This window comes from Ruditapes philippinarum, unplaced genomic scaffold, assembly GCF_026571515.1.
Source record: "Ruditapes philippinarum isolate M1 unplaced genomic scaffold, ASM2657151v2 ctg1000_1_1_1_1, whole genome shotgun sequence".
NCBI classification, from domain to species: Eukaryota; Metazoa; Mollusca; class Bivalvia; order Venerida; family Veneridae; genus Ruditapes; species Ruditapes philippinarum.
Window position 1 is genome coordinate 1 of NW_026859957.1, and position 144179 is coordinate 144179.

A 144179-nucleotide genomic window follows, 5' to 3' on the forward strand; every position below is an offset into this window, starting at 1 on the left:
CTTTTTTATCATATATTAATTAAGTTACCAAATATACTGACATATTGACATATCGAGTAAGTTTATTGCTACAAAAAGTCAATAATTTTCTTCATGTGGAAATAATCAGTACGAAACATTTATCCTGGCTATAACACAATGCATTGAAAAAGGAAAAGGTTTAAACAAATCCACTTTTTCCCCCATTCTATCTATAATTAATAATCACATATTATTAGGTTCCAGAATATCCAGAAGATATGACATTTTTTCGTTTATAACGTATAGTCAATAAAAACGCAGCCGTAAAAATGCAAATATAATGAGTAAATACAATAAAAAATGGGTGAAATTATCTAACCTGAATATTTCTATTAAAGTTCAATAAATTAATATTGAATATTCAAATAGATCTGCTTAATACCAAACTAATACCAATAACATCATGTCTGATATATGTGAAGTTTATTTTAAAGGAAATAACGTTGTGTTTTGTCGTGAATCAAATGTATGTTAGCAATAAATAATCACATATCATAAAAAGTTAGCTGAATCCATTTTTACAATTCATGAACAAATTAATGTATTATCAAAACTGAATTTCGCACATAAAACCCGAAAAAGGATTTTAAATTTATTTGTGTCACTAATATAACTTTACTGTTTTATCACGGAGATATAAACAATTTATATTTAGCTCCATGGTTTTATGTTTCGCTACTTCAGTTTCAAAATAAAACAATCATAACATAATTATATATGTTTCTACATAATTATAGTCTCTCTTTGAATTTGTAAGATATAATGGTATTTTGTCAGTTTTAAATTTTCATTGAAGTCAACAAGAAATAACACCATCTTTGCAAAACGTTTCATGCGTCATTAATACGTGAATGCAGATTTGTTTTTACTTTTTAAAAATACCATAATACATTTATACATTGAATTACTCAATAAAACCATCAAAATTTTATATTTACAAAATTTATATAAGGTACATTCATTGTTAACATTAGTGGCACAACAGCTTTGCGAATACATCGGTAGCGTATTTTGTCTAAGGTTTTCTTACTGACCGGGTCACGTGAATCAGTGGGCGGAGCGATCCCTTCTCTGGCGTAATGTCAATTAAACAAAGAAGGATATAAATATATATTAACATATCAGTTACTTGCAAGTAAGTACATGTAATATGTTTATATAAAGGTATAAAAGGTAATAAAATTTAACATATAATGTACATATGTCAAATATGATCAATATCAGAGTGTTGAAGAGGTTAATATTCATTTGATAACGAAAATGAACAATAAACGAATTTTAATTGAAATATAACAAGTTAAATCAGTGTTATAAATTATTATTATTACTTGTTAGTACATTTTAATACACATTTAAGTTGTTCTGTCAACTCATTGTATAGAATACTGCATCGTCCAATGAATATAAATCAGATGCAATACAGGTTTATCCATGTGTAAAATGTTCCAATGTACAATTCTAACTATACAATATGTCTTGACTTGTGCAATCAGAAAGAAAACTGTCAATATTTACGTGGCGCAATAGGTGGCATACAAGTAAATAAGTTGAAGTATTAGATCTATTAGCAAAAGTATTACATCTTAGATCTATTAGCAAAAGTATTAGATCAATTAGCAAAAGTATCAAATCAATTAGCAAAATTTTCATATAAATTAGAAAAAGTATCAGATTAATGAGCAAAAAGTATCAAACCCTTTAGCAAAAGTTTCATATAAATTAGAAAAAAGTATCAGATCAATAAGCAAAAAGTATCAAATCAATCATCAAAAGTTTCATATAAATAAGAAAAAGTATCAGATCAATTAGCAAAAGTATCAAATCAGCTAGCAAAAGTTTCATATAAATTAGCAAAAGTATCACATCAATTAGCAAAAGTTTCATATAAATTAGAAAAAGTATCAGATCAATTAACAAAAGTATCAAATCAATTAGCAAAAGTATAAGATCATAATATTGTTATACAAATCTAAGTACACAATACATCTAACATGGCAAACAATTTATATTGAATAGTTTGAAAAGACAAGATTCAAACTAAGATTTATCTCTACTTACAATTTATGTCTATCATTATGCAAAGTGTAACATACATCAAGTTATCTAGTTTTATAATATTCAGTTTCGCACGCAATATTTACAAGGACGAAATTAAAACAAAACTAAAAGGAAACAAACGATAAGTATGATGTAACAAACTTACAAGCTCATGAGTAAATTTAGGTATTAGTGTATTATCTGAACACAGTTTTCCGTATATACAAATTTTTAACTGTGATTGACGGTTGATTAATTAACACTAATTGCTTGTGACAAAAATAACTGCCTAAACAACAACAACAACTACAACAACAACAACAACAAACGTGTTTTCCGCCTGTACTTTCTATATATTTCTCACAAGTATCATATTATTGTAGTCTTTTGAAAAAACATGCATTTTAACACATCACCACTCCCAGCAGCACGTACGTTTTAAATACTAATCAGAACTCCGGAAAAAATATTTGTACCAGACGAATTTTCCCAGAAGACAGTGCTGCCTGAAAAATTGCCGACTTTTATGCGCACTTGTTCATTTGTATCAAGTACCAAAACATCTACCATTCTTCGGCAAGCGCCGTTCATTTTACCTCCATCCCTGTACATGTTATTTACTATCGTTCGACCTTGCACTAAGTTAATTAAAACTCTCTTGTCGGGATGCACACATAATTGACACGTGAATAGATATAACCCTCTAGTTGCTGCTGTGTAGATGCCTGTTCTATTATCATAGCCGGCGTTCTTGTCGAAATGCGTTGTAGTAAATATCAATGTCTCACCTGTGCTGGGATTGAGATTCTTCAAATTACTGGCTCTGAAGGCAACCGCTGAAGCTGTAGTGTATGATGTTATGAAATTATCATAATAGTATAGTATACAAATAAAAGATCTTGCAGAATATAACATATGATTATAAGAACAAAAGTGCATATTGTGGGAGAAGTGAACCTTGAGACAATAGCTATATATATATATTTCTTTATTTCCTCCAGTTTTGAAGAGTACATACATATACAATACATTTCTTACAAAAAAGTACATAAATCATTACATGTACATAAATGTATGACTGACAAACATATAAATACATGTATAATTATATAAATGTAACAAATATTGAATAAACACAGAATTGATAAATAATATAAATAAGGTAAATAATTTTTAACATAGAAACAATATATATACATATGGGGAAGCAAACGAAAATTTTGAAATATTGTTTTCAGCAATGTATCCTCTTGCTAAAGATTCTTATTGGAGCGAAACAAAAGTATCTTTGGAGGATATACAATATAGATGTGCCTGTAACAATGGTTAATGTAACAAATATTGAATAAACACACAATTGATAAATGATATAAATAAGGTAAATAATTATTTAACATAGAAACAATATATACATATGAGGAAGCAGACGAAAATTTTGAAATATTGTATTCAGCAATATATCCTCTTGCTAAAGATTCTTATCGAAACGAAACAAAAGTATCTTGGGAGGATATGCAATATAGAGGTACATATAACAATTAATGGTTAATACATGTACTTATAACGCAATTAAACAAATACATATATATTTCACATCACAGCCAGTTCATCGAATATACACCATTTGATGAAAGCTTTTGAAACTATACACTCTAGTCTCGTCGCTAAGATAAAAAAGATGTTGAAAACCACGAAACATTTCAATGACCTGCAGGTCAGGGGAAAGTGCAATAAGGTTTTGAAAAGTTTCTATTGCCCATAATTTTTGATAATGTAACCCATAACTTTGCCCTCTTTGACTCATTTGAGGGCAAAACAATAGAATATGTTTACATATATCATTTGTCATTAGGTTACAACTTTTGCATCTCATATCATATTTCCTAGAAAAAATATCGGCCACATTAGAATAAACGTTGATGTACACTCTGCCTGTAGGTTTCTATAACTGCGACTGAAGTGCCAAAGAATACATGGTTCAAAAAACAGGATGAACAAGGAGGAATTGTTTCAAACTTTGATCGCATAGTACACGGTTTTTCCAATCAAACTGTATAGAGCTATTGATTGTCGATTTGACCATTCTTTTCCAGGGTACTAAGATTTGGGAATACCCCTGTATTATAAAAGGTTATAAGGAAGCTTGTAAGGTGTATTTACCTAGGATCATGTAAATATCTGGTAAGAAATCCCTTTTTTTTCCTTGGGAAAAGCATAATGACGATAACCTATGTACAAAAACTTCTTTTATTCGAAATTTAGTGTCTAACTGGCAGAGCTGGCCAAATAATAACAGTTTTCGTTTATCTATCAAATTGGCCATTGGTTGTATATACTGATACAGCTCAGGGCTATATCCGTCCTTGTATTTACTGGTAATGACTGAATGCGTTTTATACATTGGTTATGTAGTTTAATAAGGGGCTTGTAACTGTGTCTCAGTAACTCCCGACCATAGCTCGCTTCCATACAGAGCCTTAGGTAGCACAACTGACTCATAGATTTTTTTTGCATGTAAGAGGATGGAGGCCATTTCTGTAAATACCACAATCCACGATACTAAAAAACGTTTTCCGAAGTTTATCACAGCTTAAAGAGATATTCACATCTATATCTAGAGTGTTGTTACATTGGACGCCTAAATGAAGGTAGCTATCCGTTTCGTTTATGGTTTTGTCTCCTAAAGTCCAGGTGCGAGGTCTTGATTTAACATCGTTGAACACTATTGTATTACATTTTTGGGCATTATATAGATATCTTTCATTTATGGAGTTCCTATAACATATGTCCATCAGGAAGTATCTAGACCGCGCTTTGTATTTGAAATAATAACCATGTCATCGGCGGAAGTTGGGCATCCACATTTAAAAGTACCTAATTTGAAGCAATGTTGACTACTGTCCCACTTCTTCCATTAAGCTATTTATGAATATGAGATAGAGAAATGGACTGAGACATTGGCCTTGACGGGTTCCTTGCAAAATGGGGAACCAGTCTGACGTGTAACCTTGTGATTTCACGCAGCTATAGCAGTTTTCCGAAAAATGACAAAATCACTTTAAATAGTGAAATATCAATACCCATTTTAAACAATTTAACCAGAAGTAATGATACCCAAGTGCGGTCGAATGCCTGTTTAGCATCAAGAAAACAAGCATATACTGGGGAATGGTTTTCAAGACCATAGTATACACATTCTCTTAGCATAAAAGATGTCATTATACAATTTACATGTTTTTGAAAGCCACCTTGTGATGCATTTAAATTGACATTCCCATCCTTTTCAAGAAGTTCTAATATAACCTTTTCAAAAAGTTTTAATATCACCGAGCATAGAGAGATTGCTCGGTAGTTATTTGGATCTGATTTCTTTTTTACTCCCGCCCTTGAAAAAGGGTGAAAATTATACCTTTTTTCATTTTCTAACGGAGTATGTGAAAACCTAAGCATGCTATTGAACAATTTTGCGATTACGTCAATAAGAAGTGGTCCGCCATGCATGACATTTTCATAATGAATTGATCAATTGCCACAAGCTTTGCGTTTTTTGCATGTTTGCAAGCTTTCCTTATCATTTCAGAAGTAATGTTGAAAGTAGTGTCATTTGAGCTTTCACAAAGCTTTTTTATATCGATAAGCTCATTTTCAACTTTTGACAAATAGCTTTTATTAAAACTTGAGTTTTCATCAGGTGAGTATAGCTCACTAAAATAAGTTCTCCACTCAGTTGTTTATTTTTTGCGGATCGCTGTATATCGTACCGTTAAAGCACATTTTCAAATCCAGGGTTTAAGGGTTTTTTATTTCGCGGCGATTAATAAGACGCCAAAACTCGTTGTTATCGCACTCTGCGGCCCGTATCAATTTCCGCTTCCTGTTCCTGCAAAAATTGACGTTGCAGCGTCACGATGTGCGCATCTAAACTTAGTTTTGAGCGATTTGTATTCTTTAAAAGATATTGATTTTTCCGTTCTAGGTTTTCCCGCGCGTATCCAGTTATTTCGCTTTAATTTCATATCTTTTGTGTAATGATGATAGCGTAGTATTCCAGTATGGTTTTATGTATGACTTAAATTTAACCTTTGGTATAAACAAATCTGTTGCAAGATTCACAATTGTAACAATACCAGCGTAAAGATCATCTATATCATTTTTATTATTTATAGGAAAATCTTGTGCATAACGCAGAACGTCGCAATTTTCTAAAAAATCTACATACTGGTTAACCTGGTCTTGTTTAACATTATGCCAGTTTATGATTTTACGGTCGCATGTTTGAGCATCCGAGAAGTTTGGCCTACCATCGTACTCAATGTTAAGTGTGCAAATGATTGGACGGTGTGTCGATACGTTAAGCGCGTTGTCGTCAACAATTTGACAGTCTTTGACATATTGTACGTATGAATCTGGTAAAACTACATAATCTATCAAAGTTTCTCTGTTACTGTTATATGGAATGTTGCTGTACTTTGCTCCGCGGCAAGATTTTAAAGTATTTATGGTTTGAAGGTTATATTTCCCTAAGTAAAGCGAGCAAAAGTGCACTTCGAGGGTTTTGTGGGATTGTGCTTGTTATTCGATCTGACTTGAGTTCTGTGTTATAATCCCCCATTACTATTAATGTGCCTTTGTCTATATACATGCAAATTATATTTTCTAGTTCTTCGAGACAATTTCTGTATACATGCATGGGGTGATTTCCGCATGGCATATAAATCTGAAGAAGGAAAATGTATGTTTCCGGTTTTTATCATAATTTGGATGCCAATAAAGTATTTTGAAACAATATCTAATGGTGTAATATATGAATTCCATTTCTTATGCCATAACATTGCCAGACCTCCTTTCCCCACCCTTCTTAAAGATGGCATATTCAAGGTCAGGGTCCGAAACAGAGAAACTTATATAGTTGTTATTGATACTGTCTAAAAAATGGAGGTCTTTTCTGTATAACCAGTGTTCTGATATACCAAAAATATCTATATTCTCTTTATTAGTAAGTCACACAAAATAACTTGCGCCTGAGATGATTCCAGTTGAATTCCAGGTCGCAATTTTTAAATTATCTTTTAAAGTTGTCAAGACACATGTTAGTCTACAACATGCTCTAACACGGAGTATGGTGTTGTATTGATTATAATTGTATTTGTTTCCCTCCCAGTAAGGCTTCATCATTGCAGTTTTGGTTTGTTCTAGCGTTGGCTTTTTGACCCATTACCAAAGGTATTAATTTCTTTATCGTTTATAACGGGACTTATTATATGCATTTAGAGACATCCATGGTCTGCAAGTAATGCCCCGTGGCCAGAAGTATGGATCATTAATTAGGAGATTACCCTTACCGTTATCTTCAACGTTAATTCTTACTACAACTGTTTTATACTTTCGGTTTCTAAAGATACATACTTTTGTAACATGTGGCCCCTTAGCCTGAACATATTTTTTAAGTTTTTGTTCGGTAATTGATTGTTTGAATCCACCAATATAAAACCTTTTTGTGCGCCGTCGCACATATTGGGAAAAAATCATCATCCCCTCCCTCCTCGTATTCAACGTTAACGTGGAGGGGCGGATCACACTTAGGTGAAGGGATGGACATTGCCTGTGTAAGGGTAGTTCGGGTCTGTGATTAGTTATGTTGCTTCGGGCTCGGCATTGACACCGGTTTACAGCTACCATGTTTGGTATCTTTTTCGAATTGATCAGGTTAAATGGGCAAGACTTGTTTTTAAAGGGGTACCCGTGCCTTTACATACATCTGCATACGAGACCTGGCGCTTTGTCTGGCTATCAGATCTTGTGGTTACGATAGTTTGGTATTGTTTGGAATTGTTTTCTGAGGTTCCACTTTATTAGCAGAAGGAGGGGTATTTTGTTACATGCTTTTTAGCAGTGAACTGTGCTTGTCTTTCGAGGGATTGATCATTGCATACGGTTTCATTGACGGATGCAGAAGATGAATTACCACTAGGGGTCTGGGAGTCGTGCCCAGGTTGTGACGTGACGGGTAATTTCTTCTGCATTCCGCAAATGGTCCGATATATTCACACCACAGGTTTCGACACATGATTTTAAGTGCGCAAATGCAAAAGATATCTGAATAAGGTGGTCTTGAGTATTTTTTATAGAAGCACTATTAGACTGAATATATGTCTTACATAATTCTAGGTCTTTCATCACTGTGGATTCTAGTTTTACTAACATGTTTATTTATGTTATCAACACAAGTTTGAACACTGTCATGTTTGTTTGTAAGATCCATTTTAGAATGAATAACTGACGTAGATAGTTTCTCCATAGCTTCCGCATGCGTAGATTCAAAACTGCACTGTTTCTGTTTCACAAGAAGAAGATCTGCTTGTAGAGATGCAACCGTGTTCTTGAGTTGCTCCATCTCTGCTTTGCAAACGCATTTATTAGTATCTTGTAAAGTGACAGATGATTTACGTCGATTAGGCTTTTTTGATGTTGTTATAATATTTTTCAATAACGAGTAGTCTTCTCCTTCGATTACGCAGAGTATAGCATGAATATCGTAGGCAAGCTTAATATCAGCAGAGTCCCCCTGCCTGGTACTTACACGACGTTTAAGCGCAGTATTTACATCGAAAGGGTACCTTCCGATTCCCTTATAATGTTAAAAAGCATTTGACGGCTTTCTTCCAGTTTTGTGTCAGACTTGTTATATTCTAAAGACCAACCTGTCGACAAACATGTCTGCTGGTAGGTCTCTTACCCACGACTGCAATTGATATAGCTCGTTCAGATCCGTTTCTGTCTTTTTATCAACCCGAGGAATGGCTTCAAATGATAACGACTCATTTAGCGTTGTGTTTAAGTCAATGTTAGGGACATATGTTTGGAATTTATTCGGTGACATTGGCGACATAGTACTTCTATAGTCATATTGAGCGAAGTTGTCAGATTTCATCGCTGTATTAACGGGGAATTTTTACCGTTGTTTGATCGCTTAACATAACTGGTTCAAGTTCCGTTAGATTTTTGTCGAGTGCCATATTTTATATACACCAGCGATCAATGATTACTGATCACAATTCAATCGTCTGCAGTTAACACAATTCAACGTTTGCGCATTGGTCATTGCAAACAGTTTTCAAACAAAGAAGACAAAGAAAATTTTGCTAACTTCCAAATTTCAAACTAATTCAAGTTATATTTTCATGATATAGTACACGAATTATGAAGTTAATCTAATTTGTAAAGAAACCATACTGAATATAAAATCCAATCACATATAATTCCATATATAATTTACGTTTTAGTGCGAGAGAAAATTTTCCACCTCTCCATAACCGGAACCGGGTTTTTTCGTTTATAACGTAACTATAGCGTCAATAAAAACGCAGCCGTAAAAATGCAAATATAATGAGTAAATACAATAAAAAAATGGGTGAAATTATCTAACCTGAATATTTCTATTAAAGTTCATTAAATTAATCTTGAATATTCAAATAGATCTGCCTAATACCAAACTAATACCAATAACATCATGTCTGATATATGTGAAGTTTATTTTAAAGAGAATAACGTTGTGTTTTGTCGTGAATCAAATGTATGTTAGCAATAAATAATCACATATCATAAAAAGTTAGCAAGGGCATGCAATTTTCTGAATCCATTTTAACAATTCATGAACACATTTATATATTATCAAAACTGAATTTCGCACATAAAACCCGAAAAATGATTTTAAATTTATTTGTGTCACTAAATAAATATAACTTTACTGTTTTATCACAGATATATAAACAATTTATATTTAGCTCCATGTTTTTATGTTTCGCAACTTCAATTTCAAAATAAAACAATCATAACATAATCATATACGTTTCTACATAATTACAGTCTCTCTTTGAATTTGTAAGATATAATGATATTTTGTCAGTTTTAAATTTTCATTGAAGTCAACAAGAAATAACACGATCTTTGCAAAACGTTTCATGCGTCATTAATACGTGAATGCAGATTTGTTTTTACTTTTTAAAAATACCATAATACATTTATACATTGAATTACTCAATAAAACCATCAAAATTTTATATTTACAAAATTTATATAAGGTACATTCATTGTTAACATTAGTGGCACAACAGCTTTGCGAATACATCGGTAGCGTATTTTGTCTAAGGTTCTTACTGACCGGGTCACGTGAATCAGTGGGCGGAGCGATCCCTTCTCTGGCGTAATGTCAATTAAACAAAGAAGGATATAAATATATATTAACATATCAGTTACTTGCAAGTAAGTACATGTAATATGTTTATATAAAGGTATAAAAGGTAATAAAATTTAACATATAATGTACATATGTCAAATATGATCAATATCAGAGTGTTGAAGAGGTTAATATTCATTTGATAACGAAAATGAACAATAAACGAATTTTAATTGAAATATAACAAGTTAAATCAGTGTTATAAATTATTATTATTACTTGTAGTACATTTTAATACACATTTAAGTGTTCTGTCAACTCATTGTATAGAATACTGCATCGTCCAATGAATATAAATCAGATGCAATACAGGTTTATCCATGTGTAAAATGTTCCAATGTACAATTCTAACTATACAATATGTCTTGACTTGTGCAATCAGAAAGAAAACTGTCAATGTTTACGTGGCGCAATAGGTGGCATACAAGTAAATAAGTTGAAGTATTAGATCTATTAGCAAAAGTATTACATCTTAGATCTATTAGCAAAAGTATTAGATCAATTAGCAAAAGTATCAAATCAATTAGCAAAATTTTCATATAAATTAGAAAAAGTATCAGATTAATGAGCAAAAAGTATCAAACCCTTTAGCAAAAGTTTCATATAAATTAGAAAAAAGTATCAGATCAATAAGCAAAAAGTATCAAATCAATCATCAAAAGTTTCATATAAATAAGAAAAGTATCAGATCAATTAGCAAAAGTATCAAATCAGCTAGCAAAAGTTTCATATAAATTAGCAAAAGTATCACATCAATTAGCAAAAGTTTCATATAAATTAGAAAAAGTATCAGATCAATTAACAAAAGTATCAAATCAATTAGCAAAAGTATAAGATCATAATATTGTTATACAAATCTAAGTACACAATACATCTAACATGGCAAACAATTTATATTGAATAGTTTGAAAAGACAAGATTCAAACTAAGATTTATCTCTACTTACAATTTATGTCTATCATTATGCAAAGTGTAACATACATCAAGTTATCTAGTTTTATAATATTCAGTTTCGCACGCAATATTTACAAGGACGAAATTAAAACAAAACTAAAAGGAAACAAACGATAAGTATGATGTAACAAACTTACAAGCTCATGAGTAAATTTAGGTATTAGTGTATTATCTGAACACAGTTTTCCGTATATACAAATTTTTAACTGTGATTGACGGTTGATTAATTAACACTAATTGCTTGTGACAAAAATAACTGCCTAAACAACAACAACAACTACAACAACAACAACAACAAACGTGTTTTCCGCCTGTACTTTCTATATATTTCTCACAAGTATCATATTATTGTAGTCTTTTGAAAAAACATTGCATTTAACACATCACCACTCCCAGCAGCACGTACGTTTTAAATACTAATCAGAACTCCGGAAAAAATATTTGTACCAGACGAATTTTCCCAGAAGACAGTGCTGCCTGAAAAATTGCCGACTTTTATGCGCACTTGTTCATTTGTATCAAGTACCAAAACATCTACCATTCTTCGGCAAGCGCCGTTCATTTTACCTTCCATCCCTGTACATGTTATTTACTATCGTTCGACCTTGCACTAAAGTTAATTAAAACTCTCTTGTCGGGATGCACACATAATTGACACGTGAATAGATATAACCCTCTAGTTGCTGCTGTGTAGATGCCTGTTCTATTATCATAGCCGGCGTTCTTGTCGAAATGCGTTGTAGTAAATATCAATGTCTCACCTGTGCTGGGATTGAGATTCTTCAAATTACTGGCTCTGAAGGCAACCGCTGAAGCTGTAGTGTATGATGTTATGAAATTATCATAATAGTATAGTATACAAATAAAAGATCTTGCAGAATATAACATATGATTATAAGAACAAAAGTGCATATTGTGGGAGAAGTGAACCTTGAGACAATAGCTGCCTCTTTTAATTGTTCAAGTGAAACTCGGAAATGATTATCTTTAAATTTCCTTGTACATTTTATATTCAAATAACACGGTTTATTTATTTGAATCTACAATACATCATGCCAAATACCATTATAATTACTTTATCGATTGATGTAAGAGCATGTACATACGAAGAGCACTGCAGTTAAGAGCATAATTAATATGACATTGTTTAAATTAAAAATCGGACATTGTTTAAGACATAAATAAGAAGTTTGTATTGTCAAACAAGACATACAAATTGAAGCATTCTGATATGTTGTTGTCCTAAGTATGATAACATAAGCAAGAATGTATTTTTGACTTTATAGTTTTCTCTATGTTCCAAACAAATGCACGCACAGAGTACAATAAAATTGCTTACATAATAAACATTCAATTAATGACATTATGCACATATGCATGGGTCACATGATTTAAAATTGTAAAATAAATTGAAGAGAATTCCTCGTCACTTTATTTCTTGCAATTAAAGTGACATTCTGATATTTTTTCCATTGTTAGACTTAGCGGAATCGACTATTTATTTCAAAAAATTGAGTATTGTAATGGTAAATTGAGATCAGATTGAAAAATGCTAAGGGTAAAATAAAAAATCTGCCCCAAAAATTTGAACGTTATATGTAAATTCCGATGGATATTTACAGAATTTTTCTTGGACCAAGTGACTTTTTGCCGTTCATGTGAACTGAATTATAAAATTGAAAGGAATTATTGCAAAATGTAATCTTATTTTGACTTTCACCTGTTTACTCACTTTATACCCTAAGATGGGCATATTGTCACTTTAAAAAATAAAACTAAATAAATTTAAATAAACATGGAAATTCAATTTTATGAAGCAAAAATGTATGTTTCAAATAAGCTTGACAATTGAAAAAATATATATATAAAACTTTGATACGTTATTATTGTGTAAATAAAATTTACAGTTACTAGTTATAATGTTGCCCGTTGAGGATCGACACATGACATTGCGAAGTGACAAGCAACAATGCGATACGATGCCGGACAATGCGAAGTGACGCCCGTTAGTGATAAGCTCGACAATGCCAAGCGACATTTTGATAATATTGCTGAAACATACTGATAAAATAGCACTTTGAAGGGGGAGGACTCATTTGTACATAAACCCACTGACGTTTAGGGTCAGATCTTGCCCCCAACGTGATACACCCCTGTAAACACACTATTAAAAATATTTCAATATTTAAACACGAATTTGACATCTGTTACAACGATTTAACTGTTTTTCAATCATTTTTTTTACATATATGGGAAAAAAAACAAACAAAAAACGTAAACCATCAAGTTTCAATCAAGTAAAGATTGCAGACTCCAAAATGTTAAAACAAATAAAACCTTATAAATCATTATTTAATAAACTTTACCGTGAAATTTACGGTGTAAATCAAGAGACTATGAATTATCTTCTAAATGCAATCAGAATAAACATTTAAACATCGCATTTAATGATTTTAATATGAATATCAACTTTTGATTAAAATCGAAAGTAAATAAGCAATTAGAGAAGAATTTCCGGTGTACATGTTTTCGACTTCTCGAGCATTCTATCGTCATTTCCCGCGTGTTAGCTGTTTGCAAGCGCTCGGTGAAATGACATTTTATTTGTGATAAAATTATTACCAAGATGCACAGTGTGTTGTTTCCCTATTTGTTTTATTCTATATAATGTACGGTATAAATATTTGAATTTGGCGGTCTTATTGGGTCTCCCGAAAGTGACACTTTTAATACAAGTTTAGTCGTGAGGTAAATATAGTGTTGGGTCCCGGCTCAAAAAACGAAACAAGAGCGTGAACATAATATTATGCTAGGCTCAGGTCGCGAATTGGTTGGACGGTTTACATTTTGGAGTCTGTAATGTTTACTTTATTGAGACTGGATGGTTTACGGTATTTTTTCATATAGTTATGTAAAAATAGTTTGAAAACCAGATTTATCGTTGTAACAGATGTCCAATTCGTGTTTAAATATTAAAATATTTTTGACAGAGTGTTACAGGGGAATATCACGTTTGGGGCAGGATCTGACCCCCAAGCGTCTGTGCAAAAATCTTGTACATGTGCAGCTAATTTTGTATCGTTTAAAAACAGTAGTATACGTATAATGATAAAATAGTTCTGTGTTTTCTAAAATTTATGAAGAACTGAAGCATAGCACCTCAGTTTTACTTACAATTACTTTAGACTTTACAATATTTTGTTAATTTAAAACCGCAATGATTTTGCAATCATTCAAATACGACAAGACGAAATGATGGATTTTGTTTTGATGTGACGATAAAAATTTGGTTTTGTCGCACAATGATGTCTCGAATATGATTATTTCACACAGATAATTTAGTAACATTATACCCGGCTATCGCTTTTAGGGGCGTCCAAATGCAAATGTATAAACAGGGTGCGCATGTTTATTGAAAAAGTAACAACACTGAAATTTTGTTACTTTGTGTCTCAGTTGTCACATGAAAAACATTGCATTGCATTGAAGCCCATTTTAAAGCGACATCTCTAAACGACAATGCGGTTTTTCGTTTGGTTTTGTCGACTGTCATTCACATTGTCTAGCATTGTAGGGCATTGTCTAGAATAATCTTCGCATTGTCTTGTGATGACCTTTAAAAGTCACGGACGGCAAAATATATAGCAAAAATAGTACATCTTACAGAACAGTTAGTAAATAAACATACTATTAGGTAATTTAATTTCAAATATAAAAGCGTATTTTAGTAATTTACAAGTTTTTCACGACAAATAAAATATATCAAACCTTTTTCCGTTTTCTCTTTGCACTCTTTTTCATGCCTTTCCTCAAAATCTACAAGGTCGTTTTTGATTTTCTCCAAGTCTTCTTGATTTTTCTCCATTGCTGCTTTTGTGATTCCATCCCTTTCTGAAAGCTCAGACTTTAGCCTTTCAATAATGAATTCAGTTTTGATAATTTTTTCAAGAGTTCTTTCCTCGTAATGAAATTTTGAGCATTCAGGTTCACTCGAACAGAATGTCCAAAAAGAAATTAAAATAAAGTATATGCACGAATTCATTGTTGTTTCAGCTCAAGGGACTAAATAATTATTATTGACATCCATGTCTTTATATAAGCTGCGTCAAAAGCCTGTTATTATCTTCACAGTTATTTTTATGATATCATTATTCTTAATAAATAAAAGAGCGATAATGCCTTTATTGCATCAATTGATCTTTTTTGGGATAATCTTGAAATAATTTAATAACAGTTAAACACCTGCATTATCAATGTCTTAAAACCATTCTGAGAACACGTGCACGAGTTTGAATGGGAAGTAAAGATTTGATATTCGTGATGCTTCTATCTCAGTTAATCTTAAATTATTTTCTAGTCTGGTCCAGTATTGGTGTCATATGATGTAATATAATTATGACCTAAGGCCTAAAATAAAATTTAATATGTTTCCCCTTCCCTATCTACCCAACAAATTTGCCCCTACGCAAACGTTTTTTTCAGGTTCTTAGGGGATGAAAGTATTTTTTTCTTTCAGAGTACAATAGGTGCAACTTAATCTGATATCTAAGACAGCTAGCATAGTTAAATTATTGCATATGTCAGTTCTGAATATGGTAATGTATGTACGTATCTATTGCACTTAATAAATTAATTTTAATAGTTCATTAAACATATATTCAGTTATTTATTATTATGCACAAATAAAAAAAATCCTACCTACCTACTCAACACTAATTGTAATGGGTCGTAAAGGGGAAACTAACACATTTCTATTTTTGGCCTAAGTAGGACAAAAAAAACCCCTCGGGTTGAGAGGTTGGCATCGTAGACATCTTAACAGTCTACGTATTTGATATAAAACTGACACAAATGATATAGTAGTTTTATCTTATTCATCTCGTTGTCTGCGAAAAGTTGGTTTTACTTTACACCTTACAGATTAACTCAAGTGGATCAAGCGACAACTCATAGCAACTCTTCCTTGTATTTAGGTAAATATATAAACGATTGTATTAGATTTTCTTAAATTCAAAATTTCTTTTTCAAAGATAGGCTTATTGTTTCAGTAATCCTAATGATAAATGATTTCTTTGCAAGTTATACCCTTACAAAAAAGTACATTTAAATCACGAATAAAAAACTATATAACACACAAATATCCATTGAATATTTTATAGGTTTAAAGAAAAAAATTCTTGTAATTCTTTGTAATTTTGATGTTGTCTTGAAGTATATTTACAAATACAATCTGTCCCTGTGCAAAGTAAAAAATGGATTTTCGTACGAAAACACAACAAAAAAGCAAAAAAAAATAAAATAAATAAAACAACAAAAACTCCATTTTTTTAAAATTTTTGAATATTCAGGTAAAACGAACGTCATGTTTGATTCAGTGTTGATCTATTTTGTTTGTAAAATTACTAGATATTTCATTAATAGTACAAAACCACTTATATTAATCTAAGATCTAACAAATCATTGTTTTTGCGATGCATGAGAACCTAGACATCTTTATTCTACCAATAACGATCGCTATTTCATGGAATGAGAAGATCCTTCAAAGTTATAACCACAAACTTCAGATTTATCAATTTCAGACAAACAACAGATACTTTACTTCCTTACGAGATAGGGCCTAAGTACATACATGTATTATTAAACTACGATAACATTAAACTAATACACAGTAAAACTCTCAAAGCTATACGCTGCGCGTGGCTTTGTTGTGATCCTAAGAATTTCTACAAATATTGTTTAACGTGATCATTCCCAGTAACCAAATTATCAAGGAGTTGTGTGTTTCAAATCATTTCATTTTCATAGTTGTTTTAGTTGGTAATATATCGAATGAATCTAATGTTGGTTTTTGAATACATTCGTCTATGATGACAGATCTGTTTTGTCGAATACTTTCCCTAATTTGAGGTAGTACAATTAAATTCATGTGTATATTTTGTGTACTCTTTCGCAGTCATGTCATGGAAATTAATAAAACTAAATTCAGGAATCAAAAAATACAAGTTGAACATTATAACTATCAGATATAAAATTTAAACCAGCAATAACGATAAAACCTCTTCAAATTAAACCTATCAAAATTGTGATGACTCACAAAATTTTAAAAGAACTACTACCACAGGGTAAGGTCTCAATCCGTACTGAGGTAACACGGATGCGGACATGCACTATAACTTGTACGAATTGCGTTTTAAGTAAAATATTTTAGAAACCGGATATAATTGCATATCTTCCGCCTCATATCATAGATTAAATTATTGTCCACATCAACCGGTAACAGATAGACAAATGCAAACAATTACGGATACGTTGGATCCCTGAAATATGGAACAGCTACTTTTATTTGTATGTTTCTACATAAATTTAGGTAAGAACCATTAGCATAACATAATGTTATTTTTTTCAATATTACATATTTACATTTATGAATGTTAAATGCTTAAATGCTTGTACAGTTTAAAGCTACGTACGTACATGCCTCCAGATGAGTCAAAATATTTTAATTAAATCTAACTTGAGAAAAATGTACTAAGATCTAAGGAAAATTAAAATGTTTCAAGATTTAAATACTAGTTTACATATTATGTGAGATAAATGACTGATTTTTAGTATTTACAACTATATTTCTACTGCGTTACTAACGCAGTAAAGGCTATTTATGCATATTTTGATCATATTTTGATAATTTACGTGGTTTGTAAGTGCCATTGATAATGTGTAAATTGCTTCCTTTTGGTTACTTCACATTATTACACATTCAAAAACATTTTCAAAATATTCATGAAAATTAGCATTTATCTGGAGGCGTGCTGCTTTAATAATTTGTGATAGTTGTATTGCTTTCAAATGGATGTTTTGTTTTTATATAATACTATATTTTTGTATTTCAATATAATTTAACGAAGTTATTTCAATGTATGCGATAAAAATATACTTTTGCAGGGAGATAATAACACGATTAAATTCAAGATGATTCACTTCATGAAACAAATACACAATCATGTAGGTGAACTCAGTTTTTGTCAAATAATGATACATTGTAATCGTTGTTACAATATCAAACAATTGTGAACAAATAATCATAAAACATTTGTCATAGTAAGATGCAACTGGTATTGTAGTAATTCTAATGATTGTAGTAAATGATCTGTTTTAACATTATTTAGAGAATATACACAATAATTGTTTAACGAAGTACATTAAAGTATTATTGTGTCTAAAAATGTTATGTATTGCTAATATACGGAAATGGAAGTGAGACTGAAGGCCTTTACCTAGTCATTTGGAAAAAAGTACCTAGCAAAGATCGGAAATTTTGGGTCATAAAATTGCTTAATTCGGAAAAATATTTATTAATAGTTATTTTTTGAAACCTCCTTTATGCTCTATGGCATAGTTGTTTGCATTGCTATTATTGTGTATTCCAATTAATGTAATTAGCATTCAAAACTTAAAAATACATTAAAAAATTGAGAATCAAATGTGCGGAATTATCATTATGTCTGATAGCATACTGGAATAATCAGCAAATTTGTCGGGAATTTCAACTAAATTGGGATTTCTTTACAGATTGGGAAAAATAAGCATATTTGTCAATGGGGATGGGTCTGGTTATCTGACCCTTGATGACACTTGGAAAAGGCCTGGAATGGAAAATTTATATAACAGTGAATCGAAATTTGACGTGACTTTATTTTGTTTCATCAAATAAGAGAGTATTTAATGAAAATGATATTTGAACTATTTGTTTTATGTACTGAAATGAGAAAGTCAAGTCTCATTTGAATATTGTAAATAGTTACAGGAATACCGAATTGTGAAGTTATCCTATCAGCATCAACGACGGATCTTATCGACGAGGAACAACCTCTTACTCTCACCTGTTTCATTACGCTTAATGTTGATCAGATTGAATGGACAATTGACGGTTATACAGTAACTTTGAATGAAACTCAATGTGGAAACACATGCATGTTTAATATTCCCGGATTGGACGTTGATCATAACTTTATATTTAATTCGATTAACACAATAACCATGAGTTATTTCAACATTGCTAGTGTACCACTGTCCATTAACGGAACGGTTGTATCATGTGCGGCAAAGTCAAGCATTTGTCCTAGTTCCAGTCAAAATTACACGTTTATGGTCAGAAGTAAGTTGATATTTAATCAATTTAAACTTATTTTTATTTAGCAAATGTACAAACATGTATCATTTCACATCACAATATACATTGTATAAGGATTGAAAAAAAGCATAATACTTACGTAAATTCATTTCCATAACTTTCACATAGTGTTTTGTCTACAATATTGCAAATATCACAAATCATAAAAAGTACGGAATTAACGTTATCATTATTTGATTATACTTATTAATAATCAAAAAAGTAACGCAAGACCCCTAAAAACTCAAACTTTATTGCATGATTTGGCTTAAAGTGATAACAATCGATCGTCACTGTGTGCATGATTTCTCAAATTGCTCAGCCGCTTGATGTACCGAGCAGCACCGAGAAAGTGTAAAATTAATGTTTGTTAGCATTTTAAACGTGCAGATGTTGGTCAACACATTTTGTAATACTATCCAATACTGCTTGCAATCTTGAGAGGGGTAGTTCTTGGGGCGGCTTGGTAATTGTCTTGGGAGGGATAATGCAAGAAGCACCATTAATTGGGATAGATTTGAATTAAATTGCCGATGAAATTGTCAGGTTTGTTGAAGTCCTAAATGTGCAAGAGAATAACACTATACTTTAGCATAACAATGAAGTAGAGGTTGTCGAGACATTCTGGGAAACTTTAACCTTAACTCATTCGACTGGTCCTGTGCAGTCCGTATTTGCCCAAATTAAACATGTAAGGGATATTCTGGATAGGAGGGTATAAAGAGGTCAGAATCTATTTGTTACTCAAGATAAACGAAATATGCCCAAATTACTCTTGAATCCCGGATTAGAATCTATTAAGTGTGTGTAATCTTTTAAAGACTAGTTGTTATACTGATATGAACTTTTCTAAAGAGCATTCAAATGTTTATAAAGTTATAGACACAGAACAGTCACACTGCATTTCTTATTTGGTTCAGTAAAATAATAGAATTACAAAACTCAAATAGTGCCAGTATTCTATTTTCTGAATGAGTATATCTCGTAGAAATAACGAGATACCCAGTCGTACCAACAAAAGAAATTACCTCCAAATCGCGACTAACTATATAGTCAGTATTAGGTTCTCGTTATTGCAGCATAATATGTCTCGTAAGTACGAAATATTTCCTTGCAATAACGAGATACAAATCTCGTGACTACAATAACGAGATAAAAATATCTGTATCTTTTCGTTATTACGACACAGTATTTCGTAATGATAAGTTTATAATTATGTCGAAAAAATCATATAATTATTTAGTTAGTATGAGATAATCATATTGTAATTACGAGATACTTATATCGTAATAACCAAGAAAATAAATGTCTCTTTTCTATACATAAATATGAGTAATACGTACTTTTTGACTTCGAGATTATATATTAATCTACCAATGTGTTGCTATGTTCAAATGTGTAAGTCTAAGCCCTACTCGTGTCATGATTTTGTTTCCCAAAATGACGAAGTACTGGATGATTCCATAAAGCGGAATTAAAAGACGGTTTAATAACAGTTTTCCACAATCGATTTACAACTACTATATTTAACATGCTTATGTGGAAACAACATTTGCAAAATCTTCGAATAAGAGACTTGCGAAATGTTCGTAAATAAAATGGCTTGAGCAACATAATCATTCTTATTTTATTGCCTGCAAACGAATAAAAACATTTGTTTGTGCCCGAGGAAGATATTTTTAAATATGTATATATGCAAATGCGAGTTTTATTTCTCTATGTATAGACGATATGGAAAGCCTCGAAATTGCCCCGCCCATTAACTTTGGTCCCACTTTATATCACTCATTTGTTATTTGTCTTTCCATTTTTAAGTAAGAAAAAACATTATGATGATCAAATAATGTGAATATATGTGCTTGCTCTCGTATTTTATGAAAACCCGTTTTTCTTTCCTTAAGACATCCGCATCGAATATATCCAATCGTCACAAAGTCCTATTTTTCAATATGTGTCAATAATTACTCAAAACTCATATTTTATCTTTGCTGATAACAATTGTTCCTAATATTTCTTTCCCCACTATTTAAAATGTTTCCAGTGGTGAAGAACTATATGTGCGTGTTGGCCGTTATCGCGGATCTCTGTCATTGGCATCAAGGTCATCAGGTTAAAAATTAAGTGTTACGGCTTTTGCTTATATAGCTTTAATTTTCTTTAATGGACAAGTTTTTTTTTCATGTAGCTTCCTTGCATAGTCATGTACACTTACACAAGAAATGGATGAAGGCATTTTCCATACTTAGATACTAGATATATACTGCCATCATATTTGTAATAAATGTAATTTAAATAGATACCTATCTTTATGAATTTATTTTTATATCGTAATAATAAGAAAATCATCTCGTACTTAGTCTACAAGATGCTTAGTCGATTTATCCTTTTCAAACATAGAAGTGAACAAAATTTATTTTGAAACTCACTTTTATAATAAATTTATCAAACATCGTTGCTATGTAACAAGATGATTTTATTGTTTTTGATGTTCACCAGAAAAAGTAAATGATACGACAGTTAAACATACCTCGAAAGCGACAGTGCAAACTTCAACGTTTCTGAACCAAGGAACCATACTATATCCCAACAAAACAAGCAGTGGCTCAACTATGTTACCACATATCAAACTGTCAACTGCTACTTCAAAGCTCCCTAAAACTTTAGAACTCTTAAGTTTGTCTACACAAGCAAGTGATGTAAAGACTGGTGCTATTGTAAAAGAAACCACCACTGAATATATAGAAACAGATAATAATAAAACTACACTTTCTAAAGATTTAACAACAAATCATACATCGAAAAATTATACTCATCCAACATCATATCACACAGTCTACAGTACTGTTAAAGCGAAAATAACCGATGATGTAAATGTATTAAGAGATATTTCAATTTCAACTTCACAAGTTGCCTATGAAGAGATAACCACACGCGTAGTTGGCACCATGTCTCTTGAAAATCATACAGCTACGTCTCCATGGTCTCATGAAGAAAATAAAGCTGTGTATACAACTGCAGAAGCATTGAAATCGTTGCCGGATACTGTTATGATAACAGATAATACTGAAAAATTTGTAAACAGCAAAGGCTCTCGTGATACAACAATGGAAACAACTACAATTCAACCAACAACACATGAAACTACATACAGTACTACACATGTGAAAACAACCGATGGAATGTATGCGTTGACGAATCTCTCAATGTCAATTTCACAAGCTGCCTATGAAGATAGAACCACTACCGTCATGAGCCGCCCGTCTCGCCGAAAGCATGAGACGACGACTTATGAAGATATTGCTGCCGTTACAAACGAATTTGCTACAAACGCTATCACAAATACCATGCATTTAATTGGCTCCACAATAAATTCAACAGCATCAACCAGAAATGACACTAATACAAAACAAATATTCAACTCATATCTCACAACATTAAATATTACAAAAAGCACCTTGTATTACTCCTCGGATTTATTGACAAATACAGCTGGTCCAAATGATGGGACATTTGCTACTGATACACCTTTACGTAAAGAACAGGAGACAAAAATTGACGATGATGTAACAACAATAAACCATAAAGTGGATGCTTTTCACTCTAAAGCACCAAGTAGCACAGCATCCGCGGACCATTTTTCTCAATCAAAATCGTCCGATTTTATATCCTCAACTATCTCAAATATAATTTCGGATGCCGATATTTCTTATGCAACTACAGAAGAGATGAAAACATTCCAAAACACAGTTCTACCAGATACTTCCGAAACCTTATCAAACGTCAAAAGGTCTTATAAGACAAAAATTAAAGAGACCACCGCTCAACCAACAAGACATGAAACCACAAACATTACCATAAATTTAGAAACAAACAATAATACACATGCATTTAAAAATAACTCATTGACAACTTCCCGCTTTGGCTTTAAAGAAACCACAACAAAATATTTAAGCCCATCCGGCTTAGGTGGTGGAACAACGTATAATACTGCTGATATGACGAAGTCAATAAATGGAACAATAAAGCACTTTAATAAAAATACATCAGTTGAGAAAACAACACAACACAGAGAAAAAGAAGATGATAATTACAAGATAACTACCGGGCCTGACTTTCAAGTGATAACAAGTTCAGATCCGTCTAATTCTTTACAAGATTCAACATCTTTTAAATTAACAACTTCTACTGGCATAAACATTCAAAATACAAAGGAACAAGCAAACGGAAAAACAGACCGCACAACAAATTTGGCAAGGAAAGCTAGTAAAGTCTTTGCAACTGGTGTATCAAAGGACTATCACGTGTCGCAATTTTCTGTAGTACCATCTACGAGCGCAAATCTTTCAGGTAAATATAAATATTCTCATAAGCTTTTACCTTTTAACAAAGGTGCTTAAGATCGTGAAGGGAAAATGTACAACTTAGATGGTTACATAAACTTATTAACAACTAATAAAAAAAAACCATCGTTAAAGGAAAGTCGTAAGATGTCCTTAATCAATCAGCTAAGATACATCGTCGATAAAGTGTTACTATATTTGATAAAAAACATATCATAGTGAAAACAAATTATTAATTGTTTACATGTATTCTGTTCAGTTTGTATCAATATAAGATATATATGAATACATACATTCTTGTAATTACATCGAACTAATAATTTACATTTTGAATAGATACGACATACTATAACAGTCGCCTAGAGTAAGTGTATTTCAGAATTTTAAGAGGTGCACCAATAATGATACTTGGCTAATTTTGATATATTTTTGCGTGCATTCAGGCAACAAACAAGTGTTTTGCACAAATAATATTGATAGTAGAGGGACAGTATGGAACGTCACCGTTGCAGGGACAACAGTTTCATTTCCATGTTCAAATATCGATGCAGGTACTATTATATCTAACATAAACTCTTCATATATTATACCGTTAAAAATTTCAAATTCCTTTTAATTGTGATTTACTGAACTGTAATATCTGATCTGCTGGTGATTCATAGAGAACATTGTAATTATGTAAAAAAATACATTGCTGTCAAAGGAAGAGGTAACCTTGTAATAGAGTTTCCTTGACCTGGTTTCCATAAATTTTGCTCTCCACTGCGTTTCCCGACATTCTCCAACCTCAATCGCGTGTTTTTCTTTTTTTTCAATCGCGTTTTTTCAAATCCGTGTTTCGTTTTACATTCGACCTTGTTTCCTCCTTTCCCGACCATAATTCTTCCTACCTTTGACTGTGTTTCCTGCTACCCTCAACAGTGTTTTTTCTACCTTTGATCGTGTTTTCTTCTCCCTTCGACCGTGTTTCCTCTTACTTTCGACCATGCTCCTTCTACCCTCGACCATGTTTCTTCCTTCCTTCGACCATGCTTCTTCTACCTTCGATCGTGTTTCCTAATACCCTCGATAGTGTTTTTTTCTACCCTCGATCGTTTTTCCTTCTCCCTTCAACCCTGTTTCCTCATACCTTCGACCATAATTCTTTCTACCCTCGACCGTGTTTCCTACTACCCTCGATAGTGTTTTTTTCTACCTTCGATCGTTTTTCCTTCTCCCTTCGACCATGTTTCTTTCTTCCTTTGACCTTGTTTCCTACTACTCTCTATGGTGTTTTTTTCTACCTTCGATCGTTTTTACTTCTCCTTCGACAATGTTTCCTCCTACCCTCTACCATGATTCTTCTACCCTCGACCGTGCTTCTTCCTACTTTTGACCATGCTTCTTCTCCCTTCGAACGTGTTTCCTACAACCATCAACAGTGTTTTTCCTACCTTCGATCGTTTTTCCTTTTTCCTCCGACCATGTTTCTTCCACCTTCAATGGTGTTTCCTACTACCCTACCCATTGACCGTGTTTCTCCCTACCTTTGGCCGTGTTTCTACCTACCCTCGACCGTGCTCCCCCTCCTTTTGATCGTGTTTCCTCTGAAGTACGACACTTGTATCGATAAGTTCATTAAAAAGGCTAGATAATGATTCAAACAAAACTACATGCTTTTGTTTCAGTATGAGGAAAATATTTTTATTGAAACAGTTTTACTTAATTATTTTAGGGTTATATAAGACATGTATAGATTTAGATAATTAATAATCGACTTATTTCATGTCAACTTTGTAAAACAGTTATTAGTGTATTTTAGAATTTTAAGAGGTGCACCAGTAATGGTAATTGGCTATTTTTGATATTTTTTGCGTGCATTCAGGCAACAAACAAACAAACACAGGGTCGAAGGAGAAGGAAAATATGCTTTCATTAACATTTCTTCATATATGATAAATTAAAAAAAATATTGATCTTCTTTAGAACTTTCTGGCAACATCTATCGAGAGTGTAAAGCTAGTGGTACGTGGATTATACCTAAATACGACTGTGTGCATAAGGATATTAAGAATTTGGTATGACAATTTAAATCTAACATTGTTGTAGCTGAAGAAGCCGATATTAGCAACAATACTTGTGTGCGGGATAAGATTAACGGAAATTCATCTTACCTCACTTAAAAAAATTAATCAATTTAGACATATTACTTGCTGTCTTTGGTATACATTTATTTTCGTATTTTGTAAATGTTTCGGATTTTAGTCTTATGTGTTCTTTATTAAGATTGTATGCTTTATATGAACGCAGATACAATATGACCGGTTGTTTTATGGGTACATTATGAGCAAAATCCAGACTTTAAACGATAAATGAATATAGATTAAAGCAAGAAATCCCTGAATTCCTCAAGTTACACATATTTTAGAATATGTTTCTTTCATGAACAAGGGTTATGTTTATATAATACTTATTTAACTAAACAATAGGAAGGCCTACTTGGGTCCAGCTCAACAGATGCTATGACAAATACTATCTTGGACACATTGGCGACATTAACAACACCAGGAGAGGGCAGTGGCAGTCTGTATAGTGGTGACATCGAATCGATAACCAATGTGTTAGAAGATATTGCCAACAATCAAAACTTAAAAGTTACGGATGATCAAGCTAAAGTAAGTCTTGATTGAAAGAACGTTCGGTGGGTTTTCCATAAGCGAAACACTTTAGAAAGGTTAAAGTCAAAGTCAATGAAAATACGTTTAACACTCTATTATTTTGTTCTAGATTTCTAAAATCTTTTTATTTTATGCTTTTGAGTGGATTACTGATTTATCAGTGAAAATTATGTTTGATAATTTCACAGTGAAAATTATCTTAAATTATAATTTAAAAAACTGTTTTTAAAGCTCACGTGATGAAATAGAATTTCATCTTTCACACAAACAATCAAATATCCTCTTTATATCAAATGTACATATTTGTTATTTGATTATAATATTTTTACGTCCGCCTAATTCTTGTGATGATAATTAAGTGACTTTTCGCGAAACAGTTTCATGCTGTTAGTTTTAAATATCTAAAACGTCTTATGTTTCAGACATTTTTGACGACTGTGGGTAATATTCTAGATTCAAGCACTAGGGATGTATGGAAAGAAATTAATCAAAACAATCGGGACACAAAGGTTTATTTCTCTACATATACGTGTACAATTTAACTTCGAAGCAAAAAAGACATACTTTTGAATGTTTATGATTTGTTGATTTGATTTGATTTTCTTTAGACCAGGCGGTCAAGGATAACCCGAGAAAGTGCAAGAAAAATACATTTGGATGTTTCAAAATTTCGTTATATAAAAGGATTATATCAGCATATTTCCAGAGAGTGGTTAATAATATACTCTCAATCAGAGCAAAGTCTTTTGAAAAAAACACTCTCAAATGGATATTTATAAATTTTAAGAGAAAGTAAACGTTAACATTTTTTTTATTTGATCCACACACATAAATGAATATCATATTATCAATTCCCATATATAGGTGATTATTTCATTTATCCATGTTAATAAACTGAATCTTTAAGATCGTATTGTTTAAAATTCATCAGATTCTTTTAAATAAACGCATAAAATGGTTTGTCACTCGACGAATTTTGCCGTTTCCCCATCATTTCTAAATTGATCATAATTATCATGTTACAAAATAATCTTACATTCAAAATGAGCTTTTAAACTGTAAGATTGTATTGTTCGCTATATAAGATTAATTTCATGTATGAGTATTACGTGTAATATTTTCTTCCATGATTCATGTTTTGAAAAAAAAATCATTTTCTTCCATGATTCATGTTTTTAAAAAAAAACAACAAAAAACAAAAACAAAAACAAAAAACAAAACAAAACAAAAACAAGAAAAAACAAAACACAAAAAAATAATAAACAAACAACAACAACATTTAATTTGAAAATGAATTATATTTCAGGAAGCTTCCAGTGCATTGAGACTCCTAAATGTATTTGATACTTATGTAGATGCATTTGCTAATTCATTGCCTGAGACAAGGGATAACAAAACATTTTCTGTTTCTAATATATGTAAGAAAAATATTTATCTTCTTGCTACATATTTTTAACTGATTTTTTCATGCCATTAGGTAAACATGTAAACCAATAATTTGTGTTATAGTGTAAAAAGACATAAAAATGAAAAGCATTTTATTCAAATTGGCTAAGAATCGTAAAAGAAATCGATTTCAATTTAATTTTGAGTATTTTTCCACCCTTTTAGGCCTCAAATAGTGATAAAATGCCATATTTAGACACTTGTTTTCGTTTGAGAAATGTTGTTTAAAAGTGATCACTTTTTCGGCGCAATCGCTTACGAAATAGATATATATCCAAGGGGTGCCAGAGGATGATGTGCCCCCTTCTGTTTTGGCGGTTAAAAGAGGGTCAACAGACCCCCTCATCTCCAAGAAAGTTTTGGACATGTGAGAGGCTTAAATTTATCTTAGAGTATATCTTTGACTATATCTCAATTCATTGAGAAGTTGCAGCAGTTTGAAATCAATTTTAATGGAAAAATCAACTCAAAATAGTAATTTTGGTAATTTTGAGATGTCCCCCCTGTTGCCATAAAAACAGGAATTCTTAGATTGAGCATGCTGTTACAAAAGCTATTGTCCGGTCAACATTTGTGCCAAGTTTGATCAGTATTAAGCATTTTTATAGTTTCATAGCAGTTTGAACTTGTAACAGGAGGCTTTTGAATGAAAACAGCTATTTTTTACAATAGGCTCATGCAGTAAAAGGTTAATTTAATTTTTACCATTAAGTACTTCAGGTTAGAAGAGTCAATAACTTCACTAGTATAGCATTTCCAGAAGGTGATATTGGTGGAAATGGACAGAAATCAAAGAGCAGATCATCGTTGTCGATTTCACAAGACTCACTAAAAGGTAAAGTGATTGCAAATTTAAGTTTTGTTTTGAAATCAGTTTTATTACACCACATTCATGGTTTCGTTAGAATATTTTGCCATTAATGTAAATAAAATAGTTTTAAAATACCAAAATGTTTTAATATTTGTTTGCCGGTTTCATTTTAATAGATAATCAAGTATTTATATGTTCACATCTAGGAGACTTCGAGTTTCATTATTGGTACATAGCATTTTATATTTCTTTCTAGGTATTTTATCTGTCAGTTCCAAAAAGACATTAAGACTTTAGTGCTTCTACTTCAAAAGATATTCGTTAAGATGAGGAAAAATATCAGTCAAAGAAAATAAAATGTTATTTTATGGCTTATGATATCTTTAGTATGAAACTTTGTTTCTTATCTTTAAGGCTCAACGATATTTGCAGCTGTTCTTTATGAAAATCTTCTTGGAATATTGCCTATCAAAGCATCATTTGACAAGTACGTGTATACAGCAATGTCTTATAATTTACGCATTTTTTCCTGTTTCGTTTTTTTATCTTTTGTTCAAACTGCTATACTTTAAAAAAGTCATTAAATTATAATTTGTACGCTAATGCTAAGCAAGTAAGACTACTCATTAAATTCAAGGTTTTACCCTATTGATAAACCAGTAAGACGAATTTTTGATATGAGAATAAGTATTGTTTACATTTCCTTTTGGCCCCGGAATGGAAATCACACATACATTTTAGTAGAAATAACTTTGTAATTGTGGATCAGTTTTTCTAATGACAGACCAAATAAGATATATGTGTGTGTTGACACTAACTCTAAAGATTTGGCTAATGGGTATGTCCATGATTACTTTATTTTTTTACCCGCTATACAATTAAAAATACAAGTGGAAACGAGATGCTTTGTTTACCTACGAAACTGTTTTATGCATATTCTGTGTACTTTCAGAAGAGCAACACTTGATTCTTCTGTTATTACAGCAAAGCTGAATAATTGGAAAGCAAACACAAATTTTAAAATAACTATTGTATTTGAACGTTTAAAGGTATTTCAAGATATAGATTACGTTAAATTACAGATTAATGTTTATATATTACGTTTATTTTTTTTCTTTAAAAAAGTTAGCTTTAAAGACAATTAGAACGTCGCAATTTTGTATCATATGAGACCAGTGCAGGCTCTTGTTCATGGTCTCCATTGTTCGTAATTTTTCATAACACGATAAATAGTTTGTTCAAGATTAAAGAAGGACAAGTCCATTAAAGACTTAGCGTTGTAAGGGTTAATGACAAAAGATTTACAAAAAATGTTTTTATTTTTGCAGATAAATAGTTCAAAGGCGATATGCAGTTTTCGAAATGAAAATAGGTAATTACCCTAGTTACAATAATCATTTTCGCATACTTGATACTCAGGTATCATTTCCGGACACGATGGTTTAAGCTTTATATTTAGCAAATAATGTTAAAGCAGCATGCCTCCAGATTCATGCTAATTATCAAAAAAAAATGAAAATGTATTTAAAAGTAATATATTGTGAAGAGAACAAGAAAGTAATTTACACATTGCAAACGGCACTTACAATCCACGTAAAGTACGAAAAAAGAAGTCAACATATACATAAATACCTCTTACTGCGTTAGTGACGCAGTAGAATTATAGTGATTGATACTACAAAATCAGTCATTAATCGCACATAACATGTAAATGATTAATTATATATTGAATCTTTTTACTTTGCTTAAGATCTTAATTCCTTTAAATATTTTGGCTTATCTGGAGGCGTGCAGCTTTAAAAGAAGGCTAACAGGTTAATAAATGTCTTGCTCTCATAAATAACAGGGTATTAATGATGTTTCATTTTTATCCTAATAAAATATTTTACTGTTGGAAACAATTGTTGTTACATCACATGTTTAAAAGTCAACAAAAGTCTTCATCGCAATTAAAAAATTACATTGATAATGATAATCGATAATGTAATATACTCGTGAAAATTCGAAAAGGTATTGTTTTTTTATTTAAATCATAAATCACTGTGTTAGGGTTGGGCTTACAAGTGAGTAAGTCTTTTCAAATAACAAATTATCCATTTCGACAATACCAATATGAAATAATCGGAAACATTTTACGTAAAACATACACAAGTTCATCATAATATTTTAACACTTCAACACCTGTTGTTTAAAATAAAAAGAATAACATACATAGAAAAAACCTAAGAAATTAAATTTGAAGACTAAGTTACTATTTATCATTTATTTCAGAATATTCTTTTTAAAATAACGTTAAGTTATTTAAGTACTTTGATTTGTTTAGTGTCCTGTGGGAGAATGAGGGATGTTACATGGTGTCATCAAATTCCACAACGATTGTTTGTGAATGTAACCATCTTACCAACTTTGCTATTTTAATGAGCCCCTGGACAGAGGTAACTTCTAAAAATTGGTTTTTGTAATGTTATTGTCAAAGTCTTAAAATATATTTGAGAATTATTTCATTTCCCTCAATACATATAGAGATCATAAAAGTTCAGAAGCATGGAGGGAAAATGATGAATGCCTTTCTTTCTTTCTTTCTTTAATAAGAAAAAAGAAGAAAAATAACTTCCGTAATGAGTGTATTTCATATACACATCTATGAATGAAGTTCAAGAAAATGTTACGGAATAAGCGTCGATGAGCGCATGGCGATTCTTATATATAAATTTTAGAAAAACTGTTAGAAAGTTAAAATGTTAATATTATTTTACATTATTAACATTATTATAACGAAAATGTGAAATACTGTCAACTTTATTTTAATTTCATGAGTAAATATAGCTTATGCATTCGAACAGTATGCTTTTCTGACAAATCTTTTTAAAAAAAATGAAAGCTGCATTAATAGATACATAGTTATTATAATAAAGTAGGTTACCAATTACTTTAAAAGTCCCCATTATGCTGACTGAAATACAAATAGTTGTGAGAAATACAAATTTAAAGTCACCTAAACAGCAAGAGTATACATTAACTGTTATGAAGTGTCGGTTGAAACGGTAGCAAACACTTGATTGATATTTCCCTCTGTCTTATTATTCTATTTAAACAGTAACCGTTTGATTGTTTGTTGGGGTTAAGTCACACCGACAGTGTAAAGGTCATAATTATAAAGCCAGTTTTACTAATAGATACAGACCTTAGGTGCCCTCCGTTTCATTACAACAGGCACGAGCGGGCACCTGAGTAGAACCACCGACGTTCCGTAAGCACCAACAAAGAATCAAAGTTCCTGGTGGTATTTTATATTCAGCGCGGTGCCGGACAAGTGGTTTGACCTTACCCACTCTGCCATTATTATAGATACCCACAGTTATTTATAAAATGATTTTCTTCCGCCCCTACAGGATAATGTACAGGATCCTGCTTTAGACTATATTACCATAATTTGCTGCTCCGTGTCTTCTTTATGCTTGGTGCTCACGATGGTCATGCATTTCATATTTTGGAGGTATTTATAATTTTCATACCATGCAATGTCACAAATTACATATTAGACAATAATCATAAACGTAAATTACAAATGAAAAATATTCTAATGACAATTAAATATTGTCAATTTATCTGATGACTTACCATTTATTTTAGCGATAAAAATCATTAGTCTAACGTTTAAATGGTGAAATGATTGGTTTATATTGAAATAAAATACAGAAATATGTTAAATTGTTAGAGATTTTTTAATAAAAACGTGTTATGTCATAAAACACAAATCTTGTTTGTATTAGTAAATCAGCTTCATCTGTGAAAAAGAGAAAATAAGAATTGCCAAAAAGAAAGTCCAAAGCGACAAAGTTGAAAATGTTGCAGGCTCAGTTTGATTGAGCCTGTTCATGGACTGTACTATCAAGTGCAAACTACCGTCCACGCCCGCTAGCACCGGCCTAAGCAGAATTCAACATTTATACATGAAATGGTAAAAATTTGAATTTTGAAACATCCCCGCAGATGTGTTCATACGGCGGTTATCATGGAACATTCAATGTGACACTGTAGTGCTATTCCATGAAAAGCGGCGTATGGTCCCTAAATAATAGAAGTAATAATATGAGCTAAAGACAATTTGATCTTTATTCATCTGTCTGTTTTATCATACATATATACACATACAGATATATAAGATCCATGCGTTTTACTTAAGATATTTGAAATCAATTCAGGCGTGTGAAGACAAAAAGAGTTAAGATACTTATGAATCTGTGTGTAGCTCTGGTGATTTCATATGTCACTTTCCTCGTTGGCGTAGATAGAACAGAAGATGAGGTACGGGATTATTAAAACTTATTTCCAAGTTTCCTAGCTAGTCTTTTTATTTTACACATTTCTCAAATTCTCTTTTTTTTTCATAAATTATATAAAATATTATATAAATATATAAATTGCATAAAAAGTTTAAAAGTGAAATTTCTTGGATTATTTTCTATCTTGAATATATAGACACAATAAAACTGCGTATTGTTTGAACTTGATTAGCATTTAGATGTTTTATATTTCAGAAGGGCTGTGCTGCAGTTGCAGCCTTGCTTCATTATATCTACCTGGTCGTGTTTTCCTTTATGTTGGCAGAGGGGATAGAGATTTTCTTTGCTCTCGTCTATGTGTTTTCAAATAAACACAAAACAAAATGGATAATACCCGTTGCTTGGCGTAAGTATTAATTTACTCACATGGACCATGTAGAAATTTACTTTTCTCTAGTCTATATAGTGTCAACAAAACCAAAACTGAATGGATCTTTCTGACCGCGTAGGAGTAAGTATAAATTATTTTACATCAGCGTCGATAACTTAATAATACCGACAACAATCTGACTAAAGTTCAGATCTACTTATTTCTTTTATGTAGATCTAATGACGACCGTATATGTTTTGCCATCTTTATTATTCGGATTTTCCGAGAAAGCTAATTTTAGCCATGCAGTCAAACTGGTTTTTACATAGGCATTAGAAAAAGTATCAAAATACCGTTATCCGTTAAAGTTAATCAAATTGCTGATTTTTGTTAGAAAAAAAAATATTTGAAGTTATTTTGAACAAGTAAAATAAATGTTTGAAGTAATTACTAACACATTATCTTGAAATAGATCTAATACAATTTTAATGGGCAAGATTGTTTTGTCAGTTTACCTGTCGGGTATATGGACAACGGCATATTTGTTCTCGAAATCGTGAGAATTACCTACTCACTACTGGTTTTCCCTGAGTTAAAAAAAGAAACTTCATCGCATTCAAAATTGTGAAAGCTCATAGATGATTGGCTGTGTGAAAGGTAAACAGAAATAATTTCGTATTTGGTCACGGTTAGATCTAAAACCGGAGCGTATTTAGAGCTGATTTTAATCAGATTGATACTGACAATGTATGAAATTCATTATAAGTTTTCACACATAATGGTTGAACATACCAAATATACTTTGTTTCAGTATTACCAGCGGTTATAGTTGGCATTTCACTTGCAGTAACGAGGATTCACGGCTATGGGGACAAAAACAAGTTTGTATATTTTTGTAACAACTAAGCTAACAATATGCTTACTTTTCACATAGGTATAATCATAATACATAATTGATATACAAATAAACGAAGACACTCTTGAATGGGCATCGATTTAAACCTTGTTGTTATGTCCGAAAAAAAACACTAAAATTACAGCACTAAAGGAAATGCTGGTAGTTTTATACTTATTTATTGATTTTATAACAGTTACTTTTAATTTTATCATTAAAGTATATTACATCAAAACCTGATACCTTTCACATTTCCATTTTTGTGTGTCATTTTTGCAACACTTGTTTTTAGGTGTTGGCTTTCATTTGACAAAGGTTTAATTTGGGCTTTTGTTGGACCCGCAACTGTCATTATTCTAGTAAGTTCTTATTGCAATGTATTCTAATAATAATCTTATTGACGTTCCATTATTAATAAAAGTGTGTTTTAAAATAAGTTCAGTTTTGCATTGTCAAATATTTTGAAAACTAAATCGAAAGTCGTACCTTCTTAATTTCATTGAAAACACAATAATGATTTATTGTTTTTGCATTTTTATAGCAGAGTGAGAGTGAATATAGTGCTGTCGTTTGGCTTTAGTGTTGAGAATGATATAATATCAATTTTAAATGTTGCAGATCAACTGTGTTATTTTGGGATGCGCAATGCGAGCAGTATTTCGTGTACAGATGGTTCGCAACCAACACAAGCTAGATAAAGCAAAGTAAGATAAAGGCTGCTTGTTTATGAACATGGCCCACAAAGGAGTGACATTTTTCATTTCAAACGTTTATTAGAACCTTCCTCTTAATGAGCTGTAATAAAACCCCAAAACGTTTGCCTTTGGAACAAAATTGTTCGGATGATATTCGATTAAATAAAATCTTGTATTGTTTAGATGTTTTCTCTCTTTTTGCATACTGATTACATACACAGAGCATATAATTCAAATAAGCTTACTATTGGCATATATATAACTATATTGTTTTAGAACTGGAATACGTTCTCTCTGTGTTCTTCTTCCACTCGTTGGGTGCACATGGATAAGTGGTATTTTCTATGTAAACAAATCAATGGCATGGATACAATACATATTTGCTATTTGTAATGGGCTTCAGGTAAATAAATTTAATCTACATTTTTTAAAAATATTTTCCTTTCTCCAAGTACCGAACGCCGTTGATATAATAGGTACAAGCATATCTTTGAGACAATTATAAATGCAATTAAGTCTACAATAATTTAATTTGGCACAGCCAACCTATATCTTTTTCACTGTTTCTTCACTTTTTTCTTTTCTCATACTTCCTTTATCTTTCCTCCTTTTTCATACGCTTTTTTCTCTCTCTCTCTTTTCTCTTATACTTCTGATGCACTTTATTATTTTATAAGTGCTTTTTGTCATTCATGTTTTCATTTGCAAAGACGTTTTATAAGAAGATATAAAAGATAAAATATATTTGTCATAATTGATAACATTGATCTGAAATTATCATTTTATGTATTTAGTAACTACGATTTGAATGGTTGTATATAATGACTGAAAAGTATAAGAGAAAAAAAAAGATATGAGAGCAAAGGTCAGCGAAGGAAAGCAAGGCTCACGAATTGAGACCCGTCAATGTCAAGTCACATATGGTCACTGAACACGCAGTCAGTACGATTGTTGAGAATACAGCTAGAGGCAGGGGACACTTAAGAATGTATACAAACTCTAAACAAGCAATAAAGAAATAAGCATGCTAAGATAATGATATTTGTGAACCGTTATATGACAATGTTCTGTATGCACGTATTCTAAATGCATTAAAACTATACATACAATAACCATGTTTTGTATTGCAGGGACTCGTTATATTTATCTTCCATTGCGCCCTGAATAAACAGGTAAATATGTATAATTACGCAAGTGACCTGTAATATACTTATCTAATCAAGAGCTATATTTTCTGGTTGTCATTAAAATACAATTCCAAAAATTTCATTTTTTTACCTTGATACAATTAATAACTGTTACATCAAAAGTTGTTTTATCAGTAACCATTACTGATTGTTTAAGACGGAACAAAAAAACGTATTCAAAAGGCTAATCTTCCAGCATGCCTTTTAATTTATATACATATTTGTAAAAATATAATCAATTTCAATTAAATTGATCAAGCTTATATTCAAAAAGTTTCATCGGTGTTCTTTGTAAGTCACATTTGACGTAAAAAGTAACAAGTAGGACAATATTTGTATTTTTCTTACACCTGTATATAGAAATATATGTAACGAAATGAATGAACTCTAGATGCAGTATATTCATAACTGAATGAAAATATAACAACTAGCGTTCACGAATCAGATCTGGACGTGATGATGTTTATGAGAAAAACATCGTCAAGTTTAAGAACCCTACAACATTTTCAATGTTGTTGTCTTGGGTGTACTTTCTGGATTTCTATTTTCTCTATTTCACAGAATTTGTTTTGCATACTTAGACATACTAATCATGAAAATTAGACTCGCCTTTCTAAGACAAACATGTAAATTAAATAAGTGTGAACTCTAACTGACATTTTAATTTATGTATGTTATTATGCCACTGTTCAAATGTCAAATACAGTTCGTCTGTAATGAAATAATTTGATATAATTTTATTTTTTACTTTTTATTTCAACGAAAATTTATCAAATTATGAATGACTGTTGTGGTATTACTTGGAAGATTTAATAACATAGCTCTACATTTATAGATAATGAAGGCATTGGTAGCGGTTGTGAATAGAAACAATAAAAAGAAAGAATGCTTGACATTAAGGACATCAAATGAAGGCTTGTATTCCAGACTGTCTATCAAAGTAAGATATACAGTATTTTAAGCTGCAATTATTAAACAAATGAAAAATTTAACCCAGCTTTCATGTTGACCCCATGTAAATGTTTAATTACTTAAATCTGAATTACTTTTAAAAAAGCGTGAGTGTAATGTTTTTTATGTCTCCTGCTACACATACGCTGTAACTGACTTTCATGCGGCGAAACATGATCAATGACCGCTTTGTTTTTCTAAATTTCAGCGAGATTCTAAGACAAGTCCTACGCCACATTTAGAACTATTTCCAAGTAGTTCTAATAGCATAGGGGGATCTGAAGGTGATTTTTATTATTGATAAAACTGTTATTACGATAAATTTACCAGTGTTAAATAATTTGACACTGTTATGTTGTTTCGCACTAGATCAGTATCATTGAATGTATTTGCATATTTTACAACTTTATACACGTTGTTTTCCCCAGTCAAAATGCTATTTCCCCCTAAAATGGAGTCATATTTTCCTTTGAACAGAAACAAGTTCTGTTATTGCACTTAAAAATGAATTACCACATAAACAGCTCTAAATGAGAAAAATTGAAATTTTAAGTGGAAAATTTTATTAAAATTATGGATAGTTTATATTCTAGGTTGTTAGTGTTAGGTTTATAGTTTTTCCCTTCTTTTTGTTTTACTGAAGTATTTTTCCCCTCAGAAGGCCACATGTTGTTTTGAAAATAAAAACACTGAATATTCTATATATATTTTTCTTCGGTCCTTTGGGACTATTGATTCAATTTTTTTTACTGTTTGACTTATACAATGGGCCCTCCTTTGGTATTTTATCATTGCTCTCGTGCAGTAATTTTCTTTTTGTTTTAAGATCATGTATCATTATAATTTATTTTAATTCATTTTTTAGTTTCACTAGACTATTCTGCCAAGATAGACAACTTGCAATATGAAGAATTGAACAAAATACAGATTGAATCGGTATGTTTTTGACAAATTTACATACAATCATGTTAATAAGGTTCATTTCCAGTTTATCTATTATAAGAAAAACATGTTTTCTTCGTATCGATAAATTTTAAATGCATGATGAGCTGTCCCACATGACTTGATTTTAAATGACACCTGTACATATAGTCGAAAATATCATCAACGTTGTCTTTGAACTTTTTCAAGATGTTTCCATTAACACGTTTATGTTATCGGACCTGGAAATGTGTTGCATTTTCAACTTGTGTTGATTAAATTTCAGGAACACGACTTACAAATTGGCAGCCTAACCGAAAACCAGTGGTTTACACATATGTAACATAAACTGATACACAAAGAGTATAATACAAAATATGCCGACATACATTAACAATTTTGGAAGAGACAGTTCATTTTACGTTACACTAAAACCTCTTCTTTGTATTCATGGAGTTTTTTTTGTTATGGAAGTAGTAATGTGATTGGAAAGGCTTTGTAACTGTCGAAAATCATTGTATGATGGGGAATGACTGAATATAATTAAATATAATTCAAATGATGTAATTTGTATAATTCTTAATATTTCGTTTCCATTTATATATTTGTAAATAAACTATTGTTTGCTACTAAAATTCCATTTTCATTTCCTCAGTGATTTATTTTCCCTTTCGGTCCTGCACTGGAGAATTAAAATGGAAAATGTGCAAAAGATAATAAAGAAAATATATACTCAAAGTAAAATTGTGTTTTTGTGCGATTCAAACGTTTAAATGCTTTTCATTTTTGGTAATTCTGGATTATTAGATAATAAATCTAAACCAACGGTAGATAGATAGATAGATACTTTTTATTCCTCCAATATTGAAGAGCAAAACATATTTACAAAACCGAACAATAACAGAGCATGGCATATGTACAATAAATTACAAATCATAACATCTAAGCAAACATCATTTGTTATACAATTCTTTCAGATCGAATAAATATATGGAGATATGCTGATATCTACATTTATCTCATTTATGACATACAATGTATGTAACAGACTTTATTTATATAAAAACCACATCGTATTTGTATTTACTCTGCAAAAACTAGAAGTTGACTATCAAATTATAAAGTATACAGGATACAAAAGATATATTTAATTGCTAAAGTTTAGTTTGAGAATTCATGTATATTCATATCTTTCTTCGGTTACTTCTGTCAAAATTTTACTCGAAACGAAATAGCAAAATGATGACTAAGTTATTAGAGGTAAAGTTATTAAAGGTACTCTTAAGAAAAGACGACATTCAATGTTACAATACCTATCATACTGTTATATAATTACGATGAATTATTTCCAACCGAGGAAAACAAACAAATTATAAAAACAAAGATAGATAATGATAGTTTTTATGAGATCATATCAGTGTTTAAGGCGTTACGTTAATGTCTCACAATAATGCAATTATATATATTTGAACAACTTGTATAGGCATTTTGCAATACTATAATTGTGCAATATCATCCCATCATTATCTGCAGCAAATTGAACAACGCGCCAACACTGACTTTCTATTGTTGTTGTTGTAAGGGATATATATATCCATGCCTTTCGATTCAATTATTGCATCCCATAATTGTTTTCTCCTTGCAGAGGTTTTTGTACAAAAGCATATCACATGCGCCACAACACTATCGTTTAAAAGTTCACAGTTTTTACATAAAGAAATATAGCTTGGTGTCAAACAAGTACCAATTAAGTCTAACAAGAAGGAGCAAATATATTGTTGTTTCGGATTATGTCGGGCCACTTTCCATAGTTGCGATGGACTATCAGACAGAACAATCCGTTGGAGCTCTTGCCTTTTTGAGAGCAACCTTTCAAATCTATCATTATTCGCTCTCTGTAAAACAGTTTTAATCAGTACCGATTTCCAAGACTGTTTAGAAGGAAATATACTACAATTCACAAAAGTTATCAATACTTCTTCAAGATTATACTTTTGAAGCAGGCGATAAATGTCAGGGATAAATCCAAATATTTGTTTATCAAAGAGTAGATATTTGGTCAGTCTGTCGATAAATACGTGTTTTACCAAATATATGCAGGGCAAACGACACAGTTGTCCGAAAAATTGAAGCTTCCTGTAATTTATGATAGTTTCAATATCATTGAGGTTAATTGCATTCAGGGCTAAGTCTGTTGGAGTTCTTGGTTTGAGTCCCTGAATGAATTTCGCACAAAACCTATGAGAAATTTCCAGCTGTTGCATATCTGTAGACGAGTAACTATTCCAAAGTTCACAACCAAACAATGCACGAGGAATGACAACAGAGCAATAAATAGTTCTTGAGGTGATTGGGTTTAAAAGTTGAGAATTTATGCCATTATTATGGATGCTAAGCAAAGTGCCGCGAAGTTTGTTCCCTGCATCAAATATTGGTTTCTTTGTGTTGAGGGTTTTTTCAGCCTCTATGCCTAAATGTTTATAACTTTTTGTTTCTTTGATCACTTCATTTCCTTATTTGAACACACGATTATCTTTTGATTCTGTATCTCTTTCGTTATAAACAATTATTCCACACTTCATGACATTATAGTTATATCTCCATTGACGGGAATAATTGGAGCATATATCGAGCATTTTGTCCATACCACATTTCGACAATGACACTAGGACCATATCATCGGCTACAGTTGGGGTTGAAACATTTAGGTCATATACACAAAAGCCATATCCACACTTCTCTAATTCCTTTATCAACCCATCAATGAAGAGGAGGTAAAATAATGGCGAACTTTTCCCTCCTTGTCTAGTTCCTTGTAATACGGGAAAACTGTCTGATTTGATACCCTGATACTTAACATAGCTAGTCACTCGTTTATACATTTCGACAATGGAGATTATTGTTGTATTGTCTACTTCACACTGCATCAGTTTGTAAAATAATCCCGAATGCCAGACATTGTCGAAGGCTTGACGTCCATCTAAATAGCACACGTACAACTTAGAAGAGTTTTCACGGGCAAACAATATGCTCCCGCGTAATAGAAATGACGTCATCAAGCAACCAAGTTTCTTTTGAAAACCACCTTGTTGAGAACTAAGTTTTTCCAGTAAAGTATTTTTACATCTTGATAACAACACCAGCTCGTACAATTTCAAAATTACTGATGATAATGTTATAGCACGATAGTTATTGGGATCATCCTTCCTTTTAGTTCCTCCTTTATGTAAGGTTATAATCACGCCTTTTTTCATATCGTCTGGAATGTAGCCAATCCTAAGCATATGTGTGAAGATATTGGCTAGAATTCTAGAAACAATGTGTTTTGAGTAAATTAAATGTTCGTACACTAAATTATCCTCACCACAAGCTTTTCCTACTGGCAGGGTCTGTATAGCCTCAGAAACTGTATCTGGAAGCACGCGTACTGTTTTATCGGTTGTGATACGCCCTAGTGTTTCATTTACCGTCGCTGTCACTGACTGCTTCCAATATTCATCATATTCTTGGGATTCATTAAATGTATACAAAGATTGGAAATACAGTCCCCACTCTTTTGAAATTTGTTCTCGGTCTCTTATTATTTTACCGTTGAAGTTTATACCTTCAGTCATTTTACATTGACTCTTTCGTTTTCTGGAATTCACTAGTTTCCAAAATTGAGTTGAATCGATTTCTGCAGTTCTATCCAACTCGTTGTCCTGTTGAATAAGAAAATCCTCTGAGCACTTTCTCAGCATCTTGCGAAAGTCCCGTTTAGATGATTTATATTTAACGTAAAATACATTGTCGTTTCTACGTGGTCTCCCATCACGACACCATTCCTCGCGTAGCAATAGCATTTTCTTGTGTAAGGACGATAGTTCGTCATTCCAGAAGGGTTTTAAATATTCCTTAAAACGTTTCTGTGGTAACCCGTGACACGCACTGTTCAATAAGCTAGCGGAAATCACTGTATATGCTCGATCAATACCATCTTTATCGAAGTCACAATATTCAAGTTCAAAAAATTCATTATCAGATAATAATAAAGACTGATATTGCACAATACTATCATTTGATGCTTTCTTCCAATTAATATTATACACATTATTGCTTAAATTAGTTAGCATACTTGGTTCTACATATATATGAATAGACATGACAATAGGCCTGTGCGAATGATCTGAAATTTTGCACACGAGTTATCTAATGGCCCATATTTACATATAATATCTTAGAAACATTAAAAAAGTATTTCCCCGTCATATCACGTCAAAAAAGCTTTGTCTAATGTTTTAAAACATTTAATATCTAATAATATTAATATTTAATATCAGACCATAATTTTTTTCGGTGATTTAATACATTCATTTAAAGTCGTTCGTTTATTCTTTTCTGACTAAAGCCAGTATTTTTTTTTCTTGCAAATTATATATGAAAATACATTCCGGAAATTAATTACGAAAACTAGTACATGTATATTTATTTAGCAAGTATTATAGATTTACGTATGAATTTACAACCTCATTTTAGACGGCAATATAACGTCCAAGACTCGCAATTCATTACAAAAAATACTTAAAAGGACGTACATTGTCCTACATGGAGATACATGTATAACACGGGGTTTTCTAGCACCGGTGTAAAAAGTAGAAGACCTTTTCCGATGTGCAATAATATTTATTAATAAGCATCCATCTGTCTTATGTAAAACAATGCACCAATTTTACCGTTATATCTCAAGTATGTTACTTTGACTTATTAAATGCTATATAGATAACTTGACGATAAACTGATAAAGGCACAAGAACAATATAAAGTAATTTGATATATTTTCAAATATTTTTCAATTGTTGAGACTCATTATTTTGAAGAAAAAAATCTTACCAAGGCAAAATGAAATTCATTTAATAAAGACGTGCTGTTTAAGTTAAACTGGTTGTATGTGAAATTGCAAAGGTTAATAACATAATAATAATATTATATGCATTATTCCTTTGACAGGATTTTTTTTAAGTCACACCGATTAAACATCTAGTACATGGCAACTTCGGACCTGAACAATTAGAGGAAAACACATGTTATAACTTCAAATTTGAACATTTGTTTAGGGACGAACATGTACATGTAAAAAACCAACGACCTTCAGCCATACAAATTAAACTCTAATCAATTAAATATTATCTATCTTAAAGACTTAACACGGTGATAAGCACGCCGGCGTGATTTAACAAGTCGTATTTGGTTTCGGTTGGTTATAAATTGAAATATGTTCACACATCTCATTTTGAATACCTGTGATCCGTTATCACAAGTAAATATGATAAGGACAAATAAGTGTTGACGATAGTTAAAGACAAATTAAATCAGTATAAGCATACATGTGTTAAGTTTTGCAATGTATGTCTTTTCTTCAATTAAAGAAGTAAGTAAACAAGCGTATTTTTATCAAGCAGTAACAAAATGATATTTTTTTTTGTATTTAAAATGTAACTAAAGTAGTTTCAATAATATATTAAAATCAACGTTATAATATCTTGTTTCCGTCGTAAAACTGATAGAAGATGAAGAAAAAACAACTGTTTATAGATTGGATTTTTCTGGTTAACCTTTGTCACCAGTATTATACTATATCCTCCTGGTACCGGAAGTGGTTAACCTGTGTCACCTATATGATAACGCTTTATTTAACTTTAAATAAAGAATGTTAAAATTGTGAATATTACTTCCGCTTTAACGTCAGCTAAATTGGTCATACCGCGTTACAATTCTGGATTACATAATTTAATTACAAATTTTACATTAAAATTAATTATGTGAAATACGTTTATTTAAAGTTACTGTAACCACTTAAACTCATATAATAGAATACACAACATTTTTGCGAACTGATACAAAATAACTGCTACAAACGACATGTAAACTTTGTGCACCTTGTGCTCGATCTATGCATGTATGACTATTCAAACAAAACGGTGCACTATAAGTGAACACCTGATGTGTGAACCAATTTGCGGCTGACGACATTACTATAAACTTGTAAAGTTGTTTCGTTGTGTTTCGCTTATTATACGCTTCCTTAGCAGATGTTTAATGTAGTCGTCAAGAACCAAATTAAAAGCTACATTGTAACCATAAGGGTCCTTTATTGAAATCATTTAGGCTTTTAATTTGGTTTGATAAGCATAACGTATATACACAGCATTCACAATCAGACTAAAGTTCAGATCTACTTACTCGTATTTCTTCCACGTAGATCTAATGACTACCGTATATTTTTCATCTTCTTTATAATTCGGATTTCCCGAGAAAGCTAGTTTTAGCCATGCAACCAAACCGGCTTTTATAGATAGGCATAAGAAGATGTATCAAAATACCGTTATCCATGTTAGTTAAACAAGTTGCTGATTTCTGTTAGATAAAAAATGTTTTAAGTAATTTCTAACAAATTAACTTGAAATTATAGAGTCATTTTTAAAGTGCAAGATTGTTTTGCCAGTTTACCTTTTCGGCTATATGGACATCGCCATGTTTGTTCTCAAGATCGTGAAAATAACCTACTCAGCATTGGTTTCTCAAGGGTTCAAATAAGAAACCGCAATGCTTTCAAAATAATGAACGCTCGCCAACGACTGGTTGTTTGAAAGACCACCCGAAGGTGACAACCTATGGATGGATGTCTGATCCTAATGCGTAGCATAATGTAGGAGCTGATTTTAAACAAATTGACTGCATTAAATGAGTAAGATAAACAGTGTGTAAAGGTAACTTTTAAACACCAAACGTTTCAGATAAAAAAACCCAATAGAACTTAAGTTACATTTATTTAGTAAATATATCCTTCGAAGCTGGATAAATAAAGAAACATTATTACTAGAAAAGAGAAATTAAATTGCATGAAAATAACAATCATTTTTCTTAATACTATTACCTGTTATACTATCCAGAATATAGGACCATTAAAAATTTGTTTTTAATAAACATGTAACTGTCTTTTCCTATTTGAACACTTTCATCTATATGTTTTTATTTGTCCAAATGGAAATTTAAAACATTTATCGATAAATCAACAAAATATATATAAAATCTTGCTAAACTAATGAATATTTCTATTCGATAGATATGAAAAATTAGTTAAATGCTTATTTCATTCTCATTAATTAAAATAGTCTTAAAAGAACATATCTCACAATGTTAACTCACTTCTTTCAGTACTTATCTATCAAGCTTTTTAAATAAACAAAATGAATAAAAATTCAAACATATATCGCCAAATCTATCAATGCTTATCGATAAAAATTCCTTATACTTTTCAAGATTAGAAAAAAAAGTTTCATTTATGCGTGTGAATTTTATGTGTTTACCGTCACTTCAATTAAGGACTGAATTGGCACGCAAATCTAATAGACTCAACTTTGTTTAAAAAATGGATAAAACATTAACAATACTCTTCAACTTAATATATTTCGGTAAGAAAGTTTATAACATACTTTGAAGCAGAACCTTTTAAACTTGAAGGAATTAAGGGAAAAAAAACAAACAAAAAACAAACGTTTTCATGTTTCATATTTTTTAATGATTTGTATAGATAACTTTTGCAGAAATCAGTTTACTCTACATGTTTTATTTTATCAAATCTAACTCGTGCAAATTCTGCACAATTCGATACGATCCGTGTTGTCAAGAAATAAAAATCAGAATTAAATTATTCATTGCTGTTTGAAACTTACTTTGATCATGCTATTGTAGCAAAGCTTTATATTATTTATATTTTGAAGTATTTATTATGGGTGATTTCCTCGAAAACCAACCCAATTTTTCAGTTAAGATTCTAGATTGCAAAATAGAGGTCAATGGAAATATAAGATCAATGTTTTTATCAACTTTAAGTAGCTAAATTTTAAACATATGTTTAAACAAATGATGAGAAATTACAAAATATGATTTTGATTCTGGTTTTCCCGTTTAATTTCTTTGTGAAAACGTGGTCCGATGTTTTTATTAGTTACAGATACCTACAGCTCTTCTGTAAATCTTGTGACAGAGCCAATTCAGAATGACTCTCTATCACTGACGTGTAGATACACTGGAAATGAAACCGTTGATTATTTTGTATGGCACTATTATGCTCCCTCGATCAATACTTTAGATGTTGTCCGCAATGACTCCTGCATATCAACTATTAAACTTGACACCCGTTTCACTAATCTGAAATACAAGTTCGGATGCTCAGAAATCAATTCAAATACAATTATATTTGAGAGGCTTTCTTTGGATATGCTTATTGAAGCAATGTCATGCACTGTGAGAACAATAGAGCAGAATTGGTCAAGTAACGACAGGCTGCTATTTACATATGGCGAGTATTGCATAATTTTGTTTTAAATTGATAATTATAAGAAATCATGATTGACATATTTACAAGTAAAAGATATGTTAAGTAATTCATAAGTTAGTATTGTCGGTTATAGTAAATTCAACCAAATCATGTCATAAAGCAATTCATGAAACTTAATCGAACGGATGACAAGGATTAGATGCCGTATGAATTCAAAATAAGAAAGTAAGGTTAAAAGAAGTGAAATGTGAAATACCCAAACTTAACTGTTGCAAATGTTGTGCCGTAAAGTAATGCTCGTATTAGTGACAACTGCGCACAAACATCCTTGTATTACATACCCATGAATGACTCTTTAACTTGTTTTTTACATTTGCTTTGTATATTTTTATCCTGCAGTAACCGTTGAAAAAAAGATAAAAATAACAGGACAATTTTTAATTTTGATTAGAATTCAATATCGTGACGTAAAAAAATATCAAACCAAGCAGTCTATATTATCTATTTTTATCTTTCCTTTATATTGATATTTACAGTGGTTCCATATGAAGAACTTCTATTTGGTGATTTTTGGTGCCGGCCACATGAGATAAAAGACAATTATAGAAATAGTTCATATCGGCCGTATTCTGAAGAAAATACTGCACTTGAGTGGAGTGCTCTTAATTATTGGTTTAAACGTTCTACATATGGCTTATCAGTCTCCTGCACAAAAACCTACGCTGCCAATGTTAATCCTGGTAAAGAAATGGTATTTGTTCTAGGTAAGATAACAATTTCATTTCCGATATTCCACTTATAAGGTCATGCATGCTGGGCTCCTTATCAGTGGTCCTGTGTTGCTTGGTAGTGTGTTGTGGTTCCTTCCCTGCTGATCTTCTTTTTCATGTTTTAACACCATTATTACAAGATACATTCAAGCGTTTTCCTACAAATAACGATAAAAACATCAAAATCCAAGTGACGAGCAAACAAGAACATGTAATTTTACGTACTGCAAGCATTTCGATAAGCTCTTCTAGTATTGTTTCTTGCGTGAATTATCATAGTGAACAAATAATTTACCCCTTTGAAAAATGTAAATCGACATAATTGTAATTGAAGAAAACCATCAAATTCTGCATTTAGTTCATTTTTTTTAGTTACAAGTTTTATCTTTATTCAATTTTGTGTTTTTATCGACACTTTTTTTTAAATGGCTGATGGCTTAACTTTAATCCAACTACGTATACATCACTTTCATGCTTTCTAAATGATCGTAGTTTACGTTAACATTTTGATGATCTGACAATTCATTTGGTTGGTGGCTGGATCTTTGTAAAAATCCAAAAGACGTTTTATCAGGCAGCAATGTAAATTAACGCAATACTACGAGGATGTTGTTTGTTTATACATTTCCCCCCTGATCGATGAAGAGTACAACAGTAGGGGTGCATCCTTGATACAAGTGACAACTGTTGAAAATTGGTTGATAAATTAAATAATTTAAAAATCAATATTCAGATATATATCGCTAACATAAACTAATTTTACAATATGTTGTTTTAAACTTTTAAAAGATGACAAAAACACCTAAGACATTTTTAGAAAAAAAATGGGTGTTGTGGTAAGTATTTTTTGTCAGTAAAACTGGTTTTGTGATGGGAGGGAATTTATCAACAAATTATAGAGGTTTCTCTATGTACCGAATATCCGGTACGTTCAAAACAGGAATCCTGAGAAAAATGAGTACTTGTTTTTTGCATGTGACTGTCTTGTGATACTTTTTCTTTTGTTTACATGCTTTGTAATACTAAAACAACAACCACAACCACCACCAACAACAACAACAATAATAATACTTGAATGTACATTTTAAGATACTGTTTTGTTTAGCGAGAATAGTAAATAAAGACAAATAAATTGATTTCTAATCAATATACAAATGATTAAAAAGTGGATAATTAAGATGTTCTCCTAAAATCTACCACATGGAATGATGTCTATTTTGTCTGAACTATATACAACACGAAAAAAATAAAACTACAGCACAATTATTCGTGTAAAATTCATTCTGAAAATATGTCTTGTAATTGAAATGTTTGTACTTTATATATAACCGCAGCATTCCTTTTTCAATTTCAGTGACCAGTTGTCAAAAGGAAGTGGAAACAAAAACTGAACTATCATTTGGAACAAAAGTTCCTTGTTCGTTATATGTCGCTAGTATATCTCTATTACATACTTTGCTGTTTTTCTTAAGAATTAAAGTACTTAACTCATATTTGTCATACCAAGTCGTATAATTTTGAAAAAAAAAGCTCATTCAACAATGAACAATTTTGTAATTATTTCATAACTATTCATATAAAATCATTTTTAAATAAATATCATAAAATCAAACATTTTCAATTTCAGATACGTCAGGCTATATTTCTTATAATTACTCAAGCGAGGGAACATGTGTGCAACAAATGAATAGCTGCTCTCGTACAAATATAGCGGAAATAGAGCATATTGTAAGTTAAGTATAATAGCAAATTTAAGTGTAAAAAAAATTGTTTCTAATTTTTAACGAATTATCTTCAGTCTATTCAAATGACGCTATATAACTTGTTTACCATAAACGAGTCTGAGTCTCTGAGTATTTACCACATGCAAGATTATTATGTAAGACATGTCCCGCTAAGGAATGAACATATGAGTGATTATTTATGGAAATATGCTGCGTTCTGTGATCTCAATTTATATCATATTAAAGACTTACCATCTACTAAAGGTTAAGTCGGGCTAGTATATTCTATATAAGCTGATAATTCTGTATTCTTTTTTTCCTTACTTTTTTGTCAAGATTGGTCAGATCAATGGCGGAAATTCTAATGAGGAAATAGAAAGTGCTCTTGTGAAGACCTTAGAAGTAACAACACATGAAGATTCAAACAGCCATCTTCATCATGAAGAGCTTACGACTATAATCCAAGCGTTGGACAAAATAGTTAAATTAGAGAACTGGGCTGTCACTCCTAATCAGTCAATAGTAAATGCACATATACATTGCAATGTTAAGATGAGACATTACTGACCCATAAACATTAATATGTTTGATCAAAATTATGATTAATCTTTAAGTTCTTAAAACCTTTATTATCATATGATCACTCTTCAGGTGTAGGTTCTAATATTTACAATTTCTAAGTTTTATTGTTTTATACAATAAACTAATAATAAATAGCATTATTTCAAACTGCATTTTAAATACATTATGAAATACTCCACAATTGAACGAAAATGTATAACTTTATATTTTTCAGAACTTCATGAGGACCGTAAGTAACCTTCTTGATACTAAGAATAAAGCAGTGTGGCAAAACATTTCTGGAAACGTGCAGGGTATAAAGGTAACTATAAAAATATATACATAAAGATATTGATGTTGAAGTGAAACGTTCCAAACTCTGACCTCAATATAATAGTGAACATAGAACTTTCATAATGCTCGGTTTGATGAACATCTTTGCTATTGAAAACTGGCAAAGGCTTGAACATTTATAGAAATGCAATCATGGAATTTTCGTTTATATTTCCAGAATCATTTGCCAAAATAAGATACTGTTGCCGTTGAAATAACAATACTACACTACACTATCCATACAATAAGCAACATGCGTTCTGAGTGTATTGAATGCATCAATTTGCCTCAATCTGAATTTTTCATAATGATTACTTTTTATTTCTTTGCAGTTCGTATGTACTTTTTCATACATGTTTTTTTAATCTAGAATTGTTTTCTTTTTGCGCCGATTTTATCACGTTTTGATAATATTTACGCGGCCCATATGCATGCCTAACCGGCTTTCCTTGATAACTATAACCAGTAATTATCTATTTCTTATAAGGTTGAAAGTCTACTAATTACATCTGATTTCTATGGTGATAGATAAATGACCATAAGAGTGAATGTCCGAGAAATTTTGCTCGCCAGAGGAACGAGCAGGTGACTCTAGTACTACTTATCCGATGCTGTCCCTACCAGGCTAAGCGGTCGGACTTTAATTATGATACATTTTGTAAGCATTTTTGTATCATTGTTTTATGTATAGGGCGATCAATGGGTATGGAAGCTTCTTAATACCGTCAGTTCGTTTTCTATAATTCTTGGAGGAACTTTAAATGAAACAACTTCTAACAAAGAGAGAACAATACACACCGAGAATGTTCGTAAGTTGTATCATCAAGAAAGTTGATACAAGTATTTAATTGATCTCCATTTCTTCTTTGATTCTTAATTTTAGTTAATTAAGCATTTCAGTATTAAGCTATCACACTTTACATCAAGTAATACATAAACATATATGTTTTGAAAAGCAAACTGTACATTAATTCCTGGTGCTTATACATAACACGGACTCATATAAAACTAAAATACCATTATTTATTGTAAATATTTATAAACCTTTGTACCTTATTCTATTTTAATGCGTGTTATAGTGTGTTTGACAAAATCAAAATCATTATACTTTATTCTATTTGCCTCTCAAATCGTTTTGGGTATCAGTTCTTCAGGTCAGTCAAGTGAAAAGTTCTGAAGGATTAACATTTCCAGATGCCAATAAATATTCTAATTTATCAAAAGTATCATCTTTACAACTATCCGTTGATTCTTTGAAAGGTAAGTATAAGAAATATCATGATTTAGACTATTTTCAAAGCCTAGAAAAAGGAACATTATAAATGGCATACATTACATTTTGTAGATATGGAAGTTCACGCATAAGATACTATGGAACAAGCAAAAATCACATATTTCAACATGATATACATATAAGTAAATAAGTTAAAAAGTAAGAAAAACAGTATATTTTACAAAATGTGAACCTTTTAATTAAACATTTTTGCTCTCAAATTACGATTAGAAAATCATATACATTTTTAATGTCCTATCAAATTGTTTTTCAGGATCGAGACTGTTCTATGGTATGCTATTTAAAAATGTGTCTGGTTTGCTATCAGCAGAAGCAACAGATAATAGGTACTTCTGCTTGATTGATCAAGACATAGTTTTTTCATAAAGAACTGTTAGCTGTTACAAGTATGGAGTAATTATAAAATATATTCTAAGGGAAACAACCCATAAACAAATGTAGTTATAATCCAAAGATGATTAATACTCTCATACTTCTCTCTCAACCACAGTTTCATAAGCATGACTATGTACTCGATAGACTAAGAGCAATTTTTTATCTACCTGATACGATTCCATGTACTTCTTTTTAAATACCCTTTGGAATACAACTTTAAATTTGAAATAAAGATGCATAATTCTATTTTTTCTTTTATATAATCTTTAGTGTTAAAGACGGGTTTTTGAATTCTGATGTAATGGGTGCTAGGCTGGACAACTGGAAAAGCAATAGTGACTTTAAAGTTACTATTAAATTTCAACTCTTGAAGGTAACATACATTATAGTGTTTTTCAAGACTAATGCAAATGCTCTTCTACGCACTTGTATTAAGTAATGTAATGAAAGCCCATTTAGTTTGATAATTATAAAATCGCCATTGTTTTTTAATCTTAATTCCAATGTGCAAATTTTCATATATTCCCAGTTTCAATCTACCTTATCAATGCTATATTTCTTTATTTTTCAGAAAAGTAATTTGCGAAAAATGTGTAGTTTTATGACTGAAACCAGGTAAACTTGGACCCTTTTATCCTTAAAAAAAGAATTGCCATTACAAAAACTATCTTTAAATTTGCCATACTTTTACTGTTTCTATAGCATATAAACATTCATATATAGTTACGTTTAATTTAAACTTGGTAAAGTGCAAGAGCATAAAACATTCATATAAGGTAATTTCTATCTAACTTTCATTAATGTCAAACCCCTCGCGGGGACGTAGATATGTATATCTTGCCACTCAATGTCCCATTATTCCCCAGATATGGTTTAAAAAGGATTACTCATTAGCCGTTTACCTGCACCATTATGTTCATATGTTGCTGTAGGTACTGTTATAGTGAATTCGTGTTTTATATGGTAGTCAAAAATACTACTTTGTTAACATTTTGCTACAGTTATCATTGCTACTTTCTTTAGGTTACAAGGATCTATCATTCTCTAAAACCATCATTTTAACATTATAAAATTCATGTTTGTCGTACTCTAAACAAGTTTCTGAAGCAAAATATGCATGTAATATTTTGTTAAGTGTTTCACATTTTTAATATGATATACAATAATAACTGAACATCTGTTCAATAAAGCACAACGTGGATGAAAGAAGGATGTTACTTGAAAACATCAGACTCAGCATCAGCCACATGTGAATGCAACCATCTTACAAACTTTGCAATTCTTATGAGTCCTTGGACAGAGGTATAGTATTCGGATTTTTGCAATTCTTGATTAAAAGTTTCTCATCCGTACACAATAATTATGTTAATATAAAAATGCTAACATTTGAAATGTTTTAACATTCATTGACGTGTATTACTGTTTTAATTGCATGGCTTATACTCTAGTAAGTATAAAATAAAAGCAAGTTTTTGTGTTTATGTTTGTTTTCAGATCGTATATTTATTTACAAAACATACATTTTACTTTACAAACATATCTCAGATTGTTTTCATTGTCAGAACAAACAATGGCTACACCAGAAAAAAACATAAATAAGCAAACTTAAACAGGTTGTTTTCATTGTGCATATAAATATTCCACTTGTTGTTATGGACATCGACCTTGCTTTTCATTTTCGCAACAAACTTTACATTTTAAGTAATTAAAAAATCGTTGAAGTTCCCTGGTATTTATTTTCCAAAGAGTAAGATATAAACAGTTTTATAATATATTTATATCCACATTACGTAGACTGACATCGTCTCGTTTGTAGTATACTTTGTAAAAAGTTCCTGATTTGACACGGTTGTATTGCCAAAATAAATGAACATTACATTCTGATTTTGTGTTGAAAACATTGTCTCCCCTTTTGACTGGGGGGGATTCTTTTTCCTGTTAAAAATACGGAAACAAAGTGATCTCTCGGAAAAATTAATCACAACAAAATTACAAGAGAATTGCAGACTCGGTTTGATTGAGTCATGTACAAGGCATTAGAATTGCAGCTAAATGAGTCCGAATTACTAGAGTCGAAGCATCTCTTAGCTCCATCAGATTCTCAACTATATTATATCTGGCGAGTTTCGTTACTTGGCAAAATATCAATAACAAGGTGTTTATGATGGAAACAGCAAATTTTGAGGTTATGATTATGATTTGTCAAAACATATAATCAAGGTTGGCTGAAAATTCTGATTTCCATTTGTTTTCTTGGTGATTGTTTCTAGTTGTTTTCTTTTTAACAAGCACATCATATATACATCCGCAGGGTTTTAAGCTGACAAATCAATAACGTAGTTATTTTTTATGTAATGAATCCCTTCATATTCCAGATGTTTGGTATACATTTTGGTGATTGGGCTATGCCATTAAGATTTAGGATATGGTTAATGCTTTAAATTGTTTCTATACTTGTATATGTGTTCGATAAACAGCATGCCATTTTACAACAGTTTGCAGAAAACAGATGGTTTTTTATTAAATTTATTTTCGTATTAATCTATGTTATAATTCTCCATTAAAGTTATTTCTTAATTGCAGTTTACATAGGACCAAGCGCTGAGTATATATTTTAAATGTATTTTATGTCTAGTGACATGTAAATACAATATGTTTTTGATTTTTATATTATTTTCATTTCAATGCAGGTTTATTTGGTTCGTGTGTATTATTCAATTTGGCAATATATGGAATGAAGTGGCATAATTCACATAAGGGCACGTTTCATAACAACAGAAAAACCATTTTTAAGTGGGCCAGAGAAAAAATAGATATTTCAAATCGGAATTGTTTTTCCATTTAAAAAATAAAGAATGAACGTCACGATTAATTTTTAAATATTTTTGCAGTAATGGTGCCGAGAATATTTTGTAGAGCACTTTCATTATTGTCAGTGGCTCCTAATTTTAGCCATTTCTGTGTTTATTTATCTATCTTATAACCTACGTTAAGTTTAGGTATTGACTCAAGCCCATATCAGCCTTTATGAAAATGGCACGATAAGAAAATTAAGATTTTAACACAAATATCTCTTTATTTTATTTCAGAGTAACGTAGAAACAGAAACATTGAGAATTATAACTTTTGCCGGATGCTCTTTGTCAACCCTTGGTCTAGTTATTACTGTGTTGGTACATTTATCCATGTGGAGGTAATGTTTTTTGTCTATATACAATGTAGTTGCCTTTTGTTTAAGTCCTTTAAGTAAATGCGTCCGTACTGATACCATGTACCATGCACTTTATTAGATAACCCTTTTTACTTTTCATTTAAAGGTTTATACAGGTAGTAATACCTTTCAAACAACTAACATACATATAATATATTTAATGATATTGTATCTTAATTAAGATACATTGAGCATTAATATTGATTATTTGTTATTTGGATTAATCAAAGGTCATTCAAAAAGCTACAAGTACTTTCGATATAGTGGAACGATTTTAATGACTTTTAAATGAATTTAAATCTTGTAGGTATTTGAAATCAGATAGAGCAACTATTTTGATGCACTTATGTGTTGCTATGGTAACATCCTATGTTATTTTCCTCGGCGGTGTTAACAGAACAGACAGCATGGTACATTTCTTTTTCAGTATTTGTAGTGTCTATGAGCAAAATTGGAGGCATGATTGTGTTAGATGCTATAACAAAACGTTTTACATACTTCATTTAGTGTTTATTTGACAAGCTTTGAAACGTTGTATGTTATATTTAGGTGAAATAGATTTTCAGTTATCCACTACAAAACCTGTCTTTTGTTCAACTATTAGTGTTGTCCCGATTGTCTCTGAAAATCGATAACTAATCGGATCACCCCAAAATCGGCAACAATCGATAGTCCTTTTTAACAATCGATTATTTTAATGTTCTACCACCGCTGAATTGCCTAGGGCGTAACTTTTTTACACGCGGTCAAATAGAAGTTTCCCGACCAAATCTTTTTAATTCCAGAGGATCTTATAGTCTTTTTTGTTTGCCTTATCAAAAAAGAATTACAGAAAAAAACATGGCTAGTGAATAAGTGGGCAATTTGAACGACTTTGTTTCTTGAACATCAAAACAAATTCATCTTCGCCTGTCACAAAGAAGTATAATGTATTAGGTATTTGTGTTGTTTGTTTTGAATTCAAAGAGTAAATCTTACTTTAATCAAGGAGACAAGAGCTTATTTATTCTCAAAATATGGTCGCTACTGTATAAAAAATACATACAAGGATTGGTCAAAAAATGCAAAACTCGATTATAATATCGGAAGACAATCGATTGTGGTGATCTGATTATCGATAGTGATTTTCGAGTCCGATTCCCAACACTACATTAAGGTATATCAATCTTTGCAGGCTTTTTATTTATAAATATCTTAAAAAAATATTTATACGTATACATTTAGCAATAATTTGTGGCATTTGATGTCAAAATAGTTGAATTGATATATTGGTTACGACATCATTTTGCATAGTTTCTCATAATTATGTCTTTACAGTACATAAAATTGAAGTTTATCCTTTATACTAAATCTAAATTTTATATCTTCAAATAGGATTTGTGTACAGCAGTTGCAGTGTTATTACAGTACATATATCTCGTTGTGTTTTTCCTAATGTTTGCGGAAGGTATTGAGATATCTTTTGCTGTTTTATACGTGTTTTCAACAAAACCAAGCATCAAATGGATTATTTCAGCTGCTTGGGGTAAATTCTTCTTTAGATTTAACTTTATTCATTTATAACACAAATGTGAAGTAAAGTATACGTAGAAGCCATATTTTACAATGAATCTTTCATCCATTTATTTATGTCGCTATAAGTTAAATTGAAAGTCAATTGGTTTTTTTCTTGTTTACTTTTGTTTTGAAGAAAATAAAATTATAATACAAATTTCCAAAAATTGAAGAATGGCTTCATTTTTGGCACGACAATAAAACATAAATGCAAACATTTACAAATAATTGACCAACAATTGCAAGACAAGAAAACAAGCAATGATATTGCAAATTTAATACTTTTACGTTTGTATTTTTTAAGTGATCATAAAATTATCTATTCCAGTTATACCGGCGTTAATTGTCGGGATTACCTTGGCAATTACGAAGATGAAAGGATATGGAACTCAACATTTGTATGTTTAATCCTTTCATTTTCAATTAATCAATTAATTTTAACAAGAAGACATCATCAAAATTTTATGATGCTAAGACGACTTTTATCGAAATAGTCCTAGTTGCAATTGTAGATTTATAGAAAAGTTATGAAGTATACTGTGTAATCCTAGAAAGAAATGGATTTTATGGCATGTAACTGTCCACGGATCCTTTTCATACAGGAAAACTTGAGTATGTTTGAGCTATGATTTTTGTTTGATTTTTATTTCAGTTGTTGGTTATCAGTTGACAATGGTCTAATTTGGGCATTTGTTGGACCAGCTTTGATCATAATTCTGGTATATTTAATACCATGAGGTTGTTTTAAATTTTTCGTTAGGTTCGTTAGGTTTTTCGTATGTCACACACACGCAGTTAAAGTCATATAGCGACTTTCTATCTTTGCTGGTCGAGGAAGACCTCTGTGTCCCTTAATTACATTATTTTAGACACGAGTCAGCAACTGAACCGACGACTTTCGATAAGCCAGGTAGAAAGTTTCTTGACATCAGATTTTACTAAACATTTTAAAAAAACGAACATTGTGAAAATTAATCATTTCATCGTTAGTATATTTTACCATATACAAAAAAAGAAATGTGAATTGACTTAAAAAACTTTTGATTAAACTTTAAAACTGAGACTCTTTTCTTTTTGATTACGGAATAAATTCTTTTAAGGTGACAACAGACACTTTCCGTGGTACTCACATAAATGTAATTTAAACCAAGTAATTTTAGTAATAATTGTTATTTATTTAATCTTTATGCATTAAATGTCGCTGATCAGCATAAAAAATAACATATTTGAAAAAAATGCTTTTGTAAATGATTGATTTTGAATAAAAATCCTAAAATTTTAAATCGTCATATCAAAGTCATTTTTTATTTTTTTGTCATCAAACTTTTGGAAAAAATAACCTTACTTATATTATCTGGGGAACCGTGTCTCAAATTTTTTCTATCTTTTCTCAAAAAAAAATTACGTAACGTCAAACATTTTATGCGACTTTTTTCACCATACATATTACGTAATTAAAGATAATTAAGTCGCTGATTGAGCAAACAAAAATCCCTGACACGGTTCCCTCCGTAAATGAATTTCCTTTCATGTGCTTTAAACCGCATGTTAATTGCTTGATTATTTAAAAAAGTTATGCCGATTCAAAGTTAGTCCGACCCGCATCAAACGAAGTGTCATAAATCGGCTGTTCTCTCTCGGACCCCTACGTTTCACGCTAAATAATTGCATAATACACAAATATCGCACCAGAGAGGGTCACAAGTTGCGGTAACATACTCTAACAACATTTTATGACCCAGTGACATCTGACCAATTAAAAAGCTGCTGATTAATATTAGTTTATAGCCGAAATTTCTTCAATTCTTAACGTGGATTTACTGTTCGTCTGGTATCTTTCGCACATGTCACGTGACTATCGGTAAAATTTGAGGCACTCAGTGGGGGGAAATGGAACGCATTTGCGCACCGCTAGCGGGGTATTTAATTGTTTCCTTTTTGAAGTTTATTATTATTATCATCAGCATTATTATTGTATTATACCAGTGTCACTCTGCCTGTGTATTCGTGTATGAAATTCCGTTAAAATATAAAATAAAATAACAAAAAAACTGAGCTTTTGACAGTCTTTTAAAGTCCATGGTAGATGTACAAATAAGAACAGGATATTATATATTTTTTCCACCAAATTGATAATGCTTCACATATTTTAATAGAAATAAAAGGTATTACTCGATCATTATGATATGGCCTTCTTGACTTCTATTATGAATATCATCTATGCACGGCATAGAGATCCAGTTTCTACCGGGATAGACAATAAATTTCATACTTTGTCCCAGATTTATTAGTACTGTGTCCGATTTACTGGCGAACAATTTATTTTCACTGAAAATATATTTTAATATCTTTTTTTATTCAAAGATAAATAATCATCCTTAGACAATCTAAAATGGTTTAGAAATTTGTCAGGTACACCTTACCACAAGTCATATAGGCGTTCACATAAAAATGTTGTCTGTTTTTGTTGTTGTTTTACTCGACATTGATAGAAAAAGGTTGAATGTAAAGTAAGCCCTTGAATCCGTACAAAAGTCTATCAACTCAATGTAATATCTATCAGATTAACGGACAGACAAATTATTTTCACACATTATGGATATTTTAGCAACTACATTTTTATTCAACCCCGTGGTTGTGCGATTTGCCGCTATGCTTAATTATTTATGTTACGTTCATTGGCCGACAATTTCTTAATTTATAAAAAAGGCTAAATGTTGAGATATTCATAAAAGATGTACGGTAGTTGTACGATACATGTATTACGAGAAGTATGGACCTGTAATTCACGGATATATGGAACTACCGATTTCCCTCATTGATGCCTCAACAGGGGGCGGAGCGTTATCGATAATCGACAGGTTACGCGAGTAGCAGTTACAATAGTATAGGTACCGTTTTAAAAACGTTTAAAAACACATTTTTTGGACTAACTGCTTCCAAAATTAAATCACGAATGTGTTCAGAAAAGGTTGATAAATCTACTTAGCAAAAAATCTCATTTTAGGTATTTTAAGTGATAATTGACTCCGTTGTCACCTTAAGCTATCTTCTCACAAAAATGTAGTTTTTATATGTATATAAAACGAAGCTTAATGTGCTTTGGCATAATGTGCTTTAACCAAATTTGTATTGCTAACAGTGTTAAGAAGTTATGTTCTAACTGATAGTCATTTAATCTTTTCAATGTTTTACATGACACTGTATCGTTCTTTAACCAGATAAATGCTGTGCTTCTTGGCTTTGTTATAAGAGCAGTATTTAATGTGAAAATGATGAGACAAAAACAAACCCATGCTAAAATTGTGTAAGCATGTTATTTTCTTTGAATGTTTATTTTACAATGAAGTTAATTAATAAGTTGAATTTATAACATTTTTATTAGATAGTTAGCCAGATAGATGAAATAAATTGATTCATCAGTCTCTGAGTAACTTTTAAAATAATACTTATCACTGAAAGTATTACAGAAACACAAAAATAATACATGTACTCTCTTACTGAAATTATTTGCAGGACATAATTTACATTGCTGTTATGATTTAATATGCAATGGTTTAAATTATTGTATAATATATTTATATCGTTGTCTTACTCCTCGTTCTGAATGATTTTATAAATCATGCAAATTACTGATTTCAGAGCAGGAATTCGTTGCCTCTGTATTTTACTTCCATTGCTTGGATGTACGTGGGTTATTGGTATATTCTATGTGAACAAATCTACATCATGGATTCAATATTTGTTTTCTTTTTGTAATGGATGTCAGGTTTGTGTTTGATATCTAGAATGTATGTAAAATATGTTATTGTTTTATAAATACGATTTTAAGAGATTGACAAATTAAATGAAATGGTCTAAATGATATGTATATTTTACAGATTGTATTGAAAAAATAATATAAAGGTTACCATAAAATCAAATGTATTCTCGTGTAAATACATATTACTTTTACCAATTTTATCATTTTATCATTTCAGGGTGTTGTAATTTTTATTTTCCACTGCGCACTCAATAAACAGGTATTCAATTTTCAGATATAGTATTTACATTTATATTGAAAAAAAAAACAACAAAAAACAAAAAAACAAACAAACAAAACAATACGTTTTACCATTTTTCTCTTTATCTTTATTGTTACTGTAAATTTAAAGTTTCTGAACGCTATCTATACAATGTATTTCAGATAACGAATGCATACGAAAAGAAGCAAAGAAAATCTACATCTTCTATGCTATTTAATCAAAGTTCAAAGCTACATCGTTTTGTAAGTTGTTTTAGTTCATCATGAAATAGCTGGCTAGCATTGCATTAATATAACCATAAGATAAAATAAAACACAATAGAAAAACATAAAGAAGTAAAATTGTACATTAAAAATAAATTTTCAATACCATGTTATTGTAGAATACCTCAGACGAAAATGTTTTACGTTCACTAGCATTGACAAGTATATTTATACTATTTGTTCACATAATGTGTAACTCGAAATAAAGCTATCATTCTTAAATAAATAACAAAATTATATATTTTTTCAGCAAAAGAAGAAAAAATATTTATCATCATCAGCCTTGTATCTAGTCAACAGTGACACTGGCATAAGCAGTAAGTTAATTTATGTGACAAATAAACTGGTTAGAACATTTTTTTGTATGCATTTTAACTGCAATGACATGTGTAAATTTTCAGAAAATCTAAATGTATATAATTAATTAAACTACATGTACTACAATTTCTGAATTATTATAACACCTTTCATTTATTTTTTTCAGGCTCACGTTTATCAGACAAAGACATTGCAAGCAACGAAAGAAACTCTACTGACAATATAAAAATGGTAAAATATTCGTTTATATTAAAAAAACTTTTTACAACTTATCTTGTAGAGAATCACTTTTTCAATTACTTATGGATTGCTGAAATATTATTGAAATCGGCAATATTACTACTGAAGAAAAATAAGGTATCAGTTGATCTTTCATATTATATTTCTTTTCAAAGCTACAACGCTAGTCATACAGCTCATAAGGTAACACTCAGCAGCATATCAGTTACAAATTATATTTATAAATCTTCACATGTCACGAGTCAGTTTACACAAATTTAGTTAATTTTTACCCATGAAATATGGTGCCATGTCAGTCAAATATATTTCGTATTTGTAGCAAATAAATATGAAATATAAATATGAAAGTGGGCGGAGTCAAAACTCATATTTATTTTAAGGGTCTTCTTTTGCCATTTTGTTTAAAAAATCTGATAAATTAAAAAACAACTTTTGTTGAATTTATCTAAAAAGATAGAAAATGGTCTAACTAAGAAAATAAATCCGAACACCAATATCTTTAATTCAGTCAGTAACGCTGTACATACGTTTAAAGAGTTGTTTACGTGACGTCACAATGTAGCGCCAAATTGCGCGTGCAAAAAAGAGTCAAAACAAATAATCAATATATTACTGCGCGCTGTTCAATTGCAGTTGCGTAGCAAGCTAGGGGTTTCGTTACCACTTTTCTTTGATAATTAAATTAAATAAAAAGGTTATTTTTTTCGTTTTTCGTGAAATATGGAATATATTGTCACTCAACATGATAATATGCCACATATTTTCGCTCGCCGTCCCGGCTCGTGAAAATATGTGGCATTTCATCATGTTGAGTGAAAATAGATTCCATATTTCACGAAAAACGAAAAAATATCCTCTTAGTATCTATCAATATATATATTTCTTTAGATGAAAAAAAATATATTTTAATACGGGGAACGGGCTATAGCTTGCCCGGCTAAAGACTACACGTGTATATTTAAAAGGAAATCAAATAAAAAACAATCAAAATATATAGAATTCAATACCTATCAATGAAATTTTCAGTGTCAGTTCTAGTTGGGCGCCGCCATTTTCAATGTAGCTCAATGATCATAGGCGAGGTATTAAAACGGGAGCGGTGCATACAACATCGAATGACACCTTGAAAACGGAAAAAATAAACTATTTTAAACCGACTTTCCCGTAGATAGGCTTTGCCTAATTTCATATTATTGATAAAACATAGTGTGCCTTTTGTAGGGGTACTATTTGCAAAAGGCGTAAATGTGACGTTTCTTATGATTTTCTCTTTTTCACAGCCTAGTATAAACAAGTATTATTACTTGTTTGTTTTATTCATGTTTCTTTCAAACGCAGAAAATGAATACTCAATCACACTTACGAATCCTATAATGTAACCTTCCCCGATTTAAATTCATTTTAAATTCCCCGGATATGATTGAAAAATATCTTTTAAAACATCCTAACTTTAAGATATATACTTCCAGTACAACGTTCTCAATAGTAATCATACATCACGTGTTCTGAAATATTACACGCAATCAGCTGATTGAAAGAAAGCAACTTGTAATGTACGACATATGTCGTAGTTCAGCACAATTGCATTATATCTTAAATATTTTCTGAAAAGAAATTATTAAATTGAAGAGTACGATGAAAACAAACTGTATGTTTAAGTACCAAGAAGTGATTATGCAAGTACATGCATTTAACAGATACATCAAACAAAATCAATATTATCTTTATTTTATTTTTACATCATTTTTTGTCATTATTTTATGCATTAACAATATCATCAAAACATACCTTACAACTGTATAAAATCTGTACTTATGATTTCATGTTGTATATTTTTCAGAAGAGATTTGAACCTATCAATGCTTTGGGTGAACAGAAATGCAGTTCCCATGAAATGTTATAGATATACATGTACACAGAGTGTTCAGGTGTTTCCTGAAATGGAATTATTTTTTGACTATTGTTCTCTCACATGTCGTACCACGCCTTTGCATGTCGCTTTTCGGTTTTTGTTTGTGAAAATAATTCATGATCAAGAAGTTTATATCCATCCTCTAAATTTCTTATTTTATGTATACCAAGTTATTTGAATAAATCAATGTGTTTGTAAATTTAAACATCAAGATAAAATTATAGATTTTAATCCTTTTACTACGGCAGCAAGTATGTTTCTTTTTCTTTCATTTTATTTTGAATCATTATACATGCATTGTAATTTTTTTAAACATTTTATTTAAATTTTAAGACAATCTTGCCAGCTTTTTGTCTCTTTTTTATACCTTTTCTTTTTATATTTTAGTTTTCTAGATTTTTAATCGGATGTGGCCAATTAAATGTTTGATTAAATCTTATTTTTCTTTCAGACCATAAATCGATACCTGAAATAATTATAACACAGTTAATTTTAAATTGTGTTTTCATTTCCACTTTTTATTCATGTTGATATTTTAACCATAAAAGGTGTGTGATATTTATTATCATGATTTTTGAACATCAATCGTTGTATGCATTTATGTACTTTTCTTGTAAATAGCTGTTTTGTTTTCTATTTTCTTATAATATAAGTATCATGCTATACTTTAAAAGTTCTTGTTACTTCAATCGTGAACCATAACAAATAATCTTGTTTTTTATAAGCTTAAAGCTTTCCCCATGTCGGTGCTATATGTATGTCCATTAAATGATAAAAAAAGGAAATCAAGGATATATGTTGTTCGACTAGAACAATTGAAATATTGAATTAGCAGCTATTAAAGATATGAAAATAAAAGACGATTCATACTTTCTTTCAAATAATCGTAAACTTTTCTATAACCCATGTCTTCAAAACTGCAAATTTAGTATATTGACTTTTTTTTTGTAATGCAACTGAAAATTACGAGCAGCACCAACATTCCCCTGTTTCACATATCGAAAACGGGACAGTAAAATACAATTTATTATATATAATTCTTTAGGAATGCATTTTTCCTTGTTAAGATCTTGTTAAATAAATCAAGGCAATAAAATATTTGTGTGACGCAAAGGGAAATAAGTAACTCTCTTACAGTTATGAAGTCAACAGTTATGGTTGTTGCACTTCTCTTGAAGGAAGGCTATACGTGTTTTAAAGTGAGCATGTATCTGTTGTGTGCGTGTGTATGAGTATGTGTGTGCGCGCGAAATTTCTCCATGACTCATTGATCATGGAAATTGGGTCTGATATCATTTGCCTTTCCGCTAATTCAGAAATTATGCAAGGTAAGCAGCTGGTTACTTGCATAAAAATGGTTATTGATTAGCTATCTAGAAAACATTTCAGGTGGATTGATCACGAAGATATAGCCAAAGTGAACGCCCCAAAACAAACCAAAATTCTATGGACAAATGCGAGATGGAATTTTGGTTGGGTTCATGAGCGTTTCCATTTTCCTATTGCTTATGAGATTTTCTTTTTTGTGTAGCCTCTACAAAGTAGTGGTGACATACAAGTATCACTTCTCCGTCATATGTCTGTCTGTCCGTCCGTCAATGTTATTTGTGTCTCCTGCTACATATTGGCTGGAACATTCAAATCATGAGGCAACACATGATCACCGATAGCTCTTTTTTAAAATGGAACTATTAAACCATTCAATGGCGTCCGTAGAGATAAAAGACGACGAAAAGAATGACGTAATTTTGGGTTAATGTGCTTTTTTTATCAGTACATTACATATTTCCAGTATAAACGTGTATAAAACTATATATTTGATGTATGTGGATTATAAACTAATTGTTTAAAAATGTGAATAAAATCAAACTTAGAATGAAAGAAATATATCAGTGGAAGTTTTTGAAAGTGAGTTGTCCATGTGTTGAACCATTGCTTAAAATAACACAAAAATATTTGCTTTTCTACTTAGTCTACAATATTCATGTAGACATTTTATGTTACAAATCATTAAGGAAATGACCAACCACAATGTTATGACAACAATAAACGTTTACTATTTTTCTTTTAATTTCTATAAACTATTTCATCAGACATAGCTTTATACACTTAAAAGCAGTTAAAAATTCTATAATACTGTAATATGAATGTAAAAAATAAGCTCTCCTGGCACATGTAGCGCTGTAAGGTTTGCTGGATGTTTTGCTGATTGTCCTACGTTGACCAAATATGAAACGTTTGAGATGACATAAAATGTTACGTTTAAAAGCGAATATATTGGTAAAACATACGACGATTTTAACTTCAGATTGACCAAAAGAGACGTTTTTGTGCGTCGACGTAACATATATTCCAACCTTTTGTACCCCAAACTTCTTTCAAACTGCAGAAATATTATTTGGTTTGGTTCAAATTAAAACCGACATTACATAACCTTATATTTCTAAAATCTGAATAAAACTAGTTAAAAGTTTAGACAGATGAAAACAAACATTAGGTCCGATATTGATAATGAAAAAACGCAAAAGCAAAAACAATTTCACTTCCTATTAATCATGTGTTAATATGAGTATGTATTAATTTAGTCATTATCTTTAATGGTTTTCGAAAACAGTTTGATTTTGTAAGTTTGTCATCATGCTTATGTGTTTGCCAGATCAAGTTCACGTCCCTAACCTTTGAGCTGTAACATGTTTTTCTTAAAATCAAAAGGGGTCATTTACCAGTACAAGACAGGGCTGATGTACAAGACAGGGCTGAGTCCCTTTTCCGGCCGAAGGCCTGTCAGTTTTCTTTCTGACTCTCTGTAAAATTTACAGGGAAGAACTGAATCTAAGAATAATTTTCATTGGTCATTTTAAAATTATAAAATGGTATCGGGGAGTTTCATTAGCCATTCTTAAATAAAACGTTAAGGATAGTTCTTGTCATTTTACGATCATAGAGTTCTAAACTAAAATGTAAAAAAGGACAGTTTTTGTCATTATGAAATAAAATGTAAAAGATATGTCTTAAATAAAATGTACAGGACAGTACTTTAACTTTCTAGTTAAATTGCTCGGATATTTAAGTTCTGTTTAACAATTCTTCTTTCATTCAGATCTCATTACATTTTCTAGTGAACAGTGTATTTTTACGTAAGAACTTACTGAGTTTATTTTACACAAGATCTGAGTTTTAAAGTTTGCCCAAAATAATGAGAATAATATCAGAACTGTTCAAGTACTCTTAGGTTATGATGTTCAATATTGAAGTGTCTTATATATTATATGATTTTCGATGTTTTCAATTGATATCATGTTTTTAATTTATATATATTTTTGCACATTAATCAAATATTTATAAAAAAGAAATTGCCTAACAGACTGCGTATATATTGGTGTTAGAAATTGAGATCACTTACCGAAACACGACAGGTTTGTTTAGAAACACATACTCGTACATCTTAAAGTGTTACATTTTTCAAGATTAATAGCCCTACAAGAAATTATAATGTCATTGTCATGGCAGCTATTCTGACATTTCTATATGACTTTGCATGGAAAACTAAGAACTTACGTATGCAAGTTAACCAGTTTTATTTCGGCCGAGTATCTTTTTTAAAGATACTTCTTGTTACGAGTAAAGTGATTAATCAGACAAGGTTAACAGGACGCACTATGGACGGACACATGCCATCTCCCATCATAAATACTTGCATGTACATCTTTTAGTGATTTTAGCCATATTAAGTATAATATTAAGCAGTTTATTTTCTTCGGAAATTGAAGAAAAGACATAAATGCACAATAACTTAAATGAAGAATAAGATTATGTTAAAACGTATCATTTATACATGCATGGTAACATTATTCTTTCTTTATTTGTTATGTGTTCATTTTTTAATTATTTATCGTACAATCTAATCTTATGTCAATACTATTAAGCTTGCTTATTTCTTTTATTTCAATAGAACTTAAACCTGAATAAAAAAATCACACAAGCGGTCATGTTTTATCAACTTAGCTAATTATACTTTTGCAATAAAAAAAAGTTCATTTGATCAAACTATGGAGAGGTTATTAAGTAAATACCGCGCTGCTGATAAGCTATTCAGTAAAAGCTATTTGTGTTTATGTAGCAAATAGGTCCGGTTTTTAAGTTAAAAGTTCCTGATTTTTTGAGAAAAATATCTTTTGATGTGTACAGATCTAATACAAAAAGAGGAGGATGGGAAGTGATAAAGACAATGGATAGGATATATTTAAAACTCATAGCTACCTTATTGTTTGGTAAGAACGTTAATAGATTTTACTTTATCCATAGACAGATTTTACTTTTATTATTTACTTTTCAATAAGTAATGTAAAGTAAACATATATTACGCTTTAAAAATAAATTAGAAATGTATTTGATTTCTTCAGCAAGGTCTTTTGTGAATATGTTTCAAGTTATTATTCCATAATACTCTCATATTATGAATAATAAACTGTGTAAAGGGAATTTTATTTTAGTTGAAGGTACCTACAGTTCTGCAGTAACACTTGAAGCTTCCAACCAGCCAGTTGTGAATGAATCTGTTACTCTGACTTGTACATATACAGGAAACGAAACCGTAGATTATTTTGTGTGGAACTATTTGTGGAAAATTTTAGACATACTGTGCGTGGACACGTGTCATTCAACTTACGAAACGGACGATGATTATCTCAACCTCTTTCGAGTATATGAGCTCAAATGTCCAGAAAGAAATTCAAACTCAATGTTATTTGAAAATGTTCCTTATTTGTCTCGTAATACTTTTATGTTGTGTACCGCAGTAACAAAGAGTCAGAACTTTTCTAGTGACCCGCTTTATGCGCGTACACTTGGTAAGTTTTGTTTAAAATGATTTGCTAGCAGTTATTGACCTGCAAGTATATAATGGTATAAATTGTCAATCAGTTGTTTTTATGGTTTATTTCCATAAACTATAAATCGCAAATGACATATTGACATGTTTAGAAGAAGCATGTAGGATATAGCTCCAGCAGATCTTTACATTACATTATTTTCATCGATTTATGATCATGAGCACATAATTTTAAACATAGATCTTTTTTTTATTCATTTGGTATCCGCCATCATATCGTGCAAAAATACTTTGAAATTTATAGATGTGAACAACATTGCTACTATAACCATTATAACATCAGCCTTATATAAATAGATATAGAAAAGTAAATAAATGTAACATAAAGTTTATTGGCACTATCATTTAATATATACTGATACAATTTTAAGTCTTTTATCACCGGTGCGCAATTTTAATGTAATTTTGTTGTGATTAATGCTTCCAAGAGATCACTTTTTTTCCAGATATTTTTTTTTATTTTGTGAACTATTTTCTGAATCTTAAAATGTCTTCTATCGTATGATTGTTACCATTTAACAAATCTTATAGTTCCAGTATCTGAAGCAAGAATGAGTAAACCACACAGCCCTGTGATTTATATCAGAGAAAATGATGTGGCACGATTTGAATGCTCTGTTTCTGGGTTTCCGTCGTCTGAAATAAGATGGTTTAAAGATAATGTCACTCCGCTGGATTATACAGATGATATAAGAATAACAGAAGATATTTCTACTTGGTTTACTGCTGATTACGAAACAGCTTATGACTTTAGCTATTTGAATTATACTGCAAAACGGACTGATAACGGCATGTCAATTTACTGCACAGGAAATAACTCTGCTAATCGGTCTCCCGTGTTGTCTTCATTGAAGCCAATATTGTTTGTTCAAGGTAAACAATCTCATGTCATCAATAACATGATGTATATGTTCTGATTTAGTAGTATTTAGATTCATTTCAGGATTTTAATGATTAAAATATTTATTATATTCTTTATCATTTAAACGAATGACTAAGTTTATATCTATTTAAATGAAACAACTATCACAGATATAAAACAAATGATAACTGCATAGTAAAAATGGTTTTCATCAAGATCTTTTTTAATACGTTTTTACAAAAAATGACAAAAGGACCGATAATTTACAAAACTAATAAATACTCCAGGATCACAGGATTTACAGGACACTGCCATTTTTTGTTTGTTTGTTTTTGTTAAGTGATGTTATGCACATTCAAGTGAAAGGATGAGTAAACAGATTAGTTTAAAGTCAAATAGCATTACATTTTGCATAAAAAATTGAACTATTTGTCTATATCACTTTATCATATTCAACCGCTCGCTGCCATTAAATTGTACCACATGATCATCTAATATATATCTTTATGGCGTTCAATTTAAATAGATTCCATTAGACAACTCATGGCGTATGGCACTTTTCAAGTAACGCCAACGATGAACACCATTAACAACAAAAGTATCCAAATGAAATTTACCATACACTGGCTGTCACAGATATATTTAAACTCTTTAAAAAGACTCTTTAAACAATGATATATTAATCTACAGGCTCACTATTTTTGCATTTATCTACCACAATTTGATATAGAATAAACAGGCTTTTGACATTGAATAAAACTGGATACATTTAGACTCGCTCAATTTGACTTGCCTGCCTAGTTGTCAATACATTCCTGTATTTACAGTTATTGCTGAATAACCTTTCGCTTGTAATTATAGCGACCCACTGCCTAAAGGAAGTTGACTTACGTATGATGCAATGGGAGAAGACGGACCTGGGAAAAAATGCGTCCGTATCATGTTCATCGTACCTCCCAGGTAAATCAAAGTTTATTTCATAGAGAAACTGTCTTATCGAACGCATTGCAAATGATACTTGTTGTTAAAAAGCATGCACATTTTCTTTAAATCAAATTTCAACCGTTATAATGCAGTCATCGTAAGCATATTCACTTACTTTTTCCATTTATTATTTAAGATAAAATAGCAAAAAATCAATCCGAATGCTGTTAGAAAAATACATCAAATAGAAAATGTTGATACGGGTTTCAAATTGCATTTTTAAATTTCAGAATTGTCAGGCCTTATTTCCCGTCAATGCTTGGAAAATGGAACCTGGATGCAGCCGATATATGACTGTATAAGTACTGATGTAGCAGATATACAGGATATCGTAAGATTAAATGAAACTTTCGTAATCAAGAAGTATTAATGAAATATATAAGTATGTTATTTTGTAGATTATTAAGAAAACGTTTACTAGTAGCTATTTTACTAAAATCTTTGCTTATTTTTTATATCATAAGCAGAATAAGAGGGTAACATCTTAATAGCTGTTCATAATCTTTCTTGATTGAAATGTATGTCATTAAAATACATATAATATTTTTTACAAAATTGTTCTCCTTAGGTAAACAAGTGTTTCGAGATTAACCAGTTTCGCGAAATCAATAATTTATTAATAACATGTCATATTACTCTTATTAAAAAAGGTTTTCAGAATCAATAGCGGGAATTTCTCTAAAGAAATCGGAAAAGTTCTTCAGAAGGCATCGGAAGTGACGGCAAATCAAGATCCAGACAAAGCATTTCTCTGTAAAGATCTCGACGTGATAACTCAAACGTTAGAGAAAATAGTTTCTTTAGAAGACTGGGCAGTTACTTTAAATCAGTCTAAAGTAAGTAAACAGATAATTGTTCCATAACTTTATGACAGTTTTTTTTAAAGCGTTTATCTTTTTATCAAAATTTGTTAACATGCGATATGCCTTTTCTTAATTGAAAACTTATATTTTATTACTGCAGTTTTTAAGTTACTCCCTGCAAATTATCCTTGCTTATATCTTTCCGAACTCAGAAAAATTATTAAAAGCATTAACTTTGGGATCGTTTTAGGACATCATAAAATAATGTACAAAACCAGAGGTACGAAGGTTGTCCAAAAAATTCGTGCACTGCAGTTATTGTCGTGAGAGTTATTGATAGAAAAAACATGAATCATATATCACTTGAAGGGGAAATCTGTCTCAAATAAGAAAATAAAAGAAAAAAGTGATACCGGCATGTCGTGAAAACGAATCGTCATACAGTTACCTTGGTAACGTAATACCGGCGCACGACAAAAAAATTGGGTTAGTTCATTAATTTGATGCATCACGGTATTCTTTTAACACTACATATAAACGTTAAAATTCAGGGAAAAGTGTATGTACGTATTCCTAACGTCACTAGAAAATATGACATCATTTGCCTTATTGTAACGGTCGTAAACAAACATTTGTGTGTGGTCGTCAATACTGTAATTACGTGAAAATGTCAGTCGCTAAATGTCTGAAGATACGGATCATTAGATTTTGTGCAAATATTGGTAAAACACCAACATATACCTACACAGAACTTAAAAGAGCAAGCGGGACAAGTTCAGTGTCACGAAGGCTGGTTTTTAAATGGCACAAACGCTCTGTAGAAGGGCGAGAGTCGGTAGACGATGACAACCGGTCAGGCAGACGTCCGTTCGTAATGCCGGCGCATGTGACGAGGGTTGTCCAATATATTCGTGCACTGGTGGAATATGTTACATGTACGTTGCATAAGAACAATAAAAACTACAAAATACTTTGCATCAATCATGCCTCTATTGACAGTAAAACAAATTATAACATAAAAAGAAAATGCCACTTTACAAGCAACAAACAATTTATACAATAACAGTAATGAACTAACCCAAATTTTTGTCGTGCGCCGGTATTACGTTACTAAGGTAACTAACTTAATGGCCATTCTTTTACGCGACACGCTGGTTACTCGGCTTTTTCTTTTGTTTTCTTATTTGAGACAGATTTCCCCTTCAAGTGATATATAATTCATTTGTTTTTATTTATAACTCTCACGACTATAACTGCAGTGCACGAATTTTTTGGACAAACCTCGTAACAACCTTATCATATTTTTCAGAACTTTATGATGACTGTAAGCAATATTCTTGAAACAATGAACACAATCGTCTTGCAAAGCAATTCTACAAACTTGAAGGATACTAAGGTAAATAAAAGCAAATATTCAAGTAAACGAATACACTTTTGGTGTCGCCGAGTGTATGTTTGGAACATGTCTTTCTTTACCTACAGATCGCTTTTCATGGAATGGTATAAGTTTCATGATAAACGCCGTATCAGAATCAGAATTCGAGAAATTTATTTTTATTAATTAAACGTATCGTGTATTTTCTTATAAGTTAATATATCATCATATATTTCATAAAAATTATTGTATCGTTGCTTTTACATATTTGATTTGTACAGTGTTACCAAGGAGTATGGAAACTTCTTAATATCGCCAGTGCGTTTTCTACAATTCTTGGAGGAACCTTAGATGAGACCACTTCTAACAAAGAGAGAACAATACACACCGAGAATGTTCGTAAGTTGTATCATCAAGAAATGCTTTACAAGTATTTAATTGTTCTTAAAGTATTCGATTCATGAAAGCATCTTAAACATGTTAAAATATCGAACTATCATAAAACTTTAAAGACATAAGTGTTATTTTTAACTATCAAAATCTACATCAAATACAGATCTTGTGATTAATCATAACTTAGTACTTTATTTAATTTTATGTATGCTATATATTTTAATCAAATCATGCATAAGCTATTCTACTTGTTATAAAATATCGTTCGTTGGGTATTAGTACTTCAGGTGAATCAAGTGAACAGTTCTAGTTCTGTTGGACTCACGTTTCCAGATGCCGATAAATATCCTGAACTCTCACAAATAGCCACTTTAAAACTATCTGTTGATTCTTTGAAAGGTAAAAGAAATTCATACTATGATTAAGATGATTTCCATACCTTAGAAAAAGTAACTTTTTAAAGGAATACATTAAATTTTGTTCTTATTAATTTAAAGGTATTTTGAAACAAGCGAAAATCACATTTTTTCATCACGGTAAATACACATACTTATTTTATGCGTTTGAGTGGATTACTGATTTATCCATTTAAATTATATTTGATAATTTGGTCGTTAAAAGATTAACACAAACTGATCAATGAAATTGGATTTAAACTCGTATGTAAGTATTAAATAAAAATGTTTGTTTTTTGTGCAAGATGTAATTTAAGCTCACACGATAAAATAAAATTTCATCTTACACAAAACCAAACCATCATCTTAACATCAATCAAATGGAAACAAGTTCAAAAGTTAAAATGCATATATTTAACTAGCGAACCTTTATATTTAACAGTTGTTCTTAGAATACAATTGAAATATAACTTGATATATTAAATAGTTTTAAATGTCCAATCAATTTATTTTTAAGGATCGACACTGTTCTATGGTATACTATATAAAAATGTGTCTGCTTTGCTAGCAGCAGAAACTACATATGACAGGTATATATATAAACAAATGTTGTTGTTGTTGTTTTTTTAATTTCAAGAGAGCTATAAAATGATAGAACTTTAAAAGATAATCCTAAGGGAAACAATCCAGAAAATTCAAAGTTGATTAATTTGCTTGTGTTTTCTTTCACAAGATAGATCAAGAATCACATTTTCATAGCATGAACTCGATAATGCATTTTTTGTGTGATGAGCAACGTTCTAATTTTCAATACCTAAAACGATTCCATGTACTACTTTTAAACTGCATTTTGTAATATATATTTGCATTTGAAATCAATACGCATCTATTATTTTAAGTTTTAGCTTTAAAAATGGTTTTCTGAATTCTGCTGTGATGGGTGCTAAACTGGACAACTGGAAAAACAATAGTGACTTCAAAGTTACCATTAAATTTCAACACTTGAAGGTAATATAATGTTAATTGAACTATTTCCCCGGCTTACAGTGGTGCTCTGTTATGAATTTTTATTACGAATTTTAATGAGAACATATTTAAACTAATAGCTATACATTTGAATAGTAATTGATTATTTTTTTATTTACACTGTAAAGTGCAATGCGCATGTTTTTATACATTGACATATTTTCATTTTTACAGTCACTCAATTTTGCTTTATAATAATTTTCTAGGAAAGTAACTGGCGAAAAACGTGTACTTTCATGTCTGAAAACAGGTAAATATAAACTCTCTTATGTTTTTTGTTAAAAGATTGCCAATTAATTATCCATTTTTAAATTTGTTTTAATTTTTTCTACTTTTTCAATAACAGAAACACATTCATATAACGTAACGTAACGTTGACAGAAATGTTCTTTGATAAAAACACCAAAATCATACATATAACGCAATTTTTATCAAGAGACTAAACATTTTATCTTGAACTTTACATTTTTTTTAAATAATAGCTGGTATATTTGTAAAATATAGCACAACGTGGATGAAAGAAGGGTGCTATGTGAAAACATCAGGTTCAACAACAACCACTTGCGACTGTAACCATTTGACAAACTTTGCAATTCTTATGAGTCCTTGGACAGAGGTAAAACATTACGATTATTTTATTCTTGATCAGGGTTTACTCAGCAAAACCATGAAAAGACTGGTATGTGTACGGCTAATTGCTGATTTCATTGCTGACATTCTTACTGTTTTAAAAATAAATGCAAGTAATATGTTCACGTGTATGAATACATGTGTATGCAAATGACGTAGTATTTTACAAACATACGACACCGCATAATAAACACAGTGCTGATTTTATTGCTGATATTCTTATTGGTGTAAAATAAATGCAGGTTATTGGTTCATATGTATCAATTATTTTACATGTAAATTCACATTATTGAGTGTACGACACTCAATAATCAATATTCCTTGGCAAAAGCTGGTGAGAGAATGCAAATTCTTTCCACGCAAATGTTGTAAAATGATAACATTTTTATATGTGAATTAAAGAAATGCCTTGCAACATATCGAGAAATGAAATGTCTTTCTTTTTCTTTAAATATTTCCGTTACATCTAAAGTACTGATTACGAGCAGATCTCGGTATTCTTCTTCAGAGAAGATTCTCAACATTTCCAATAATCCTTTATTCTATGGTTTGTTTTTGTCATTTTGGTATATAAACATATATCTGTCGGAAATTATACATATTGATTAACGACTTTTATGACCAGAAAACAAAATTAAAAGTATAAAGGAAGAATGACACAACATGTGCTTTTAAATTTCATATTACCTTTATTTATCTTCAGAATAGCGCAGAAACAGAAACATTGAGAATCATAACTATTGTCGGCTGTTCTTTTTCAACTTTAGGTTTAGTAATTACTGTCATGATACATTTATACATGTGGAGGTAACATAACGTGTTTTGATATACAAAATCGTTTTCATACATAATTCTTTTAATTGCCAGAATGTAATTACTGATACCGAACTGATAACCATTGAAGCTTTTTATAAGCATTATTAATTTTAATATGATAACTTAAGATAATAAGATAAATGTAGTAATATTTTAGAGCAAATGATGCATATAATTTTCAATATATGTAAATGAGTGTGCATTTGCTAGATATATTGATGAATCAAATTAAACATTGATTTATAAGTTTTCATGTCAAAAACATTTTTCATCATTGCTAAATGCAATTTGATATTGCAGGTATTTGAAATCAGATAGAGCTACTATTTTGATGCACTTATGTGTTGCTATGGCAACATCCTATGTTATTTTCCTCGGCGGTGTTGACAGAACAAACAACATTGTATATTCTTTAACGATATGTGCAGGGTCTTTGAGCAAAACACAATACGTAGTTAAGTTATATGCGTTAATAAAATATTGACACCAGTTGTTGTTTTTGATGATGTTTAGAAATTAAAAAAGTTTTAAATTTTTTTTTACTTGTAAATGAAACAAATGGAAGTTTCATCTGAGGTGTATCCGCTAACATTAATATGTCTTTGACATTCATATATACATGTATGTATACATCCAGCAATAAGTTAAGACGTTTTGTTGCCGTATTAATGTCGAATTCAATTATATGTCATGTATTACCCTTCTTTCTGTTTGTCTAATTTCAGTTTATATTGGGCATCATAAAACTTAAAATTTAAGGTTAGAGCTCTTGATCTTTATGCATAATTATCTTCCAATAGGATTTATGTACAACAGTTGCAGTATTATTACAATACATATACCTGGTTGTGTTTTTCCTGATGTTAGCGGAAGGTATTGAAATATCTGTTGCTGTTTTATACGTGTTTGCAACGAAACCAAGAATTAAATGGATTCTTACATTCGCTTGGGGTAAATTGTTTTTTAGATTTATTTTTCATCTGTTGAAGTAAAGTTAAAAGACATTAACAATTAAACAATCAGTTTTTATCCATTCAATCATATGTCTATAAGTTAAATTGAAAAACAATTTGTTTTTTGTTTAGAAGAAAATAAAATAACACTTATTCGCATAAATTGAAAATGGGTTTTATTTCTGGCTTGACAATCAAGTATAAATGCAAATATTTACAAATATTTTACCAAACAATTATTAGACAAGAAATCAATGAATTTGCAAAGTTTAAGACTTTTACTTATGTACTTTAAGTGATTATAAAATTGTTTTTTTTAGTTATTCCAGCTTTTATTGTCGTGTTAACCTTGGCAATTACAAAGATGAAAGGATATGGAACTAAACATTTGTATGTTTAATCTTTTCATTTTCAATTTTTTTGTTAACGTTTAGCGAATATTTTATACTTACTATGATGTTTAGAAGACCTTTAACAAACTAGTGGCAGTTGTAATAAAAGATTAAGTTTTTTAATGACATTTTATTAGATCGTTTATAAATTAAACATCAACAATAATTGAACCTGTATAACGCTAGATATATACAGATTTTATGACTCTGTTACTGTTACTGTTCCCTTTAATACATGAAAACATGAGTAGGTTTGAGCTACGATATTTGTTTGATTTGTATTTCAGTTGTTGGTTATCAGTTGACAATGGACTTATTTGGGCATTTGTAGGGCCAGCTTTAATCATTATTCTGGTATATTTAATACAATTCGGTTGTTTGAAATATTTCGTTAGGTTCGTTAGGTTTTTCGAACACCATACAGACGCTGTTAAGCGACTTTCCATTTTTGCTGGTCGAGGAAGACCTTTGTGCCCCAGCTTGTGTTATTTAAGGCGCAAGCGAACGCTACTTGATAGAAAGTTTCTTCACATCAGATTTAATTGAAATTTGAAAAAGTTCAAATAATATCGTTAGCATATTTTACCATATGCAAAGCAATAATGTACATTGACTTAAGATAATTTTGATTAAGCTTATTAGACTATTCTCTTTTTATTGCAAAATAAACACTGTCAATATCATATATTTTCACAAAAATGGCGTTGACTACAACATAAAACGAGAGTGCATGTCCTTTGACCTGTAATAAAGCACTTAAACAAAATTTATACTGCTAAAAGTGTTAAAGAGTTATGTCCACTATTTTCGTACCGATAGCCGCCATCCACTCTATATCAGTTTTAAATGACAATGTATTGTTCTTTTGCCAGACAAATGCTGTGCTTCTTGGCTTTGTTATAAGAGCCGTATTAAACGTGAAAAAGATCAGACAAAAACAAACCCATTCTAAAATTGTGTAAGCATGTTATTTACTTTGAATGTTTATGTCACGTTTAAGTTGATTAATATTTATAGCATTTTATTAGAAAGAAAGCCAGATAGATAAACTAAATGGATGATTTATTTATATCGTTGTTTTACATCTCGTTCTGAATTATTTTGTAAATCATGCTGATTACTGTTTTCAGAGCAGGAATTCGTTGCCTCTGTATTTTACTTCCATTGCTTGGATGTACGTGGGTTATTGGTATTTTCTATGTGAACGAATCTACATCATGGATCCAATATTTGTTTTCTTTTTGTAATGGATGTCAGGTAACATTCTTGTCTTTCAAAGCAAACAACACTACGTTTGCTATCTTTCCTTGCATTAGAATACAGAATGTCAAAGATTTGTGTTTGATATCTAGAATGTATGTAAAATATGTTTTTTTTAAAGATTTTAAGAGACTGACATAATAAATGAAATAGTCTAAATAACATGTGCATTTGACAGATTGGATTGAAATAATTTAATATAACGGTTACCATAAAATCAAATGTATTCTCCTGTAAATACATGTTTGAATCAATTTTATCATTTCAGGGTGTCGTAATTTTTATTTTCCACTGCGCACTCAATAAACAGGTATTCAATTCTCAGATATAGTATAACATTTAAACAATACGTAATAACATTTTTCTCTTTATTTTTATTGATACTGTAAATTTTAGGTTTCTAGACGCTATCTATACAACTAGACGCTATCTATACAATGTATTTCAGATAACGAATGCATACGAAAAGAAGCGAAGAAAGTCTACATCTTTTATGAACTTAAACCGTAGTTCAAAGGTAGTTAGCATTGTATTTATATAATCATAAAATATATAAAAAATAAACAGAAAAACATAAAGTAGTAAAATTGTACATTTGAAATAAATCTTCAATACAGTGTTCTTCTAGAATCCCCTCGTAATTTAATCTCAGACGGGAATGTTGTACGAACACTAATTGAAAAGTATAATTGTACTAATTGTTCACATAGTATATAACTCGAAATGTAACAATCATTCTTTAAAAAGAATAACAAGATTATATATGTTTTAGCCAAAGAAGACAAAGTATTTGTCAACATCAGCCTTGAATCTTGTCAACAGTGACACTGGCATAAATAGTAAGTTTTAATACTATAATTGTCATATTTGTCTTTGTAAAGTAAGCAAAAACTATCTTGCACCGATTTTGTTTCAAATCTAAACGTATGCGTACTGAAATGGCTATGATTGACAACTAAAATTAGTCAAATATATGCTTTGAAAATATATCACGCCCTAGTGCATAATTAAATATGGCTACGGATTTAAGTCTTGTCCTGTGACTTTGTTATTATGCTACAAATGAAATGGTAAAAGCATGTGATTGTTTGCATACATGTACCTATTTGGAGTAATTTGGTCATTAAAAGACAGTAACGCAAAACTACAGATGTACTTTAGCTTTCGGCACACCACTGACGTACAATAAAATATTGAAAATTGCCATTAACGACAACATATATTACAGAACTACAATGACATGTGAAATTCAGAAATAAACCTTATTATTTTCCAGGCTCACGTTTATCAGACAACGACATTGCAAGCAACGGAAGAAACTTGGCTAACATTACAGAAATGGTAGAATATACGTTTATACTTTAAAACTTTCTACAACTGATATGTTAGAGAATCCTTTTTAACTATTTAAAAACCTTACATATCATCAAAAGCGGCAACATTTGTACTGAGGTAAAAATAAGGTATAAGTCAATCTTTTCGCCACAGCGCCATTTCATCATGCAGCTCTTAGGAAACACCCATCAGCTTGTCAGTAACAAATTATATTTAAAAATCTTCACATGTCACGAGTCAGGTTACACAAATGTATCTATTAATTTATATATTTAATCAGATGAAAACAGATATTTGAATAGGCTATTGATAAAAACATATGTATGCATTTACGTTATGTTTGAAAAATAACTTTCAACACATCCTAACCGTAAGATTAATATTTCCTGTACACGTTCTCTTCATTTGAAGTATACATGTTTTCATACATCACGTGCTCTGAATTGTTACACGTAATCAGCTGATTGAAGAAAAGCAACGTGTAAGGTACCTGTTTCGTAGATCAGCACAATCTCATAATTTCTTTAATATTTCCTGGAACGAAGTTATTCAAATTGAAGAGTCCGATGAAAACAATTTTAAATACCAAGAAGTGAATATGCAAAGAACATGCAAGAACATGTATTTAACTTTTTTTTAAAGTTTTGTCCGTATTTTTCAGATATATCAAACAGAATCAACATAATCTTTTTTTTATTTTACTTCATTCTTTGGTCATTATTGTATGCATTAACAATATAATTAAAACATATCTTACAGCTGGTTTATACATATTTAAAATCCACTACTTAAATATAAAATTTGCACTTTTCTGTTTGCTTTTTTTCAGAAAAGATTTGAACCTATCAAGGCTTTAGGTGAAGAGAAACCCATTTCCCATGAAATGTAATAGATGTACACAGTGATAAAGTTCAAATGTTTGGAGCTCTTTGCTGAAATAGAATTATTTTATGACTATTTTTCTCTGATGTGTTGTACTACGCTTTTCAGGATCATTGCAAGTTGCATAGTGTTCTTTTGTGGATAAAAAATGCATATTCTTTAGATTTCTTTTAAATGTATTCCAAGATATCTAAATAAATCAAAGTGTTTGTAAATGTAAACATCAAGATAAAATTAGAATTATGTTACTTTAAACTGTTTTGCTTGTATTACATTTTTGTTTTGTATTATTATATGTTTTGTATTGATAAAATTTTAAGACTATCTTGAAAACTTAAATTTTATGTCTCTCTTCTCATACAATTTCTTTTATAATTAAGTTTATGGATTTTTCAGTGGATGTGCCCAGTTAAATTTCTGATGAAATCTTTTTTTTCTGAGCATATCCCAACTTGATACCTGAAATAGTTTTATAACACAATTGATTTTGCATTATTTTTTTATTTCCACCTATTTATTGTTGATATTTAACTATAAAAGGTGTGCGAAATTTATTATCATGAATTTAATCATCAATAGTTTCGTTGTATGCATTTATGTCTTTTCTTGTAAATTGTTGTAATATAAGTTTCATGCTAGACTTTAAAAGTTCTTGTTACTTCAATCTTGAACCATTGCAAATAATGTATAAAGCTTTAAAGTTTAGTTCTTTCCCCAAATCGGATCTACATGTTATTTCATTAAATGATATAGGAAATCAAGGACATAGGTTGATCGACTTAAACAATTGAACAATTGAAATATTGTATGAGGAGCTATCAAAAAAAAAATACAATAGAAAAAGATTCATGCTTTTTTCAAATAAACGTATTTTTAATAAAGAAACTTTCTCCAAAACTGCAAGTTTTGTATATTGACTTTTAAAGGAAATGTAATACAAATGAGAATAACGAGCTGCGCTAACATTCCCCTGTCTCTCACAGTTATGAAGTCAACAGTAACTGTTATGGTTGTTGCACTTTTCTTGAAGGAAGGCTCTACATGTTTAAAAGTGTGAGCATTTATTGTGTGCGTTGGTGTGTGAGTATGTGCGTGTGCGAGAAATTTCTCCATGACTAATTGATATTGGAAATTGAGTCTGATAAGCATATGTCTTAAACTACATCAGTATTTACCGGTTACGTGATTTTTTCCCATAAGCTACATGTACTTGTAGGCCAGTGGCTTTAAGGATTTATTTCCTTCATTGTAATTGCCAATGTTACTTAAGGTAGATAGAAATAGAAGAGTTGATCGTCCGTCTTATAAGAACTTGGTAGAAACGGTCTAAGACTTAACGTAAAAGTTCTAAAGTTGGAGCGTCTAATAAAAACTCGCATGTTACTTGGATATTCGTTGGAAGATATTTTCAGCGAAATTATGGTTGTTTAATGTTATACTTCGCTGTCTTATGACATTCTTTGTTGGTTGGAAAAGAAATTTCATTCCTGCATACAGGCTATTGAAAAAGCACCAAAACAGGCATACCAAAGCTTACGATCGCATAAATAAAACCTCGCAAAAGGAAAAGAAATCATTGAGAAAGATGCTAGGTATCCAGGGCATGATACAACACAAATCGTAGGTATATCACTATCAACGGTACTATTTATTCTGTAAAAACACACAAAAACAACAACAAAACTGAATAATAGAAAGATTAGTGCTATGCGGGTACCTCATTACTTACAGATGAACACAAAAGTAACGTGGTAAAATTTCCCAAATACACCAAATGTTTCCAAAATGCGACCAATTCAAATAAGTTAATGCAGTAACAGGCGCTGAAACATTGATTCACTATTTTGAGTCAGTATGAAAACTAGTTATAAAATTGGCAACTAGAAACTGCTAAAGACCTATTATTGGAATACGCACTTTAAACGTAAAGAAAGTGTTGAACGCAATTTTCTTTTCAATTAAACTCATTTATGTCAAAGACAAAAGGGTACAAGCATAACAGAGAAGTACAAGTGAGACGTCGAGCTGAAGAAACTGAAATAGTATTACCCAAACCCGACGTCCGGTCACAGGGTTTAAACACATTCGGCTTCTTCATGATAACTTGCCGGCCCATACCTTTACAGTAGTCTTCAACTTCTGCAAGAGAAATTCAATGTTCTCCCTCATCCCATATGTTCTCGAGATCTTGCACACTGCGAATGTTTCTTTTCCTCTTTCCAAAACTGAAAACTTACGTTGCTGGTTGAAAATATCGGTCTAGACAGGCAGGGATTTGCTGTTTTCCAGTACCTTAGTACCGTGACGCCTTTGGGAACTAAAATTGTGTATGCAAGACATTGGAAATACTTTGAAGGTATGAAGTAAAGAAACGGGTATTTATTTCAGTTTTTAGTGTTTAATGAGAAAATCAGCAATTCTTTTCGAACAGCCCTCGTATGCTTACTTTTCACATTTATACAATAGGTATAGTAGATATACAAATAATCGAAGACGCTCTTGAGTAGGCATCGATTTAAACTCTGTTTTTAAAGTATTGGAAGAAATGTTATGTCCGAAAACTAAAATTACAGTGCCAAAGGAAATGTTTGGTAGTTGGTTACTTGTATTTTAGTTATCAACATTTACATACTTATATTACATCAATACTTGATATTATTTAAGCTCCCATTTTGTTGTGTCATGTTTAATCAAACCGATTAGATAACTATTACTTGGCAACTTAGGGCCTGAACAAGTAGAAAAAAACACATGTTATAACAACAAATGTGTGCATTATTTAAGATACGAACTTGTACATATGAAAAACCAACGACCTTCAGTCATACAAAATTAAACTGTAATCAATTAAATATTATCTTTCTTAAAGACTTAACATATTGATAGCACGCCGGCTTGATTTAACTAGTCCTATTTGGTTTCGGTTGATTGTAAATTGAAATAGGTACAATAATGACGTTTTGAAAACCTGTGATAGGTTATCACAAGTATGTATGACAAGTAAACAAGCGTATTTTTATCAATGATATAATGATATAAATGTTTGTATTTAAAATTTAACTTAAGTAGTTATAAAATCGACTTTGTAATCAACTTGTTTCCGGATGAAAATAAAGTACCGGTAAAAGATTTGATCCTGATATGATATTTTGTAATAAGGAATGTTAATATAATGTAATCTAAATATTATCAGCTAAATTGATAATTTATACAGCGAATTACGTTATAATTCTACAATACAAAATATAGTTCCAAAGTTTACATCAAATAAATAATTATGTCATATACTCGTACGTTTATCTCAAGTCGCGACTGGAATCTCATATGACAGAATACGCATCATTTATGCGCATTCATAGTTGCTACAAACTAGATGTAAACCTTGTGCTCGATCTATGCATATAAATTTTCAGTATGACTGTTCAAACAATAGAATGCACTGTAAGTGAACATCTGATTTATAAAGCGATATGTGGCTAAGGACATATTTTAAACTAATAAAATTGTTTATTTGTATTTCGCACATTATACTCTTCAAATACATGTATTGTACGATCATGCAAATCTTTTATTGTTATTTAAAAGAACCGAAGTACAAGTTATAGAACGATTATAAGGGTTCACTATTGAAATCGTTTAGGTTTTTAATTTGACATTATTAGCATAACTTCACATTATCAGCATAACTTCCTCGATAGATATGAAATTCAGATAATGATCATTCAATTCTCATTAATTAAGATAGTCTTGAAAGAAATATCTTCCAATCTTGAATAACTTCTTTCAATATTTATCTATCAAGCTTTTTAAATAAATAAAATGTATAAAAATTCAAACATATATAGCCAAAACTATCAATGCTTATCAATGACAAGAGATAAAAATATCCTTATATTTTAGAAGGTTAGAAAAAACGGTCTCATTTATGTATGTGGATTTAATAAGTTTACCATCACTCCAATTACTAGTTTGGGATAAAGAGGTGCGCAAATCTATTTGAGGTCACTTTGATTATTAAAGAATGGATATTACATCAATAATTCTCTTTAACCTATTATCTTTCGGTAAGACAGTTTATTAATGAGAAACCAGTTTATTCTACATGTTTTTGTTTTATCTAATCTAAAATTAAGTCAAGAATGTGATGTCAAGAAATAAAAATCAGAATTAAATTATTCATTGCTGTTAAAAACTTACTTTGATCCTGCTTTGGTAGCAACATTTTATATTTTGAAGTATTTATTACGGACAATTTGCACGGAAACCAACTCATTTTTCAGATAAGACTCCCGATTGCGAAAAATAGGTCAATTGAATTATAAGATCAGTGTTTTATCAACTTTAAATAGCCAAATTCTAAACTTATACGTATGTTAAAACAAATGATGAAAAATTACAAAATATGAATTTTGATTATGATTTTCTTTCTTAATAGTTTTATGAACACATAGTACTATGTTTTTATTAGTTACAGATACATACAGCTCTTCTGTCAATCTTGTGACAGAGCCAATTCAGAATGACTCTCTATCACTGACGTGTAGATACACTGGAAATGAAACCGTTGATTATTTCGTATGGTACTATTACGCACCCTCGGCCAATATTCTAGATGTTGTACGTAATGACTCGTGCAAATCAACTGTTAAACATGACGCCCGTTTCAACCATCTGAAATACAAGTTCAGATGCTCAGAGATCAATGCAAATACAATAATATTCGAGCAACTTCCGTATGATATGATTATAGAAGCAATGACATGTACTGTGAGAACTATAGAACAGAATTTGTCAAGTAATGACCGGCTGCTTTTTACATATGGCGAGTATTGCTTAAGATATATTTTAACCGTGATAAATATAAAAAAGTAACTATGAATTACATTTTTACAGGTAGTAGAGATAAGTGAAGTAATTTATATGGTATTATTGTCAGTTTTACACACAGTTTACATAATGATTCTAGTAAAATAACTAATATGTTTTTCGTAATTTTACTTGATTGTGTAGAATTGATTAAATGGAAATCATTTAAATGCAATTGTACATGTGGAGGTACATGTCAAAGATTGCCGACCGAGACTTAAAAATTGTTTGTAATTATGCTTAAATAATGCAGAGAAAGGAAAAATCAAACAAAATCATGTCTTAAAGCGATTATGAAACTTATTCAAACGAATAATAATGATTAGATCCCGTATAAATGCAAAAGAAGAAGAAGTTGAAAGACATGAAATATGAAATAACAAAACTTAAGTTGTGTCGCAAAGTCCTGTTATATTCGTGACACATGCGCACAAACATCATTGTTTTACATATGACTCTTAAATCCCTAAGAAAAATACAAAAAAGTATTTGCTTTATAACTACATGATTTCTAAAAATTTCTAAAAATTGTGATTGCAACAATCACAATCGTGTGATTGCAACAATCACAATCGTGAAGTAGAAACATTGTTGATTGTTTGTTTTATCACTGCAGTCTATACTATCTATTTTTTTATCTTTATCTAATATTTTCTTTTTAGTGGATGCATATGAAGAACTACTATTTGGTGATTTTTGGTGCCCTTCACCTGGGTTAGAAGACAGCTATACTTCTACATTATTAAGAAATGGTTCGTATCGGCCAGATACTGAAACAAATGCTGCACTTGAATGGAGTGTTCTTAATTATTCGTTTAAACGTTCTAAAAATGGCTCGTCAGTATCTTGCACAAAAACCTACACTGCCCATGTTTATCCTGTCAAAGAAATGGTAATTGTTCTAGGTAAGATAACAATTTCATTTCAGTATCAACTTAATAACAAAAAACGATTTTCCCACAAAATATTTTTTTCAAATGATTAACATCAAAATGGAAGTACCGAGCAACTAACATTATAGTAATTATACGTATTGCAAGCATTTCTTTAAGATTTCTAAGCATTGCTTCTTGCATAAATTGTCACAGTAAAAAAAATAATTATCCCTTTAAAAATTGTAATTAAAAATAATTTGTATTGAAGGAAACGATCGCATTCTGTCAATGTCATAATTTGTTACAAGCTTATTCTTTTCTATTTAATTTCGCTTTCGAACAAGATCTTAACGTATTTGATGTTAGCTTGTTGATATAATTGGTTTATCAATAAGTGACAGATAATAAAATATATCGATGTTCAAAAGTGTCGCTGACATAAACAAATTTTTACAAATTAATGTGTTTACATATTAGACTTTTAAAAATGCCAACAGCCTTTTTTCACGTTTGTCATATAACAAGAATTTGTAACAAAGTTACCAACGTCCCCCCCCCCCCCAGTGAAGTTTTAAATGAAGCATAAAATTGTGCTATTTCAAAAGATTGAGGTATGGATTATCTGCAAGGCAACAATAAATTTATTTTTTAAAAAAATGGAACCCGGAATTTAAAAATCTATCATGATAAGCTCTGACCTCTAAGTGTGACATTGACCTTGAAGGTAGGGGTCTGGTTGTTGCGCATGACACATCATCTTAATATTATAACAAACATTTGTGCCAAGGTATTTCAAATTCCTATGATAAATGACAAAGTTATAGACAATACACGAAAATATGACAAACGGACGGGAAGACGATATATTTCTATATTCTCCTTTTGTCTTCGAAAAGGCGGGGGACAATTACATACACTTGTTGGCCTTAAATATATTTTTATGACATGTGTCGATCCTATTATAATGTATTCATTATTTTTTGTTGAAGAAGACTTAGTATTAAAAAATAAAATAAAGAAAAATGGGGTGTGGTGATAGGTATATTCTGCCATTAAAACAACACAACTGGTTTCGTGTACCGAAGCTCGGTAATATCATAACATGAATCCTGAAAAAGAGTGTTTGATTTTGGCATGTGATTTTCATCTGATACATGTTCTTTCGTTTACGTACTTTGTTATACTAGACTAGTATATAAACAACATTTATAATAAAAGTGATAAAATAACATACATTGTAAGATAAAGTTTTGTGTAAAAAGAATAGTAAATAAGACACATGAATAGATTTCTGATGAATAGAGAAAAACTTAAAAGCGGATAATTTAGATGTTCTTCTAAAATCTATCACTTGAAATGATGCCTTTTTTTTATTGAACTTTAAAAAAAGACATCAAAATTATTCGTTTAAAATGCTGAAAAATATAATGTAATTAAAATGTTTAATAACGGTTATTTTCTTTTTATTTTAGTGACCAGTTGTCAAAAGGAAGTGGAAAGAAGGACTGAAAAATCATATGGAACAAATGCTCCTTGTTCCTTATATGTTGCTAGTATATATTTATAACATATTTTGAAAGTTTTCATTACTTTTTTATTGTTAAGTAAAATTGCTATAACTATGAAAAACTTTGTAATTATGTGCCAGTTACCTTTCTTAAACAATCAGTTCTAACAAAATATCATAAAGATTTTAAACATTTTTAATTTCAGATGCGTCAGGCTATATTTCTTATAATTACTCGAGCGAGGGAACATGTGTGCAACAAATGAATAGCTGCTCTCGTACAAATATAGCGGAAATAGAGCATATTGTAATAAGTATAGCAAATTTAAGTGTAAAATTATTTCTTATCTTTAACGAATCATCTTCAGTCTATTCCATTGACTCTATATAACTTATCATAAGCCAGTCTGAGCAACGGGATTATTGTGATTAATAAATATTTACCACATGCAAGTTTTAAATGTAAGACATGCCCCGCTAAGGATTGAGCAAGATTTATTTTCTAACTTTTATTTAATGAGTGATTGATTAAAGGGAATATGTTAAGTTCAGTGATCTCAGTTTCCCCAAATTAGATTATATTATGTTAAAAACATACCATCTATGAATGATTCGGTCAGGTTAGTAGTATATTCTTAATTCTGTATTCTTTCTTTTCTTTCTTAATTTGTTTATCAAGATTGGTCAGATCAATGGCGGGAATTCTTATCAGGAAATAGAAAACGCTCTTCTTAAGACACTAGAAGTAACAACACATCAAGATTCAAACAGCCATCTACACCATGAAGAGTTAACCACAATTATTCAAGCGTTGGACAAAATAGTCAAATTAGAGAACTGGGCTATCACTCCTAATCAGTCAAAAGTAAATGTACAGAAATATTCCTATGTGAAAATGGGACATAACTGACCCTTTAACTTTAATCTTTCCTTTTTATCAAAATATGTGATAGGCGACATTGTTTATCTTAAAGTTTGTTAAAACATTTATTATCATAAGATTTCTACCAGTGTAAGTTCTAATGTTAACAATTTTTACTTTAATGTTTTATATAATGAAATTATCATAAATTATTTCAAACTGCAATATAAGGACATTATGAATATTCAACAATGAAAGAAAGTTTATAACTTCATACTTTTCAGAACTTTGTGAGGACCGTTAATAACCTTCTTGATAAAAAGAATGTAGCAGTCTGGCAAAGCATTCCCCAAAACGTGCACGGTATTAAGGTAAATATAACAATATGTATACGAAGATATAGTTGAGTGAAACGTACAAAACTATGTTCTTAATATAAAAGTGGAAAAACAACTTCTACGTATAATATGCGGTTTGGTGAATATCCTTTAATATAAAATTTTATAATTACGTTAATAACTGCCAAAGTGTAAGAGTACAACATTTATATAAAAACTATGATGGAAGTTTTGTTTATATATCCAGAATTATCACCCAAATAAGATACCGTTGTCGTTGAAATAACTTTTATTTCACTCTATTATTCATAACTAAGCAACATGCGTTTGTATTATATGCAACAATTCGATTCAATCTGAATTGAATAATGATTATTTTACGTTCAATTGTTTGCATTCCGTATGTATGATTTCGTACATATTTTTACTCTAGAGTTTTCTTTTAATTTATGCGGTCTTTACACCTAACCGGCTCTCCTTGATAATTAACCAGTAACTTCCTATTTCTGTTGGGATGAATGTCTACTAATTACACCTGATTTTAATGATGAGAAACAAATGACCATAGCACTAATTTTCGGAGAAATGTTTCTTCGCCACATGATCGAACACGTGTATCTTGTATCATAATCCGATACTCTCCCTATCAGACTAAGCGGTCGGACATTAGTTATGCTATATTTTGTGAACATTTTTGTATCATTGTCAATGTATATTTGTTTCATATACAGGGTGATCAATGGGTATGGAAGCTTCTGAATACCGTCAGTTCGTTTTCTACAATTCTTGGAAGAACTATAAATGAAACCACTTCTAACAAAGAAAGAACAATACACACCGAGAATGTTCGTAAGTTGTATCATCAAAAGTGGTGATACATGTATTCTTCTTTTTTGTTATATTTCTATAGTTGATTCAATATTTCAAAATTTAGCTATAATCAGACAAGCCACACAAACACGAACATTTAGTTATTAAATTTAATTGCAAACGTTTCGGCTATATGCCTTCATCAGTGCAAAACATTATAAAATTACCGGAAGCGACGTCATAACGGAACACGCGTTAAACGCGCGAAAAACGTTATTGTGTTTAGCGGCAAAACTATGATAACATGTAGAAACAAATATTCATGCTATAAATAAAGCTGGTACATATTTTAAAATGGATCAACAGTGATACAGATGTCTATTAGACAGTGTTGATAAAAATAAGATAATAATAGACAAACATATACATACTCATGTAACGCATTATAAATCAAAGAATACTTTATTATTTAGTCCATTTGGAATCATAGTATTTAATTTATGGATCCAAAATATTTCTTTAACCGGTCCATGTTGTTTTCTATAATTTCTATAGGTAAAAATGAAAAATATGACAATGAACCTTTATTATCGTTTGATCCGAAATGGATCGCAACATGTGAAACTGGATTAGCGTCACAATTTCTTATATCAAATCTATGTTTATTCATTCTGCATGATACATTTTGATTAGTCTGACCTACGTATTGCTTTTTACAGCCTTCACATTTTTTTTAAATTAAGCTATCACACGTTACTTTAAGTAATACATTAAATATTCATGTTTTGATATAAAAATACATCAATTCCTGGTGCTTATCCATAACGCGGACAAATAAAAACCTAAAAGTGAATACAATTATTCATTGTTAATATTTATAAACCCAAGTACCTTATTTCATTTTTTACACCTGTTATAGCGTTTAACTTTTTTTTTCATTCTAATTTTCATTAAATCTTTTTGGATATCAGTTCTTCAGGTCAGCCGAGTGAATAGTTCTGTAGGATTAACGTTTCCAGATGCCAATAAATATCCTAATTTATCCCAAATATCAACATTACAACTACCCGTTGGTTCTTTGAAAGGTAAGTGAAATGAATTATCATGATTAAGACGATTTTCATATCCTAGAAAATTTGTTTATTTGTTTTAAGTTTGTTTTGGGTTTTACGTCACATGGACACAGTATAGGTCATATCGCGACGTTCCAGCTTTACTGTTGGAGGAAGACCTCAGGTGCCCTTCCGTGCATTATTTCAGACACGAACGGGCAGCACCTGAGTAGAACCACCGACGTTCCGTAAGCTATCATATCCTAGAAAAAATATCATTATAATGACATACGTGCATTACATTTAGTAGATTTTGAAGTATAAGAACTTTTGGAGCAAGCAAAAAACACATTTTTCAACATTGTTTATAATTAAATAGGTTAAAAAGTCAGGATAAATATATTAAGCAAGGTGTTTACCTTTTAAACATTTTGCTCTCGAATAACGATTCGAAAATACCAACATATACAAATACTTTTAAATGTCATTTCAAATTTTTTTTAGGATCGGCAATGTTTTATGGTATACTATATAAAAATGTGACTGGTTTGCTGTCGGAAGAAACAACAAAAAATAGGTACAGTAACAGCTTATTGTTCTTTTCATCAAATATCTATTAACTGTAACTTAAATGGAGTAATTATAAAATATAATCTAAGGGAAACAATCCATAAACAAATGTTGTCATAATTCATAGATTGGTTCTCTTATCTCTTTTTTTCTCAAGAAAGTTCAAGAACCACAGTTTCATAAGCATGCAATCGATAGGCTAAGTGCAAAATTTCGTACCTCTCACTATTCCATGTACAACTTTTTAAATAACTATCAAGAAGCAACTATGTTATTCAATTTTAGTGTTAAAGACGGGTTTTTGAAGTCTGCTGTAATTGGTGCTAGGCTTGACAACTGGAGAAACAATACTGATTTTAAAGTTACCATTAAATTTAAAGACTTAAAGGTAACATAACTTAAAAGAGTTTTTCAAAACTGATACAAAACTTAATGCTTTGCTATCCATTTTTATTACGTAATGTATTGAAACCCCATTTTTAATTTGATTATTATAAAACCGCCAAATATTTTTAAATTTTAATGTTCATATGTTAATATATTTCAAAGTTTCATTCGATCATATCAATGCCAGTTTCTTTTACTTTTCAGGAAAGTAACTGGCGAAAAATATGTAGTTTTATGACTGAAAACGGGTAAATTTGGATCATTTTATCCATTCTTTAAAAAGAAAAGAAAAAAGAAAAGCCATTTCAAAAATATTCATTAATTGGTTATATTGTCAACTCTTTTTTAAATAGCATACATCATTTAAAATAAAGCAACGTTTATAACAACTCTAGGTTAAGTGCAGCATCATAAAACATTCATAGTTAATTTATCTCATATCTTGACACCGAACATTTTGTTAAGTATTTAACATTTTTAATATACTATAGCAATTATAACTGAAACATCTTTTGAATAAAGCACAACGTGGATGAATGAAGGGTGTTATTTGAAAACATCAGACACAACATCAGCTACTTGTGAATGCAACCATCTTACAAACTTTGCAATTCTTATGAGTCCGTGGACAGCGGTATTATTTTAATTCTTGATTTAAAAGCTCTTCATCTATAAACATGTAAATAATGCATTCTAATGTTTGTTAATTTTTTTAGAACATACATTGACGTATATTTTTGATTAATTTGCATTGTTGATACTCTAGTTGGTTACAAAATGCAGAATTTTGCGTTTACATTTTTTAAATATTCATTTATCAGTTCTTACATCTATTATACAAATTATACATTTGACAAATTTACAAACGTATCTTAGATTGTTTCCATCTTCAGAACAAACAATGGCTACAACAGAAAAAAAACATTTGGAAGCAAACTTAAACCTACATTTTGGTTTACGCACACATTGAATTTAGCCAAAATCAGCATATTGTCAGTCAGATTTAAAATACAAATATATATTGCTTTATTTAATTTCAGAGTAATGTAGAAACAGAAACGTTGAGAATTATAACTTTTATCGGATGTTCCTTGTCAACTCTTGGTCTTGTTTTTACTGTGTTGGTACATTTATATATGTGGAGGTAATGCTTTTTATCTATATAGTTGACTCTTGTTTAAGTCCTGTAATTAAAAACGTCAGTACAGATACCAAACACTTTATTTTTACTTTTTCATTTGCTTTTAGTTAAACGTGTATGCATGTAGTAATATTTTTCACATATAATCATTTAACAATCAATCTAACTGAGATATAATGGCCATGGATATTAATACATTTAGAGCACTCCACTGAGAATTTTGACAAAACGGGGCTGGAAGCAATTTTCTGATAAGCAATGATCCATTCGATGAAGGTCAAGACCAATAACTTGTCTGCAAAATTAAGTTAAAAAAGAATCAATCACTCAACTATATAGTTCCAGAATAATGTTTTTTATTGTAAAAAATGACCCAAAATTGAAAAGCGTTGCTACGATTATCACTCACATCGAACTAGAAATGGCACAAAAAATCGATTTTTCAAATTTTTTTGTTTTTAATTTCTTAATTATCTTTTGCATATCTTTCTGTTTTTTACATTAGATCAGTGGAGTTCCTTCAAATTACTTGTAACTTTGATTAATCTAAGGTCATTCAAAAAGCTACAACAACGTTCAAGATAGTGAAACGATTTTAAAGACTTTTAAACGCATTTAAATCTTGCAGGTATTTGAAATCAGATAGAGCTACTATTTTAATGCACTTATGTGTTGCTATGGTAACATCCTATATCATTTTCCTCGGAGGTGTTGACAGAACAGACAACATGGTAAATTCTTCTTCAGTATTTGTAGTGTCTATGAGCAAAAAGCAAAAACGTTTACATACTTCAGATCATTTATTGTAAAGGCTTCGAAACGTAAAGATGTACTATGTAGGTAATTATCCAATACAAAAACTTTCTTTTGTTCAACTAGTAAGGTATATAATTTTTTGCAATATTCTTTATTAATATATATCTAAATGCAAATCACATTCACAATGTATGTATCATTCTGTAGCGTTTGGTGTCAAAATCATAGTAAAATCAAAATATTGGTTACGATATCATTGTGCATATCCACCCATATGTCTGTCGTTTATTCGTTATACTTAAACATAGTTATCGTCCAATAGGGTTTTTGTACAGCAGTTGCAGTGTTATTACAGTACATATATCTCGTTGTGTTTTTCCTGATGTTTGCGGAAGGTATTGAGATATCTTTTGCTGTTTTATACGTGTTTTCAACAAAACCAAGCATCAAATGGATTCTTTCAGCTGCTTGGGGTAAATTCTTCTTTATTTTAAATTTATTCATTGATAACACTAATGTGAAATAAAGTAAACGTAGAAGCAATATTTTACAATAATTTTTTTATCAATTTATTTATGTCGCTATAAGTTAAATTGAAAGTCAATTCGTATTTTTTTGTTTTGAAGAAAATAAAATTATAATACAAAAAATTGAAGATTGGCTTAATTTCTGGCACGACAATAAAAGATAAATACAAACATTGACAAATAATTGACCAATAATTGCAAGACAAGAACAAGAAACGAACAATGATATTACAAATTTAAATACATGTACTTTTAACGTATCTTTAAGTGATCATAAAATTGTCTTTTCCAGTTATACCGGCGTTTATTGTCGGGATAACATTGGCAATTACGAGGATGAAAGGATATGGAACTCAACATTTGTATGTTTAATCCATTCATTTTCAATTTATATATTAATTTTTATGTTACTCAAAAACATCATCAAAATTTTGATTTAAAGACGACTTATATCGAAATAGTCCTAGTTGCAATTATAGATTTATAGAAAGTTTATAAAGTATACTATATCATCCAAAATAGAAATGGATTTTATGGCATGAACATGTCCACTGATCCTTTTTCATACAGGAAAACTTGAATATGTTTGAGCTACGATTGTTGTCTGATTTCTATTTCAGTTGTTGGTTATCAGTTGACAATGGACTTATTTGGGCATTTGTTGGACCAGCTTTTATCATAATTCTGGTATATTAAATATCATACGGTTGTTTCAAAATTTTAGTTAGGTTTGTTAGTTTATTCGTTTGTCACTCAGAGGCATCGTATTTCATGCAGACGCAGTTGAAGTCATATAGCAACATTCAATCTTTGCTGTTCGAGGAAGACCTTTGTGTCCCTCCTTGCATTATTTAAAGCATAAGCACATACTCTCGATACGCTTGGTAGAATGTTTCTTTAAACCACATTTAAATAAAAATTTGAATAAATGAAGATTTTGAAAAAATAAATAATTGCGTCGTTATTATATTATACCATGTACAAAGCAGAAATGTACTTTGACCTAAAATACTTTTAATTATGTTTTATAACTGAGAGTACTCTTTTATTATGACATAAACACTTTCACAAAATATCGTTGAAAACGTATTCATGTGCTTTGACCTTCAATGAAGTACTTTAACCAAATTCGTACTGCTAAAAGTCTTCAGGATTCATGTCTACTATTTTCTTACTGACAGAAATTCACTCTATTTTAAGTTGCATATCACAATATTACAATGTATTGTTCTTTTGCTAGATAAATGCTGTGCTTCTTGGCTTTGTTATGAGAGCAGTATTTAATGTGAAAAAGATGAGACAAAAACAAACCCATGCTAAAATTGTGTAAGTAGTTTTACTTGAGTTTATATTTGAATATTAAATTTACGTTGAAATAAGTTTCAGTGTTGAATTTATAACATATTATTAGATAGAAAGCCAAACAGATTAATAAAATGGATTCACCAGTCTCTGAGTAACTTTTAAAATGAGATTACCTCATTACCTGGAAGAAATACAGAAACACCAACGTAATACTATCTAACTGATATATTTTTGATGTCATAATTTAATATGCAATAGTTTGAATTTTTTGTATCGTTGTTTTACACCTCGTTCTGAATGATTTTATTTATCATACCATTACTGTTTTCAGAGTAGGAATTCGTTGCCTCTGTATTTTACTTCCATTGCTTGGATGTACGTGGGTTATAGGTATATTCTATGTGAACAAATCTACATCATGGATCCAATATTTGTTTTCTTTTTGTAACGGATGCCAGGTAACATTCTTGTCTTTCAAAGAAAACAATAATAGGCGTGCTATCATTTCTTGCATTAGAATACAGAATGTCAAAAATGTGTGTTTGAGATTAAGAGTGTATGTAAAATATGTTGTTTTTTAATACGATTTAAGAGACGGCATATTAAATGAAAAGTATAAATGATATTTGTATTTGTCAGATTGTATTCATTTTGAAATAAATTAATATAAAGGTTACCGTAGAATCAACTGCATCATCGTATAATACATACTTTAACTAATTTTATCATTTCAGGGTGTTGTCATTTTTATTTTCCACTGCGCACTCAATAAACAGGTATTCAATTTCCAGATATATTTCCGAAAACAATAAGTAATAGCATTTTTCACTTTATTTTTATTGATACTGTGAATATTACGTTTCTGGACGCTATCTATACAATGTATTTCAGATAACAAACGCATACGAGAAGAAGCGAAGAAAATCTACAACTTCTTTGATTTTAAACCAAAGTTCAAAGAGCCATCGTTTTGTAAGTTGTTTTGTGCTCATCACGAAAAAGCCAGATAGCATTGCATGTAAACAAAAAAAAAACAAAAATAAAAAACAAAAACAAATTTAAAAAAATCCAAACAATCATTAAGAAGTGAAATTGTACATATAAAATAAATCTTCAATACAGTGTACTTATAGAATTCTGTTGAAATTTCTTCTCAAACGAAAAAATGTATTACGTTCACTAGCATTGACAAGACTTAGTTTAATTATACTATTTGTTAAAAGGGACTCCGCTGAAGTTTTTTGACATGATGGGACTAAAAATATTTTTGCCAGATAAATGTATAATTTGATTTATTACATAATTATAAATGAAATATTGAGAAATATTGATGAAATAAAATGCATATTTTCATTTTCCGTATTTTCATTGTAAAAATTTATTTTTCACTGCAGTGAAACATATTTTCCGTATTTTCACTGGTGTCTCGAGAAGAAGCGAAGAAAATCTACAACTTCTTTGATTTTAAACCAAAGTTCAAAGAGCCATCGTTTTGTAAGTTGTTTTGTGCTCATCACGAAAAAGCCAGATAGCATTGCATGTAAACAAACATATAGTAAAAAAAAATACAACAAAAATAAAAAAAAATAAATAAAAATTTAAAAAAATATTCAAACAATCATTAAGAAGTGAAATTGTACATATAAAATATATCTTCAATACAGTGTACTTATAAAATCCTGTTTAAATTTCTTCTCAAACGAAAAAATGTTTTACGTTCACTAGCATTGACAAGACTAAGTTTAATTATGCTATTTGTTAAAAGGGACTCCGCTCAGGTTTTTTGACATGATGGGACTGAAAATATTTTTGCCAGATAAATGTATAATTTGATGTAGGTTTAGACCACCTATCTTTGTGCAAAATTCAGATCATTCACGCACTTCGTTTTTCCAGAATTATTATTTGAATTGTAAAAAAAGTGACCCAAATTGAAAAGCGTTTAAACACTTTTCCCTCAAATCGAGCTAAGGCAGGCATACAAATGCCATTTTTATTTTATTTTAAAGTATATGTCCCAACTGTCTTTGCATATATTATTTCTGCCCAAAATCATTTATGTAAGACATTCAAACGTTATGTTTTTAGACTTTTAACCCTTAGTGGAGTCCCTGTAACAAAATGTGAATTTCAAAATGTTGTTATCATTCTTATATAAAAATAACAAGATTATATAACTTTTTAGCAAGAGAAGACAAAATATTTATCATCATCAGCCTTGTATCTTGTCAACAGTGACACTGGCATAAGTAGTAAGTTATAGTACTATAATTGTCATATTTGTCTTTGAAACGTAAGCAAAACTAGTTAAGATTTGCTTTCTTTCACCAATTTTGTTTCAAATATAAATAAGATGCGTTTTGAAATGGCTACGGTTGACAATATTCATCAAATATATGCTTTGAAAATTATATCACTCCCTAGTGCATCATTAAATATAGCTACGAGTTTAAGTCGTGTTTGACAAACAAACTTGTAAGAACATGTGATTGCATGCATTTCAATTGCAATGACATGTGAACATTATCTGTTAATTTTTCAGAAATTCTAAATAAATCTAATTCATTTAACTACTACAATTTCTGAATTACACCTTTTTATTTTTCAGGCTCACGTTCATCAGACATAGACATTGCAAGCAATGGAAGAAACTTTTCTAACAATATAAAAATGGTAGCATATACAATTATATCAAATCATATTCTGCAACTTATCTTGTAAAGAATCATTTTTACAATTACTTGAAGATTTCTTAAATATTATTGAAAGTGGCAATATTAGTTTTGATGAAAAACAAGGTATTAGTTGATCATTTGTATCATATTTGAGCCGTGTCATGACAAAACCAACATAGTGCGTTTGCGACCAATATGGATCCATACCAGTCTGCGCATCCGATCAGTCTGATAAGGATCCATGCTGTTCGCTATCAGTTTCTTTATTTGTAATAGGGTTGGTAAGCGAACAGCATGGATCCTGATCAGACTGCGCTGATGCGCAGGCTGGTCTGGCTCCATGCTGGTCGCAAACGCACTATGTTGGTTTTTATCGTGACACGGCTCATTTCTTTTGCAAAGCTACAACGTATTTCCATACAGCTCATTAGACAACACTTATAAGCATTTCAGTAACTAATTATATTTATCAATGTTGACATACCACGAGTCAGTTTACTAATATGTGTGATAAGATATCAAAGTATCTATTTCTTAAGACAAAAACGGATTTTTGCCTTTTTGCGTGGGAACAGTTTACAGAAATCTTAAATCTGAAGCTTCTTAATATGATATATATGAGCCACGTCACGACAAAACAAACATAATGGTTTTGCGACCAGCATGGATCCAGATCGGCCTGCGCATACGCGCAGTCTGATCAGGATCCATACTGTTCGCTTACAAACCCAATTACAAGTAGTGAAACTGATAGCAAACAACACGGATCCTGATCAGACTGCGCGGATGCGAAGGCTGGTCTGGATCCATGCTGGTCGCAAACCCATTATGTTGATTTTGTCGTGACACAGCTCATATTTTATTTACAGCCTGTTATAAATTAGTTCATTAATTTATTTGTTGTTTTTTAGTATCATGTTTCGGGATTAAAGTAATCACCGGAAAATGAACAACGAGTCACACTTACGTATCCCGTGATATTACTTTCCATTCCATTTTAAATTACACGGATGTGGTTGAAAAATATCTATAAAGACATATAAAATTTAAGATTGATAAACTCTTATTTGAAATACACAAGCAAATATCGCGACGCACAATCAGCTGATTGAGGAAAGCAACGTGTAATGGATGTCATGGGTCACAATTTAGTACTTTAGCACAATGTCTTAATAATTGTCTTACTATTATATTGAAGGGTCAGATGAAAACAATCTTTTGTTTAAGAAACCCAAAGGTGATTATGCAAGTACGTGCATTTACCTAAATATTTGGGATGTTTGTCCGTGGTATGTCGGACTAAATCAACATTATCTTTATATTATTTTCGGAATTATTGTCAATCATTATTTTTTTTTCATTTCATAAGCACTATGGATATTATTAGATATCATCAAAATATATCTTACAACTTATTTATACTTATTCATATTCCACTGCTTCTATAAATATACATTTTGGCTTTATTTGTTTCTATCACATGCTTTTCAGAAAAGGTTTGGACCTGTGAAGTCAATAGCTGAAGAGAAAAGAAGTTCCCTGTAAATGTAATAGATGCATGTATACGGAGTAAAAGTTCTGATCTTCTGTTAGCAGTTATTGTGCAGAAATGGAGTTATTTTCTGACTACTATTCGCTGATATATCGAACCAGTTTTTGCATAACTGTTTAATTTGCCGGTTGCGTTTCGTTATTTTTGTTATAGAAATTTAATGGAAAAAAAAAAACGGATTTTATTTTCTAAATCTATTAATTAATAAATACCATGTAATTTTAACAAATCAAAGAATTAATTAATTTTAATATTAAGCAGCAATCGTTATCTTAATTATTCGGATTTAAATCCTTTCACTAAAAAGTAAAAAAAAAACTGTTTAGTTGTTATTTCATTTGGTTTTGAATTATTATATCATTTGGTATTGTTTTTTTTTATTATTTTATGAAAAGAAATATAAACAGTCTTGCAAACTTAGACTTCTATGTGGTAATTTATAGTGTCTTCATATATTTCAGTTTCTGATTTTTTAATGCAAAGTTTAAAAATCGCTCACAAAAAATGGCAAAGGCAAATTTCTTCTGCTTTCAAAAAATGGCAGATACAAATTTCTTTAGAAAAGACAATTTTTCCCGACCATACCTCAACTTGATACCTCAAGTTATAATAAAATAAACATTGCATTGCATTTTTCAATGCTTTTATATTTATATATGAGCCGTGTCACGACAAAACAAACATAATGGGTTTGCGACCAGCATGGATCCAGACCAGACTGCGCATACGCGCATTCTGGTCGACCCATGCTATTCGCTTACCAACCTTATTACAAGTAGAGAAGCTGATAGCGAACAGCATGGGTCCTGATCTGGATCCAAGCTGGTCGCAAAGCCATTATGTTGGTTTTGTCATGACACGGTTCAGTTATGTATCATGCCAAAATTTAAATGTTCTTGATACTTCAATCGTGAGTGAAAGGAACAATATCTAGGAGTTTAAAAGTCGAAAACAATTTCAAAACCTGAAGCATAAAGTACTTAACATGTGCATATTTCAGTGTACAATAACGGCAGCGCTACATGATATCATCTCTACATTGATTCAGAGCTTTAATGTTACAATTACAGTTGAAGCATTATATGAGAAACAGTCAAAGATTCAAAAAATAAATACATTCACACTTTTTTCGAAATAGTAGAATCTAATGCATATGCTATGAAAACTGCTTTATTTGTTTATTGACTTTTTCCAAGAAGCCTACATTTCACACAATTTATAATTAGAAGCGGTACCGACATTCGCCGCCTGTTTTACATATTGATTTTGGGGACGTCCACCATATAATGAGATCTAGGTATAAGGTTATTAATTATGTTTTTTTATTATATAATTGTATTGTGTTCTAGGTAATTCTGGTCAATAGAATCATTCTGTAGTGCAAAGAGCAATAAAAGGTTTCAAGTCAATAGCCATGGTTCTAAAGGAATTTAAGAAAGCCTAATAGTGTCAAATGAAATAAAGAATAAAAATGCAAAGGCGTTATAACGCGAATAAAGGCGTTATTACGCGAATCAAAAGGCGTAATAACGCGATTAAAGGCGTTATAACGCGAATCAAAAGGCGTTATTACGCATATCAAAAGGCGTAATATCGCGAAAAAAGGCGTAGCAACGCAAATAAAGGCGAAGTAACGCGAATAAAGGCGTTATAACGCGAATCAAAAGGCTTAATAACTCGAATAAAGGCATAATAACGCGAATCAAAAGACGTAATAACGCAAATTAAGGCGTAATAACGCGAATTGAAAGGCGTAATAACGCCTTTATTTGCGTTATAACGCGAATTAAAAGGCGTAATAAAGCAAATCAAAAGGAATAGTTACACAAACCAGAAGGCGTAATAACGCAAATTCAAACGCATTATAATGCCAATTCTATACCATATTTGTACTTATCAAATGGCCTAGTAACGTGAGACAGGAAAAACAATATTGATCTGAATTTATTGCTCAAGATATAAACTCGTATAGAATAATATAATATACGTTTACAATAACTGTCATTCCATTTGCGCAGTAATATTGCAAACCATTTGTAATAAACTAATGAAGACTCTTTGATATTTGTCAATATCAGGTGACTTGGAGACTTAAAGGTCCATTGGGTTATATGTCAATACAGTTACTCTGAATTCACATCATTGATTTTACACATGTCACTATAGTAAATGAATTTCTATTTTTTCTTATATCTTATCTTATTTTATATGTGCGTCATATGTTCAATTATATACGGATATGTCCTGTATAATTACTTAATAACCTTTAGTATCTTTTAATTATGTGAATGTCGTTCCTTATTACGCTATAGGTAATTGGGTATAGGTAACAAGATTTGGAAAAACGTAAGGCATACGTAAGTCACATTAGGGTGAAAGTATCTCTAATTATTGATAGGTATGCTTAGAGAGGTAAAAGTGTTTCTGTTAAGTTACAATTATAGGAGACATTGTCTTCTTTGTCTTTATCGAAAAGTATCTATAGTTGGGTGATAGTAACCTCTAATCTCACGATAGCATTTCCTAATAAAAGATTAATAACAGACTGTGGCCTTAGGACTAACCGTACAGAATTGAAAATAAAACGTACATCTTGATCAATTCATTTCAATCAACATTGTTCTTCCTATCTTACATCATAAGGCCACGGTTCAGAATTTACATGGTATTAAATAAGCGTGATAACGCCTTTCGTTTCGCGTTTTTACGCCTTTATGTTCGCGTTATAACGCTTTTTGATTCGCGTTATTACGCCTTTTGATTCGCGTTATAACGCGAAAAAAAGCGTAATAACACGAATCAAAAGGCGTAGTAACGCCTTTATTCGCGTTATAACGCGAAACAAAAGACGTTATAACGCAAATAAAGGCGTAATAACGCAAATCAAAATGCGTGATAACGCCTTTATTCGCGTTATAACGCAAATCCAAAGGCGCAATTACGCAAATCAGAATGCGTATTAACACGATTTAAGGCGTTATAACGCGAATCAAAAGGCTTACTAACGCAATTAAAAGCGTTATAAAGCGAATCAAAAGGCGTAATTACGCGAATAAAGGCGTTATAACGCGAATCAAAAGGCGTACTTACGCGATCAAAGGCGTTATAAAGCTAATCAAAAGGCGCAATAACGTGAATAAAGGCGTTATAACGCCAATCAAAAGGCGTAATAACACGAACCAAAAGGCATAATTACGCAAAACAAAAGGCGTTATAACGCTTATTTAATACCATATAAATTCCAAATCGTGGCCTAGTAATGTAAGATAGGAAGAACAATTTGATCTAAATAAATCGATCAAGACGTACGTTTTATTTTCAATTCTGTACGGATACGCCCTAAGGCCACAGTCTGATTTTTAAAATCTTTTATTAGGAAATGCTTTCGTCAGATTAGAGGTTTAACTATCACCAAACTATAGATACTTTTCTACAAAGACAAAGAAGGGAATGTCTCCTATAATTGTGACTTAACTGAAACACCAGCCCCCAATTACACATACTTATCAATAATCACCCTAATGTGACTAACTTATACCTTACATTTTCCCAAATTTTGTCACCTATAACCTATTACCTATAGCTTAATTAGGAATGACATTCACATAATTAGAAGATACTAGATGTTATAAGGTAATAAATAGGAATATATCAGAAGATAATTGAACATATGACGCACATATAAGATAAGATAAGATATAAGATAAGATAAGATGAGAAAAGAAAAGAAATTCATTTACTATAGTGACATGTGTAAAATCAATATGTGATACATGTAAATTCAGATAAACTGTATTTACGTCCAGTCCAATGGACCTATAAGGCACCAAGACACCTAAAATTGGCAAATATTAAAGAGTCTTCATTAGTTTATGACAAAAAGTTTGCATTATTACTGCGCAAATGGAATGTTAGTTATTGTAAATGTATATTATATTATTCTATACGAGTTTATATCTTGAGCAATAAATTCAGATCAATATTGGTCTTCCTTTATAACGTTAATAAGCCATTTGATAAGTACAAATATGGTATTAAATTGGCATTATAATGCGTTTTAATAGGCGTTGGTACACCTTTTGGTTCGCGTTACAACGCCTTTATTCGCGTTACTACGCCTTTTGATTTGCGTTATTACGCCTTTCAGTTCGCGTTATAACGCCTTTATTCGAGTTATTACGCCTTTTGATTCGCGTTATAACGCCTTTATTCGCGTTATTACGCCTTTTTATTCGCGTTATTACGCTTTTTGATTCGCGTTATAACGCCTTTATTCGCGTTACTTCGCCTTTATTTTCGTTGCTACGCCTTTTTCGCGTTATAACGCCTTTTGATTTGCGTAATGACGCCTTTTGATTCGCGTTATAACGCCTTTATTCGCGTAATTACGCCTTTTGATTCGCGTAATAACGCCTTTATTCGCGTAATAACGCCTTTGTATTTTTATTTTTTATTTCTTTTGACACTATTAGGCTTTCGTAGGAATTCACTTCATGTCAATATCGTAAAAACGTTTTGAGTTATCAGTCAAATATTCTTATATGAAAGAATTTAATTTTTTTTCTCAAACGATACATGTGGCACAGCGACCCAAACTATTTCAAAAGGATGACCACAATAGGTCAAACTTAAATATCATTTATTATTATTTTTCACGAGGGGATGTCAAAATGACGTTGTATGTTGGTCTAGATGTATGTAAGTAAGCAAGTAAAGTAAAGTAAAGTAAAGTAAATAAGTAAGTAATTTATTCATTATAATGTAGTAACATGTACGATCATATTTTTTTAAATCAAATTATAGAACATATTAAATACACCCGGCCCAATGGGCCTTTAAGTCACGTTCAATAAACATAAAATATTTATAAGTCATAAGTCATTATATTAACAAACTCATTTGTAAAAATCGTAGCTATAACGTGATAGAAGTAGTGTGTATATAATATTTGTTTAATTTAAAGTTCATATTATATGTGATTTATTCTATATATTTATCTGTAAATGCTTTCACGTCTGTACAAGTATGATTTGACAATGTATTTAGCTAGACTTCTAGATTTTGTTATTTATCAAATAAACAATTTTTTTCTGAATCAGTCTTTGAGTATTAAATAGTTCGCCAAAGTATTCATAACTTATATGTCTATAAAATGAGCACTTTACTACAAAATGTTCTTCGTTTTCGATATATACATGTATAATATAAGAATTCGTTTGTCCAATTTTTTTTAAAACTTGGTAGAAAGTGTTCTAAGAAAAAAGTAATACAAGACCGTTAAGCTCATTTTATGTCATTAACATTTACTTATAAAATTTAAAGATTGTTGTGTGTGTGTGTGCGCGCGTACGTGTATGTTTGTATCTTTGACATTTTATAATTTTCAAATAGCCATTCATGTCAAGACAAGAACAATTCCTTTCCAAAGGAGCCAAATTTTGAATGGCTGTATAAGTTGTCAATCAAACTAACTTGAATGTATTCATGGACATAGTAAAAACAACAACAACAACAACAACATACACGTGTGTTGTTAAATGTGTTGGATGCTCAGTTTATAAATTAAAAATTCTGTCCAGAGCTTTACCTTAGTTACAGAAGATTGACGACCCTGGTTGGTAGACTAATATGGTTTGGTTATAGATTCTGTGTCAGTGAACTGGATAAACCAACCTTTAAATAACCTCATTGTAGGCTAGAATATATATAACATGCCCACTCAATGTCACAGTTTATCACATTTTACTTCTAACAAACCATTATGACCCTGACTTGCGTATAAAAGCTGTGAAACGCCAACACGTTTGCAAAATCAGATTAATGCAAATACAATGGTAAATGTATTTAAGATATTTACATAGCCATACATAAAACGCGACCACACTCTTTATCAAATAGTAGATAAGTATCCAGAAAATAACTTAAATGTGAAATGATACTAGGAAAACAAATAAACAATGTCTCTAAGACGGACATGTTAGGGGAATGGGTTGAATCCAGAGAAACTTAAAATGTACCGACGGTTTATGAAGTTTCTCTCGTTTTCAAGACGGACAGATCAGATAAACCATTTGATGTTTGCTCGAAAAATCAGCAAGACGGAAGGAAGGATGTGCAAACCAACATCAGGAGTTATTGGAATTTTCAGTTATATGGCAAGACAACTGTCAAGCAATCTCAATTAACTATATATCTGATGTAATCTGAATTTGGAATATCTTTATTCATTCGTTTATTACAAAAAAAAAATGAAAAAAATAAATAAATGTAGTTTCTGTAGTTGTTTCTGTTTTTGTTTTGTTGTTAATCGTAGTTTGTTTGCATCAACTTTTAATGATTGCACAGTTCCATTATACATGAAGCCTCTCACATCGATTGTAACTCATATGGGAATGCGGTGCACTGTTGTTTATACAATTACATGTATTGAACTTTATTGCAAGAAACTGTACTTTTGCTTACCATTAATTGCTAGGTATAACACATGTGGATATAGAAATTACTAGCATGTTTTTTTACTTTGAATTCCGGCAAGTTAAAATTTCAATTCCTTTGAATGTCTTGAGCGAGTAAATACTAATGCAAAAACAACAAACAAACAATCCACAACAACAACAAAACAACAACAAAACAAACTAACGTGTGTTTTAATTTCAGCACGTTGAAATCCTAATCATTTGAATGTATTGAGTGAGTACATAAAAAAATCATTACACAAAAGATAGCAACAAAAAAAGAAAATAAATAAAACAATTTTTTTTTAAAAAAATACAGAAAATAAAAACAACAAAAAAAACCACCAACAACAAAAAACATTAGCATTCAGTAATGTAGAATAACAAGTTTTCATTTCAAAACCAAGATTTCTTACGTTATATTGAGATAAGGTTAAGAGTGTTTTTATTTTCGATTATTTATATTTTCTGCTGCACTGGTAGGAGCATCGTTGGATACCCACAACTGAACCATTACCATTTAATAAATCGATGGTATCCGGCAATGTAATAGGAGTGGAGAGGACCATCTTTGTAACTTATTATGTAAACGGTACATATTGAGTTAGTTGACTTCTTTCGTAACAACCGGATTCTGATGTCTGAAAACATAATAATCAGGAATTGCGGCAATCTCTTAGAAGCATCATAAACACATGCATATGAAAATTGCAGACCCGATTGTTTGACAAAATTCTGTTCATGAAATATCATGTAAAAGTGCAACATCTTTTAGCTCCCTAGTACGGGCTTAAGTTGTATTCAATCTTCAACACCGATGTGCGGGAATCAATGATCTTGAAGGACCAGAAAAATATAACAACAACTTGAATGTGTGTCGATATCGTTAAATCAGTTGACAATTTAAATGCAAATCGCACTAACCAGTTACCGGAAGAAAAACAAATATCATTTGACCATTCGTGATATCGTTACTAACGTAATGAAAATTCTGACAATATATGTGCCTAAATATGTTCAGATCACTGGAAAATTAAGGTAAGTCATTCCATCGATGGAACCGAAACTGAAGTCACTCTTATATTTCTTCTTGGCGATAAAGTACATAATGTGTGTAAAGTAATAAAGAAAAAGGCGAGAAAATATAATCTGGTAATAATTTTCAGTTTTTCACACCAGCTTAACAAGCAATTTACATATTTTAGGAGTGTACTTTTTACCAATAATTTGGATGCATCTAAAGCAGTAGTTACATCATAACAATATTCAAACGCTGTAATAAAAATAGCAGCAACAACAACAACAAACAAGAGGGCCAAGATTGCCCACTGACCGATCGAACTCATCCGAACAATTACCTAGACAAGCATTCTGACCAAGTTTCATGACAGGGGAGTCAAAAATGTGACCACTAGGGTGTTAACAAGGATTATCCATATTTGAGCAGTGTGACCTAGTTTTTAACCCCAAACGACCCATATTCGAACTTGACCTAGAAATCATCAAAACAAACTTTCTGACCAATTTCCAGGAAACTTGGATAAAAACAGTAGCCACTAGAGTGTTAACAAGGTTTTTTTCCCTTTTTAGCTCATGTGACCTAGTTTATCATCCAAGATGACCCATGCTCAAACTCATCCAAGCTATTACCTAGACAAGCATCCTGACTAAGTTTGATGCTGATTAAGTCAAAATTTGACTACTAGTGTGTTAAAAAAGATTTTTCTATTTTTAGCTCCTGTGACCTAGTTTTTCATCGGAGATGACCTTTGTTGAACTAATCCAAGCTATTACCTAGATAAGCATCCTGACCAAGTTTGATGATGATTGAGTCAAAAATGTGGCCGCTAGAGTGGTCACAAGGTTTTTCTATTTTTAGCTCCTGTGACCTGGGTTTTCATTGGAGATGACCCATGTTTGAACTCAATTGAGCTATGACATAGATTAGCATCCTGACCAAGTTTGATGATGATCGCTAGAGTATTAACGAACAAGTGTGGACGGACAACGGACGACTGACGACGAATATTCAACGATCCTAAAAGCTCACCCTCAGCTAGCACAGGTAAGCTAAAAAATATGAATAAAACAGAGCATTCATCTTTGAAACATGCTTGTTCATTTTGTTAAATAAATACATTTAAAATTTCAAACAAGAACACACTTATCTTTTAAATGATGCACCTGTCAAAGACACTTTCTATAGGAATGAGATATATGAGTGAGACTAAAAAAAGGATTGGAGCACCACACTAAATACCGTGTTCCGGTATATACCGGGCAAGGCGAAAAAAACGATATTTGTTTATTTTTGTGATCATAATTTTTGCAAGCGTGTAGAGGTACTGCTCGAATCCTGTATTGAGTTAAATATTTTGACTGTTTCGATTATTCTATGTAATATTGAATTCGCGATGTAAAATTCAGTTAAGCTTCGAACCACTCATATTATGTTACCTTCTTGTGCGTTTTATAATTTCTATTATATCATTAATTATAAAATGACTGCCCTCAGGTGTGTTTCTTGACTTGATTATAACAAAAACTTATGTAAATACGTAGACATTTATAACATGAGCACACATTTATGTAAACATTTGTTTCGCAACGATGTTATTATGAATATCATAATTATGAATTATATAAGAACATCTTAGATTCTCATAACCTAAATGTTAACAGCTTGGAACGTGACATAAATGTTTTGATAGAGGTATATCAATGTGGCATTTTGACTTTAATATATAATACTTAATATGGCCAATGTGTAAACAGGACGTCAAAAAAAGCTAAAAATTCGAAAAAATGTAAACACAGAAATTGTTATGGGCTCACTGGGCATACAGACAACATTTCATTTCTTCGTTTTTATTGTTTCATTCATTATTCTGTAAATATCCCCAACATGAAAACACTGGGCAGTCAAGGGAACAAAAGTTTTCTATTTAAAAAAGATAGAATGGTGATTTCCTAACTTGACCTGTCGATAGAGCTTTAAAAACAGTATTCTCACGAGTGGCGTAGCCACGAGTGAGAATATTGTTTTCTAAGTTCAAGAGATGGAATAAAAGTACAGCTTACACAACAAACAAACCGATTTTTTTATTTTATGCTAAAAAAGAGTTTAAATGAAATTTCCTCACTATGAAAATTAATTTTCAAATGTTTACCCCACTGGTAGCCTCATTATTTTCGACTTACCAGAAGGCTTGAGCTGAAAAATAAGTTCAAAAATCAATGCTAAATGGCGATATCATTTTTTTAGTTAAAAAACATGAATGATCCCTTGTTTTAAAAATAAAAACAAACAATTCTAGAAGAAAAGAAGAAAAAGTCACACCATTCGACCTTATTTCCTTTACTTAACGGAATTTACATTAAACCAGGCTTTGGGTAATGTAAGCAGCCGCCATGTTTAAAAGTTGTGTATTTCATGGGAAAAAAATAATTGTGTTTTATTCAGATGGATATCATTTTGATTTGTCAATCATAAATCTATTTATTATTTGATGATTGTTACAGGCAATAAATAATGGTTGACAGATGTGTAAACATTCAAAAAGCGGCTGCGAATTACGGAAAACATGGAATTGTTAACAGGCTGTCTTACGAATGCTGTGTTACTTACTTATTCTTCGGGCTGATGACTTTCATTGCTTTTCAAGTTTTCATATTGCATTAGGCGGTTAATACTCGAAGGATACGTAATATGCCTAAATGTCGTCGAGAGAAGTTTTGTATATGGAAGGAAGTGTATTTAAGACTGTAAAAATGAAACAACTTTAGAGACGATATTTGGCGATTTGTTATTTGAATGAGTTGAAGTTAGAGTTTTTTTCTATTTTTTCACTTATAAATTTAATTTATTTATCAATTCCAGCTTTGCATTTCTCTAAACAGCCCTGACAATGTTAGAATTGTCAGCAAAAATAAAATTGAGGTACCACATTGGGAAAAAGTAGGCTCGTCATTGAAAAGTATGAAATTATAGTTTGATAATTTTCTCTGTGAAATAATCAAATATATTTTCACAAATATCAATAATCCACTCAATAGCATGAAATAAACAAACTTTATACAGAAATTCATGCTCGGACTTTGAAAAATGTTATTTCAGCGGCATTTGAATACCTTAGATCAGTTTAATAGTTTTGTTATAAATTTGCCTGAATATCCATCAATACTGATTGAGGAAAATCCTGTTTTGACCATGCAATCTGAAATGAATCATTCATAGAATCAGGAGCGTATGTTCATACATAAGATTGGTACCATTATCACATGGTGAAATAGACATTGATTGCGATGAGGTAAAAACTTCAGCGTACTTTACCGATATTCGACTTGTAAAAATTTCTGTTACTCTGATTTTACATAACTTGATGAGTTATATATTAATATATTGATAGTGACATTGGTTTTTCTGGATTATTTTAGTCATGAGCCTCGTATAAACGAAATTGATGATTACATACATGTTTATGTAATTCCGTAAAGCTACTATGACGTCATTCCTTGCTATGTCTATAGAATAACATTGTTATGGAAAAAATGATTATTATAACTATCTTGACTTTATTTTGGTCCTTTTAAGGGATACTAAGACAAATTAATGACATTATTATGAAAATGATCTTATTTACTCAAATCACGCTAAAATGACAATTTTTTAAAGTCCCAGCATGAAAATTGTAAAGAATTTATAAATTTTGGGTTAAAAGGTAAACACATCTATAAATGTTGATCGAAATATAGTCGCCAACAGAATCACAGAGAAGTTTTTAAACATGAGAGCAATAAGAATCCCTAAATAAAGCCCAACACAGCACTATTGAAAATGTTGCAGGCTCGGTTTTATTGAGCCTGTGAATTGACGGTACTGTCAAGTGCAGACTACCGTCAACGCCCCCAAGCACCGGCTTAAGCAGAATTTAACATTTATCATGAACTGGTAAAATTTAGAAATTTAAAACATCTGCAGATGTGTTCATATGACGGTTATCATGCAATCTTCAATGTGACACATGACTGCCATTCAATGATAAGTGACATATGGTCCCCAAGTAAAAAAAAGTGTGTGCCCTAAAAGATAAATTAATGGGCGGAACTAAATAAAATGGAATTTTGAAAGGGAATCAGAGGTTATAAAGCCTGCATATCACATATATGACGTCAAAAGGACAAATTTTAGAGCAGGCCAAATATACTTAGGATGATCCAACAGTATTCAAGTGAGGAATACTGGTACCACTTAACATGTGACTTGGGCAAACCAAGGAAGTTATAGAAACAGATACTGTGGATATTGTATAATTGAAGAAATTCTAAGTTAGTTATCCATTTGACATGTTCTTTAACGTTTCTAGAGTTCACAGTAACAACTATTGTTAAATCTTAACACTCGAACCTGTCCCACGTGGGTAAAGTTAGGAAACCACCACTTTATCATATTTAAGGACAAAAGTTTTATTCATGTGACTGCCTTGAGAAAATTTACAAAATAAAGTATGAAAATATCTAAACGAAAAGATGAACATTTTGTCTGTGTCTCCAATTACAAATCCCCAACAAAAATATATCAAAGTACTGTGTGAAGACCCTATAACAAGTATAGAAACTAATAGCGAAGAGCATGGATCCTGATCAGACTGCGCTGGTCTGGATCCATGCTGGTCGCAAACACATTATGTTGGTTTTGTTGTAACGCGGCTCATATTATTCTATGTGCAACATACTTAATGGATACAGACATTACTAACGGGATTTGAAAAGACAAGCAATATCTATTATATCATGTTTAATCCTATCTTTATCTAGTAGTGTTGACTATGATATAGATATATCACAAGTAAATGATAAAATTCAAACATCATCTCTAAATTACTTTTATTTCGTTTCGCTAGGAATTTTAGGTCATTGGACATAATTGAACAGTATTTATTTTATGCTTTTCAGTAGATTACTGATTTATCCGTGAAAATTATATTTGATAATTTCACAGTGAAAATTATCAAAATATAATTTCACTTTTTTTCAATGACGAAACTACTTTTTTAAGATTTTCCCCATGTGTTACCTCAATTTTATTTTACTGACAATTCTGACTATGTCAGGCTGTTAAAAGAAATAGCAAAGCTGAAATAGATAAATAACTTAAATGTCAAAAGTAATAAAGAGAGAAAACTTATTCTATTTATTCAAATTCCAATCACCAAATTTCGTCTCTAAATTTTTTTGTTTCGTTTTTACAGTCTGAAAAATACATTCCTTCCCCATGCAAAACTGCTCTTGATGACATTTGGGCATATTAAAGTATCCTACGAGCAATAACTGCCGTATGCTTTATGAAGAATTGAAAAGCATTGACAGCCATCACTCGTAGAATAAGTAAAGCAAGCTTCCAAATTTTCCATTTTCCTAGCTCCTTTTCTGAATGTTTTCACTTGAGTCATCACTTTTTTTTTGTCTGTTACAATCCTCAAATAAGTTTTCTTTCTTTTAAAAAGGTGTATGACCAACAAATCCAAATTATATCCCTTTGAATCTTACACAATTATTTTCCTCCCATGAAACACACAACTTTAAAAAATGGCTGCCGCTTACATTTTACAAAGCCAGGTCTAATATAAATTCGTAGTAAGTAACAGAAATATGGATGGATGGTTGGACTTTTTCTCCTACAAGAATTGTTTGTTTTTATTATTAAAACAAGCGATCATTCATATTTTTTTTAATAAAATGAATAAATATCACCGTCATTTAACCTTGATTGACTGACTTATTTTTCAGCTCAAGACTTCTTGTTTTGAATGAGAATTTCCGTCTGAATGGGGCTCTCAATGGGGGAAACAGATTTTAATATTAACATTAAAATTATGGAAATTTCTTTTTAACTTGTTTTAAGCATAAAATAAAAAGAAAATTTGTCTGTTTGTTGTGTAAGATGAAATTGGCCACTCGTGAGAATACTTTTTTTAAAGCCCACTCGATGAAATAAAATTTCATATTACACACAAACAAACAAATATCCTCTATTTATTAATGAAGCCCCTAATTTTTTTTATACTTTTCTTCTTTCCTCATTTAAATATTATCTCTTTGGTAAATCATTATTTACTTCATCTTCGTACCACATTTATATACTTAAGGACAAAGAAAACGCACGCCCGCTCTATATGCATTTTACTACATGAAAACAAAACACTTACGACTCCATTACATATATATCATAACTCTAATACAAAACGCAAACTTAACAACTGAAAATGATTCAAAATGTTGAAATCAAATGTACACCAGTAAATCGAAGCACCTAAGGTTAGAATCCCAAAATCACACTTTTTCATCACAGTAATGCAACCTTAACAAAGGCAAAAACCAAAATTAAAATTCAAATCAAAGTCACTCATAAATGTCTTTTCGTAGTGTAACCGTCCGACAATGTCCTCCATGATCGTCTCTCGTCGACTTATAGACTTTACGTTGCGGATAGTTCGCACGTGGAATCTGACGCCATTCGGCCTGTAGTGAAGTGCGAAAACGCTGGTGAAATTGTAGACCGATTGACACCGAAACGGTTGGCGCTTTGTTTGTATGATGGACCAGAATGGATCTGTGCTAAATCTTCACAGCGGTTATTATTTGTAGAACCATTGCCTACAATTTGCTAGCAAGTCTTCAGTAGTGTTTGAAATTTAGCATCTTTTATAGATGTGAGCTTTTACGATTTCTAAAACTGACCATTGGCATAGTTTAATATTCATTTTCAGAAAGATTTTAAGTGCACATTTTTATATTTGACATGTGCAAAAAACAAGGTAAATGATTAACAGTTTAAAATCAAATAATTTCATTTTATAAAGTAACCATCAATTGGTTCAATCTGTTTTACTGTTGTGATCTTATCACAATTAGCAAACGTGTTACTTTTGATTTATTGGATACTGTCTTTTTTATGCAATAACTTCATTAAAATGCAGTCATTTTTAATAACGTTGGTGTCTTAATGACCGAAATGCATTCGGTTTCATAAAACTGTGAAAAATATTTAAAAGAAATAAATTTTCCTTGTTAAAATGCAATTATCCCGACTGTGCGTTTTCATTGTCCTTAAATATAGTTCTAATGCAATGTATTTGTTACGATGCTGTATTTCTATAGTTTGTATCGTTTCATTCTTGGAGATAATAAAGGTATCTTATCTGATTTAATGAGAGAAAAATAATACCACATATTGGAAAATTATTCGCGTAGACTGAAACTGTTTTCCGATATATTGAGAATTTATGCCGGGTTTGTATAATTTTTGTTCATTTGTTATAAAAATGAACTGCCAAGGAATGCACAATATGATATATATGTATAAATAATTATTGGATCTAACTTTATCAAGTTAACCTTGTTTCCCTTTCTTGAAACCGAAACAAATTCTGAATCATATCCATATTGAGCTCCTTTTAGCCTAAATTTTCAAAAAAAAAATATCATATGCATATTCTACTCTTAATAACTTTACTTTTAGCTCATCTGAGCTTGCTCAGGGTGAGCTTTTAGGATCGGTGAATGTCCGTCGTCCGTCGTCCGTCGTACGTTGTACGTCCACAATTGCTTGTGAACACTCTAGCGGTTGCATTTTTGCCACAATCATCATCAAATTAGGTCAGGATGCTTATCTAGTTGAAAGCTCGGATGAGTTCGAACATGGCTCATCTCGGATGAAAAAAAACTAGGTCACAAGAGCTAAAAATAGAAAAACCTTGTGAACACTCTAGAGGTCACATTTTTGACCCAATCATCATCAAACTTGGTCAGGATGTTTGTCTAGGTAAAAGCTCGAATGAGTTCGAGCATGGGTTATCTCGGATGAAAAAGTAAGTCACAGGAGCTATAAATAGAAAAACCTTGTGAACACTCTAGTGGTCACATCTTTGAACCAATCATCATCAAACTTGGTCAGAATGCTTGTCTAGTCAATTGCTTGGATGACTTCGAACATGGGTCATCTCTGATGAAAAACTAGGTTACATGAGCTAAAAATAGAAAAACCTTGTGAACACTCTAGTGGACACATTTTTGCCCCAATCATCATTAAACTTTGTCAGGATGCTTGTTTAGATAATAGCTTGAATGAGTTTGAATATGGGTCATCTCGGATGAAAAACTAGGTCACCGGAGCTATAAATAGAAAAACCTTGTTAACACTCTAGCGGTCACATTTTTGCATCAATCATCATCAAACTTGGTCAGAATGCTTATCTAGTTGATAGCTTGGATGAGTTCGAACATGGGTCATCTCGGATAAAAAAGTAGGTCACCGGAGCTAAAAATAGAAAAACCTTGTTAACACTAGCGGTCACATTTTTGCATCAATCATCATCAAACTTGGTCAAGATGCTTGTCTAGGTGATAACTCGGATGAGTTCGAACATGGGTCATCTCGGATGGAAAAGTAGGTCACCAGAGCTAAAAATAGAAAAATCTTGTTAACACTCTAGCGGTCACATTTTTGCATCAGTCATCATCAAACTTTGTCAAGATGTTTGTCTAGGTGATAGCTCGGATGAGTTTGAACATGGGTCATCTCGGATGAAAAAGTAGGTCACCAGAGCTAAAAATAGAAAAACCTTGTTAACACTCTAGTGGTCACATTTTTGCATCAATCATCATCAAACTTTATCAAGATGCTTGTCTAGGTGATAGCTCCGATGAGTTCAAACATGGGTCATCTCGGATGAAAAACTAGGTCACAGGAGATAAAAAAGAAAAACCTTGTTAACACTCTAGTGGTCACAATTTTGACTCAATTGTCATCAAACTTGGTCAGGAAACTTGTCTAGGCCATTGCTTCAATAAATCGAACATTGGACATCTCGGATGAAAAACTAGGCCACAGGAGCTAAAAATAGAAAAATCTTGTTAACACTCTAGTGGCTACTGTTGTGATCCAAATATTCAGTTAATTGTTCTGAAAGTTTGTTTCGATTATTTCTTAGTCAAGATCGAACATGGGTCATCTTGGATGAAAAACTAAGTCACATCGCCCAAATATGGAAAAACCTTGTTAACATTCTAGTGGTCACATTTTCGACTCAATTATCATCAAACTTGGTCAGGATGCTTGTCTAGGTAATTGCTTGAATGAGTTTGAAATCGCATGTGAAACTAGGTCACCGGAGCTAAAAAAAGAAAAATCTTGTTAACACTCTTGTTGCTACTGTTTTGATCCAAGTATCCTGGAAATTGGTCTGAAAGTTTGTTTTAATGATTTTAGGTCAAGTTTGAATATGTGTCACCTTGGTAAAAAAACTAGGTCGCACTGCTCAAATATGGATAATCCTTTTTAACACTGTAGTGGTCACATTTTTGACTCACCTGTCATAAGAATTGGTCAGAATGCTTGTCTAGGTAATTGTTTGGATGAGTTTGATAAGTCAGGTGAGCGATCTAGGGCCATCATGGCCCTCTTGTTTATATAATGATAAGAAAACACTGTTTAATGTCAGCGTTCTCGGTTGTCTCATTCTCGAAAATGGATTAATTGCGTCATACAGTTTCTTATAAAAATATATTCTTCTGAAATTTGAGTCGCGTCACGACAAAACCAACATGATGGGTTTGCGACCAGCATGGATCCAGACCAGCCTGCGAATCCGCGCAGTCTGATCAGGATCCATGCTGTTCGCTGGCTTACAAACCCTATTACAAGTAGAAAAACTGATAGCGAACAGCATGGAACCTGATCACCAAACTTGGTGTATGGGTAGGTAATATTAAGGGGCAGCTTGGGGTAGCTACCAAGGTGTCAGTTGTCAAGGTCACTGATACTTAAAATAAAAATTCAGTTTTTGCTCAATAACTTGAATTTGCCCTGAGCTATTGACACCAAACTTGATGAATGGGTAGCTTATATCAAGAGGCAGCTTTGGATTCTTCCCGGGTGTCTGTGATCAAGGTTAATGTTTTCAGTTTTCACGAAATAACTTTAGTTTGCTTTGACTTTTTGACACCAAACTTGCTGTGTGGCAGCTTTGGATCGCCACTTAGATATCTGGGAGCAAGGTCAAGGTCATTTGCTTACAAAAGAATTCAATAACTTCAGTGCACTTTGACCTATTGATTCCTGTCACATCAAGACTTGGTCGTTGAAGCCAGGCTATCGTCGCATTGCGGCGCTTCTTGTTTTATTATTGACATATGCATTTATAACTCCTATACTTCTTACGTTTATTTGAATCTCACGCATCTTGTGAATCGGTAGATGCATGTGCATGAAACGAGTTTATATCGATATTGTCTTTACTTTTTCCATCAGGCCCAGTTCTGAAAGTTCAAATTTTAAAATAGTGTTGAAAATCTTCAAGGAGTAGTATTGAAGCTTTGTTACATTTAATATGATTGCAGTTTACCACAATTATGAGTGAGAGTCTTAGGGCTTCAGGGCTGTAGAATGGCACAGAATCAGAGAATGAAATTTCGGTAGAGACCGCTGGTGTAGTTACTGTTGTAAACGTTATTGTCAGTGATGCGGATGCTCCTGATACTGATCTCAAGAATTATAATGATCAAGAAAAAACAAGTCAAAAACTATTTCATCAGGGAGTTACTTAGGCAAGCAAAAATAGAAAGAAGACATTGTGATGACGTGTATCAAGCAGAAAACAATATGGCCATTAACATAACATCTCATTCAAAGTGTCCATTTCAATGAGAGATATGCTTAAAATTATAACAAAAAATCAAAATCTGTCTTAAAACTACAATGGAACAAGTAACAAGGAGAATAATCTAGAACAATCGGTTTTTATTTCGTTCTCATAATTTTCCACGATGTAAAAATATTATGTGTTATTTTATACTTATATGCACATACATATATGTATACTGTTGGGATTAAATATGTGTCCACCAAAAACAAGCATCACAAAAGTCACAGTTTATTTTGGCATTTTTGTTTGAAAGACTTTTGCTTGACTGACACGTTGCAAAATATTATATGACAATTATTATAATTTTTAATTAATAAATTTCGATAAAGCACAAGTTTAAGAGGATATGTTAAGTGCTGTCCAGGAAACACAAACAGATAAAAATGCAAGAAATGTGGTAAGACATTTAAGATAACTGATATTCAAATGACCAAACACGTATGACATGTTTCAATTTTAAGGTCAACCTATGTTGCATACTAACTTATCTCCGGTTAGTGTTAAATCATCATTATCATTATTATAAACGAGATTGTGTGATTCTGGACAAATTAAATCTTTTGATAGACTTCTCAATGAAATGAAGTATTTTAGGTTGGACAATATCAAAAAAAATTTTTTATCGATGAAATAACAGTTTAGAGTATTTTGCAAGTTTGCAAGAAATATTTTCAACAAGAAATTATAATATAACAGGATGGCATTTATTTCGGATATGACACTGTATTTCCTAAGTTACGTAGATTTCAGATCTAATTATGTAACATATTGGCTGAATGTCTGTTAAATATATCAAAATCTGTAGAAATTCTCTATCCAGAGGGACTTTATTATAAAGGAAAAATCAAGGAAGTTGGCTACTTTGCTAATTTTCAGTTGTTTTCCTAAAAATTAAAAATATTCGTAGGAAGCAAACAGAGCCAGTTTTTTGAATTCATGTCTTCATTGAAAGGATATCATATATAATATGTAAGAGGTCGAATGTATACACAATTGTTGTATTTAGCAACTTTTTTAAAAAATATATTAAGCTTCCCACTTTCTTCATATTTGGAAATTTATTGTTCTTTATTGTTAAAACAGTTTTATATTTATCCCCATATAACATGTCACGTATGTTTCGTTTTATTCAAATACAAGTAAAGGTAAAAAAAAAACAGTTTTGATTTTTTGTAAAATATTTATATTTTTGGATATATTTTAACATAATTATGTATAGAATTAAATACGGCAAGTAAGCTCTTGCAGAGAAACAAATTAGTTGTAGTTGAAAACTTCAACAGCTTGTTATATATTTTTAACATTTCTGCTGGTACATTAACATATTATGAAAATATCTTTCCTTTGCAAACTTCTTTTGTATCTTCTTACTACATGTACAAGGTAACCGTTACTAATAGGCATGCTAATCTAAACTTTATCTTTAATTTTCAAAATTTGTTGAATTGTAAGTTGGAGTAACGTATGTTTCACATCGGCTTATTTATGAAATCTATCACACGATTGAGACTTACTTGTAAAATCGGCTCTATTATCAAGGAATCAAATGTACATCATTCTATTGTCATATAAAAGCGATGTAACGTTTTTAAATTTGAATGTGTAAACAATTTCAAGTCTGTCTTATAAAAGTAACGTATGTTTCACTGTGGTTACTTAAACAAGTTTTAAAAAATCGACCAAAGTTAACAAAATTTACTTAATTAAGTAAAATTGAAGTTGATATTGCTCTTGTAAATGTTTTCTAAATTGAATTTCCCTTTTGATTAAATTACTTTATGTGACATTATGCACATATTTTCATAATCAAGTTTAGCTGAATTCATTTGTTATTTCAAAAGATTGACTGTTAAAATGGTGTTTGACCAACATTTTATTTAAGAAAATGTTTCGGATAAAATTTGAAACCTGCCTAAAATATAAAAAGACTGCCCCACTCTTTTAATTAACAAAACGTTTCATGTAAATTCTAATTAATATGTACACAAATTCCGTTTCATATTAAAAGTGGGTTGAAAAATGAAGCAAGAGTGTATTACCCGCCATAATTTGTGGTTAATATATCAAAATTACACACACATGGTTATTTTCTTTCTTGTTCAGAGTCTGCCTTAAATGAGTAAGCTCTTAAACATTGGTAACGTATGTTTCTTTTTCAAATGCTGTTGAAAAAGATTTGAATTAAAAATAAAAATTTCATAAAACAGACTGATATTTGAGAGGCTGTCAGCTTAATTTTGCTTAAAATCAGACATATCCTGTAATTTTAAGCATCCATTGTTTCATGTATTAAAATCTGTTTCGCATCTAAATGTTTCAAGATTGTTACTATTTATCTATATGTATTTTGCGTCATTTGATCATCTATGATATCAATGAGATTTTAACGATCAAATATATACTGTTTTACTTATTATCAAAGTGCATATGCATGTAGCAATGACTAATTGCACACGTTTTCGTTTTTTCTGAAACTTATTTTTTCTGAAACACAATTTCAAAGTTGAAAATTCTAAGTGGCGACAGTTACGTATGTTAAAATTTAGGGAATAAAGGTACTTGTAAAATAAAAACAGAAAAAAGCAAAACTTAGAGAGTCCAAATTAGACAAAATGGCAGCCACGTGCTTCACCTTTCTGAGGACATTATGACCTCAAGAAAAACGTTCGTATAAGAGATACCCAGTGGAACACCAAATGCTGTGTTTTAATGAAAATTAGTTATTATGCTCGCAACATTTAAATCTTCATCAGGTAGACTACCGAAGTATGTTATCTGTATTGCTGAATTACTTATCGTTCCCCTTAAGAATTCATCATATTGGAAAAAAGTAGACATGAAAAATATACAGTTCCACTCGATCCACTTTTAATGATAATACCATTGTTCTTGTTTTGCACTTAACCATGTTAACAAGTTCAGCAACAATAATGTGTCGATTTTACTTTGTAGCTCAATCCCCAAAATAGAAAAAATAAGAATCCCTAAAGAAAGCCCAACACGGCAAATTGAAAATGTTGCAGGCTACATTTGATTGAGCCTGTACTTGACAGATACTATTTATTTATAATTATGTACTTGGCAACATTTGACATAAATAGTAACTGTCAAGTACAAACTAATATTCACGCCCCTAGCACCGGCTCAAGCAGAATTCAAGATTTTACTTGAACTGGTACAATTTTGAATTTGAAAACATCTGCAGATGTGTTCATATGGTGGATTTTGACATGATGGGACTGAAAATTATTTTTCCTGATCAATGTACCATTTGATGTAGGTTTCGACCAGTAATATATGCGAAAAAATTTCAGATCATTCGCGCACTTCGTTTTTCAAGATTGTTAAAAAATGACCCAAAAGGAAAAGCGTTTAAACGCTTTTCACTCAAATCGGGCTAAGAAAAGCATAAACATACGATTTTCAATTTATTTCAAAGTATATTTCTTAACTATCTTTGCAAACATTTCTGTTTTAAGTGACCCAACTCATTTATGTAAGAAATTCAAAAACGACAAAATAGAAAATATTTCAGAGTCGGCTTGATTGATTCTGTTCATGGACGATACTGTAAAAAACAAACGACCGCCCACGCCCCCTAGTACCGGTTTTAAGCAGAATTCAACATTTAAACATGAAATTGTAAAGTTGTAAACTAAGAAACATCTGCAGATGTGGAAAAAAAACAAGAATAAAGATCACTGGTATTTTCAAAATTGGCCCAATATTTGTGTACCATTTCATACAAGTGTGGACCAGTAACCTTTATGCAAATGTACAAATCATTCCCTCATCCTGTTTCTTAAGACTTCTAAAATGACCCAAAAATGAAACGTTATGTTTAATGTTATAATGCATTTGTTAAACGTGAAAATGCAAACTGTGTGCAATTTGCTTTGTTTCAAGTTATAATTGTCAATGCTATGTTAAATATGGAAATGAACAACACTTTGTTAAATGTGTTTATGCAATGCTCTGTGTTTACTGTGATAGTGCATAATGTTGTGTTTAATGTGTTATTGCACTTTGTTGTGTTTAATGTGGTTATCCACTTTGCTGTGTTGGATGTGATCGTGCACTATGCTTAGTGGAATGTGATAGTTAATTATCTCAAACGAGTTGTCTTATATCAATAATTCGATATGCAGTCTTATTTACATCAATCTATATATTGAGGATGCACAAAACAATTCACGTTTTCATAATGTATTATTCTACGTGAGGAAAAAGTGTAAATATGAACAAGAAAACTTGTATAAAATACATGTATAAAGGTATTTTTTATACTTTGTATCATACAAAAACCATTATAATCTAAAAAACCACTATAATGCAGTAGTTGCAATTTTGTTATCTTTAGATTCCTCATTAACACTGGTTGAATGTTGTATGTTTGGTATTGGCATGGTGTATGTTTTAGGTATGGAGCATGCTGTCGGTAAAGCAATCCCGTCAGTTCTGTTACATGTTCTATCTATGTTACACATATTTGGTATATCACACGTTCTTGGTACATAACACGTGTTATGTAAGTTACATGCCCCTGCGGTCAAGGGAAAACTTCTATCTATCGACACAAATGAAGCAGTTTCAGTTTTAAAATACTGCTTCCAACATAATTTCAACTTTGATTTGAAGCTTTGAAGTGATAATGCGTAAAGTATAGGGTTCAAAACAGTTAAAATCTTGGCAAACATCGCCGGTATTGCAATCATTAATGGAGTTAACCACTCTCTTTTGCCAACTAGGCCAATCCAAGACACGACACTATAAGGTGTCCATGCAAGACAAAAGACTGTGATAAGCATAAGGGCCACTTTAGCTGTCTTCAGTTCACATCGTTCCAGTGTTCTACTTTTGCGCATGCGTCGAAATGACACTTCATCATATTGACCACTTTCTCGAACACTGAAATAAATTTTCTCATGTTGTCTAACTTTCATAAAAATGACATAATAACAACTTGCAATACATATTATAGGTATAAGGAAAAAGAGCACTTGAATTGAGATATTGTACAGCATATTTTCCGCAGATTTTCTAAACTTGTCGCTGACGTCACACGAGTTCGTGAGTCCTTCTATAGACAAACGACCGTATCCACACAGAGGGAATGCAGCACACAACAGGGAACAAATCCAAATTGCAGTGATGACATAGTTTGCAATAACTTTATCCGAAGAATATCTTATAGGTAGGCTTCTTTTTATTACTATACAGCGATCGAAAGCTAAACAAACCAATGACCATATTGACAGAAAGCCTGTGAATGCGCCAAAAAAGTTGTTGATCCGGCAAACTGAAATTAAAGAATTGATTGAGCTACTAAATGCAAATGTAAATTGATAGTTGCAACTATAAATTTAAACTTCCGAGTTTGCAACTTTTGAGTTAAGAATGCAATAATTAAAATGGAAATGCACATATTTATTTTTCATCTATATTCTGTAAGAACTCTTAAAGTCTTGATAGGTTTGATGTTTAAGTCACGCCGATATAATTATTGTTATTGTCAGGTGATCACATAACAGCTTTATAAGTAAAGGAAAACTTCAAGTACACTCTCTAACTCCCTAGCAGTATTTGGACACTAGAGTAGAACCATCAACATGACTTGTAGCAAGCTGTAAAGCTTCTCTTAACATATCAGAGTCTACAATCTCTTGATGAATGAAATTTCGCCTGTTTGTGTGGAAAATTTTTTATCCCCCAGCCGCGAAGATCAATGAGACGTTGCTCTGATATAAATATTGATTTTAAAAAAGTAACACATACACCATATATCGATATCGCTATCCAAATCATTTCGAATGAAGTAATGGGTTAGCATTGGCAGACACAGAAGACACATTAGGAAGTCTGGCACGGCAAGGTTGATCACAAACGTGTTTGATGAGGTTCGCAAACTTTTATACCTGAAATAGGATACGGAATTTAACATTCCTGTTAAACAATTTGGTAAGTAAAGAAGCAAGGAGAGAATTTCCATGGAGACTTGAAATGCTGGGTATATGTTGGGCCTCGTTCAGTGATGGTCATTCTCGCTTGTAAGCCAATATAAACTTGACAAAAATATAGCAAAACAAGGTTTGAAGTAACAAAAATTGAAAACATGAAAGGCCCATAATGCTTTTATTTTTATTCCTAAAACGCTATTTCTATGCTTTGTAATAGTTGTTTAAATGCTACTCATCTTTTTCCCTTATATAATGTAATTTGTCAAGTTTTAGCGACTTGTTATTTTGTAGTGAAGACAAAATACTATTTGTTTTTGTTTTTCTACTCTTATGACCAATCTTTTTATATTCAATTATACATTATAAAGACAATTAGCATTCTACGTGATCAAACGCTTTTAATAAAACATTATAAATATTAGTTGTCTTTTTTGTCAAAAGAAATGTCATATTGACGTCTTCTGCTTATTCTTCTTTTAACATGAGGAAGGAAATTAGATTTTAAAAACGCTGTTAATATTGGTCTGCATTGTAACTTTGACATTTCTTTCTTTCAAAAGAATAATTTCTCAATAACTTTAACAATGTAATTATCTCTATAGGGGAGGTTTTACGTCGCACGAACACAGTATAGGTCAGATTGCGACTTCTAGCTTTTCTGTTGGAGGAAGACCTCAGGGGCCCTTACGTGCATTATTTAGGGCACGAATGGGCAACTTAATTCAACCACTGACATTCCGTTAGCTAGCTGGATATCTTCATCGCATGAAAAAAGCAAAAGATTGGATCCCACAGAAGTGAGGGGTAAGTGATTGAATGTCAACGAACGTAAATAGTAAAAGATGGTCCGGCGTGGATTAAATGTAGCCAATGATAACATTTAAAAAGAAAGTTTCAGTTGGAATATGCATTAAAAATAAATAGTGAGGCCTTACTCATTATGATGTTGAATCTAAACAAACAAGCAAACAAACACATAATTAACAAAAACATATTATATACAACATGTAAATTCTACACGTCTTCTATGGCCCTGGCATTGTTGTCAGGGAAGGCTATTTTTGTTGTCCAGTACCAATTCATTTCACCTGTAGGGAAATATTTTCTATGTTTATTACAACAATTTTCATATAACGTCTTTTATTACCGTAAATATTAAAATAAAAACAAATATGACGATTCAGTCTATAAACTTGTATGTTCAAACGACGATCGATCTTCCGTTGTGAATTTGCGCATACAGGGGCCTCCGTGGTAGTCGAATGATTTAAATGACGCTCGATCTTCCGTTGGGAATTTGCACATACCGGGCCTCTTTGGTAGCCGTGTGATTTAAATGACGACCGATCTTCCGTTGGGAATTTGAACATACCGGGCGTCTGTGGTAGCCGAGTGATTAAAATGACAATCGATACTTCGTTGCGTCTTTGCACATACCGTGGCCTCCGTAGTTGCCGAAGTGATTAAAACGACGCTCGATTTTCCGTTGTTAATTTGCACATACCGGGCCTCCGTGGAAGCCCAGTGATTGAAATGACGATCGATCTTCCGTTGGGAAAATTTGCACATACTGGGCCTCTGTGGTAGCCAAGTGATTAAAACGACGATCGATCTTCCGTTGGCAATTTGCGCGTATACCGGTGCCTTCGTGGTAGCCGAGTTATTAAAACGACAATCGATCTTCAGTTGGGAATTTGCACATACCGGGGCCTCAGTGGTAGCCGAGTTACGTTCTTCCGTTGGGAACTTGCGCGTGCCGGGGCCTTCGTTTCCTTTAATAGTGAATTTACTCGTTTCCGCTTGTTTTGTTTGATTTTTCGACGTACAAATACACTTTAGGTTATATGGCGTCAAAACAAGAAAGATGACTTTGGCTAACACACTTAAAGCTACAACAGGGATCAAACACTAAATCTGCTTGATCTAAAAGAATGTACTCAAGTAATTCAAATGCAGGATGTACACTGTCGTACTGTATGGTGATTTTGTTGTCATTTCCAAATATCTCACCTTGGTTTAACAGTGTTAGGCGTGATAGTAAATCGTGTTAAATAACTTCTTTAATTTATGTTTTCATTTTTTGTTTGTTTTGTTTTCTTGTTTTCTTTTCAAATGCCTGAATTATCATTCAGATACAGCAAAAACATCAATGTGTTACATATAGTTCTAAACATATCTAATGTTGGATATATAATGTTCGAATCTAATATTTGAAAAAACAACAAACTGATAATTACAGTCTCTTTAACAATTAAAATAAACATCTTTTGAATACAGAAAATATGTTACGTTCTACAGGTAACCAGCACATAACTACATTTTGTAAAGTTATAATTGTCAAAGGGGAAGCCGATATACAGTTTATCATACTCGTATTAATTTTGTCAAAACAAAATTTTGACAAGCATGCGCCTAGTAGTTAATTGTGCCGTCTCTTTAACAAGGTGCCCGGAACCATTTTTGTGTCCAGTGTTCTGACTGTGTGTTTCTATATACATGTAGCTATATATAGTACAACTCTATCAATGTTGCTTTCCTTCACTGATTTTATTTTATATTTTATGTTCAAAAATAACAGCAAATAAAATTCAAGTAATATGATATGTGTCATTCGGTTTTGGCACGTTGCTATGCTAGCGTCGAGTAGAATTCGCGTAAATTAATATGGCTGATGCAACAAATTGAAAACAATTGTGAACGATTTCCTGAAGGATTGGTGACAAAATTAAACCATTTAATAAAATCAACGGTTAAATTTTAGTTAATGGTTCATGTTGAATTTTTAAATCGGGGTAATATCGAGATGGAAGTGGTCCATTATGAAATAAGATTAAACTTAAATAAAATTTATTAAAACTTTTCAGTTATAGAGATTTCCTTCACAATGCAGAAAAAAAATTTTAACAATGGCAAAATTGAAATTACCTCGGAAGCAAAAAAATAAAATAAAATAAAATAAAAAAAAATAAAAATAAATAAATCAATCAATCAATAAATAAAAAATAAAAATGGATATTGCAGACTCGGTTTTTATTGAGTCATGTGAAATGATGTTTACGTGCAAGATATATTACGCCCACTGGCATGGACTGAAGCTATTTCGTAACTGTCTATCACCGCTGTTATGAAATTCATCATTTATTTTACAGGAATGTAAATAGTGTTAAATAAATGAACACCCATTCTTAGATGTACGTTCATGTCGGTTCTCATGGAAACGTAAATCGAACATGTCCGTGCCATTCCATGAAAAGCTGCAAATGTCCCCACCAATCCCCCATAAAAGAATTGGATGATATGATAGGAAATCAGAGATTGGTCAATGTTTGATTTGAAAAAAAAAAATGTCATTAGCTGTTATTTATTTACATTTTTCTTTTGTACAAGACTAGTTTAAAGTAAAATAGGGAAATTCTGAATCCGTATTAACAAAACTGAAAATTTTGCAAGCTCAGTTAAACGTGAAAATGTTATCTAGCTCGACTACTTAAGCGAGAATAGAATCTACGGAGGCCCGCCATTTTGTTGCTTTATAAACACATAAATCATACACCTGCAGGCCAAACAAGAAAATAGCACACAAATCAGTGGCTCTCATTTTATCTCAATTATAGCATCATTATCACGGATGTAGGTTACTAATTTGACTTCTCCCTACCTACATAAACTTTATTTTGCAAGTCCACTTACATTTGAAAATATCCTTTTAAATCATAGCTCCCAGAAACTGAACGAAAACTTTGCTTTTATTTTTCTTTTCATCGAAGAGGGCACTATTTTAAGATTCAGCCCATATCTTAAACTGTTAAGTTAAATGTTGTGATAAAGATTTATGTGAAGTCTCCCTTTGTATTATCTCATGATTATGTCTTTAATTCATAGGCGTTGTTTCAACTCGGTAATGTTGCAGTGTCAACGTTAAACAATCACTTGCGTATATCGCCTTGTGAACTACCCATCCTTACAATCGTTCCAGAAGAAAGGGGTTGCCGTCATAAATTACAATGTTGTTGTATCTATATAGTTTGAAACATATTTTCAAAAGCTAAATGTACTTTTTTCATACAGCAAACATATCACCCAGTGATCGATTTAGTTGTTTTTGCCTAACATCACATATCTGTAATCGGCATGATAATTAAGCGTTAATTCTTGTCAGTTATTATCTTTAATCCTCATAAATGTCAACAAAATCAATATCCGTGTCGACACGGAAAAACATATTATCTTAATTATCGTCTACGAATCGATGTTCATAGCTTTTCTCCTCAATTATAAAAGTTCAAAAAAAAGCAGGGGGAGGGATTTTAAAAACATGAACATTTCTACAATTATCGAATGTTTTCCGGCTTCAAAAAAGAGATATTGCACTGGTGTGTAAATACGTATTTTAACGTACGTATGCATTATATAATGTGAATTATATATCAAATATATTTATTATCAGATTCGAAGTTCCGAATGTTTTGGGCATTTTTAAAAAAAATAACTTATACGCGCGTTAATGAAACAAATCTTTAATTTCATATGCGTTTCCCCCTCTTTTGGGTATGTTGTAAATTGAAAATAACATACGTATTACTTTTTAACTTAATCCGCCAGAGACTAGCATTGAACTGTATATTATTTTATTAGATCTTCTTCAATAAATTCAGCATAAAACCTTAATTCTCAATTAATACAATTTTTCACAAACCATTTTATAAAAGAAAATATTCAACTATATGATGCTTTATGATTCTTTTTGTTTCATGATAATGTTATTATTTGACAGCTGTGGTATAGTGTGTTAAATATAATTTTGAATCATATATATTTTAAAACTTTCGGAACTTCGAATCTGATAATAAATATATTTAATACTTAACAGCAGGCATGTCAAAAGAAGTCTGTAAAAACCTATTACTGACAAATTGTCTGAAACTAATTAAAATTAATTAAACATACTTACTTTATGAATAAGGCCAAAACTGTTGCATTTCCAATCGTTCCAAGAAAAAATGCAAAAATACTAACAACAGCCAGTGCTATCCCCGGATCTCTGGAAAGAGAAATGTTTTGCTGCTCCATAATGTACTCTGTATCCGATGAGGATGAATTATGTTCCATTTTGAATATATTCGATTTAAAGTTTTAATTAATAAGTGTTTAAAAAAAACAAAAAACTAATAATAATTGTTTTTTTTTTTGAAAGAAATCTAAAACAAAACCGGATTTGTTCCAAACGACGTTTTCCAAAGAAATGTTTATATGAATCTAATAATCTGGCAAAAGAAGACATTAACTTCATCCAGCTTAGTAGATTATAAACGCATATAGTAGTAAAAACCGATAATGCTCTTAAATAGGAGGTAAACAATGCAAATTTGTCATGTATATATTGAACTGTCAGAGAGAGTCGAGAATCTTTAACAATGCCAATAACTATACATTGTTACTATTTATGTCACTAAGCTATTGCTATATCAGATCAAGTTATCACGACAATATATTCTTTTCAATAGCTATTATTATATCCTTGCCGCCGTTATTTTTAGGCCATTTCCAATATATAGTATGCTTAAGATACGTTATAAAATCTCTCATAATTGTATCCTCTTCCTAAAAACTAATGAAAATATTTCACATATTGGTATTTTAGTAATATATTCTCTAAAATGTGTAAACGAATTTGACAATTTACCTAAATCTACCGTGGCTGATTTCGTACACAGAAACCTATATCGTTATCGCGTTTTCGTTTTGTCAACCTGTCTCTAGAGAAACACGTCAATTGGCGCGTTGTCGCACTTTATCCAGTCGCTATAGCGAAGTACGCCAAACGGCGCGTTGTCGAGCGGTGTGTTGCCCCCCTGTCGTTAGGCTTTAATACATGTATATACAAATAACCAGTCATTCGATTTGAGCCGAGTGACAATTTGACAACGCGACAACACGAATTTAGACATGAAAAATTTTGAAATAAACATGAGTAACATAGGTATTAACATTAAAACATGAATATCGGAATTGATTTTCCGACATGATAAACGTAGACATGAACATGGAACGTGCTTATTTGATTATTTAGAATTTATAAAACATCCGTAAACCAGGCACGTAAAACTCTTTCATTAAAGTGGAAAACTAAAATCAATGTAGTGAGAGTATGCATTTAACGACACAAGTAAACAAATTTCATTTAGAGAAGTGATCGAGGTTATGTTAAAATGAGAACAAAGACCAACAGATGAACAAGGCGAGGTGAAATTCACAGAACGAAGTTACTGAGACAGCTCAACCACACCGGTAGGTATGACGTAATCAAACATTTACAAATATTCAAATGTGTAGATCAAACAATTAGAATACTGACTAACTTGCATAAAACAACGTGTGAGTGGATACGTTCTTAACAATCAAAAATCATTTTTATACAGTGATAAATTAAAGATTCAAACATCACACAGATGTTAAAGCTTACATTATTTCAGATAAAAAAAATAGGATTTTAATACACCAAAACAACTAGGTATTTAAGCTTTTAAACTTAAACATGTCGTTTACATTGTATATTTCGGAATTGTGAGGTATACTTTAATCCCAACACCCACAGAGAATGGACTTTATAATTTGAATGTCTTATGCTAAAGCTTTTTTCTTTCCAATTTGTAGAGAATTCTTTAGATACCGACAATTTGTGCTTATTCAGTTAACACAAAAAAAAAGAAAAAAAAAGAAACATAAGTCACAGTAAATTGTTGAAAGTATAAATAAAATTCATAAGGCATACACAGGCGTAGGTGCGAAACTTTTCAATGAATTTAAAATACGTATTAATACGATTAATATACAAATTAACTATTAACTATATAAATTTTATAGATAAAGTATATTGTAAAATATATTAGGAAGTCATTGACCAACATAAATAATTTCCAAAAATGATTTTTTTCGTGTCAACCGGATGTTTGAAATATCAATGATATGTATTGGCCGTCCCTAGAATTCGTTCACATTTCCATTTAAAAGGCTGGAGACAGTGTGAGAATATTTTGCAGGTCCATACAAGTTAAAATAGTGAAAAACAGAATCCCTAAAGAAAGCCCAACCTGGCAAAATTGTAAAATGTTGCAGGCTCGGTTTGATTGAGCCTATCCATGGACGGTAATTGAAAGTGCATGTTACCGTCCACGTCCGCTCGCACCGGCTTAAGCAGAATTCATCATTTAAACACTAAAATTGTGAAATTTTGAATCAAGAAGTATAGTGTAGTCAAATCAAATAGTTTATTGGTATACACATTTTACATACCAATCGCCAAGTATAATTATGATTTGCGGTTTATATTTAACATAAACATTGTATATACGAGTACATTCATTAATTTTGTAAATGAATACATGTAAAAACATTCAAAATAATTACAGAAGTCAGACAATTGAGTTAACAAAGTTACATTATTACAAGAAAACACATTGGAAGAAAAGTGTTTTAAATTATTAATATTTACAATGTACAATAATTGATTCATACAACTATGGAATGTCAAATTGTTTAAAGCACATTTGTTTTATGACCACCAGACACTGATTAATAATTCCATATTCATAAAACTCCAAGATTCAATTATAGAATGCATTACTTTTATTGAACCTCGTAATACTATACTTGTGTCTTATTTTATGGTAACAACTAGTTGTTAAATAAAAGCAAACATGTTCACAAAAACACTTTTAACAAGAAAAGGTACGTATATTATTTCATCATCTAAACAAACATAGAGCGGGTTCGGGTATTTCTGAACACTTAAGCAAAAATATGTTATCTAACAAAAACAGATTGTCTTGGCAACTTCTCAAGTAGTCAGAAATGACACGGACTCACTTTTCTGCGGGATATTTCGAACAAATCATGATACATTATAGATACAAAAGCAGTACAACAGGATAAATTATGTCATTTGATGGAGGTTATTTATGAACACGTCGGGAAGATTCTGAACTCATCGGAGGGTAAATCTGAACACGTTTTGACTTTTTTAAAAAAAACAACACAAACACACTAAAATACGTTCAGTTTAAAACGGTTATACGTTAAAAACATATGATTTGTTAGTGAATACATCCAAATTTTAAAAAATAAACATTCAAGTAAATTTCATTAAAATAAACACACTTTCAAATAAAATTTAAATACTCAAAATAGTTTTAAACATAACTTTTAAACTATTAAGTATCAGAAACATCCTAACCTTTCACAATACAGTTCATGCCATGTTAACATAATTGTGCTTTATTAAACAAAAGAAAAACTGGGTCTTTCAGAATTCTTAACATACATTCTGTTTAAGTTTTACTTTGTAATTCAACAGTAGTCACATTCAAATGGTAAATCTGCAATTTCACATTCAGACAATGAGAGCAAATCAAATGTTTTCACACAAGCTCTATGTAACCAACGTGGGCATTTGTGACATGTACTCCAGTTTTTGGAGTCTCCATTCAATGCCTGGTCACAAGAATAGCATTTGGTGGTAGAAAAACTTGTTTCTACATCGGCCATTTCGTCATCAGCAAGGGAGATTTCAATAGCTTCATTTTCTTCATCTGTACTTTATATCAGAATCCTTTAATTTCCGTTTTTTTTTAAGTTTTGTTTCTTGTTCTAACTTTTTCAATTTGTTTTTTTTCTCTTTAGTTCTTCCTTCTGCTGTTCTCGTTGTAGTTTCTTTTCTTCTTTATCCTTTTGCTTTTGTTTTCAGCTGCTCCTCTCGCTCCTTCTTGCGTTCCTCTCTTTTTAACTTTACGTGCTTCTTTTTTAGCATTTTCTTCCTGTTTTAATTTGTTTTCTTTTTTCAAGCAGATCATGAAACTTTTTACCAGATATTGCTTTTGGGAGTGGTATTCGCTTTTGTTTACTTTTGCAAGCAGATTGGTTTGCTTTTTGGAAATTTCAACACATCTGTGAAGGCTGGTGATACGTTTTGAGAAGGTGACGACATAATAGGTGCTATTGCTTGAGGTAAGTTCTCACCTGAAACACGCTCAACGGAGTTGGTTGCAAGAATAGTGTCTGCATGAGAATCAGGCGTGACATGACTTTCAGATTTAGATGTACAAATGCTGCTACTTTTATCTGACATGAGTGTTTCAGGTGGGTGGTCGGAGGCAACTTTGTCAAAGGTGCTGTCCCCTCTATTTGTAGCTGCTGGACTTGCCTGGGAAGATGCTGCAGCTTCTGTTGTATCGGCCTTTGGAAAAGATTGTACTTGGTTCCATCTTAATAGTACCTAAAACCTTCTTTGGGTTCATTGGAAAAAGTCACGAAAGGCTTTTTACGGCTATATCAACAGTTGTAGACTTTTCCCAGGCTTGCTTAAAAACGGCCGCAAAACTTTTGTTTTGTGACGTATTCACTATTTTTGGGCTTTTGGAAAATTTTCCTTTCTCTTGTTTCCGGGAAATTTCCTTCAGTGGGTTGGAATAGTTTTCAGGTTCGCAAGGTTGCGGCGGGTTGGGGAGAAATTGCTCAAGTGGGGAAAGAAAGGTTTAAAATTTTCAGTGATCTCTCCCCAAAATTTTGGGGCCCAAATGTGATGTGTAAAAGGGGAAACCATCTCAAAACCAAAATAAAGGGTTTCTGTATTTTTCCCTTTTTTTAACCCCAACGCAGGCTAAAATTTACCTCAGTTAGCCATGTAAAAAAAAGTTCGGTCCATCCACCCGGGACTCTGCCTCCCAAAGCCCGGGCTTTTCAGAAAATTCTTCTAGAGGGTTAAAATTAAAAACCTTTACACCTGGAAAAAACCAATCAAAGGGTTTTTTCCCTTTACTAAACCCTGCCGCACTATGCATGCAAAATTACTTTTACTTGTTTTTTTTCAGAAGCGTGTGAAGTTGATTTTTTGGGAACCCCCCTTGGGGAAAAAATTTTTACCATTTTTTGGCCCCAAGGGGAAAAAATTTTCCCGTCGTCTGCTTTAAACCAGCGAGCGGGTTGTTCCATATGGGAAAAATCAGCCCCCTTTCCTTTGGGCCCCCAAAAAATTACGGGAATTTCCTAAAACCAGTTTTCCCAATCTTAGCGGGGAAATAATGGTCGTTCTTTAGAAAGTTGTTGTGGGGGTTCGTTTCTCCAAATTGGGGGATCCCTTTTTAAACAAAGGGCAAATACCAGTTTTTTTTCCCGGGGCCCTTATTTTTAAAGGGGTTTTTGGTGACCATCTTTTCCGGGTTTTAAAACCCCTTTTAGTTTTTAAAAATTTTCATTACGGGTTCGTCCCCAAAAAACCCAACTTTGGCCATATGTAGAGCCCAATCTTACAAGGGTAGATTCTTCTTCTGCAGTAAGTATGGTAGCTGGGCCGCTTTTACAACCAATTACGGTCTTTCTGGATTTACTTTGTCGGATAGAGTGCTCTTTGGAATACCAAAGGATGCAGCTGCCTGATTAAGTGACATGGATTTACTCCGAATTAGGATCACTGCATGTTGCAAATGTGTCAAACAGTATAGGAACGATTACTTCTTTGATCCAATTTGGCGACTCATCTGGAAAAAGTTTTATAGTAAAAAACAGCTTAATATAGGGGAAAACTTACGCTCTAAAACATGTGTTCATTTGAATCAGGGGGAGCTGTCTTAAAAAATATAAATTTTCATTTGAAACTAGAAAAAATGATATTAATAAAATGATTATCAACTATAGAATGTCACAAAACGAAAAAAGAACAGATATAAGCAGTAAGAAAGTCCTACCCCCCCCCCCCTTACTGTTTGTTTTTCAAAAAACTAGATATTAAAAACGAGCTCTTTCTTAAATTTTGATGAAATTAAAGTCAAGTAACATGTTACAGAAAATTGTTCAGAAATACCCGAAATGAATAAATTTATTTCGCGGTATTTCTGAACATCTTTAAATGAAAATCAAATGCATCTGGGGACACAATCCCATTAATTTACACTTTACAAGTAAGATGTACAATGTGTTTTTTTTCCAGTTTTAAGAGCCCAATATCAACCAAAAGTAAAACAACAGATAATGTTAGCAAGTATCGTGTTACAATGTAAGCATGTAGTTTAAAGGTGTTAAAAACGATGACTTCAAATATGTTTTTCAAAAAAAAATAAAACTCACCTTGGCAGCGTCTGCAAAAAAAATTACCGGAAGTAGAAAGGGGTGTGCTTGATTTCATAATTCTGAGTTAAAATCTCAGAACAATGTTCATTTAACACGAAAATATGACAGTGTTCAGAAACTACCACGTGTTCAGAAATACCCTAACCCGCTCTACATGTTTTACACTCTTTATTCGTAGATCCGATTTTATGATATTTTTATCTATAGCTGTTTTATATTCAAACGGAGTGTTCCATCATGGGCAAAGACTTATAGAACTTATAGGATCCAATAGGAACAATTAAGGTCGTATGTATTCATGAAAAAATAACGTTTTCTAGCATAGCAGACGGGCGTTTCCGTTACTTTTACCCATGCCGGAAATTTCATCTGGCATGGGGGTGCCAGATGAGTCGCGTGGCTAACAACGTCATTTTAGTGCCCTTTATGAATGAACCGCGTTAAAATGACGTGGGAAATATGTGCTTAGGATGACGTCATTTCGCCGTTGTTATTTAAGTTGTAAGTTCTTACTCTATTGTAAGAAAATAGTTATGGATGAAATGACTTTAATTTCCATGAATATATATCATATTGAGGTAAAACATTTTAAATGTGAAACATTATGGCAGAATATGCAAGAGAAAACATCTGAAATATGTTTGCGGTTCGGACCAGAATATCCGTCCCGAGGGGGCCCGCCCATTGGGCGGTAACGAGGCTTGCCGAACCGCAAACATATGATAGATATTATTATACATGTATTGTCAATTATTTTCATAACTTAATCGGAGCACAGGGAAAATCTTTAAAGTTGTTTTCCCTTTTGTTTTTTCTTTTTTTTTGTCAAGTTTTGTTTTTTCCCAAATTTTTTCAAATTTCCCAAAAATAATACCAAAAAAAATTTTGACAAATAAACAAAAAAAATCAATTTAAATTTTACATTTACCATAAAAGGGCAAATTAAAGCTTGAAAAAAAAAAAAAATCCAAAGGGTTTGTTCAACCCTTTTTTTAAAAATCTTGTCCAAAATGTTGTTTTATCCAAGCAGGAAGATAATCCATTTATTTATAATCAAGTTCAAACAATTCTAGCAGAAATTAGTGGAAATTCAATAATTTAACTTTCAAGGTTAAAGTCATAAATGAACCAAGATCAATGTAAGTTTAAAATACATGTAGATCTTAAGAATGTTTTATCTTAATATAAATGCAATCCGTTCAATAATAACAAAATGATAGCCAGTGATACAAAGAATCTTTTTAATTATTTGACCTTGAAGATCAAGATAATTTTTTATTTAAGGTCAAGGTCTGTCTAATAAACTTAAAGGTATATCCTTAACAATTGTTTTGTTCAAGTACAAAGACAATTCATTCAAAAGTAATAAACCTCGAGCCACAAATACCAGCAACTCAAGCAAAATTTAGACATTTCACCTTGAAGGTCAATTAAGGTCAGGTATAGGTTGGTATACAAGTTTAAAGTTCTTGTCCTAAAGGTTCGGGGCCTTGTATATAATCCGTACACTCAGAACTTAAAACGTTGTGGTCATGGGTAAAAACTCGCGAAACATTAGTGTGACAATAACTCTGATAGTATTTGTTTCGGCGATTTTGTTGTTGCTGTTTTTTCTTTCTTTTTATTCGTAAAAAAAGTCGAACAACAAAAGAAATAACTGTCGTGAGTAATGTTTAATCTACTTTCCAATTGATTCAATAACATTTGCAAGTCAGAGAAAGATGTTTTGACTATTCCGGGATAATTCAAAAGGCTTTAAAGATTCACATTATGAGCAATTTATTACTAATATTACAACACTTATTGTTTTCATTAGACATTCGACACTTAAATCCCTTAAATGACATGTTGGCTGTGATACAAAATATGCAGTTATGTCCTATAAATAAGGAATAAGAATGGTGCTTTCATGTTTCTCATACCATTCACAAAAAGTAATGTATTTTTCTATAAATATTTTATTTCAAGCTCTAGTCCCAAGCAATTTATTTCATTTAAGTGTTTTTTCACCGTAGGGAACGTGTAACAGCATTGCGTTTTCCAGTTACAATATAGAATTTTAACGATGGAGGATCATTCTGGGAAGACAGGTAGTTGTTTTTTATTACCACAAGGAGTTTAGTTTCTAAAAGATGTTTTTGTGCTTCGCTCGTTCGGAACATGGTCCGGTATCTAGTTATTTATTTCTTCAGACACTGCAGCTCAGATTAATCTCAATATTGTCTCTTAAATATGTAGAATTGACACTTTGAAAATAGGATTATAGAGTCCAACGCATTTTCCTCCAAATCCGACGTTATTTAAGCATGCCAACAAAACATAAACCTACAAAACGTTTGTTCTTTTTGTTAAGAAACGTTTATAAAAGTAAATGACCAGTTGAAACTATTTTCCTGTAAGTCAAATGCGTTACAGTATAGAGCGAGGCGATTGAGCTTGTTCATGGACGGCAGAGCTAACTGCAAGCTACCGTCCAAGCCTCCTGGCACCGGCATAGGCAGAATTCAACATTTAACATTATAAACTTTAGATATTTTTTTAACATTTGTAGATGTTTTCATATGCTGCTAGCTCATACCATATGACAGCCGTCGAAATTAAATAAAAAGTTGACGAATTATCAGTATGTTCGTTACAAGTTCACTAATAGCAAGCATTTTCCCAATATTACCATGCAATGTCTCATTTGACAGATAATAAGATTTGAACGGGTGATATCTGGAATTGTATACACAGATCGTTATTAGTACACTACATGTACTAGGTGTCGTTTGAACTTACCTGTTTTTTACAATTAATAAACAACTAACTGATTAAAATGCATGGGTCAAGAACCCCCCCCCCCGAGATGAATCATCAAGCCAACTTTTATGACCAATTTCTAGGATATAGCGACTTAAACAGTAATCCCTAGAGTGTTTTTAATATTTATTTGAGCTCTGTAACCTAGTTTTTGACCCATAATGACCATATTTGAACTTGGCATAGAAATCAAAAACAACCTTTCTGACCTATTTCAAGGATATTTGGATTGAAAAGGTCGCCCCTAGAGTGTTAACAAGGTGTATCCATATTTGGGCTGTGTGACCTAGTTTTTGAACCGAGAAGACCCATGTTCGAACTTGACCTTGAAATCATCAAAACGATTTCCAGGATATTTGGAACAAAACTGCAGCTAATAGTGTCAACAAGATTTTTCTAATTTTTGTTCATGTGACCTAGTTTTTGACCCGAGATGACCCATATTCGAACTAGACCTGTATTTCATTTAGACGAGTTTCTCACAAAGTTGGATTATGATCTAAAACTTTGACTGCTAGAGTGTTAACAACCAAAATGTTGACGACGCAGTACGCACGACGACGGAGGCTTGACATAACTCCATCACATTACCTCACCTTGACAACTTCATGGTCAAGTGACCTATAAAAGATAATAACACTTTTCGTATTGGAAAATGACCCGTACTGCAAGCCGAAAGTTTAGTAAATGTATTGACTAGCGGTCATTATTTAGTGAAAATAAAAAGAGATAATGAAACAGGAATCTCTTATCTTAATTATATTATACATATTTTCATTACTACTACTATGCTGGATTTAAGATACTCCAAAAATACTGGATGAAAATTGATTGAGATTATTAAATTATCATTTTTATGTTTTAAATAGACCCAACATCCAAGTGTAAAACTTTGCACGTTCGTTCAGTATGTGTTAGGTTATTTTATTGGCGGCGGCAGTATAATTGGCAAACAAAATTCTAGATGAGCATCTCCAAGCTATCGTTAGCATAGCGACTATCAAAAGCATCTCGTTAATGTTTTCACTCTTGTCTCGAAGCATTCGTTATTAACGAATAATCGTTAAGATGCTCATATATAAACGGATACTTAAAGGGTGACCTAAAGCTCTCGTTACTTTCACTTTGACACAAAAGTAAAAAAGCTGCGATTTAAAAAAACAAAAATGAGAATTTTACCATTTTACTGATCAAAGCGATGAAACTAAATAAATATAATATTGCTTTTCTTTTTCTCACATAAGGGTTCTTTACATTCTACTTAAAGAACTATATTTGAAACTATATTTAAATACACCAGTACATTCTCTGCTTATTCAGCGTTAGCACAAATAATCTTAATTTATTGTCCTTATACGATCATGTTTTTTTTATTAATAACTCTCACGACAATAACTGCAGTGCACGAATTTTTTGTATATGTTTAAATAAACAGCGTTTGCACAAATGATCCTGATTTATTGTCCTTGTATATGTTTAAATAAACAGCGTTAACACATATTATCTTAATTTATTGTCCTTATATATGTTTAAACAAACAGCGTTAACACAAATAATCTTGATTTCTTGTCCTTTTTATATGTTTAAATAAACAGCGTTAACACAAATTATCTTAATTTATTGTCCTTACAGTATATATGTTTAAATAAACAGCGTTAACACAAATTATCTTAATTTATTGTCCTTATATGTGTTTAAATAAACAGACGATTCAAAATAGAAACTATGACGACTGAGAGTTCGCTATAAAAATTCATTTGAATTTTTGCAATTTTAATATTGCATTCATGAAAACAACATTTTGAACCTTGACAGTATACTTGCAATTGTGATAGCCTGAAGAATAAGGCCCCGGATTTTATGTCGAGAAGGTCAGAATATTGGCTTTGACTAAGTAAAGTGTTTAAAAAGTCTGACTACACTTGCAGCCAATGCTGTTCAATCTTCAGTCTCTGGTGTTCTATATCCACTTTTTTTTCCACCGTTTCTAGTTCTACTGTTTCTTTTTTAAGTTTTTTATCAATGCCTTACCATTTCTTTAACTACACTGAACTAGGAACAGCTGACTGTTTCAAAAAATGACAGCGATATCAACTGTGGAGACCCGCATTAATTATTTTTGAAGACTTCAGTATAAAATTTACCACTGATATTTCCTTAAAATCTGCTATTTTAACATCTGAACTTTGAAGGGGCATTCTCACACAGTTAAAAAAAATAAAATAAGATAAAAATAATTCAAAGTATGTATTGAGAAAAGTTGAAAAAAAAAACGCAACCAAGTAATTTCTCAAAAAAGGACAATTTCGTACTATGAAGGGCCAAATATAGGTTATCAAGGATATCGATGATAAATCAAAACGGGAATTATGATGCCTAAAGCACAACACAATTAGTTTTACCTATATATAGGTTTTGTTTTATCTGGCATACTATTAATCTTGTGACAAAAATGACATTCCTGCAAGGCTGATATTGGCAGTTTAGTATGACATATCTTTCTCTAACAGCCAGGCTATATAGAAAAAATAACCTGCTTGTCGATAGGAAAGTCCTGTTCTTTAATTATTTCTTCTTATGCACCATTTTATTGATAAGCCTGTCCGTGATCTGCCTTGTGCCCTGTCCTGGTTTTGTTTGGGTTCTCCTGGGCTCCTTGCCACTGGTTCTTATTGTAGGGTTGTGAGGGGTTGTGTTTGTAGAACGCTGTTTGCCTTTCTTTGTTGATTTTGTTTTATTATCCTATTTTTTCAAATGTTTAAGCGGGTACAAAGATCACAAAACGGGTGCAAAAGAGCTTCAGGCCGATTTAAAGCAAGCTTTGTGTTGTCGATGTTGTTTCATGCTGTTTTGTTGACACTTTTGCTTGTGTCCATTGTTGTTTTCTCGTCTACGGTAAGTATCTTCCCCTTTGTCCCTAGTCTTATTTTTTTAATTTACCCCCACCCCTTCCCAGGTCTCCTGTCCCCTTTCCCTGTGCCCTGACTTTATGGACCTGTCATTGAATCATTTATTTTATTCTTTGAATTCCTTATCAGTTACAAATTAGTTATCATTTTTGTGATTAGCCTGTCCTTGCTGTGCCTTGTGCCCTGTCCTGTTTTCGCCTGGGCGGGTTCGTTGTCACTTGTTCCTGCTGCTGGGTCATGTGGGGGTTGCGTTCAATGATCACCGCCTTCCCGTGTTGATCTTGTTTATCATATTCTTTTCAAATATCCCAATTCGAACAAGAGTTTAAGATGCCGCTAAAAGATATCCAGTAGTTGTATGGGGAACTGGAACAGCTTTTTTTTCTGCGTCCAGAGCAAGTTGTCTGAAACGCTCAAAGTCAAATCTAGATAGTTTGTTTTTTTGTTTAGATTTTTACGGCACGTCAACACATAACTGGCCATATCGTGCCGAATGCTATAATTGGCTTAAAATATAATGTAAAAAAATGTAAATGACAATAGAAATGAGCCAATTAGATCCTAGAATACAAGTTTATCTCTTTCAAATAATCAATTATGTTTTTTGATGGAATTGTATTAAAAAGTTCTTTGAGTGAATTTACAGAATAAAATAGATTACGGACCTGTGAAAAATCATGACATTCAAGAAGAAAATGCTTGACAGTAAAATTTTCATTACAACCTACACAGAAAGGGGCATTGTCATTTGTGAGGAGATAAGAGTGGGTAATTTTAGTGTGTCCAATTCGGCATCGAAGAAGAACTATTTGATCACGGCGGTTTGACAGAGATAGAGATGGTGACATATCAAGAGATGGGTTTATATCGTGAAGTTTATTAAAAACGGCATTGTCCCAATTTGCTTTCAGTTCAGCTGATACGAGTTTATTTATAGCCGGTCTAAAATCACAAGCAGGTAATAATAAGTCAGTTTTTTGAAAATTAATGATTCTTTAGCTAAAGCATCTACTTTTTCATTTCCTCGTATTCCTACATGGCTTGGAATCCAATATAATTTAACATATTTTGGTTTAAGTATATCATGAAATCGTAAAAGAAGTTTCTTTACCATGATATTGTCAGATTTTTTTATTTTTAAAGGATATTAAAACAGAAAGCGAGTCAGAAAATATCACAAATTTATCGTGGGTATGCTGTGCTATGTATGACAATGCTAAATCGATAGCTTTTGCTTCAGCAGTAAAAAATTGATGCATTATCTGGTAACCTCATACTAGATGTAAAATTATTTTCAAACACAGCCGCACCTACTTAGCAACCTTATTTTGAACCGTCCGTATAAATATGTAAAAAATCTTCATGTTCTTCCTTAATTGCTAGAAACTTCTCTTTGAAATATTCAGGTGAATTTGATGCCTTTTTTATATTTGAAAGGTTAATATTTATTTCCGGGGAATTATAAGTCCAAGGTGGAACATCCTCATCGTCATTTTGAAGGATACTGTCTGGATTAATTTTAAGTTTATCTAAATCATCTTTTAAACGAAGGCCTAATGGTTTAATTTCCTTTGGTTTGTTAACAAATTTTTCAGTATAACATGGTTTGAAAATGATATTTTTAGCTGGATTTTTCCTATTAGATGAAATTCTAGTTGCATGCTGAAGTGATAGCTTTTTACGACGAAGATAAAGCGATGGTTCCCCACCTTCCGCATATAGACTTTCTACAGGTGAGGTGCGAAAAGCACCTAAAGCTAAACGTTAACCCTGGTGATGTATAGTATCTTGCATTTGAAGATATGATTTTCTTGCAGACCCATATACTACAGAACCATAATGTAATTTTGATCGGATAAGACTTCTGTATAATTTCAGTAATGTGGAAGAATTTGATCCCCAATTTGTACTTGATAAAACCTTTAGTAAATTAAAAGCTTTTAAACAGTTATCTTTCAAATGTTTCATATGTAGTATGAAAGAAAGTTTTTTTTATCAAATACATTTCCTAAAAACTTTGCTTCATCAACTCCTGGATTTTTAGAACCAGATATGTAAAAGTCAGGGTCATTGTGATGTTTCTTAATCGACAAAAAAGAACACATTGAGTTTTTGACTTTTGAAAATTTGAACGCATTTTCTATTGCCCACTTTTGAATTGTATCTAAATTTTGTTAAAGTTGCCTTTCAATTGCTCTATTGATCGATAGCAGATAAGAAAATCGTCTACATATAGAGAACAATCTATGCCTGGTGTAAGAGCGCTAGCAATATTGTTTATTTTAAGGCCAAAAAGTGTAACAGAAAGTATGCTTCCTTGAGGAACACCTTGTTCTTGTTGGTGGTCTTGAGAAAAGGTGAACCAAGTCTTACTTTAAAGTGCCTATCGTTTAAAAATCCAGAAAAAGAGGAAGTCTGCCATTAAGTCCAGCATCCTTTAGATCTATTAGGATACCATATTTCCAAGTCGTGTCGTAAGCCTTCTCAAGATCAAAGAAAATTGATACCAGGTGTTGTTTATTTACAAAGGCTTCTCTAATAAAAGTCTCAAGTCGTACAAGATGATCGTTTGTACTTCGCTGTTTACGAAAACCAGACTGAAAATTAGTGATAATTCCATTATTTTCTAGATACCAAACTAACCGATTATTTATCATTCTCTCGAATGTTTTGCAGAGGCAACTTGTAAGTGAAATTGGACGATAATTTGTAGGGTCAGTTGAATCTTTTCCAGGTTTAGGGATAGGAATAATCAACGCATTCTTCCAAGTGTTGGGAAATTCACCAGATACCCAAATTTTGTTAAAAATTTCAAGAAGCAAGTCTAGCGATTGGGGTGGTAAATGTTTAAGAAACCGGTAGTAAATTTCGTCCGGGCCTGCAGCAATATCTTTTGCAGTTTTGATTGAATAAATTAAGTCATCAATAGAGAAAAGGGAATTATAGTCTTCGTCGTTTGTTGAAGTAAAATTAATATAGTACTCTTTCTCAGCTTTACATTTATGTTGTTGAAATGTATTTGAATAATTGCTTGAAGAAGAGTTCTTTTCAAACGTTTTAGCCAAAGTTTCTGCAATATCTGTTTTTGTTTTGGCATATTGGCCATCACCAGTTTTTAAGTGAACAGTTGGACTCTTTTTATACTTACCACTTATTTTTCGTACTGCATCCCAGACTTTCCTAATAGGAGTATTTGAATTAATATTTGAAACATAAGATTGCCATGATTGGCGTTTAGATTGACGCACTGATCTTCTAGCTTTGGCTCTAAATATTCTATAATTTTCAAGGTTTTCAGTTGTAGGTCTATGTTCAAACTTTTTGAGTGAAGCTTTACGTATACGAACGGCTTTTTTACATTCATCGTTAAACCATGGTTTTTTGATTTTGTTACTTTTATTAATTTTTTTTAATGGAATAACTTTGCAAGCAATCGTATGTAATGCTGAAGAGAAAGTTTCAGCTATATCATCAGATGTGAAATCAAATTCATTTTTTGTAAGATCAATAGAACAGAGCCTAGTAAATGTTTCCCAATCTGCTTTCTTAAATTTAAAAATTAGACGTCCTTCATCTGGAATAGAGTCATTTGATGTAAGTAACAATGGATAATGATCACTGCCGTACTGGTCATCTAAAGCTTTCCAATCGAAGTCCAAGTATATAGTAGAGTGGACAATCGAGAGGTCGATGCAAGAAAACGTACCTGTAGCTGGATGTAAATATGTAGGTGACCGATTGTTTAATAAACAAAGCTGAAAGTTATCTATCAATTTTTCAGTTATGTTACCCTTATTATTTGTAGATGTACTGCCCCACATAGGATTGTGAGCATTAAAGTCGCCTAACAAAAGGAAAAGTGATGGTAATTGCCGAACAATACTTTCAAGTTCATCACTTGTTACCGTTAAATTTGGAGGAAGGTATAAAGAACAAATTAGTGGTGGTCGATGTAAGGTCACCTGTACAGCTAAAGCTTGTAATCTTGTGTTAAGTTTTAATTTTTTTTGAGGAATGCAATTTGCGATAGCAATGCTTGTACCACCTGATGTTCTGGCGTTACTAGTGCATATATAACTATAAAGTGTATAATCTTTATAGAGATATTATCTTTAGGAGATAACATAGTCTCC

The 144179-nt window shown here is 31.4% G+C and overlaps 8 protein-coding genes and 1 long non-coding RNA gene across 10 annotated transcripts; 7 read left to right on the top strand and 2 right to left on the bottom strand.

The window, feature by feature from the left end:
• Nucleotides 1–11636: 11636 nt before the first annotated feature.
• LOC132758401 (uncharacterized) lies at nucleotides 11637–15489 on the bottom strand. Its single transcript, XM_060750074.1, has 2 exons — nucleotides 15017–15489; nucleotides 11637–12063 (listed from the first exon to the last, which is right to left on the bottom strand). The coding sequence occupies exons 1-2, from the start codon at nucleotides 15288–15290 to the stop codon at nucleotides 11834–11836; spliced, it is 504 nt and encodes a 167-aa protein (XP_060606057.1). The 5' UTR covers nucleotides 15291–15489; the 3' UTR covers nucleotides 11637–11833.
• Nucleotides 15490–17374: 1885 nt separating this feature from the next.
• Nucleotides 17375–38984, top strand: LOC132758398 (uncharacterized). 2 transcript variants are annotated; one of them, XM_060750071.1, is made up of 25 exons: nucleotides 17375–17615; nucleotides 19047–19403; nucleotides 21915–23765; nucleotides 24202–24309; nucleotides 25724–25815; nucleotides 26227–26412; nucleotides 26838–26924; nucleotides 27722–27833; nucleotides 28574–28696; nucleotides 29087–29159; nucleotides 29628–29721; nucleotides 30001–30044; nucleotides 30996–31107; nucleotides 32065–32168; nucleotides 32878–32980; nucleotides 33214–33364; nucleotides 34140–34209; nucleotides 34516–34582; nucleotides 34842–34927; nucleotides 35195–35321; nucleotides 36049–36090; nucleotides 36941–37045; nucleotides 37265–37340; nucleotides 37922–37992; nucleotides 38264–38984. In XM_060750071.1, the coding sequence occupies exons 1-25, from the start codon at nucleotides 17573–17575 to the stop codon at nucleotides 38318–38320; spliced, it is 4341 nt and encodes a 1446-aa protein (XP_060606054.1). In that variant the 5' UTR covers nucleotides 17375–17572; the 3' UTR covers nucleotides 38321–38984. The 2 variants fall into 2 exon arrangements, with proteins under 2 accessions (XP_060606054.1, XP_060606053.1); XM_060750070.1 differs by having other exon boundaries at nucleotides 17376–17615; nucleotides 29625–29721.
• Nucleotides 38985–48137: 9153 nt separating this feature from the next.
• Nucleotides 48138–63751, top strand: LOC132758399 (adhesion G protein-coupled receptor L3-like). The gene is made up of 22 exons (XM_060750072.1): nucleotides 48138–48502; nucleotides 48695–48795; nucleotides 49128–49313; nucleotides 49588–49674; nucleotides 50377–50494; nucleotides 50832–50945; nucleotides 51233–51305; nucleotides 51625–51727; nucleotides 51926–51969; nucleotides 52545–52656; nucleotides 54444–54547; nucleotides 54873–54975; nucleotides 55940–56090; nucleotides 56448–56517; nucleotides 56772–56838; nucleotides 59341–59426; nucleotides 59762–59888; nucleotides 60100–60141; nucleotides 60306–60386; nucleotides 60658–60724; nucleotides 60892–60956; nucleotides 62806–63751. Exons 2-22 carry the CDS (start codon nucleotides 48751–48753, stop codon nucleotides 62866–62868), a joined length of 1908 nt encoding a protein of 635 aa, XP_060606055.1. The 5' UTR covers nucleotides 48138–48502; nucleotides 48695–48750; the 3' UTR covers nucleotides 62869–63751.
• A 4556-nt stretch (nucleotides 63752–68307) lies between these two features.
• LOC132758405 (adhesion G protein-coupled receptor B1-like) lies at nucleotides 68308–75536 on the top strand. The gene is made up of 13 exons (XM_060750077.1): nucleotides 68308–68641; nucleotides 69492–69590; nucleotides 69845–69945; nucleotides 70265–70450; nucleotides 71727–71813; nucleotides 72074–72191; nucleotides 72465–72584; nucleotides 73098–73170; nucleotides 73486–73588; nucleotides 73813–73856; nucleotides 74111–74222; nucleotides 74940–75043; nucleotides 75353–75536. Exons 1-13 carry the CDS (start codon nucleotides 68320–68322, stop codon nucleotides 75534–75536), a joined length of 1653 nt encoding a protein of 550 aa, XP_060606060.1. The 5' UTR covers nucleotides 68308–68319.
• A 794-nt stretch (nucleotides 75537–76330) lies between these two features.
• Nucleotides 76331–80285, top strand: LOC132758400 (adhesion G-protein coupled receptor D1-like). The gene is made up of 9 exons (XM_060750073.1): nucleotides 76331–76395; nucleotides 76685–76751; nucleotides 77270–77355; nucleotides 77528–77654; nucleotides 77926–77967; nucleotides 78106–78174; nucleotides 78430–78496; nucleotides 78934–78998; nucleotides 79822–80285. The coding sequence occupies exons 1-9, from the start codon at nucleotides 76370–76372 to the stop codon at nucleotides 79879–79881; spliced, it is 609 nt and encodes a 202-aa protein (XP_060606056.1). The 5' UTR covers nucleotides 76331–76369; the 3' UTR covers nucleotides 79882–80285.
• Nucleotides 80286–84329: 4044 nt separating this feature from the next.
• On the top strand, nucleotides 84330–89197 carry LOC132758406 (uncharacterized). The gene is made up of 7 exons (XM_060750078.1): nucleotides 84330–84669; nucleotides 85403–85645; nucleotides 87088–87168; nucleotides 87329–87429; nucleotides 87802–87987; nucleotides 88269–88355; nucleotides 89054–89197. Exons 1-7 carry the CDS (start codon nucleotides 84330–84332, stop codon nucleotides 89195–89197), a joined length of 1182 nt encoding a protein of 393 aa, XP_060606061.1.
• A 1839-nt stretch (nucleotides 89198–91036) lies between these two features.
• LOC132758403 (uncharacterized) lies at nucleotides 91037–92288 on the top strand. Its single transcript, XR_009629570.1, has 4 exons — nucleotides 91037–91142; nucleotides 91346–91389; nucleotides 91664–91775; nucleotides 92182–92288. It is a non-coding gene; the product is annotated as an uncharacterized LOC132758403 (long non-coding RNA).
• A 623-nt stretch (nucleotides 92289–92911) lies between these two features.
• LOC132758407 (adhesion G protein-coupled receptor E5-like) lies at nucleotides 92912–99090 on the top strand. Its single transcript, XM_060750079.1, has 8 exons — nucleotides 92912–93013; nucleotides 93361–93511; nucleotides 93858–93927; nucleotides 94186–94252; nucleotides 94806–94891; nucleotides 95202–95328; nucleotides 95762–95842; nucleotides 99037–99090. Exons 1-8 carry the CDS (start codon nucleotides 92942–92944, stop codon nucleotides 99088–99090), a joined length of 708 nt encoding a protein of 235 aa, XP_060606062.1. The 5' UTR covers nucleotides 92912–92941.
• A 22492-nt stretch (nucleotides 99091–121582) lies between these two features.
• LOC132758408 (rhodopsin-like) lies at nucleotides 121583–123198 on the bottom strand. Its single transcript, XM_060750080.1, has 2 exons — nucleotides 123033–123198; nucleotides 121583–122193 (listed from the first exon to the last, which is right to left on the bottom strand). The coding sequence occupies exons 1-2, from the start codon at nucleotides 123196–123198 to the stop codon at nucleotides 121583–121585; spliced, it is 777 nt and encodes a 258-aa protein (XP_060606063.1).
• Nucleotides 123199–144179: the final 20981 nt, after the last annotated feature.

Excerpts from the sequence above, each read along its gene's own strand:
- LOC132758401 (XM_060750074.1), bottom strand. The coding sequence starts at position 15,290 with ATGAATTCGTGCATATACTTTATTTTAATTTCTTTTTGGACATTCTGT. Across the intron at positions 12,064-15,016 it reads CAAAGAGAAAACGGAAAAAG|CTTCAGCGGTTGCCTTCAGA; the intron begins GTTTGATATATT and ends CATACACTACAG.
- LOC132758398 (XM_060750070.1), top strand. The coding sequence starts at position 17,573 with ATGGAACAGCTACTTTTATTTGTATGTTTCTACATAAATTTAG. Across the intron at positions 26,925-27,721 it reads AAAACAATCGGGACACAAAG|GAAGCTTCCAGTGCATTGAG; the intron begins GTTTATTTCTCT and ends ATTATATTTCAG. Across the intron at positions 28,697-29,086 it reads TTCACAAGACTCACTAAAAG|GCTCAACGATATTTGCAGCT; the intron begins GTAAAGTGATTG and ends CTTATCTTTAAG.
- LOC132758399 (XM_060750072.1), top strand. The coding sequence starts at position 48,751 with ATGAATAGCTGCTCTCGTACAAATATAGCGGAAATAGAGCATATT. Across the intron at positions 60,387-60,657 it reads GTTCAAAGCTACATCGTTTT|CAAAAGAAGAAAAAATATTT; the intron begins GTAAGTTGTTTT and ends ATATTTTTTCAG. Across the intron at positions 60,957-62,805 it reads CTACTGACAATATAAAAATG|AAGAGATTTGAACCTATCAA; the intron begins GTAAAATATTCG and ends TATATTTTTCAG.
- LOC132758405 (XM_060750077.1), top strand. The coding sequence starts at position 68,320 with ATGAGTAAACCACACAGCCCTGTGATTTATATCAGAGAAAATGATGTG. Across the intron at positions 70,451-71,726 it reads TTACTTTAAATCAGTCTAAA|AACTTTATGATGACTGTAAG; the intron begins GTAAGTAAACAG and ends CATATTTTTCAG. Across the intron at positions 74,223-74,939 it reads TTATGAGTCCTTGGACAGAG|AATAGCGCAGAAACAGAAAC; the intron begins GTAAAACATTAC and ends ATTTATCTTCAG.
- LOC132758400 (XM_060750073.1), top strand. The coding sequence starts at position 76,370 with ATGAAAGGATATGGAACTAAACATTT. Across the intron at positions 76,752-77,269 it reads CAGCTTTAATCATTATTCTG|ACAAATGCTGTGCTTCTTGG; the intron begins GTATATTTAATA and ends TTCTTTTGCCAG. Across the intron at positions 77,356-77,527 it reads CAAACCCATTCTAAAATTGT|AGCAGGAATTCGTTGCCTCT; the intron begins GTAAGCATGTTA and ends TACTGTTTTCAG.
- LOC132758406 (XM_060750078.1), top strand. The coding sequence starts at position 84,330 with ATGTTTTTATTAGTTACAGATACATACAGCTCTTCTGTCAATCTTGTG. Across the intron at positions 85,646-87,087 it reads AGAAATGGTAATTGTTCTAG|TGACCAGTTGTCAAAAGGAA; the intron begins GTAAGATAACAA and ends TTTTTATTTTAG. Across the intron at positions 87,169-87,328 it reads TTGTTCCTTATATGTTGCTA|ATGCGTCAGGCTATATTTCT; the intron begins GTATATATTTAT and ends TTTTAATTTCAG.
- LOC132758407 (XM_060750079.1), top strand. The coding sequence starts at position 92,942 with ATGCACTTATGTGTTGCTATGGTAACATCCTATATCATTTTCCTCGGA. Across the intron at positions 94,892-95,201 it reads CAAACCCATGCTAAAATTGT|AGTAGGAATTCGTTGCCTCT; the intron begins GTAAGTAGTTTT and ends TACTGTTTTCAG. Across the intron at positions 95,843-99,036 it reads GTTCAAAGAGCCATCGTTTT|AAAAGGTTTGGACCTGTGAA; the intron begins GTAAGTTGTTTT and ends CATGCTTTTCAG.
- LOC132758408 (XM_060750080.1), bottom strand. The coding sequence starts at position 123,198 with ATGTTAAATTCCGTATCCTATTTCAGGTATAAAAGTTTGCGAACCTCA. Across the intron at positions 122,194-123,032 it reads TAGCGATATCGATATATGGT|TTAGACAACATGAGAAAATT; the intron begins GTATGTGTTACT and ends TTTTTATGAAAG.